We start from the raw sequence: 142,668 nt of genomic DNA, 5'->3' as shown, positions 1-142,668 counted from the left end.
CTGGTGGCCCAGTGGTTAAGACTCCTTGCTTTCACTGCTGAGGGTCTGGGTTCAATCACTGGTTGGGGAACTAAGATCCCACAAGCCATGCAGTGTGGCAAATAAATAAAGAAATAAAACAAAGCAGGTAGAAAGGACAGATTGAGACAATGTGGCTGGCTGACTGGTTCCCTGGTGACTGCCCTGGCATGTACCCCAGCCTGAGCCAACTAAACACTCCAGCATCATTTGCCTTGCATTGCAGCTCCACACTGGAATGAGGGCTTCCATAACCAAGGAAAAATCTTGGCCGTGAGATGCTGTGGTGGCTCAAACCCTAAGCAGAGTCTGAACAGGAAGGCGTCAACAATTGCTGGTGACCACAGGCAGCACATCAGAGCCAGACCACATCTCTGATGGTGGCTAGACCGCCATACCCCATGGCCCACTCTTACCAAGTACCCACACTGCCCTCTCTTGCTCTAACACTGCTCCTCCCTGAGGCTGAGGGTGCTGGTGTTGGGAGCGGGAAGAGCATACACTTAAAGAGATCAGAGCCAGCTAGGACCAGACCCTCAGGGTTTCAAATCCAGAAACTTGGGACCTGACTCCACCCCAATAGGGCAGTGACAGCCACAAAGCAGAGGGGAAGAACCACGTCACACCTGGCTCAGGCCCTAGCCCTCCCATATCCAGCCCCACCTCCTACCAAGGTGAGAGCTGCCAGCACACCCTGAGGAAAGATGTGACGTCAAATCCAGCTCTCCCACCAAAGCCACTGGGCACAAACAGACTGTATAGTGTTGCTCCTATATAAGGACCCACTTCAAGGCTAACATAGTTAACTGCTTCATCTAATTTCATAGAGTCAGAGAAAGATAAGCAAAATGAGAAGACAGGAATTTGTCTCAACCGAAAGAGCAAGAGAAAACCCCTGAAAAAAACAACTAATGAAACAAGTAAATAATTTGCTAAATAAAGAACTCAAAACATTAGTAATAAGAATGCTAACTGAATTAGGGAAAAGAATAGATAAACACAGTAAGAATTTTTTAAAATTAATTAATTTTTGCCTGTGTTGGGTCTTTGTTTCTGTGCGAGGGCTTTCTCTAGTTGTGGCAAGCGGGGGCCACTCTTCATCGCAGTGCACGGGCCTCTCACTATCGTGGCCTCTCTTGTTGTGGAGCACAGGCTCCAGACAGTTGTGGCTCACGGGCCTAGTTGCTCCGCGGCATGTGGGATCTTCCCAGACCAGGGCTCAGAACCCGTGTCCCCTGCATTGGCAGGCAGATTCTCAACCACTGCACCACCAGGGAAGCCCCCTGTCTTTCTTTTTTTTTTTTGCCTCTCCAAGAACTATATTTTGGTTTCACTGATAACTGCACTAAATTACTTGTTTTTATTTGAAGAACTTCTGTTTTAAAAGTAGAACTACACTGAAATATCATCTCTCATATATTTTATTGGTAAGAATTCAAAATTTCACAACATATTCTCTTGACCAGACTAGAGGCACTCTCATATACTGCAAGTGAGAACGCAAAATGCAACAACTATTATAGAAGTGCAGTTAGCAGTGTCTGTAAAATTATACACACCATTGACCCTTGTACTTAGCCATTTTACTTAGAAGCATAGGGGGAAAAAACACAGTTAGACATATATTGATAAGAGTTGAAGCTGGGTAGTAAATGCGTGGAGGGGAGCATGTGGACATTTTCTTATCTTTTGTACATTTCTTCAGTGTTCAATTACTAAAAAGTTCAAAAATAACTTCTGCTTTTAACTGTATGTATACCTTCTTTGTATTGTACAGCTTATTTTGTTGTCCTATTACAAGCTTCTTGAGTCGAAGTCCCAGTTGATTTGAAATCATTTCATGACAATATATTACTACATTCCTTTGTCAAATGGTCATTGAATACTAATTATTTTCCAGTTCCTGAACTAGAAGTTAGAAATACATGATACTATAGTTCCTGACTTCACAGGATATACATATGTTCTAAGGCAGAAAGCAGATACCTTAACAAAGTAACTAAAGTAAAATTGTACCTTTTACCACAGAGGAAGTAGAGAGTGGTATGAATACATTATGGAAGGTTTTAATCTTATATAAAAAATGTATGCAAGGTTTCAGCTGATACATAAAGGACGAGCCAGAGTTAGCCAGGTTAGCTGATAGATAGAGACATTTTTAATCAGAAAAAAAAAAGCGCACCAGTGTCTTAAAGAGGTAAAATTTGGTGAAGGTGTGAATTGAACTAAATGAAATGTAATATGGCTTAAACCTGGAGTATATGGGATTTATCTAGACAAGAAATATTACATAGTTTTTGAATTTCTCCTAAGAAAGGTAAAAAGCTATTGGGAAGAAAGCACTGCATCATTAAGGGAGTAGCATGATAAGACGGACATGGGACATATAGAAATCAAGTCACAAACTTGTCAAGGTACCATATCAATCGTTGCAGTAAATGCAAGTTAATTGAACCCTCCAAACAAAGTGAAGAGATGATCAGAGTAGAAAAATAGAAGATCCTATTTTATGCTGTCAGTGGTATGCCGTCAACATACTTTAGATTCCACATCTTCTCAGCCATCAGTCTTGCTGACGTGCAGCAACTTCAGATTCAGCACCAGCTTTGAAAGCAACAACCTGCCTTCCATAGTATTCTTCACTAATTCTCATTACTGTGTAAAGTCTAATCTTTATAATTAATCCCTAATTACATGTCTTAGTAGTTCTCTTAGTAGTTCAGCTACCCTTACCAAATCCAAACTGTTACATATGCTATGTTCAAGAACAAAATTGTCCAAAAACCCTCCTTCTTCTAGTATCCTCATTGGTTTTAAGCTAGATTCACAGAGGAAGCCAGGGAAAATTTCTTTAGTTTCTGCCCTTTTAATTTTTATCCTTTACTTCTTTATAATTTTTATCCTTTTATTCTTTTATTCTTCTTCAGTTGTTTTTCCCTAATTTCTTTTGTAGAACACTAAGCTTACAATTTTTTCTTTATTTTAACATGGTATTTATGACTAAAAAATGTTCTTTGGAAGTTTGGTAGGTACTTTATTTGTATTACTCAGTTCTAAATGTTTTTGTCATTGTCCTTATGTTTTTTTTAACTCATGACTTATTTAAAAAGCTCTTTTTCTTATTTCCAAAGACACAGGGTTCTTTTTTTTTTGGAAGGGGAAGAGGGTTGGGTAATGGAGGACTATTTATCATTTCATATTTTTATTGCATTGTAATTAGATAATGCATTGTATAATAATAGAGTTTCTGGTATTTATTGAGACTCTAAGGCCTGTATGTTAATCATGTTTTTGTAAATGTTACATGAATTCCCGGAAAGAGCACACACTATTTAATTTTGGTGTGTTGGTGTTCCTTAGATGAATCTTTGCAAATCTTTTTCTACAACAGTTGTTGGAGGACTGGTTGATTTGTAAGTTATTGAGAAAATGTGTTTAAACAGCAGCTTAGGCTAAGAGAATCTGCATAGTCACTGGAAATTAAGAAAAAGGTGAAAAGTAGGCATTTTTATTAATGTTTACATTGCCATTGTTGTTTTGTTGTTGTTGGCAGGTGATTTATAGAAAAGATGGAGGCATGGCTGTGTGAACTGGAAGTGCTGACTAATACATTCAAAGGAAGAAGGTAACATTTTTCCTCTTAAAGCAGGCATTTTTAGAGTGCAATCAGGTTGGAACATTAATCTGAATCAATGTTTGAAAGTTTAATTCATTGTGAAACATTTTTATTGCAGGTGAACTAGGAAATGAACTGTCAGTCCAAGTGGCAAAACCTGTGGTGTGAGCAGATTGCCTTATCTAATTAGCCAGAAATAGCTACCCCCCTAGACCACAGATAAAGGAGTGGTGATCTGGTTCAGGGAAAATCCTGAGTAAATGTTTCTGTGTAAATGTTTCTTTCCCCTTTCTTTTTGGGTACGTGTGCCTTACTAATGAGATTTAGGTAAAACAGGCACAAAGAAAGGCCAGTCTCAATCTGCCTTACTTGAGAGCTAGTTCATAATATATTCACATATTTCCTTTCTTTTCCTTTAGAGTAAGGAAAAGCCATGTAAACTCTTTGCACAATAATTATTTTAGTTGCTTCAGTGCAGACTTATTTTTCTCCATTTATGAAAGCCTATGTGAAATGAGAGATGATGAGATGCAAGGGAGAAGTAATTTTGGCAGCCTGACCCATATTCCAGTGACTATGCACTAGCTTCGCGGTTGTTGAGGGTATGAGGCAGTGGCAGTAGCATCGAGGCTTTTCCACCTTAAAATCTTGCTGCTGGGGTCTATTCTGGAACCCAGCAACTCCAGTAGTAGCCCCCAAGTCCTACTTCTCTAGCTCTTCCAATGATTTTGTAAGCATCTAATGTGCTGTGCTAAGTCTGATTAATAAACTCAGTGGTTTCTGTTTTCTTCGTTGAAGGCCAATCAATATAATTATATGCTGACAAAATGAAAAAGTTAGTAGAGATAGTTACATAATAATGTAAAAACAAATTCCTAATTTAAGTGTGCTTTCCAGCACTAGTATTTTCAGTCTAAGATACACTTTCTCCTTTCAACTTCCTTTTGGTGGTGGTAGATGAGTAAAAGGCGAAAGTTAAACTTTTATTGATGGCTTCAGAATCTTAGCAGAATTATAACGCAAAAAACAAAGTTAGGCAAATCAAGGATAGGCTAGCGATTAGTAGCCACAAAAAGGCTATGAGGGAAGGGAAAAAACCTGGAACCTCTAGACCTAAACATTTTCTTTAATAACAAAGTAACTTTTAAAGAGATAGTAAATGTAAATTTGTATACATCCTCTCCCTACATTGGCAGTGTAAATTACCAGAGTAAAATATAAAAATACAAACATGATATTTTAGTAAATGCTAGATGTTGGGATGCATGTATGTATGTATGTATATATGTATGTATTTAACAAGAAAAAAAATCAGAAAGAAAAAGATAAAATGTCAATTAAGTTATACTAGCAATCATACAGACAGAATACATCAACCCATGATCCATGTCACAGTTCCAAACTTATTCGGATGTTGGTCCTTCTAACTCCAGCATAAGTTGTGCATATTTACCTCACAGTATAACTAATAGCATTAAATATAATTCACAACAAAAAGGTACACTGATCTTTACAAAATTAATCATCATAACAAGAGCGTATAAGAAAGACTGTCAAATTGCTCCGTGGGTTTTATTGGCATCTGAGAGTACATTCAAGAAGTTCCCATGAATTAGGTTTCCACGGCTGCTTTCTCCTCCTCGTTTTCAATCTGGATACATGCAACCAAAAATCACCATGCAAAAACAGTAATAGGGAAGACACAGGGAGAGAAGAGGGTTATTTCAGCTCTCTCATCAATTTTGCTTTAACTGTTTTAAAAGCTCATTTGAAAAGCAAGCTTTCATTGGTCATTGTTTAAGTTTGGAAACATGTCTAAAAAGAGTCTGATCATGTTCAAAAGACAGCATCTACAAAGAACTTCTTCCATTTGGCAACAGAGTCCAGTGATCACATTTTCCCAGGCCCTTATCAATATACAAAAATCTTCACATAAAACAGTTCATATACAAAATCGTACTTATCTATCTAAGTTACTATTCACTAATTTATGCCTTTATCTATGTCTTCACCTTAATAATACGTAGGATCAAACATCATCATTCTTATTCTGATCAAAATTGTGGTGATAATCCTTCTAAAATCAATTATTTAATACTCATTGTAAAGAAGCAATCACATAATAATTAAACAAAATTTGGAATTTCTCTTGATTCACAAAAATTATGAGCAGTGAGGAAAACAAGTTTCTAGAGGCTTGAATTAGTATAAGAACCAATGTAGGATTGGGAGGATGGCGGAAGATTAAGAGGCAGAGATCATCTTCCTCCCACACCAGAAATACATCTACACGTGGAACAACTCCTACAGAACACCTACTGAACGCTGGCATAAGACCTCAGACCTCCCAAAAGGCAAGAAAGTCCCCACGTACTTGGGTAGGGCAAAAGAAAAAAGAATAAACAGAGACAAAAGAATAGGGACGGCACCTGCACCAGTGGGAGGGAGCTGTGAAGGAGGAAAGGTTTCCACACGCTAGGAAGCCCCTTCGCGGGCGGAGACTGCGGGTGGCGGAGGGGGAAAGCTTCGGAGCCAGGGAGGAGAGCACAGCAACAGGGGAGCGGAGGGCAAAGCGGAGAGATTCCCGTACAGAGGATCGGTGCCGACCAGCACTTACCAGCCCAAAAGGCTTGTCTGCTCACTCGCCGGGGCAGGCGGGGGCTGGGAGCTGAGGCTCGGGCTTCGGTCAAGCGCAGGGAGAGGACTGGGGTTGGCAGAGTGAACACAGCCTGCAGGGGGTTAATGCCCCACAGCTAGCCGGGAGGGAGTCCGGGAAAACTCTGCAGCTGCCGAAAAAGCAAGAGACTTTTTCTTCCCTCTTTGTTTCCTGGTGCGCGAGGAGAGGGGATAAAGAGCGCTGCTTAAAGGAGCTCCGGAGACGGGCGCGAGCCGCAGTTAACAGCGCGGACCCCAGAGACGGGCATGAGACGCTAAGGCTGCTGCTGCCGCCACCGAGAAGCCTGTGTGCGAGCACAGGTCACTATCCACACCTCCCTTCCGGGGAGCCTGTGTAGCCCGCCACTGCCAGGGTCCCGGGATCCAGGGTCAACTCCTCCGGGAGAACGCACGGCGCGGCTCAGGCTGCTGCAACGTCAGGCCAGCCTCTGCCGCCGTAGGCTTGCCCCGCGCTCCATACCCCTCCCTCCCCCTGGCCTGAGTGAGTCAGAGCCCCCGAATCAGCAGCTCCTTTAACCCCAGCCTGTTTGAGCGAAGAACAGACGCCCTCCGGTGACCTACACGCAGAGGTGGGGCTAAATCCAAAGCTGAGCCCCTGGGAGCTGTGAGAACAAAGAAGAGAAAGGGAAATCTCTCCCAGCAGCCTCAGGAGCAGCGGATTAAAGCTCCACAATCAACTTGATGTACCCTGCATCTGTGGAATACATGAATAGACAAGGAATCATCCCAAATTGAGGAGGTGGACTTTGAGAGCAAGATTTATTATTTTTTCCCCTTTTCCTCTTTTCGTGAGTGTGTATGTATATGCTTCTGTGTGAGATTTTGTCTGTATAGCTTTGCTTTCACCATTTGTCCTAGGGTTCTATCCATCCGTCTTTCTTTCTTTCTTTCTTTCTACTTTTTCTCCCTTTTATTCTGAGCCGTGTGGATGAAAGGCTCTTGGTGCTACAGCCAGGAGTCAGTGCTGTGCCTCTGAGGTGAGAGAGCCAACTTCAGGACACTGGTCCACAAGAGACCTCCCAGCTCCACATAATATCAAATGGTGAAAATCTCCCAGAGATCTCCATCTCAACACCAACACCCAGCTTCACTCAACGACCAGCAAGCTACAGTGCTGGACACCCTATGCCAAACAACTAGCAAGACAGGAACACAAACCCACCCATTAGCAGAGTGGCTGCCTAAAATCATAATAAGGCCACAGACACCCCAAAACACACCACCAGACGTGGACCTGCCCACCAGAAAGACAAGATCCAGCCTCATCCACCAGAACACAGGCACTAGTCCCCTCCACCAAGAAGCCTACACAACCCACTGAACCAACCTCAGCCACTGGGGACAGACACCAAAAACAACGGGAACTACGAACCTGCAGCCTGCAAAAAGGAGACCCCAAACACAGTAAGATAAGCAAAATGAGAAGAAAGAAAAACACACAGCAGATGAAGGAGCAAGATAAAAACCCACCACACCTAACAAATGAAGAGGAAATAGGCAGTTTACCTGAAAAAGAATTCAGAATAATGATAGTAAAGATGATACAAAATCTTGGAAATAGAATAGACAAAATGCAAGAAACATTTAACAAGGACCTAGAAGAACTAAAGATGAAACAAACAACGATGAACAACACAATAAATGAAATTAAAAATACTCTAGATGGGATCAACAGCAGAATAACTGAGGCAGAAGAACGGATAAGTAACCTGGAAGATAAAATAGTGGAAATAACTACTGCAGAGCAAAATAAAGAAAAAAGAATGAAAAGAATTGAGGACAATCTCAGAGACCTCTGGGGCAACATTAAATGCACCAACATTCGAATTATAGGGGTTCCAGAAGAAGAGAAAAAGAAAGGGACTGAGAAAATATTTGAAGAGATTATAGTTGAAAACTTCCCTAATATGGGAAAGGAAATAGTTAATCAAGTCCAGGAAGCACAGAGAGTCCCATACAGGATAAATCCAAGGAGAAACACGCCAAGACACATATTAATCAAACTGTCAAAAATTAAATACAAAGAAAACATATTAAAAGCAGCAAGGGAAAAACAACAAATAACACATAAGGGAATCCCCATAAGGTTAACAGCTGATCTTTCAGCAGAAACTCTGCAAGCCAGAAGGGACTGGCAGGACATATTTAAAGTGATGAAGGAGAAAAACCTACAACCAAGATTACTCTACCCAGCAAGGATCTCATTCAGATTTGATGGAGAAATTAAAACTTTTACAGACAAACAAAAGCTGAGGGTTCAGCATCACCAAACCAGCTTTACAACAAATGCTAAAGGATCGTCTCTAGGCAAGAAACACAAGAGAAGGAAAAGACCTACAATAACGAACCCAAAACAATTAAGAAAATGGGAATAGGAACATACATATCGATAATTACCTTAAATGTAAATGGATTAAATGCTCCCACCAAAAGACACAGACTGGCTGAATGGATACAAAAACAAGACCCATATATATGCTGTCTACAAGAGACCCACTTCAGACCTAGAGACACATACAGACTGAAAGTGACGGGATGGAAAAAGATATTCCATGCAAATGGAAACCAAAAGAAAGCTGGAGTAGCAAATCTCATATCAGACAAAATAGACTTTAAAATAAAGACTGTTAGAAGAGACAAAGAAGGAAACTACATAATGATCAAGCGATCGATCCAAGAAGAAGATATAACAATTGTAAATATTTATGCACCCAACATAGGAGCACCTCAATACATAAGGCAAATACTAACAGCCATTAAAGGGGAAATCGACAGTAACACATTCATAGTAGGGGACTTTAACACACCACTTTCACCAATGGACAGATCATCCAAAATGAAAATAAATAAGGAAACACAAGCTTTAAATGTACATTAAACAAGATGGACTTAATTGATATTTATAGGACATTCCATCCAAAAACAACAGAAAACACATTTTTCTCAAGTGCTCATGGAACATTCTCCAGGATAGATCATATCTTGGTTCACAAATCAAGCCTTGGTAAATTTAAGAAAATTGAAATTATATCAAGTATCTTTTCCAACCACAATGCTATGAGACTAGATATCAATTACAGGAAAAGATCTGTAAAAAATACAAACACATGAGGGCTAAACAATACACTACTTAATAACAAAGTGATCACTGAAGAAATCAAAGAGGAAATCAAAAAATACCTAGAAACAAATGACAATGGAGACACAACAACCCAAAACCTATGGGATGCAGCAAAAGCAGTTCTAAGAGGGAAGTTTATAGCAATACAATCCTACCTTAAGAAACAGGAAACATCTCGAATAAACAACCTAAACTTGCACCTAAAGCAATTAGAGAAAAAGAACAAAAAACCCCAAAGTTAGCAGAAGGAAAGAAGTCATAAAAATCAGATCAGAAATAAATGAAAAAGAAATGAAGGAAACGATAGCAAAGATCAATAAAACTAAAAGCTGGTTCTTTGAGAAGATAAACAAAATTGATAAACTATTAGCCAGACTCATCAAGAAAACGAGGGAGAAGACTCAAATCAATAGAATTAGAAATGAAAAAGGAGAAGTAACAACTGACACTGCAGAAATACAAAAGATCATGAGAGATTACTACAAGCAACTCTATTCCAATAAAATGGACAACCTGGAAGAAATGGACAAATTCTTAGAAATGCACAACCTGCCAAGACTGAATCAGGAAGAAATAGAACATATGAACAGACCAATCACAAGCACTGAAATTGAAACTATGATTAAAAATCTTCTAACAAACAAAAGCCCAGGACCAGATGGCTTTGCAGGCGAATTCTATCAAACATTTAGAGAAGAGCTAACACCTATCCTTCTCAAACTCTTCCAAAATATAGCAGAGGGAGGAACACTCCCAAACTCATTCTACGAGACCACCATCACCCTAATACCGAAACCAGACAAGGATGTCACAAAGAAAGAAAACTACAGGCCAATATCACTGATGAACATAGATGTAAAAATACTCAACAAAATACTAGAAAACAGAATCCAACTGCACATTAAAAGGATCATACACCATGATCAAGTGGGGTTTATTCCAGGAATGCAAGGATTCTTCAATATACGCAAATCAATCAACATGATACACCATATTAACAAATTGAAGGAGAAAACCCATATGGTCATCTCAACAGATGCAGAGAAAGCTTTTGACAAAATTCAACACCCATTTATGATAAAAAACCCTCCAGAAAGTAGGCATAGAGGGAACTTTCCTCAACATAATAAAGGCCATATATGACAAACCCACAGCCAACATCATCCTCAATGGTGAAAAACTGAAAGCATTTCCACTAAGATCAGGAACAAGACAAGGTTGCTCACTCTCACCACTCTTATTCAACATAGTTCTGGAAGTTTTAGCCACAGCAATCAGAGAAGAAAAGGAAATAAAAGGAATCCAAATCGGAAATGAAGAAGTAAAGCTGTCACTGTTTGCAAATGACATTATACTATACATAGAGAATCCTAAAGATGCTATCAGAAAACTACTAGAGCTAATCAATGAATTTGGTAAAGTAGCAGGATACAAAATTAATGCACAGAAATCTCTTGCATTTCTATATACTAATGATGAAAAAATCTGAAAGTGAAATCAAGAAAACACTCCCATTTACCACTGCAACAAAAAGAATAAAATATCTAGGAATAAACCTACCTAAGGAGACAAAAGACCTGTATGCAGAAAATTATAAGACACTGATGAAAGAAATTAAGATGATACAAATAGATGGGGAGATATACCATGTTCTTGGATTGGAAGAATCAACATTGTGAAAATGACTCTACTACCCAAAGCAATCTACAGATTCAATGCAGTCCCTATCAAATTACCAATGGCATTTTTTACAGAAGTAGAACAAAAAATCTTAAAATTTGTATGGAGATATAAAAGACCCCAAAGAGCAAAAGTAGTCTTGTGGGGAAAAAAACGGAGCTGAAGGAATCAGACTCCCTGACTTCAGATTATACTACAAAGTTACAGTAATCAAGACAATATGGTACTGGCACAAAAACAGAAATATAGATCAATGGAACAGGATAGAAAGCCCAGAGATAAACCCATGCAACTATGGTCCACTAATCTATGACACGGGAGGCAAGGATGTATAATGGAGAAAAGGCAGTCTCTTCAATAAGTGGTGCTGGGCAAACTGGATAGCTACATGTAAAAGAATGAAAGTAGAGGGGATTCCCTGGTGGCACAGTGGTTGAGGGTCCGCCTGCCGATGCAGGGGACACAGGTTCGTGACCCGGTCCGGGAAGATCCCACATGCCGTGGAGCAGCTGGGCCCGTGAGCCATGGCCACTGGGCCTGCGCGTCCGGAGCCTGTGCTCCGCGGTGGGAGAGGCCACAGCAGTGAGAGGCCCACGTACCGCAAAAAAAAAAAAAAAAAAAAAGAAAGTAGAACAGCCCCTAACACCATACACAAAAATAAACTCAAAATGGATTAGAGACCTAAATGTAAGACCGGACACTATAAAACTCTTAGAGGAAAACATAGGAAGAACACTCTTTTACATAAATCAGAGCAAGATCTTTTTTGATCCACCTCCTAGAGTAATGGAAATAAAAACAAAAATAAACAAATGGGACCTAATGAAACTTAAAAGCTTTTGCAAAGCAAAGGAACCTACAAACAAGACGAAAAGACAACCCTCAGAATGGGAGAAAATATTTGCAAAAGAATCAATGGACTAAGGATTAATCTCCAAAATATATAAACAGCTCAATATTAAAAAAAGAAACAACCCAATCAAAAAATGGGCAGAAGACCTAAATAGACATTTCTCCAAAGAGGACATACAGATGGCTGAGAAGCACATGAAAAGCTGCTCAACATCACTAATTACTAGAGAAATGCAAATCAAAACTACAATGAGGTATCACCTCACACCAGTTAGAATGGGCATCATCAGAAAATCTACAAACAACAAATACTGGAGAGGGTGTGGAGAAAAGGGAACCCTCTTGCACTGTTGGTGGGAATGTAAATTGATACAGCCACTATGGAGAACAGTATGGAGATTCCTTAAAAAACTAAACATAGAATTACCGTACGATCCAAAAATCCCACTATTGGGCCTATACCCAGAGAAAACCATAATTCAAAAAGACACATGTACCCCAATGTTCATTGCTGCACTATTTACAATAGCCAGGTCATGGAAGGAACCTAAATGCCCTTTGACAGATGAATGGCCAAAGAAGATGTGGTACATATATACAATGGAATATTACTCAGCCATAAAAAGGAATGAAATTGGGTCACTTGTTGAGAAGTGGATGGATCTAGAGACTGTCATACAGAGTGAAGTAAGTCAGAAAGAGAAAAACAAATATCGTATATTAACGCATATATGTGGAACCTAGGAAAATTGTACAGATGAACCGGTTTGCAGGGCAGAAATTGAGACACAGATGTAGAGAACAAACGTATGGACAACAAGGGGGGAAAGCCGCGGGCGGGGGGTGATGAATTGGGAGATTGGGATTGACCTGTATACACTGATGTGTATAAAATGGATGACTAATAAGAACCTGCTATATAGAAAAATAAATAAAATAAAATTCAAATAAATGTTAAAAAAGACCATACAACACTGAATACAAGTGAGAGTATATTAGTTCATTAAATGAGAAAAAATAAATATGAAATCAAATGACCTTCCCCATCTTCCTTTCAAAAAAAATAAATAAAAACTAATATTGTAAAGTTCCATATTTTAAAGTTACATACACAGAAACAAACTCAAAGTTTTCATTTAAAACTTGGAAAATATATTATTTAGAAATGTTATGGAAAGTCAATATTTGCTATATTTTAAGTTGTTATAATTTTAATCATATTACATATTTTTTCTTAGAACATAAAGAAAATAATGAATTTTTCACCATAATCTATACAGATGCCTCCAAATTCCTTCATGTTTATTCTACTGTCAGACAAACATCATTTTCTTATGTATCATTTTCTAAGCATTGCCTTAAGGGACAGCAAATCTGTTCAGCCAATAATTCTCCATAATACCTTGTGGAAATTTACTTACTCTAATTTAGTTCCTCCTCCCAGAATTGTTCAAGAAGATGAATATATTTATAGCTTTGAAATTTTATGAACTCTAGAAGGTTGGTTCTACATCAATACAACCTGTCAATATTATGCTGATTCTTTTCTCTCCTCAGCTCTTTAAACACACTGTTCCCAGGCAATCATCTCTATCCTTGATAACAGTACTTACTATAACCACTAACTCAATGTCTTCCTCGGTTTAATAATATTTTTCTCATATTTCTTATAATAACGTATGCCCTCATTTTAAGGTTTGACTTTGGCTGCTTATTTCTTCCTAGAGACTTGGAGGATAACTAATGTTAAAAAACTATCACACTGGTTATGTCCTTGTATCTGAGCAACTAGACATCTAACAGAAGTGCTTTACTTGGATTAATGGATTAACACAGTTTTATCCTCAATTATACATTTTTCTTTAAAACAGGCAAGTATAAACACTAAGTATATGAAAAACTACATTTAAAAATTAAATCTAAACACCTAAGAAGAATAGGTACTCTACACACTAACCTTAACTATTACAATTTTAGTCCTTCCTGCATTATCTCTTCCTGGGTTTAAATAAGAACACATAATTCGTTTCACTTTCTTACTTTGACAAAAGAACCCCACAAAACAGCCTGGTATAGTGTCAAAAGCAGTAAACTTAGTGTCAGTAGACCCAGATTAAGCCCAGATTTACCATTCATTAGCTGTATGACCCTATTCATCTTAAAACTCTCATATTGCTATATCCAATACTAGAGTAGGTGTTCGGTCAACATTTATGAACTTAATCAGGAACTGAGTCTAGCAGAAACCAGTGAAGAAGTAAAAGAGACCACCTCTTTGTTTGCCACATTATGAATTGGGCTACAGCAATAAGCAAGTAAATAAAAGAAAAGGTATAGCCGTCCCTCCCGACTGTTCAACCACCCGGCAGGGCAGAGGAAATGGCCTGCGCCAGGGAAGAAGCACAAAGAGAAGCAAAGCTGGACAGGGCGAAAAGACTGGTAGGCTTACACCCTGACTAAGATGCATAATCCCCTGGGATGCATAGTTTTCCCTGACCACACTGGTAAACCTCACACTCTCACATCTAGTGGGGCCACACCCTCAAGTCCCAGCATTCTGGATCTACTTCTACATTCATCTGATGGAATTCTGCTTAACATCTTCTACAGCCATCCTGCCCTGACCAAAGATAAGCAGGACTATAGTCATTTTGTTTACCTTCTCTATCCATATAAACACATAAAATACATGAACGAACATGTAAGAACCTGATCTTCTAAATATAAACAACAACAACAAAATGTGTTCAGAGAATTGTAAGCAACATCAGAATGTTTACTCATTCAATATTTATTGAGTGTGTACTATAAGTAGACACCATGGTAGAGTTAGGGACACATTCTAGAAAGACACAGAAGAGTTCACAATCTCTTGGGAGATATATATAATAATTTACAAATCACTTATATATTACATAGTGATAACAAATATATACATATGGTTGCTTTATCTAGAATGCAGTTCTCAATGAACACTGTTGAAAGTATAGACAGATTTCTGTGTCTTTCTTGGTCTTGTCTCAAGACATAGCCCTGTAATTAAGTTTATCTGTAGGATAACAGCTACCCTATCATTCAGTATAAAAGTCACAATTCAACCCTCAAACAAGTGTTTTCCAACCTGTACCATAATTGTGGCATGGTCAAAGAGTGTTGGTAATAAGGCACTCAGAGCCAAATCTACTATTGCATTGCTTCTCCAAAGGTGAGCTTGTACAAGGACAATTTCCTTTAGCATTATCCATTTGTTAAAAAAGAGGTCACACAAATGTGCTTGTGTTTGCCAGAGATATATTTATTCTCTATCATAGCTTTAAAACCATACTAAAAATAATTTTTAAATGTCATTTAAAAATATAACCCAAGAAGCCAACCTGAAAAGGCTACATACTCTTATGATTCCAAGTATATGACTTTCTGGAAAAGGCAAAACTATGGAAACAGTAAAAAGATCAGTGGTTGTCAAGGGCTAGGAGAGAAGGAAAGAATGAATAGGTGGAGCACACAGGATTTTTAGGGCAGTGAAACTACTCTGTATGATACTATAATGGTGGGTACAAGTCATCATACATTTGTCAAAACCCATAGAATGTACAACATCAAGAGTGAACCTTAATGTAATCTGTGGACTTTGGGTGATAATGATGTGTCAATGTGAGCTCATTAACTGTAACAAATGCACCCTTCTGATGCAGGATGTTGATGGTGGGGGAGCAAGTGTGTGTGTGTGTGTGTGTGTGTGTGTGTGTGTGTGTGTGTGTGAGGGCAAAAGGTATATGGGAACTCTCCGTACTTTCCACTCAGTCTTGCTGTGAACCTAAAACTGCCCTAAAAAATAAAGCCTAATTAAAAAATACTTTTAGGGTTTCCCTGGTGGCACAGTGGTTAAGAACCCACCTGCCAGTACAGAGGACACAGGTTCGAGCCCTGTTCCGGGAAGATCCCACATGCCACGGAGCAACTAAGCCCGTGCGCCACAACTACTGAGTCTGCGCTCTAGAGCCTGCAAACCACAACTACTGAGCCTGCGTGCCACAACTACTGAAGCCCACATGCCTAGAGCCCGTGCTCCACAATAAGAGAAACCACCGCAATGAGAAGCCCGCACACTACAACGAAGAGTAGCCCCCGCTTGCCACAACTCGAGAAAGCCCGCACCCAGCAACCAAGACCCAAAGCAGCCAAATAAATAAATAAATAAACAAAATTTTCCCAAATAAATAAAATAAAAATACTTAAAAAATATATAACCCAATAATGATTATTGTCAAAAACTGTACAACTAGTGTTTTTTTTCCCCTTTGGGCAGTGACAAACAGAAGCAGACACAGCAAGTTTTCCACAAGGCTTTTTGCTATAGAGGAGTCTGTGCACCAAAATGTCAAGGCTCACACTCCTCAAATGATAAGTTTTTCATTTATTCCCATCATTCACCAGGCCCATTTTGGAACCTCAGCCAGAAATCTCCCTCTCTGCTAGCAGGAACAAAAAGCTCCAGGCCACACACAATAGTTGGTAAAATCTAGAAGAAGTTGGCACTGTTCAAGCTGCCTCAGTGAAACCAATGCTCTAAGGATCCCTATACCCCCAGGCCTAATCCAAAGATAAGTTGTTTTAACAGATTAGAAAAAAAAGTTGAAGGAGAGTCATAACAGAAAAACCTAGGGTCCCCAGGCACCAGTTTAAGACTCTCTGCAGCAGCTCTGCTTTGGTTGATTAAAGCAGGAGTTGGAGGCCCCTGAGAGCCAATTAAAAAAGGAAGTTAGGATGAGGGAAGGAGAAATGATTCCAGCAACTACCAATTAAAAGTGAATGGATCCCACAGCACGAAGGGATGGTGATTCAAACTGTTGCATCAGCCAAGTTCCAGCACCGACTCCCTGAACATGAAGAGAAAGCAAAGGGGAGGGGTGAAGGAGGGGGGCAGAGGTGTCCCACACTCTGGCAAGCTTCCACTGCTTATCTCAAGTGAATACACACCTGACAATTAAAGCGCAAGTGGAATCTCTTGATTAGCCATGCACAAAACCCCAAGACCATGCCATAAGAGGGACAGGACCTGTAGGCAGGGAAACATGCCCCAAAGTTAGGCAGGATGCTGCTGACACAACAGACCTGCTGCCAACTGAGAACTGCTCTTGTCAAATCAGATCACACGTCACTCAGAACAATACTACTTCCATCCCTCCCCTCCATCCTGTACTTGTAAAATACCTGATGATTTTCAAGCATGTTCACAAATACTACTTCAGTGATTGTCACAAACAAAATCCCTGTGGGTTCTGTCGGGTATTAGTATTTTCATCTAGGAATTTTTAAAAGTTAATGCTGAAGTTCAAGAGATCTAAGAGCATAAAAGCAGTATTATTTGTATATTTTAAGTGATATGCCACTAAGCTTATATATACATAGAATATCTCTTGAACAAAATGTAAGAAAATGGAACGGTTACTACAGCAAAGGAACTAGGGGTCAGGAATGGAAATGAGGCTTTCTTTTTTGTGTTAGCTTTTCTGTAATTTTACACTATTGTATATATTGTATATATATTGTATATATAATTTCCTGAAATTAAATGAAAAAGAAAGTTACAATTAGGGAGCAGAAAACCACAATCCAATTCTCTCTCCGTATAATGCTGCCTCCCATATTGGGTAAACAGGACAGAACAGTTTTCTTTCTCCTGTATCTTGCCACTTATTCCCCATTCCATCACCACCATCCACATGTACGTATACACACACAACTTTCTGTGAGAATTTCCCCATGATTGCCTGGTCAATGCAAATCTGCCAGGAGCTGAGGGTGTGCTGAAAACCAACCAAGTGACAAGGAAATTGAAAATGTGATTTTGGCTTATAGGAAAAGTGATCCTAAATGATACATTTCACTTGGAAAAAAAATTAGCATTTTTGTTCAAATATTTTGAGAAAAATAAGCTAGCACTTCAGCATGAAGGATCAATATTAGAAAGAATGAAGCCCACAAAATCTGCCAGTATTGGGAACGTGGTTCCCTAATACTCTACAGCCTGGCAAGTCACTGACAAAAAGGGAAGAACTTCTTTTCCTGGAGACCAAGGGAGATTTCTTGGCCTGACACAGAGACAGGTTCCCACAAAAAGAAAGGTGAGAGGCTATATGACACAATGGGAAATGTGGCTATGCACATCTAAAGATAAAATATATAAATTAAGCTAATGGAGTACTGGAAGACACTGCCTCTCAGGTCACACTCAACACTGATACTCTGACTCTACAAATCACAGATGTAGGTAGGTCAGTAAGTAGAGAAGGAAAATGCTAACAGAATCCTGACACCAAGAGGCAGTCATTACCACGGACTAAAGTAGGAGACTACCATGGGAACAGAATGCATACTCTTTTAAAATGTATTCAATGGTTCCATGTGAATTATTGAGCACTTGTGTCAGGTACTGAGCTAGGATTTAACACCACTAAGATGAGTACCTTCGAAAAGTTCACAGCCTATAGGAAACTGGCAAATAATTAAAACACAGTAAGTGCTCTGAGAGTATAGAGACAGGCACATCAAAATCGAATATGCTCAGGACGGTTTTACAAAAGAGGTAATGTTTAAGCTGAATCTCAAAGGGCAATCAGGAGCTCTCCAGGAGTGAAGACAACACATTTCAAGCAGAAAGAATCACATGTGCAAAAGTGCTGAGGTATGAAAGAGCATGGAAATTTCCAGATATTAAAAATATGCCGGGGTTGCCATGCATTAGGATTATAAAAAGAGGGCAGAAATGAGGTAATATAGATAAGCAGACCAAAACGTGATGGCTGTGGCCCATGTGAAGGAGTGTCTTACTGGAATTAAAGAATTGCTGAGGGTTTTTAAACAAGGAAATTATACGATCAGATTTGTTTTGAGAAAGGTGAAACTGTTGGCAGCACTTCCCACTTCTGAAACAGCAGAAGAGCACATTAGCATAACAGGCAGAGTACAAGCTCTAGAGTCAGGAGGACTGGGTTCAAATTCCAGCTCTAATACAGCTGGAATTCCAGCATAATTGAGTCCTGCTTATCTCTACTTGTCATGTACCACCTGTAGGACATGTATGAGTTCATTTAATCCTCATAACAATCCTACAAGGTAGGTAGTAATATTACCTCCATTTTATAGATGGAGACACTGAATCTCAAAGAGGTAAGAAACTCACCCATATGGGCTTCCCTGGTGGCGCAGTGATTGAGAGTCCACCTGCTGATGCAGGGGACGTGGGTTCGTGCCCCGGTCCGGGAGGATCCCACGTGCCTCGGAGTGGCTGGGCCCGTGAGCCATGGCCGCTGGGCCTGTGCCCCGCAACGGGAGATGCTACAACAGTGAGAGGCCCGCGTACCGCAAAAAAAAAAAAAAAAAAAACTCACCCATAGCCTTTGAAGCACAATAACAGTAAAAATTTCAAATCATGGCTCTACTACTTACAAACTTATAAATTTGGACAATACTACTATTATGATCATTATTACTAAAAAAATGAAAAAAGTTAGAGAAAGTAAGATTTCAACTATAGGGAAAACAAAGACCACCATTGCCACAGTCAGGCAAGAAATACAGAACTACTGAACTAAGACAATATGAATGGACAGAAAATAAATGAAGAGATATTTAGGAGACATGATCAACATAACAGCCATGTGACAGACTGGGGGATATTAGACATGAAGAAGGAATCAGAGATGACTTCCCAAGTTTCTGGCCTAGATAACTGAATACATGGTGATGTCAGCTGCTAATACAGAGACAACAGAGGTGGCTGCTAGAGATAATGAGTTCTATTTTAGATACGTTGGATTTAAATTGTCTATGGCACATATAGCCTAGTAAGCAGGTGTACACTTATCACTAGCGCTAGGGAAAAAGATCTGGAAATATAAATTTAGGAAAATTAGTAATTTGGTAAGTGAACACATGGCTATGAATGAAATGGTTCAATGAAAATGTTTTGAGGAAGAAAAGCAGTAGGCCATGGGTAGAACTCCTAAGGCCACCACCATTAAGAGAGGATGAGGAAGAAGTGTCCATATAGGAAGTAGGATTCAATAAGATTCTGACTTCTCCACCAGGGCTACGCACATCATATCCACTGATCAAAAACAGTTTGTGCTTTGGCAATTACCTGGGTTCACTATGTTCACGGTTACCCTCTCTTACTCAACACCCTAGGTCTTTATCCCTTCAGTTCTTCCCCTAATCACTGTAATTAGGCCTCTTTTCCTCCCATGTAGAACCAAGTTATAACCTTCAACTTCTGCTCTACTCTTGGAGTATCCTCCTACCAGTTCTACATGTTGGTCTGTACTGTGCCAACCTGCTAAGCTGGAACTACACAAGGTCTTTTTTATATAATAAATATAGTATCATATAAGACTTTGCATGAAGTCTAATTTATATAATAAATCCCTTATCCCATAACTCATAAAGGTTCTGCTCCCCTGATTGAACGATGACTGATATATTCCATCCCTGTTTCCTAATTCTGACCTCCATGGCCCCCCGCCGCAAGTATTGTGATAAAGAATAGCACAATTTCCACTATCTCTCTGAAGGCTAGAGACCAATTGAACCTACAAGAGAAGCAATTACCAAAGCAGGAGCCCTGTTCTAAAGGCTCTTCAAGCCAATAGAATAAAGTTTCAAAATCATTATTATTCTGCATACAAGGTGTCAACACTCTCTATATTAATCTAATATATCTTGTTTTCCTAACCCACCATCTGTCCAGCCGGCCAGCCATTTGTTGTCAAATCAGGCAACGTCCAACACTCAGAGATGTATATAATAATGTCTAGAACTCAAAGATAAGTATGAGTTAGTGGCTGTCCTTTAAGAGTTCAAACCATAGAATCAAGTAATCATAATACAATAAAATGTGTCATATGATACAGATGGTACAAAGTGCTATATCATTTCCTAAACATAGCTCCCTAAATTTTTTTTTTAATACATTTTCCTCAGTCTTGGATGCTCTCTGTTACACATCAAATTTATAAGTAGCTAGCTAGTATTTTATTAAAAGATGTTCAACATCACAAATAAAGGAATGAAAATTTAAAACAATGAAATGTCATGTTGCCTATCAGATACAAAAATTATATCCCAGCTCATGAACAGGCACTCTTATAACAGGAGAAAAAAAGGATATTATGAAGATAAAAATAAAAACTAATGAAAAAGAAAAAAACTACAAAAGATGAGGGTAAACAAAGTCAATTTCTTTGAAGACTTGTAAGAGACAAAAGGCTGAAGGAGAAGTGATAAGGTACAAATGAATAATACCAATAATACGTTAGGGAAAAAGGGGACAAAATGACTGATACCATAGAGAATAAACAAATAAGGAACATACTACAAATATTTAGGAGAGTAAATTTGAAAACTTAAACGAAATGGATAAATTACTAAAAAATACAAAATATCAAAACTTAATCAAGAGAAACTTGAATAATTCAATCCAATAAACCTTAAAGAATTTAAACCAGAAGTTAATCTTTGGGAAGACATATGGGAACATATGTATATGTATAACTGATTCACTTTGTTATAAAGCAGAAACTAACACACCATTGTAAAACAATTATACCCCAATAAAGATGTTTAAAAAAAAAAAAGAAGTTAATCTTTCCATAACGAAAATGCCAGGTGCTGATCGATGACTTTATGGGCAAGTTCTACCAAGAAAAAGACAAACTGATTTTATATCATCTTTTCAAATAAACATACAGGAGATATGCTCTTTACTCATTGTATGAGGCTAGCATAACTTTAATACCAAAACCAGACTAGAATAGATTAACAAATAGTGTAGACTCATAAACTAATATCACTTGTGACCCACAGATATAAAATCTTAAATATTACACAAGTAAATCCAGCGATATAAAAAAAAATACATATCCTGACCAAGTAAGTTTTGTACCAAGTTTTGTACTTTTGATTTATTAATCAAAAGCTGAGTACTCGGGCTTCCCTGGTGGTGCAGTGGTTGAGAGTCCGCCTGCCGATGCAGGGGACACGAGTTCATGTCCTGGTCCGGGAAGATCCCACATGCCGTGGAGTGGCTAGGCCCGTGAGCCATGGCCGCTGAGCCTGCGCGTCCGGAGCCTGTGCTCCGCAACGGGAGAGGCCACAACAGTGAGAGGCCCGCGTACCGCAAAAAAAAAAAAAAGCTGAGTACTCTAATCCACCACACTAACAGATTAAAAGAAAAAAAAGGTCATCTGCCATCTCAATAAATGCAGAAAAAGCATTAGATAAAATGTAATACCTTTTCATCATAAAAACCCAAATAGGCTTGAAATCTAAGATCAGGCATATGTAAAAACTATATAACAAACATCTTATTTAATACTGAAAATATTTCCTTTACGTATAAGAACAAGACAAGGATGCCTGCAATCATCACTTGTATTCAGCATACTAGAGATCCTAACTACTGCAGAAAACAAAGAAAATAAAAGGTAAAAGGACTGGAAAGGAAGACACAAAAAAGTTATTTATACACAGAAAACCAAAAGGAATCAACAAATTATTAGAATGAGAGAGTTCTAAAAAGGTGACAGCTATAAAATATATAAAGTCAATTTATATCTATTCCCAAGCACAGTTAGCAAATGTAATTATAAAAATTATACTATTTACAATAGCATAGAAAACTATGAAGTATCTAGGAATAAATCTAATAAAAGATATATAGGACTTTTCCAGAAAAAGTATACAATTATATTGAAATATACTGAAGACTTAAATAAATGAAGAAAATCATGAATAAGAAGATTCAATGTTATAAACATGTCTGTTCTTCCTAAATTGATCTATAAATTCAATGCAACCCCAAGCAAAACCCAGAGTTTTTCACGAAAATTTATGGATTCTAAAATGTAAATGGGCCACTGGTTAAGAACAACATGGCCCATTGTTATTCTGATTGGATACTGACTTTTTATAAAATGAGAAGACAGTATGGTATTGGAATAGAAATAGACAAATAGATCAGAATAGATCAGAAGAGAAAGCTCAGAAACAGACCTATATACTATATATAAAAAGTTGGTTTAAGACAGATTGGGCTTTAAAGATCAGTGGGCAAAGGATGGATCTTTAATAAAAGGTGCTGGGGCAATTAATTACTCATTAAGAAAAAAAATTATATACCTACATCGTAACACAAGAAAGGTCATAATGAAAGAAAAGGACAAAATGATAAAAATTCATAAATCAACAGAGGGGATATGTCTTGATGACTTCAGGATAGGGAAGGACTTCTTAAAACACAAACATCACTAGAAGTCTTCCAAATTAATCTGTATCCATTAATACACTCTCTGGTTATAACCATTCAGTTGGTTAATAATCCTCCCTCATATTTCCCTATTTTTCCACGAGGGTATTAAAAGAAACTGTTATAAAATGTATCACTAGAACATTGGAATTGAACACTAAAGGAATTGAATATCTAGCTCTCTCTGGTCTTTCACCCTAGTAACACTATTAGAATAGTACTGCTGTCATGTTGGACTATGATAAGGGCCACTCCTAAGGATGACAGAATGGGGAAGTGGAAGGAAGCTGGTTCCCAACAACTTTGTGGAACTGCCATTCCTGCCCTGGGCTGCCTATTGCCAGACTTCTTTTAACTGAAAGAGAAGTAAACTATTTTGCTTAAAGAAAAAAGCGGGGAAGGGGGTATTACTCTAATGGATTGAAGTGATCCTAAAACCAAGAATTCAAGCCTAGAGAGAATGAAGCAGGCCAAACTACACAGTATTTTTTTTCCAAACAAATTTAATTCTGTTCCAGCCCCAAAGAAGGGGAAGCACCTAAATTTTAAAAATAAAAACTGCTCAAAAACTAAGTCATTAAAAAAATTAAACCCCCTCCCTTAGCAATAAATACTGAAATGATATATATACATGAGGCTCAGGAAGGAGGCAAGAACAGGAACCTTGGGGACTCTGTCCCATGACAAGGTCCCAACACTTCTACCAACTCCATGCTCTTTGCCTAAAACATAGAAGAGCAATGGAAGAGGCAGGAGATATACCAGGGACATGTGTGGCCCCAGAGAGAGCTGGAACATAACAGGAAAGAAAGAAGACACAAAGTGTCTTACAGGGCAGAGGAAAGGAAAGTTGTCATCTAAAACGTCCCCCCAATTCCAGTTGCGTCACTGGATCTGGCTGGTGCAGTTGCCGAGTGCCCTTGAGCTTTTCTCCTCGCCTCTACTCCCTCTTTAGCATGCCATCCAAGGAAGGTCATTCACACTGTGGCCTCGATGCCACTGTGGCAGCGGCCTGGCTGCTGGAGCCCTGAGGCTTCCCATTCACCACCAGCAGGAGGGGCGTCTCCACACGAACACTGGAAAAGGAATAGTCCTGGAAAAGACAAATATACAGAGGCTCATTACAGATCCTAAGATGGAAGAAACTCCAGCACAGGGATACACCACCTGTGGCTTTCTCACCCCCTCCTTTCCACCTCCCGCAGCAGATATACCCCTTACCTCCACCTCACATTAAACAAAGCTGAACTAACATAGGGGATGTAATTTTCCCAAAGTTTTCAATCTTCAGAAGGAAAATCTGGGACAGGTAGAGTGCCAGTAACTGTCATTACAAGAATGGGACAATTCTGATTCAAAAAGAACAGGATCCTGGCACTGCCCAACAAAAGGGTCCCACCAGCTCTACAGAATCTTCCCTTCCCACAGTGTTTATCATAAATTATAACTAAATACACACAGCAGCCAAGCCAGAGCCAATAGAAAGTCTGAGAAACTCTTAGATCAAGTGTTTGTAAAGTTATAAATTAATCTGCCTAATATAAATTAGACTTACTTCTCCTTTAATATCAGGAGGAATTAACAAAATGTAGGTTTAAACATTCTCCTAATAACGGAAAAGATCAGCTCAATTTATCAGTTCAAATGTACTTTAAGTTGCAAAATGTGTTGTTAAAAGATCTTTATCCAAAAAATACTGTTCCACTTGGAGTATAAAGGAGGTTCTTTTGAGTCAAAATAAAGAAGTGAATTAAACAGTTTTCATAAATCAATTTTTAAAACATCCTAACAGGAACATGGGCAAGTGACCAAAAAAAAGCAATTTATAAAAGAATTATAGTCAATAAACATATGATAAAATTTTCAACCTCACCAATAATCAAGAAACCAAAGCCAAACAATATTGATGCTATACTTTTCATGTAAAATCAGCAAATAATTTTTCAAAGGTTTCTACATAGAGTTGCAGAGAAAACCATAGAAAAACAATTACTGACATCCACGGTTATTAACTGGTACAACCTTCCAAAAAATAGTTTGGCAATATGTATCAAAAGTCTTAGAGGGACTTCCCTGGTGGCGCAGTGGTTAAGAATCCACCTGCCAATGCAGGGGACAAGGGTTCGATCCCTGGTCTGGGAAGATCCCACATGCCGCGGAGCAACTAAGCCCACGTGCCACAACTACTGAAGCCTGTGAGCCCTAGAGCCCACACACTGCAACTACTGAGCCCACGCACCACAACTACTACTGAAGTCTGCATGCCTAGCCCTGCGCACTGCAACTACTGAGTCCACACACCGCAGCTACTGAAGGCCGCGTGCCTAGAGCCAGTGCTCTGCAACGAGAAGCCACAGCAACGAGAAGCCCGTGCACCGCAACGAAGAGCAGCCCCCGCTTGCCACAACTAGAGAAAGCCTGAGCGCAGCAACAAAGACCCAACGCAGCCAAAAAAAAAAAAAACCAGTCTTAGAATTCTGCATACCCTTTGCAGCCAGGGTTCTACCTTAGAAATTCACTTAATTTCTTTAATGAATTAATTAAATTTATTTAATAACCATGGATATGCACAGATATTAAAATATTTACTAAAGTACTTTTATAGTAAGGAACAATTATTAATAATCTAGATCTGGGGTCAGCAAATTTTTCTGTAAAGAGTCAAATAATAAATATTTCAGGCTTTGTGGGTCATATAATCTCTGTCACAGAACTATTCATCTCTGACACTAGTAGAAAAGCAGCCACAGACAACAGTAAACAAATGGGTATACTTTGTTTCAAAAAATTTTAATTACGAACACTGAAATTTTAATTTCCTGTAATTTTCATGTATCACAAATTATTATTATTCTTTCAATTGTTTTCATTAAAAAATATAAAAACCATTCTTGGCTCACAAGCCATACAAAAACAGGCAGTGAGCCAGAATTGGTCAACCGGCCAGAGTTTGCTGACTGACCCTTGATCTAAATGGGGAAAAAGCGGTTAAATATCTGCTCTTGTAGAGTTTTGTAAGGATTAAATGATCCAATGCAGGCCATAAAACTCTTTGCACAGTGTCTAGCAGTCAGTTAAGTGTTCAGTAAATTTTAACTATCATCATCATCTTCATCACCACCTCTATGTGTTAATTCAAAGCAATGTTGCAGAATACGGAAAACCACAGAAAATGCTCACAAACATTTGCATATAATACTCCACTCATAATTAAAAATATACATACGAATGTGTACATAAATTTATGAAAAGACTGGAGGTTTACATACCAAACTGTTAACAGTAATAACATCTGGCTGACAATATTTTAGTCCATTTTTTAAAATTTATTTTTATTGAAATAATTGGCATATAACATTATGTAAGTTTAAGGTATTAATCAACATGTTAATTTGATATATTTATATATTGCAATATGATTACCACCATTACATTAGCTAACATCTCTATCACATCACATAATTATCATTTCATTTTTGTGGTGGGAACAATTAAGATCTAGTCTCTTGGCAACTTTGAAGTTTATAATACCATATTGTTGTCTATAATCACTATGCTGTGCATTAGATCTCCAGGACTTATTTATCTACTGCTTGCAAGTTTATACCTTTAAACAACATCTCCCCAATTCCACCATCCCAGGATAATCACCATTCTACTCTCTGTTTTCACAGTTCAGCTTTTAAAGATTTCACATGTAAGTGATATCATATGTATTTGTCTTTCTCTGTTCAGTCCATTTTTTAAATTCTTTTTGTTTACTAGTAGTTTTTTAGTAAAGAAAAACAAAACAAAAAACATTACTTTTGAGTAAAACTATTAGTAAAAAATAAATTACACATACATGTGTAAATATAGGATATCATACAACACACACACACATATATATGCTTTATTTTATGTATATTTTTTAAAAGAGGTAAACTTGTCCCACTTTGAGAGCCTATGAGGTGAGAAAGAATCCTAGCCATCACTCACCTTTCCCTTGTGCTGAATTCGGTGAAGCCGAAGGTTAGGCTCAGGGATGGCTACAGAGTCCCCAATGAGCACTCCCCAGCTCTGCACCATATTATATACCATCACTGCACAGCAAGGTCCATCTGAATCTACCAGGCCAAATGTACTGCCAGGTTAAGATGGGTTAAGAGAGAGAAGAAAAAAAAAAAGCTTTCTTAGTTACTTGTTTAGAACTCCTATGACAGGTACTATCATTCACTATGTACATCTGAGGGCTCATTTGTCTTAGATATGTATCTTTAGGGAACATGCACAAGACTCATCAATCTGTCACTTTTCTAAGAACTTGGGACACATTCAACAAATATTAACAAGGAACTAGTTCGAAAAGTTGCAGCGGAGCAGTATTCCTGCTCTATCAATTTAACTATCACAACCTTCATCAAACTCGCTAACCATTACTGTCAATTTAATTTAATTCCACAAACTTTCACTGAATACCTATCATGTGTCAGGCACTGTGAGCGAGCTTATTAGTCTAGTGGGTGTCAGACAATTAGACCATCACTGACAGTACAACTGCAATAGGTGCCAGAATAGCTTTTTGCTTGTGATGAATTCAGTGAAGCCAAAGGTTGGGCTGTGGGAGCCCAGAGGAGAAATGTCTAAATCAATGGAAAGCCAGGAAGGTTTCCGTGAAGAGGAGACCCTCAAACTGAATCTTAAAGAATGAAAAACTACCTGGGTTAAAACAGGAGAACTAATCCTCAGTGGAAATAAAAAATCTCTAAGGGAAGGGGATATGGCTTGACTGGGAAGAAACATAAGAGAACTTCTGAGGTGGTGGTAATGTTCTCTATAGGTGTTTAGGTTATATGGGTGTATGCATTTGTCAAAACTTAGGAATATGCACTAAGATCTGTACATTTCATTGTATGTAAATTTTACATAAAAAGAATAAAATTATGAACAAATATTGAACTCTGCTTAATGACTGCATGCTGAAGTATTTAGAGGAAAGTATACTAATGTCTGCAATTTACTTTGAAATGGACCAAGAATAAGAGAGACCAACAGATGAATAGGGGAATAAATAGATCTGTGATAAACTAAGTATAATAAAATATTAATAGTAGACTATAGGTACACAAGTGTTCACTGTAAAATTCTTTCAATTTCGCTGTATGCTTGAAAATTTTTATAATAAAATGTTGGGGGGAAAATGTAATCTATATCAAGAAGCAGCAAAAAGATTATCCAGGCATAGTAACTGTGTGTAAAAACACAGAGGCATGAAAATAGCTGTTCTGAAACCTACAAAATAATCCCAAGGTTGGGACAAAAGGTACAAGCGTTAAAGTGACGAAGATAATGGACACGGGGAGGCAGGGAGAAAATCATTAAGGGTTTTGGGTGTTAAGCTAAAGAGTTAAAACTTCATCCTAAAAGCTACACAGTACCAGTAAGAGATTTTAAATAAGAAATAGCAATGGTCAGATCTGCATCTGGGAAATATTTCTCTGTACTGTGGAACACTGGAGGAAAAACGGAACAGGGAGACTTGTCTGTTGATGTGTTAAGAGGCTTTATTAAATTAGTAAAGACAGGAAAGTAGGGACTAAAAGGCATATCTATTGGACTTGATGATTGCCTTAAAGCAAGAGAATGGAGAAGTCTAGAACAACTTCCAAAAGTCTTAATTAAGTGACTGAGTAGAGGTGGTACCATTGATTGAAAAGGAATTCAGGGAGGACAAACAGGTTGCCAGAGAAAGATGAGGTGAGTAATTCTGAACATACTGAGTTAGAGGTTTCTTATTATAGCCCAGAGGCAGCTAGATATAGGAATCCAAAAGTTGGAAATGAGCCCGAGGCTGGAGCTAGACCTGTGAGCATAGAAGAGGCAGCCAAAGACTTGGGTTTGTATGACGTCACCAAATGAGATGACCTATAAGTGAGATGGTGAAGAATCGATGCTCATGCCATCACTTGGCACACCCAAATTCACAGCAAACACTGCAAATCAAGCACAGCATTCTCCCGGTGAAACCAGTCAAAGCCTCAGAATCCTTCTTTACAGTAAATCATGCAGCCACTGCCAAGTGATCAAAGTTGGCATCTATTTGCCATCCTGATATAGAGAGAAAACAGGAAAGGAACAAAAACGGAGTCCTCCTAGACCTTAACATTTAGAAATTGCACATAAAAAGAGGAGTAGCAAAATATTTGTTCTCAAGGGCCCCTAAAACCCTACCTTTGTCTATATTTCTTTCTCATTCCTCTTAACTCTAGGGTCTGCTCTAGTAACTAAACTTTTCTCAACTATCTTCTTGCTCTTCAATTGTTCAAATTCGTATACCATGAAAATGCCATGGAGGAATATCAGGCATACAATGGGAGTTATATTTTAGTTTGAATGGAGCAGAAGGGATATGAAAGGGAACAGTGACAGAGAAATCAGAATGCTTCCAATAGAAGCTACTGGATCAAACGCTGGTGATCCCAGAAACAAAAAAAATTCAGTAGAAAACAGGAAAAGGAAACTAGTCAACCAGGGATTGGGAAGTAAGTGAAGGACCAAGGAATGATGATACTGATCAAACCCTCATTTTTCAAGAGTTAAAAATTTTCTAAATGAATATTTTTAAGTCATTTCCTCTGCTAGACTATAAGCACCCTTCATTTGGGTGTGTTACATTTTTTTTTAACTCCCTACAACACATATAGCAGATGCTCAATGAATATTTGTTGAATAACATCTGAGAGAATCTCTCCATCAGGCCATAAATTCAAACTCAAAGCTCACCTTCCAGAACTGCTTAGGCATACCTAAGTCCAAAGAGGACTTAGAATTCTTCCTCTTTGTGCCTCTATGATCATGAAAACACAAAGAGGTAGGAGAATTTTAAGGTTTCCATCTGTCTCATAAAAAAAAAGTAGCTGTCAAATTTCAGCTTCGAATATAGGAGTCCACAGAACACCAAGCTCAAGGAAAAAATGGACGGTGACAGAATCTATAGAGATTGTTAGATATCACCTAAACAATACTTGCTCACAGAAGGGAAGACAGTCACAGAAGGGAAGCAGAACTCACTAATCTCTGACCACTAACAATGTCCTCAACTTTTAGAGAAAGGCCAGGAAATAAGAGCAACTAGTTTAAAATGATGAAAAAGAGAAAAGGCAACAGAAACTCACAAGGGGACTTTCTCCTCCGTAGTAAGGCTGAACACCACCTTTCCCAGGACCACAGCTCCACTATTTACACCAGGCTGCAGAGCACTCAGGGGCTTGCGCTCCAGGGTCACCTTCTGCCCAGAGGCTGACTGATAGCGCCCATCTCCACAAGGGCCGAGATGGGCTGGGCGCAAGCTTCCCAGCATGCTCTGTAACTTTCTGGTCTTCACCTTTCCCTGCAAAGGAAAAGGAAATAGGTAAGAAGCTGGGAACTGATGGGGAGGGTGGGAGGGAGGGAGACGCAAGAGGGAAGAGATATGGGGATATATGTATATGTATAGCTGATTCACTTTGTTATAAAGCAGAAACTAACACACTATTGTAAAAACAATTGTACTCCAATAAGGACGTTAAAAAAAGAAGCTGGGAACTAGTCACTCTCCTTGAGAGTCTAGTCCTCCCCTCCCACCTACCCACTTCTATAGGGTCACTACTACCGAGGCCTACTTTATTCTTATTTTATTGGCCTACAGCAGAATAAAAAAGCAGAATTCAGCATTTAGACATCTCTACCTTGCTCTCAAGGAGGCTGGTTAATCTATTCAGGAAATCCAGGAGTTGCTGCTCTCGCTGCTGGGGCTCTGGCCAGGCAGGGTCCAGTGCTGCAGCCCGAGAAAAGCCTTCCAGGGCCTCCCCATAATTCTCTTCATATTTATGTAACTGCACGAGAAGTAACCAAAAAACCTCCCAATTATAAGTGTGTTCAACACAAACTATCCGTGGGGTGGGGGGAGGGGCCAGGGAGAGATTAGTAATAGCACAGTGGGCTAGGAATCTAGAGAAATAAACTGTTTTCCTTCCCAGCTGTCTTCCTCTTCTACAGATGAACAGCCTGAAGAGCCAGTAAACACCTTACATCCTGGCCAAGGTGATCACAGCCCCAAAGATGGAATCATTTCAAAGAAGCTAACTTCCAAACTCTACAACAGTTAAGTTGTATATATTGGGTGATTCTATTTTTATGTTTACAATGAACACTTCAGGAAAGTCTTCTGAACTGTGTCCCCCATCCTCTATTTACCCTCCCACCAACTCAGCCCCTTTTCCTTTCCCTCCAGATACTTTAGTCAAACTAAGCTAGCTTTTCCCAGAAATAATTTGGCTTTCCTCTCACAGTTTGTACCCAACCTTGTCCCTGTGAATACTCAGTCATCCTCACAGGCTAAGACCTAGATATCTTATGTATTTTACCTTCAGATGACCACTCCCCCACACAAATGATTTTTTTTTTTTTACCGTTGCCCTGTTCAAATGAAGATCAGGATTGCTGGAAGCTGTCCTGTCAACCTTCTCCTATAGTGGGATAAAAAGATCATCAGTGGCTCTTGTCGCAGTCTTAAGGATGGCCATGCACAGCATGTCTTAAACCTCCTTACCCTGGAAAAATTTAAGTTTCTTGCTTGTCAAAATGTTTCCCAGGGCTTCCCTGGCGGCGCAGTGGTTAAGAATCCGCCTGCCAATGCAGGGAACATGCGTTCGATCCCTGGTCCGGGAAGATCCCGCATGCCACGGAGCAACTAAACCCATGCACCACAACTACTGAGCCTGCACTCTAGAGCCCGCGAGCCACAACTATTGAGCCCACGTGCCACAACTACTGGAGCCCGTGCACCGAGAGCCCGTGCTCCGCAACAAGAGAAGGCACCGCAATGAGAAGCCTGCGCACCACAATGAAGAGTAGCCCTCGCTTGCAGTAACTAGAGAAAAAACCCACACATGGCAACAAAGACCCAATGCAGCCAAAAATAAAATAAATTAAAAAAAAAAGTTTCCTATACCCACACTGTTATACAGTAACTGCTTGTGTGGCACATATTACTCAATCCCTGAAACCTCAAGGATGAAAGGGTTTCGTATTTGCATGAAACTTTAAAATATGATTATAATTTATCCATGCAATAGTATAAAAATAGAATATGTGATTAACATCTGATAAAGGGACTTCTCCGGTGGCTCAGTGGTTAAGACTCCGTGCTCCCAATGCAGGGGGCCCAGGTTCAATCCCTGGTCAGGGAACTAAATCCACATGCATGCTGCAACTAAGTGTTCACATGCTGCAACTAAGGAGCCCACGAGCTGCAGCTAAGACCTGGCACAACCAAATAAATAAATAAATAAGTCTGTCATACGGAGTGAAGTAAGTCAGAAAGAGAAAAACAAATACCCTACGCAAATGCATATATGTGGAATCTAAAAAAACGGTATGGATAAACCTAGTGGCAGGGCAGGAATAAAGATGGAGACGTAGAGAATGGACTTGAGGACACGGGGTGGGGAAGGGAAGCTGGGATGAAGCGAGAGAGTAGCATTGACATATATACACTACCAAACGTAAAATGGATGGCTAGTGGGAAGCTGCTGCATAGCACAGGGAGATCAGCTCAGTGCTTTGTGACCACCTAGAGGGGTGGGATAGGGAGGGTGGGAGGGAGGCTCAAGAGGGAGGGGACATGGGGACATATGTATACATATAGCTGATTCATTCTGTTGTATAGCAGAAACTAATACAACATTGTAAAGCAGATATATTCCAATAAAGATGAAAGAAAAAAAACCCTTGAACAACACAGGTTTGAACTGCATAGATCCACTTACATGTGAATTTTTTCCAGTAAAAACTACAATACTAAAAAAAAAAAAAAAAAACTGATAAAAATTTATTTTAGTCAATAAGATGCTGGTATAAATGAGGAAAGCCTAGGAAAGAAATGATGTCAATTTAATGCATTTCCTCTGCCCATGAGCCTGGCTCCAGATACAAACATCTACATCCAAGCTCCCTTAAAACACATAGTGAAAGCCAAATTCTGATTCTCCAATTTAAACACATGGCCAGAAACCACACGACAGTGCAGACAAATATGTTATGAAGAAACTGCTGGTGATGTTCATGGCTATGATCACTTCATTTTTTAATTCCATTCATTGCCTGGCACACTGCAAAAGCACAAACAACATGAATTAAATTGTTTAAATGGTTGGTTCAACTATGTTTAAAAATGCAGGACTGATGAAGAAATTAAGAGTTAAAAGCAACTGTTTAGCAGAAGACAAACATAAAATTTTAAGGTAGTACATCATGCTTTAAAATGTAAACGTTTACCAGATTAAGAAATTAGAGTAAAATATAATTCCTCAGCCTGAAAATTTCCCTGATTGAAAAAAAGAACAACCCCACTGGCTATACAGGTTGGGCTGAGTTAAATGCCACCATTAAGACTACAGTGAGAAGCACAGTGTGTGAGGAAGCCCTATCTGTCATTTCTTAAAATGCCATTTCATTCCTGCACACTCCTGTCATGAGTGTGAGTCCCACCAGTTGAACTGCACTCATCGGCACAGCAGTGAGGGCAAGAGCACGGTTCACACACGTGTGCCCACAGCTCCTGATTATGGCTGCATCAGAGTTCAACCAGGGTAATGCCAAAAACACAGTATGAGAAGTGTACTTTTTAAGAAATTAATCTGAGTTGAGCTATTTTTGAAATATAAAAATTGGTTGTATTTTTTAAAGTTATAATTCTTGTAGACGTCTTGTGGTTAAAAGTTTGACTGTGCTTATTAAAAATGGTTATCTATGTTTTGCACTTCAGCTTTGCGAAAAATAAAGTTCCTGCGGGATGGTGAAAAAAGAACAGTTCCTAAACTGCAAACATGAATATAAGGTAGCTATATTCCTTATTCTGCCAGTCAGAGCAAAATAAATAATGGTAAGTTAAAAAGCAAGTCTCCATGTCAAGAGAAAACAAAAGAAAGTGAATATGAAGCCTATATAAAAAGTGCTCTAAAGGTCAATGTAAACCTTGTAACAGTGAGCAGTCAGGCACTCAAGGCCTGAAGGAAATTCCCCTGCAAGTGGCTATCGATATAAACATAGTCTGAAAGCCTAAGGCAAAGCATGAGCTCCAGTGAATTAATCCCTAGGCTACAACGTAGAATGGGCTACATGCTGTTTTCCATTTTAGTCTGTGGGAAGTCCAGAGCCATACTATCTAATGGTGAACCTGGGGATACTGCTTAATTTATACTTAAGTATCAGAGTTTTTATTTTTCTTTAAAAATGTACACGAATATTAACAAGCATTATTTTCACACAGAACATATTAAAGAGATGAACATGTTGGCATGGGCTCTGTGGTTTGGTTATGCACACCTGTATGAAATCCAAACAGCTCAAGGAGCTACCTAGCACTGAGGCACACACTGCAAGTGGTTGCTAATACTCAAGTTATAGGAGGAGATACATCACCTTTGCACAACCAGCTTTGCGAAACTACGCACACTGGACGCCAGCGAACACTGCCCGTGCGTCTTGCTAAAAAGCCACGAGGAAGACTGAACAACACTCTTGTTTCTGCTGCTGCCTCTGTATATCTTGTCTGGGTGACCATAAATACTTACTGCTTGGGCATAGGCACTGAGGGCTTGCTGGGAGATCTTAGGGTTCTGGCCAGTATTAAAGTAAAGAGAAAGGTACGCATTCCCCAGAATATCTGAAAGAGAAACACAGGGTTCCGCATGTAAGGAGCTTGAAGTCGCCACTCAGTCCTAACAAGGAAAAGGCCGAACAGACTAAAAAATCCACAACTCTTCTTGGATGCGTAAGAAAGGGGATAACACAGGGCAAACTGCTGCCCCCAAAATTGGAGAGACAGGTGAATACAGGGAGTTACGGCTTAGCAGAGCAGAAACTTATGAGCTACCACAGGAACACTGCTGGGGTAGGAAAACCTGAACTGAAATTGACGAATTCTGGAGGCTCAGTGTGGACAAGCCCAGGGGTCCCAGTCACAAGGGAGTCCCCACAATATTGTGAGATTTACCTCTAGGAACTCAACCAGATTCCCACAGCAAACATCGGAGAAGAACACCCTCATACTTCCAGCAGAGGGAGGGGGCAAAGGAACTTTTTTGAAATATGCCAGAACACTCTCTTCTTCTTCTTCTTGTTTTTGTGGGTTTTTTTGGCCACATCACATGGCTTATGGGATCTCAGTTCCCCGACCAGGGATTGAACCCAGGCCATGGCAATGAAAGCCTGTGATCTTAACCACTAGCCTACCAGGGAACTCCCGAGCACTCCATTCTTAACAAGGCCTGCCCTCGGGAGAAACTAATTAACCAGAGTCTAACCTGCTATCAGTTATCAGAGGGTAACTGACCTAAGGAAGAGAAATACCCAACTCCAGCCCACTCTAGCCATCCTGTCCCACCTAAGGGGGTTGCGGGGGAAGAGAAAAAAACTAAGCAACTCAGTGATGGATCATCTCAGAGCTCAAGTTCAAAGTAAAAATATTTTGGTTACCCTCAAAAGTCTATATGAAAGGCCCCACGTCTGAAACAAACCACTGATGACACTAAACTTACAAGTATACCCAAAATTCCACTGGGATAAAGAGGCAAACATGGACACAAAGGAGAAACTACAACAGAATGCACAAAAGCTCTGCCTTGCTTATATGGAAATATAAGCCTCCTCTCTTGGATGAAAAGGTCCATAGTTCCTAGAATAGTGGTTCATCAAAATATCTTTTGGGTTTCTTCAAAGCAAAGATGCTGTGGCTTCACACGTATTGGAGTCGGACTCAATAGATGGGCTCCAGGTGATTCTGGTGTGCAGCCACGGTTGAGAACCACTGCTCTAGAAGCTTGCCGGAGATCTTTTGAGAGCACTCACACCAAGAGCGGCCATCAAGGATGTCCATCTGCACAGCCAACTTAGCCTGTCGGACACTGTCCATGACATGGCGAGAATGTTCATCTCCAGAGTCAGTCCGCAGTTGGCGAAGCACCATTGACAGGTTTTGAAGGGAGACTTTGTTCTTGCACTGCAAATGCAGAAGGCGTATATTCAACCTTTGTGATTCTAGTTCCCCTTTCCAGATCTACTCTATCTCAATCTTATTTTAATTTTTCATTTTAATTCTTACTGCCGTCTGTGTCTTAGACCCCCATTTACAGGATCAACTTGGTTGCTAACTTTTCTTCACTTCTCATCTACCCCTGAACCTGATCCCATCATCTTCTTCCTTTCCCAGTCCCCTGTCCCTGTTTCCCCCACTTCTGATTCTGTTCTCCTAGTTCCAGTACAATTCTACTCTGGTATTCATGATCTAGGGAAACTCACAGAACCAAAGAAATCCCGTCCTTCCCATCTGTGTTTTCCAAGGGCATAGTGGGTGGCTCACATGGGTGAGAGCTCCTGAGAAGCAGGTGTGGGCAGCTGCAACATCCCCTTTTTTCCAGTACACCTCACCCAGCTGGTTCCAGGCTTCCACCAGCTTGGGCTCCAGCTTCACAGCCTTTGACAGAAGCTCCTCAGCCTTAGGGCTATAGTTAGGAGTCACATTCAGTGCCTTCCCAGTTAGCATCAGAACCTGTGCCTTGCCCTGGACAGAACCTAGGAGGAAGGGAAAAGAAAAGTGGAAAGGAAAGTGGAAACCCAGGCAGTCTTACAGGTAAGACTAGAGTACTCGCTCAAGGAATAACCCCATGCCAGTTCTAGGAATGAAATAATTGAGAAAATCTTCATGAACAAATCATTTATTGAAAATCTACCACATGCAGTGTACTGTTAGAAAACAGAGTACCAAAGAAAGCATTATCCCTACCTTTGAGGGGCTTACAATCTAGTGGAGAGGACAAAGCATATCCATGGAAAATCAAAAAAACAATGACAAGGAGCATATGGCATACACCCAATGAATGGACTTTACAAAGTGAAAAGGAGAAAAGACAAGACACTCCAGGGAGAAAAATGATGTAAACAAAGAGGCAGAAATACATGTGGCATGTTAGTGGGAGAATGGATGGTTCAACCTGAATGAAACAAAAAGTTCCTTTGTAAGTAGGTAGTCAGAGATAAGGGTAGGAAAAAAAAAGTCAGACAATGGAGACTTGAATACCAAGTGAAGAGGTCTGGACTTCAATCCGTCAAAAGTAGGAATCTTTGAAGATACTTGAGCAGAGAGGCAGACAAGGAATGAGAGTAAATGCATGAAGTAAGGATTTAGAAACATAATGGCCATGGTCATTATTTAAGTTGATTTGGAAGTAAAAGAAATTAGAGGCAGAAAGGTCAGTTAAGAAGATTACTGCAATAGTAATCAAGCAACAAGCATGCTCTTTTTTATTTCATGGCACTGGGAAATGGAGTTTAGAGAGCTGAAAGGCTGCCATCCTTGCACAGGCACCCTTAGAAGAAATATTCTGTTGCACCATCTTGTGGCAGCCACAAACAGGATACCAAAGAATCCACAGAGAGAGCAAAACTCCATCACATTTCAGTGAGGGACCAGGGGTTGGTGTGTTCTTTTGGGACTCATACCCACTACTTCCTCCATCTGCTGCAGGGTCTTCTCCATCTCCTCCCGCACATCCTGTTGCTTCCTCCCAGCATCCTCAACACTGTGCGTCTCGAAATAGCACTCTCGAAATGAATAGAGCCGATCCACCAGTTCCTAGGAAGTATAAGAATGGTACCATTAAGTGCAGAGAAGACCAGACAAGTAAACTTGAGATTGGCAAGCCATACCAGCTTTTGGCCTGGAAATGCTGATTCTCTACCTTACCTAGGAATGACACAAGAGGCAGGTGGACAGGTCTATCAAAATACCACAGATCGTGAAGGAAAGTAGCCCAGCCCACTCTCACACTGTCCCAAGCCAGTCTGCACCGTCATGATACTTCTCTCCTCCCAGATCCAGCAGAGCTTCCAAAATGACTAAGCACTTCACATACCATAGTCAGGAGGGAGGAAACGCTTTGCAACTTGAGATAAAACAAAGTTAATAAGATCATCCTATCTGGTACTGGTCCCCAAAGTGTAAAACTTCGAAATTTACCTTTTTAAAACTGGACTTCCTAACAAAAACAATACCTTACCCCTGATTATTCCTATGTCGGTGTCTGAAAATACATGACCACTGTGAACATGACAAACAAGTAAGAGTCGTTTTCCACAACAAACAGACCAATTTAAGCTTGATAACCTTGGTATTTTTTTTACAGTTTTGATTCTTTAAACACTTGTGCTTTTGTTTGTTTTATTTTTGTCAAGTCACATTCTTTCCAAGTAAATGTTCTCTTTTAAATATCTCTATCTCTGAGTCTTTCTGGGACACCAGTCAAAGCTTTTCCATTATCTAGTCTTTTCCTAAAACAAAACAGCAGCAGAAAGGTATAATCTAATCCTACCAAGTCTTATCAACCACCTCCACATCACATCCCAAATCCATCCACCTGTCTCCATCTCTCTATGACTATCCTCATTACTTGCCTGGAACATTTCAATAGCTTCTTAACTGGTCATCCTGCTTCTACTCTTTCCCATTCTCCTCACTATAGCTGGAGTGGCCTTACAGAAATGTACCTCATGTCACAACACTCAGATAGTTTCCCACTGCAGACAGAATAAAATCCAACTCCTTATTACGGCCTAGAAGACTGTAAGATCTGACCTCCCACCATTCATCCTGACACAGACTTCTTATCACTCTCCTACAATTCTCAAGCCATACTGGCTTTCATCTAGTTCCTCAAATCCACTAAGCCTATTCCTTAGCTATTCCCTCTGCCTGGACATTCTTTCTCCTGACCTTTGCATGGCTCATTTCTCATCATTAGTTAGATCTCAGTTCAAATATCAATTTTTCAGAGAGGCTCTCCCTGACTACCCAAACTAAAGTAACCCTTTCCTCCTCCGCCCCACTGTTAAATCACACTCTTACCTTCCTTCATGGTACTTATTTGAAATTATGTGGCCTATTCATTAATCATCCACTGTCTATCTCCACCACTGGAATGTAAGCTCCACGATGGGAGTATCTTAATCGGTTTTGTTTAGAGCTATGCCTGAGCACTACCAGAGGGTGTGGGACATGATAGGCTCTCATTAAATAAATCAATGAATCTCCCTTTCTCTAACAAATACTTATGTACTATACTTAATTTAAAATCCTACCCAGAGTGAAGAAGTTAAGACTACTGCTTTCTGCAGCAGTGCTTTTCAAGTTGTGCTGCGTGTATTATTTCCAGGACCCAGGCTACAGACATTCTGATGTTAGTGGTTTTAGCAGAACCCAAAATTCTGCATTTTAACAAGCACCCTGCATGACTTTAATAAAAATGATCTGTAAAACACACTTTGAGAAAAATCGTTTTATATATTCCTTCTAACTTAAAATGTCTGTAACAATGAAATAAAGTTTACCACCATTCCTATGAATAGCAACATCACCATCCCTTTCCTCTCTCTACTGCATTCTCCTATTCCATCCCTGCACCTTCCCCACTCACCCCCAAGATACCCCAGGTATCCTCTACCTAGCTGCTTAGGGCATCTACCACAAATCAAAGCAGGAAAAGACAGCTCTCAGCAAATACTACAACCCATTTCCTTTTGTCCTGCAATCAGCACAGCTACATATTAAGAATTATAGAAAAGGTCTTATTGTTTGTTTTTAGTTGTTATAGCAAACATGCAAGAAATTGTTTGATTTTGTTGTTGGTTTGTTTTCCTAGAGTGAACGTTTTTAATAACTTTTTTCTCATGGCAAAAATCAATATATATTAGTTGTTAAAATTCAAATAGGTACATGTAAAATAGAAAAGGTTAAAAATTCCTCATAATTATCCCAATAACCTCAGAGATAACCACTGCTTAGTTAACCTTTTCAGGTTTTTCTCTACATATATACAAACATACATACACAAACAATGTTTGTAATATGGAGCCAGATTGAGAATCTCTGATTTTAGTCAGTCACACTAGTGAATAAAATTAAATTAATTAGGGCTTCTCTGGTGGCGCAGTGGTTGAGAGTCTGCCTTCCGATGCCGGTGACACGGGTTCGTGCCCCGGTGCGGGAAGATCCCACGTGTCGTGGAGCGGCTGGGCCCGTGAGCCATGGCCGCTGAGCCTGCGCGTCCGGAGCCTGTGCTCCGCAACGGGAGAGGCCACAGCAGTGAGAGGCCCGCGTACCGCAAAAAAAAAAAAAAATTAAATTAATCAAAGTGTGAAACAAAGCTCACACTCTAAAAAGCGTTATTATTTTAATCTGTTCAGGAAACAAAGAAATCTCACCAATGTTTAAACTTTTGCAGTAGAAGCCTTTAAGAAAGTTACAAGCCTGTCATAAGCCTAATGTTTAAATTTCAGGCTGTCTTAGAACACAAAAAACTCATTTTCTGAGGTTTAAGAAAAATCTTCGGTCATCAAAAGAAAGGTAAAGAACCAAGCAATTAGTTAGCTCCTACCTACCAAGTACAAAAGACTGTCCCACTCACCACAGTCAACTGTGGACTGGGTGAAGTCTGGAGACTTCTGCCCCAGGCCCCAAACTGGAATTGCACAGTGTGCAAAAAATCAAAACTGTGAAGTTCTAAGGGAAGTAACCAGAATACACGCGGTGCAAGCCACTACTGTGATCGCTGCCGATTTGAAAGCAGAAAAGTACTGGTCTTCGTGGGGATCAAAACAACATGCGATAGGTAACAGCTCCTGCAGATCTGCCAAACACAAGTGTATGCTATTTGTTGTGAGTGAATTGAGGGGAAAAAATTCCCAAGAATGTACAGGAATAAAGTTAGCAATAAATCCTCTTCCCAACAGGTCTGAAATTGAGCGCAGTCAGGTCAGCAGCAGGCGGTCCCAACAAACTGGCTGCGTCCGTCCCCTGCCCGGGACCTCCCCTAGCCAGCTGCGGCTGCACCTTCGGGAGTTGTTATAGTAACCACACAGACACCAGCGGCGGGTATATGTCAAGAAATTCGAAGTCACTGCATAAACTGGGCTCTCTACTTCCTCCCGAGTAAGACAGAGTTTAATCTATGGCTTCACCTGCAATTTCGGCAAAATCTCCTTGACTGCTTCCTCTTCCTCAGCCATCATTTCCCAGACACCCTTAGCTTCTCCGCCCCCAACTTTATAACCACAGAGACGCATACCCGTCCCCACCATGGAGCCACAGCGACATCTAGAGCTCTGGAGGCTTACCGCGCCTGAGTTTTCAATGAAGCTGGTTTTGAGCTGGTTTTCAAAGAAGGGCGTCGCTCCAAACCTAATTAACCCAATGCCTATAGCTCAAAGGAAATGGTCTGCAATCACTTTCGAATTCATAAACTTTCTTTTCCAAATCCTGTAAACAAAATGTTCTCAGATTGAGTGTATACATATTATTGTTTCGTATCTTCCTATTTATTTATACCAAGATTATAATACCCCAAAAAAGAAAACAAGCTAAGACAGTGGATGCCTGTGTTGTTAAGTTTAAAATTTTGCAGGAAATGTAGTACAATGGTAAGGTAACTTGTCTGAATGTTTTCTAGGCCTTACAGTGATTTTCTATACATGAGGAATTTTATGATTTTGAACACACTATCCTAATAAATCTACTGCACTTGGATTGGTATTAAGAAAGCCATCACGGGCTTCCCTGGTGGCGCAGTGGTTGAGAGTCCGCCTGACGATGCAGGGGACACGGGCTCGTGCCCCGGTCCACGGAGTGGCTGGGCCCGTGAGCCATGGCCGCTGAGCCTGCATGTCCGGAGCCTGTGCTCCGCAGCGGGAGAGGCCACAACAGTGATACCGCAAAAAAAAAAAGAAAGCCATCACGAATACACTAATAGTATATGTATTAGTACACTAATAATGCTTATATATTGATAGGCTTTATCCCCAAGGGTATTTAAAAAAACAATGCCTCTGGAGAGGGAAATAGGGGGACTGAGGGTTGTCTAGGCAAAGAACATTCTTTTCACTGGGTACACTTTTGAATGTTTTATCATGTACATGTATTACCTATTCGAAAACAAACATAATTTTTATTAAACATTTTTTAAAAATATATTTATTTATTTTTGGCTGCGTTGGGTCTTCAATGCTGCACGTGGGTTTCTCTAGCTGCAGTGAGTGGGGGCTGCTCTTCGTTGCGGTGTGCGGGCTTCTCATTGCGGTGGCTTCGCTTGTTGTGGAGCATGGGCTCTAGACACATGGGCTCAGTAGTTGTGGCTCACGGGCTCTAGAGCGCAGGCTCGGTAGCTGTGGCACAGGGGCTTAGTTGCTACGCAGCACGTGGGATCTTCTCGGACCAGGGCTGGAACCTGTGTCCCCAGGTGGACACAGGTGGATTCTTAACCTCTGTGCTACCAGGGAAGTTCCCAAACATAATTTTTACATAAAAAAGTATTTGCTTCCACATAGACTATCTCTGAAAGAGACACAAGACACTGGGAACAGGAATTACTTCCAGAAAGGGGAAGTGAGTGGTTGGGGAATAGGGGTGAAAGGTAGAATTTTCACTCTGTGAATTTTTTTTGTACCTTTTGAATTCGTACCATATGAATGTATTAAACACTTAAATAACTTTTTTTTTAAGTACCATGTAATAGTCCACGAGAGTTTTTCTTTACCCTTTAGTTTTAATTATAGCTTACTTACACTTCAAACTGATTCTGTGAACCTAACAAAGGAAGAAGCAAAGATTCAGGGCAGAACTCATGAATGTACAAAAATTATTTCTTCAAATCATTTTTTAACAAAATTTAAAACTTCATAGGGCAGAAAAAACTTTGCAATCTATAAAATCTGTGTAATTAGCAATGAAATAGGGAAAAATGTTTTTAAGCTTTTAAGTCAAGATTTTTTTCATCCTCTTTCTCAGACACCATTTTAACTTTGGGGTTCAGTAAAAAATAGTTTTGAAGAGATTTTATATTCTATACTCCTAAAGAAGAAAACATTACTTGCTTGCTATTAAATTATGTAAAGCAAGGGCATTCACTTGCCTTTCTGCAATAACTAAATATAAAATATCCTCAAATGATTTCAGTATGACTTTTATTACCTAAAAAACAATGGAATTTGGAATTTAGGGTAATTCCATTGTAGTTCCTCCCAAACCAGTAACAATAAATCATAAAATCTAAGAGGTAGAAAAGGCTGTAAGGATAATTTAATTCAATCCCTCACTTTACAGATGTAGAAACAAAGGCCCAGAAAATTTAAACTCAAACTTGCACAACTAACAGATGGAAAAAAAAAAAACTGGAACCTTGATCTTCTTCCTCCCAACCAGTATACTTTCAAGTCTTGCCTCTAATAGGATGTAAAGTTACTGAAAGTGTCCTTCAAATTTCTTTCTTGGCTCTACATTTTAAATAAGTTTCCTGTGACAGTAATCAGAAATGATCACTATTTAATAAAGAAAAACAAGGAATAAATCGTTAAAAGTATTTTAATTAGTATAATCTCTTGAGATCAACAACACATTGGTAAGTTTTCTGCAGTAGAAGTGCATTTCTAAATAAGTAGACTATTTGCTAGTAACAGCTAGCAAAAGGGTAAAGAAAGTAATTTTATTCTAAAATAAATGCCTAAAAGTCAACTTTACAAAATAACTTTATCAATGTGAATTATTTTTAAATAGAAATAGGAACTAAACATACATGCATCAAATTGTACCTTCATTCACTGACATGAGCACACCTCCAAACAAGTTAATACAAGGGCAAATACATGAAATATATACAAATAAATGTACACACCCAAGTAACAAGCTACAGGCTCACTCACTATTTCCTGAAACCAAAATCTTCACATAAACATACTGCCAAATGCAGCAAAAAAACAATGTAAAGGAACATACATATACATGTATGTATAAATACCAGAACCCAAAGTGACATGTAGCCATATAACATAGGTGCTTACATAGTATGTTTAAAAACATGGCCTATTCAGAAATACCCCAGACAGAAACAAATGGTGATCTACAAAACACCCAATAATATTGTAAGCTTTTCACTACCAGTGAAAACTCAACAGTTCACCCTAAAATTGAGTTTAATAAAATGCTTACACCTTAAAGAATAGAAACAGAAAAGGAAACCTGATTCTAAAGCCACCCACCACTGCCACTGAATCTCTTATAAGTTGAAAATGTGAAGACAACTTCGAAGACTCAATACAAACACAGAGAGGGTGGTGACTCCTATCTAAAACAAAGATTATTTACTAAATGAAATCACTGAAAGTAAACAGAGAAACATTCTGTAAGGTGAACTAAATTCTTTTTACTTTAAAGGCCCTGCTAGAGACTTGCTGCTGCTCTAATTCATTACTTGGGGAGGCAAAACTAAAAAAGCTGTTGGTGGGTTCAGGTGCTGTGGGAGAACCCACAAAAAATGGTCTGAACTGAAAATCTCCATCTCCACCACCCCGATTTCGAACTGGTGTACTGTCCAAAGGAAACTTGGAGTTGTTCCCTAGGAGAAAAATAAGGGAAGAACTTAAGCATCTATTTCCTTACAGATCTTTTGGAACAAAAAGACAAAGTCATTCAATAAATATTGTAACAGAACTCAACTCCTATGAGATGGATAAAACATAAAGCTTGGATAAAGAAAAGGACTATGACGGTCCCCTCCCCTGACCACAGTATATATACCATACCTTCTTCTGTGTGCAGTTTCCAATGATAGCCATTATCTCATCACCAAAAGTAATTTAACGCAATGAAATACTTTAGTAGAGCTAGAATTTATAGTACCACAATTTCATTCATTATCTATTAATCTATACCAAAGGAATAACATATGTATTCGTGTGTGTGTGTAAACTTTTGTTTAAGAACAAATCTTTTTTTAGGATTTCCATAAACACTCTGGAAAACATATGACAACCATGAAAACCTGGCACATATTTATGACCCGAGATCAATTAGAATAGCCTTAAGAAAAATTGTACAATAGATCTAATAAAATAAGCATTTAACAACTTCCACTGAACGCATCCTTGGCTTTAGTTACATAACTAAAGGAGAATGCTGACTATATCTGCTTCAAGCCAACGATGGTAGCAAGAGGTAAAAGTATTAAAAAGGTAAGTGTGCACAAAAACAGGAACCGGTAAGAACTGGTGAAAATGAAAGAAATTGAAATAAATGTGGACCGTGACAAGGAAAAACTAAGAACACCTATAATGCCCACAAACAATAATACTTTGATTGACTAAATTATATGATTAACTGGAAATTAAGAAGAAACTTATTTTTGTTTCGATTCCCATAGCTGATATTTTTCATCTCATTACTTCATGCCTTTTCTAGGACATCGTCTCCTCCCCCACAATAAAATTCAAAAAATGAGGTTTTATAAAAATCCAGCTCAAGAATTTTTACTTTTTTGTGTGCCAAAATTTATTAATAGCATAGTAAAATCTATTGGATTCTGTTATATCAAGAGTAGTATAAAGGGGAGAACTCAGGAAGAGATACGAGATTCATTGCATCTGACAAGGCATCTAATAAGCAGAAAAGCTAGACTGTACATTTCCATGGGGCAGTAATCCTATCTGGATAATCTTTATATCCTCATTGCCTAAGATTATGCCTAGTAGCCTGGCACATGAATCATGTTTGGTAAATATTTGATGAATGTATGAATGAATAAACAGAAGAACAAACAAACCAAACAACCGACAATAACTTAAGTACTGTACAATCAGTATTGTCACGTGAAAGAAACTAAAACTTGGCCTTCTCAGAGGATAGCAAATACTTAAGAGTGTGGGCTCTGAAGATAGCTCTGTGACCTTGACCAATTTATTTAAACTTTATGTTCCTCAGTTTTCTCATCTGTAAAATAGGGATGATGATAATAACACCTACCTCATAAAGTTTTGAAAATAACACAAATACATGTAAAGTTATAATAGTCTCTAGCACTTAGTAAGGAATCATTAAATGTCAGCTAATATTATTATTATTACTGCAACTAAATAGCTTTTCATTTGAAGTGGCAATTTGCAACTTTAATTTTGGAATTATTTACTCTGTTCAAATAAATTGAAGATGTAACTTAAATGTAAGCAAATAAAATAGATAAAAGTAATGATGGGCAGGTTGACATGCGGATGAAGAACTTAGAGCCTACTACTCCTCTAGGTCTCTGGAGTCTCCACTAACTGCTTGGAATTATGCAAGGCACAGTGTGAAAAATCACTGATTTAAAGAACAGATATTGGATATTACATGTCATTTCTTACCTAATGGGAAGCCAAAAACACCAGACTGTGCAATCATAGATGGTTCAAGGGTACCATCTTGGTTAGCAATAGTGATATTTCGTAGCCTAAGGCTATCATAGAGGCCTTGGAGCTTTTGATACTGGCGATTTCTCTCCATAAGTTTCTCAGAGATGTCACTGAACTTTTTCTTGTATTCTTCTAGCACTTTCTTCATGGAGGTGACCTCCCCTTTCATAGAGGTCAATTCTAAATCCTTGCTCTGTATTTGCTGAGTATATATCTTCTCCAACTGTTTCAGATGGCCCTCAGCCTTGCTGAAATTGTATTCTTGATAGAGACGCTCCTGGTGTACCTGTCCCAAGACAGAAAGGAAAGATTTAAGGTAATAAATGCAAAGTTGTATATTTTAACTTTATATTGATACAAACACAGAAAGAAAAGAAAGACACACATACTGAGATGTTATTACTTTAAAGTTTAGAACCAGGTTAAGAAGCAATTAGGATGTACAATAGGATGGTTATTATAGAAAATAATACGCCATGTCACTAAATGCATAGAAAAAAAAATGTGGAGGAATATTCTCAAATCACTACAGACTACCAAAAGGTATTTGTTTAACCTTAACAAGTGACATGTAGCCCAAAGGTTTCTAATATATAATACTATATTTCAAGTAATCCATAGTGTGGATAACAGATTATATAAGATAGCCCGCCCCCAATTATCCCTGCCTCCTAGTACTTATATCCTCCCCTTGAGTGTGGACAGGACCTGTGATTAGAATACAGGAAAAATGACAGGATATGGCTTCATCAGTACATTACATGAGAATATAAGGTTTGTCTTACTAGCACACTCTCTCTCTTGCTGGATTTGTGGAAGCAAGAGGCCAAATTGGAAAGGCCAACAGGCAAGTAACTAAGAGCAGCCTCTGGGCAATAGCCAGCAAAATACTGAGGTCACAGTGACTTTAAGTATAGACTTTACAACCTTCACAAAAATTAACTCGAAACTGATTACATATCTAAATGTAAAACACCAAAACTATAAAATTCCTATAAGTTAACATAGGAGAAAATCTAAATGACCTCGGGTTTGGTGGTGACTTTTTAGATAAAATACCAAAGGCACAATCTATAAAAGAAATAACTGACAAGCTAGACTTCATTAAAATTAAAAATTTCTGTTCTGCAAAAGACAATGTCAAGAGAATAAGAAGACAAGCCACAGACTAAGAGAAAATATTTACAAAAGACACATCTGGTAAGATATGTCCAAAACATTTTCAAAAGGCACATCTGATTAAGAACTCTTAAAACTCAACAATAAGAAAACAACCCAATTTTAAAAAATGGGCCAAAGACCTTAATAGACACTTCACCGAAGAATATATACCGATGACAAAAAAGTGTATGAAAAGATGCTCCACATCATATGTAATCAGGGAAATGTAAATTAAAACAATGAGATACGACTACATACCTATTAGAATGACACAAATTCAGAACACTAACAACCCCAAATACTGTCAAGATGTAGAGCAAAAGGAACTCTTTCATTGCTGGTAGGAATGCAAAATGTTATCACCACTTAGGAAGATAGTCCGGCAGTTTCTTACAAAAGTAAACATACTCTTGCCATACAATCCAGCAATTGTGCTCTTTAGTATTTACCCAAAGGAGCTGAAAATATATGTTCTGCATACAGATATGTGTAGCAGTTTTATTCATAATTACCAAAAGATGGAAGCAATCAAGATGTCCTTTAGCAGGTGAATAGATAAATCTAACAATGGAATACAATTCAACACTAAAAAGAAGTGAACACTATCAAGCCATGAAAAAACATGGAGGAAACAAATTCATATTAGTAAGTGAAAGAAGTCAATATGAAAAGGCTACAAACTGTATTATTCCAATTATATGACAGTCTGGAAAAGGCAAAACTGTGGAGACAGTAAAACTATCAGTGGTTGCCAGGAGTTGGTGGTAAGGAGAGATGAATAGGTGGTGCACAGAGGAATTTTAGGGCAGTGAAACTACTCTATATGACACTGTCATAGTGCATACACATCATTATATATTTGTCCAAACTCATGGAATGTACAACCCAAAGAGAGAATCCTAATATAAACAATGGACTTTGGTGGGTGATAGTGATGCGTCAATGTAAGTTCATCATTTGTAACAAATGTACCACTCTGGTGGGGGATGTTGATAATGGGGAGGCTGTGCATGTGTGGGGACAGGGCATATAGGAAAACTCTGCACCCTCCTCTCAAATTTGCTGTGAACCTAAAACTGCTTTAAAAATAAAGTCCATTAAAGAGAATAAGAACAGGCCCTCAGTCTGATAGTTCATTAGAAAGTGAATGCTGCCAACAACCACATGAGCTTCGAAGCAGATCCTTCTCCATTCAAGATTCAGATGAAACTGCAGCCCTTGTCAACACGTTGACTGCAGCCTTGTGAGACCCTGAGCAGAATCCATGCGTAGACTCTTGATCCACAGAAACTGAGATAATAAACATGTGTCGTTTTTAGGCCACTAAATTTGCTGTTTAAGCCACTAAACTTGTTATACATCAATAGACAACTACTACACACAGAAACCAATTTTGGCTTATCTTTGGATTCACTGTCCTTTAAATATTGACAGAAAGTGAAATATGACCACTCTTTTTTTTAACCATTTTTTAATTTGCCCATCCTATATAGTTTGATGTAACTCTACCAAGTCTGGGTTACCTGTCCCTATAATGTGGTCCCATAGCACTTTCTACTTCCCTATCATTATCGGCATGAAAAACGTATTGTAAATGTTTGGGTTTTTTCTTTATCACCACTAAACTGTAGCCTCCTTGAAGCTCCTTATATATTCTTCATTACTGTATACCCAGCACCTAAGATGGTGCATGAGATATAAGTGTTTCCTGGCATTCCTGGCATTCAAAAAACTATATGTTGAATATATATATATATATATATATATATATATATATATATAGAGAGAGAGAGAGAGAGAGAGAGAGAGAGAGCGAGAGAGAGAGAAAGAGAGGGAGAGAATGACTAATAGGAAAAAAAGTGAATAAATGAAGTAGAGAAAAATCATTTCTGGCTACTAGTTCATTCACTGGTTTCCACCACATCTGAAAAGATGAGAACAATACCACATGTTCATGTTCAATCAATACTACCCCCCCAAATTGGAATCTACTTTAAGACAGAATGTCTATTCATTCAGTCAATAAGTATTTACTGAGACTTAAGACCAGTAATGATGGTCACTGAGGACCCAGAGAAATACAGGAATCAAAACTTGACCTAAAGAGCTCTCCTAACTAGAGAAGATGAACAAATATATAAATAATTACAATACAGGATAAATAATACAACAAAGGTAAGCATAAGAAGATACAGGATCATGTAAGAGGAACACCTTACCTAGAAAAATATAATGATAATAGTTACTTGACAGATGACAAATAGAACCTTTAAGAAGCATTATTATAAATGCATATACAAGATATAACAATATACTCAAGGACATGATAAAAGTTCTCCACAGGAAGGCCTTTCTAAGAAGGAGCCAAAGGCAGAAATCAAAAAGGGAAAGAAATAAGTATGTGAATTTGAAGATAAAAATGCTCATCACAGCATTTTTAAAAATAACTTACAAATTATGATACAATCCAATCATTAAAATTATAACTACATAAAATACACAAAAATTTTAAACTTCTGTATGTCAAAAAAATCAATGAAGAGTAATAAAAGATAAGTGGAAAAAAATTTTCTAGCAACATCTGAGTTAAGTATATGTATAGAAAGAATTCTTTCAAATCAGTAGGGAAAAAACTACAGCAACTAAAAAAACAAACTGAAACAGGCAATTAATAAAAGAAAAATACATTAAAAATACAAGAAAATGTGTTCATCTAAAAGTCATCCAAGAAATGAATATTCAGAGAGCAATAAGATTCTATTTTACCCATATCTAATTGGTGAGTAGAAAGTATGGAGAACAAGCACCCTCCTACACTTCTTAAGGGAACACAAATTGACATGATCTAACTGGAGGGCAACTTAAAAATACTACAATTTTTAAAACTTTGACATGTTTAAATCCACTTTCAGGAACTTAAACTTAGCAAAATATTAAGGATATGAATTTAATGATAACTGCCCATCACAGCATTTTTAAATAATGGAAATAAATTATGATATATTATGACCATTAAAATTATGATTATAGAATGGCTAATTTTTAAATATTTAATAAAATACTCATAACAGGCATAATATATTATCAATTTACCTGGCCACTGAAACAGTGTCTGTGGTATTACCCTATTTTTGTACAGACAAAATATATTATTTTGCCTATATACAAAATATATAGACTATATATATACATATATATATATATTTATACGCAGAAAAAGTCTAGTAGGGACTTCTCTGGTGGTCCAGCGGTTAAGACTCCACACTCCCAATGCAGGGGGCCTAGGCCCAGGGAATTAGATCCCACATGCCACAACTTAAAGAGCCCGCATGCCACAACTAAAGATCCCGCATGCTGCAATGAAGATCCTGAATGCGGGAATGAAGATCCCGAGTGCCGCAACTAAGACCCAGAGTAGCCAAATAAGTAAATAAATAAATATTTTAAAAAGAGAGAGAGAGAGAGAGAACACACATAAAAAGAAAAAGTCTAGCAATACACAAACAAAAATATATCAACACTGGTTATCTCTGAGTGATGGAATTATGGATGATTTTTTATTTTCTTCCTTTTGGATTTTCAACAATAAACATATTACTTTAGAAAAAAAGAAAATTTATTAAAAATAAAGTTTTCCATACATTCATTAAAAAATAAATACAAACACAGTGAAGGAAAAACATTAGAAGCTTTCACATGTGCCTCAAATCATACCCTCCAGAGAATCTAGCCTAAGCACTAACCTGATACGTCCAGAAGGCCAGCGCTCGGGAGCTAATGTCCAACACAATCTCTGGTCGAAGTCCCGCCAATACCATGGCTTTATATTCCTCTGATGGACTGAGTTCTGTGCGGACAATATCTAGCTTTCCAGAAAGAGTACTGTTGCAGGCAGGGCAGATAGCTGGTGAACGACTAAACTCACCACTGCCATGCTGATCACAGAATATATGAGAGCAGGCAGTGACCCATGCATAACCAGAGAGTTTGATGCGACACTTGCGATAGTTACAAAGCAGCATGTCTTCACACAAAGACATAATAGATAATAAGGTTTCCAGATGCTGAAAAGAATCCAAAAAAGGGGTAAATGAAAAAGTCAAATTGCAGTAAAATTAAATAAATAGATAAGTAAAACGTTTTTATTCTATTAAGACAAAATAATGTACCTTTTATTAGGCTTTTGTATTTATTATAATAAATATATAATATTGATTTCAGTCACCCAAAAATACTGGGTTCCTTCTTTGTGCAAACCACTACCAAGGCCATGAAAAAACTTTTTAAGGAAAAAGTTAAAGACATAGGTGGTTCCACATCTTACTTACAAGTCAAAAATATATGTTCATGGAAAAAAATGGTTTAGGAACATTTACAAAGTACAAACAAATAAAAATTAAATTAGTGCTTTTTGCCATTCCTCAATACCTAAACAAAAATCCAAATTTATTACCCATTCATAGTTCGCTAGAATATTTTAGTATCCCTTCTCACACTTGGAAGATATAAAAGTCCAGGCACTGATTTCAGGCATTCTTTATTTTAAGTTACGTTTTTAGGTTTTCATATATGCTGATTCCTCAGATTCTTTACCTGTGCTGCCTTGACTAAAAAAGAGTAGTAATCTGATAGTATTAAATGGAAACTAACCTAATTCATCCAAGTAGTTGACATTATGAAGCCTGAAAATCTATATAAAAGCAGATTTTATCACCAATTAAACAACTCACCTATTAATATAAATACTATTCAATGCTGCGCTTCTATTTCAAACATTTGTAAAAACATATAAATACACAAGTTATTTTTCAATATAGTGTTCACTGTTACTGGAGTTTTACTAATCCAAACTAGGCAGCAGTATTCTGAATATACCAAAATTAGTCATATATTGTATTAAAATAATAGTAACACACCAATTATACACCAAGGGAAAATGGTCACATTTATGAACTGATAAATTCCGTCAAGAATGTTGCCTTGGTCATAGTGGTGGACAAGAATGCTCTGACATCTTTACCCCAAATGCCCCAGCTGAGAGTGTCTCCACAGGCATAGGCACCAGGCGGCCGGAGTTATGAGGCCTATTTTCCCTCCGGCAGGGCAATATGCCGAGGGGTAGCAGAAGAGATGGAAACAGTTTGGAACCTGAGCCCCTTCTCAGGCAGAGCGAGAAGCGCAGCTAATTCCAAATTTCCCACAAGGTGGGAGAAAGAGCCAATTTAGTGAGCTGTCCAAGTCAGCGAGGACAAAGTTTTGAGGGTTAGCTTAGACTCACGGAAACTTCAAATTCGCAGCCCGCTTTCCACGCTCGAAAGAGAAAATACTAACAACACTAATACCAATAAAATTTCTAACCGGAGGCGCCCAGGAAAAGCGCGGGAAAACGCCGTTGCCTCCTCAACTCCACGACGAGCGACGATTCGCCACGGACGTCGCCACTACGTCTGAGGGCGCATGCGCGGAGTCGCCCAGGAGCCTGCAGGGGACTGAGCGCCCGGGTTCCCGCCGCTCAGGATCCTGGGACCCGCCGGGCTGTGGCACCCGCGCTGTGGGCGGTTCCCGGTGGTTCCCCCGCCCCCCCCGCCCGCCCCGGGTACGTGCCCCTCAGAGAGCGAATCTGACTGGGCCTGGCCTAGGTTTCCCACTTGGGAGCCCCGCAGATACTGTCATCGTGTGCTCTTTTTCAGCCCTCGACTGGCACAAGAGTGACATAGCTGTCATGGGCCTAACATTTGAGGTCAGAGCAGAGTGCGTACAGTTGAGAAGCTAACAGCTTCTGAGTACCCGCAGGTGTTTGTCCTGGGAAAATCTGGGGAGTACCGACTGGGCAACAAAGGCTTTCTAAGTATTTAAGGGAAAAGTCCCCAAAATTGTGCGATACCTATAATTTGACACCTAACACCTCTGTGTTGAGGTAGACTCTGCCATTTTTTTTTATCCATCTTGAAATAGACATCTTTCCAGCTTTTCCACATCCTCTGTATAATATTAAAGAACTTTTCTTGATTCAGAGTTTGCATTATGAACATTCATTGCAGCTCTAGGAACGAAGTGATAGGATCGGGTATCACAGCTGTTTTGAGGTTATCTGCCCGTGTGCTTTCCTGGACCTGCTTGTAATTGTTTAAATATCTGTACTGGCTTTATCCTAATGCTGTTACCTGTCACATTTTCTGTTCTGTACATACTGTATGACTTTCTGCTCAATCTGTGAGTCTATTAGAACTCATATTAGAAATTAAGCCAAGCTTGAGGGGTTCTCAGGATACATGCCTTAATGCTGTCTTTTGTCGCCACCTTTCCAGATTATGTGAAAATAGTATGAATTAGTAACAGAAACAACCCAATAAATCAGTAACACAATGGACACTAAGCCCTGCAAACCCCTTTATGGGTTGTGAATCTGTATATTAAACCTTTCTCCTTCAAACAGAAACCTATCCTGATTAAACAACTTTCTGCTCGTTTTTTGTCTATTTGCAACTAGTTCATAGTAATCAGGGTCATCTTGGCCTTTGTATACTTTTCCTAAAGCATCTTCTGACAGTTTAGAATAGAAGCTCAATTCTAGTGGTACAAAATAGGTTTGAAGAAAATTAGGGGTTCATGTGTAAACCATGTAATCCTTAACATGTTCTGGTTATCTGAGCCTTTTGTGCATTTTCTGGTTTTTTTTTTTTTTTTTTTTGCAGTACGCGGGCCTCTCACTGTTGTGGCCTCTCCCATTGCGGAGCAGAGGCTCCGGACGCGCAGGCTCAGCGGCCGTGGCTCACGGGCCTAGCCACTCCACGGCATGTGGGATCTTCCCGAACCGGGGCACGAACCTCTGTCCCCTGCATCGACAGGCAGACTCTCAACCACTGCGCCACCCGGGAAGCCCCATTTTCTGGTTTTAACTATGCCAAATGTAGAAATATTACTTAAAGTACAATAAAAGGGTATAATCTCATTTCAAGTTATAAACACAAAGCATTCAAATTCTACCAGTACCTAACTTTATGATTCTAGCCAAGTTACCTTTGTGCTGCAGTATGATCCCTTCCTGCTTCTTCATCAATATCGATTCCCCAGTGATACTGATTCCCCAAACCTTAGTGTTACCCACACCATTTTCTCTCTAACTCAGTTTCCAATTTCCAACCCATTTAGCTAAAAGCCTGTATGAATTAAAACACACACACACACACACACACACACACACACACCCCACACACATTTTGGGATGGGGGGAGAGAACCTGTTTTGCCAGATAGGAGAAAAGGGGGGTGGCTACAAAGTCTTAATATCCCAGTAGACTGGAACACCAGGAATTGACCTGTTTCTTGGTGGCATGTTGTTGGCAAAACTAGTAAAGTAGTCTTGTTCAGGCTTGAGGCAGATGCAGGCCTCTGCTCGACCTGTGACCCTGCCTGGACTGCGCGCCTGCTTGCACACCTAACAACTGCTGCTAGCAAGTCAAGCGGTGCTTACAATAACAAAGGGAGTGGGTCTTGGAATTTCTGGAGTCCTGGGGACCTGGCCAGTCCTCCACGGTCTGGAACATCTTGTGACTCACATGGTGAAACCAACAGCATTGTTGAATCCAGAACTGCATTTTTGCACACAAACTGATGATACCAGTTTGAGGCCAGGAATTATAAACGGAAGCCCCCAGAACTCCAATCTGAAGTCTCACCTGTGGGGTGGATGCACCATCCGGGACCCTTCCTAATTGGGGCTCCAGATTGCTGTCACTTGGGACTTTCCAGTTGCTGTTTGGATCTGGAAGTAGGTGTCGGCACAATTCGGTGATGTCTATCCTGTTATGTTTCTCTAATATTCTTATTCCTTTCCTTCTAATGACTGTATATTAAAATTAAGTTTAATCACCTTCCATTAAAGAATTGATTAAAGCTGTTTATTTATGTGAAACAAGTGGTTATTTTGCCAGCGAATCCAACAAACCTTAAAACTGAAAGCAGGCTTTCAGCAAAACACATGTCCTGTTCTCTCATGACAGACAAAACCTTCAATGGCTCATTTCTAAGGTGCTCCTGGGGATGAGACCACTGAAATCAATCAAGGCTGGGATACAGAGACCCATCGACCAAAAAGAGCTCTTTAAAATATTGGTTTTTATTATTAAATATCAAGCTTATCAAAAATGTATGTTAATATGGTGTATCACATTGATTGATTTGCATATATTGAAGAATCCTTGCATCCCTGGGATAAATCCCACTTGATCATGGTGTATGATCCTTTTAATGTGTTGTTGGATTCTATTTACTAATATTTTGTTGAGAATTTTTGCATCTATATTCATCAGTGATATTGGTCTGTAATTTTCTTTTTTGGAGTATCATTGTCTGGTTTTGGTATCAGGGTGATGGTGGTCTCATAGAATGAGTTTGGGAGTGTTCCTTCCTCTGCAGTTTTTTGGAAGAGTTTGAGAAGGATGGGTGTTAGCTCTTCTCTAAGTGTTTGACAGAATTCACCTGTGAAGCCATCTCGTCCTGGACTTCTGTTTGTTGAGAGATTTTAAATCACAGTTTCAATTTCATTACTTGTGATTGGTCTTTTCATATTTTCTGTTTCTTCCTGGTTCAGTCTTGGAAGGTTATACCTTTCTAAGAATTTGTCCATTTCTTCCAAGTTGTCCATTTTATTGGCATAGAGTTGCTTGTAGTTGTCTCTTAGGATACTTTGTATTTCTGCAGTGTCCATTGTAACTTCACCTTTTTCATTTCTAATTTTATTGATTTGAGTCCTCTCCCTCTTTCTCTTGATGAATCTAGCTAATGGTTTATCAATTTTGTTTACCTTCTCAAAGAACAAGCTTTTAGTTTTATTGATCCTTGCTATTGTTTTCTTTGTTTCTATTTCATTTATTTCTGCTCTGATCTTTATGATTTCTTTCCTTCTGCTAACTTTGGGTTTTGTTTGTTCTTCTTTCTCTAGTTCCTTTAGGTGTAAGGTTAGATTGTTTGTTTGAGATTTTTCTTGTTCCTTGAGGTAGGCTTGTATAGCTATAAACTTCCCTCTTAGAACTGCTTTTGCCGCATCCCATAGGTTTTGGATTGTCATGTTTTTGTTGTCATTTGTCTCTAGGTATATTTTGATTTCCTCTTTGATTTCTTCAGTGATCTCTTGGTTATTTAGTAACGTATTGCTTAGTCTCCATGTGTTCGTGTTTTTTTACGTTTTTTTCTTTGTAATTGATTTCTAATCTCACAGCATTGTGGCCAGAAATGATGCGTGATATGCTTTCAATTTTCTTAAATTCACTAAGGCTTGATTTGTGACCCAAGATGTGATCTATCATGGAGAATGTTCCATGCGCACTTGAGAAGAAAGTGTAATCTGCTGTTTTTGGATGGAATGTCCTATAAATTTCTATTAAATCTATCTTGTCTATTGTGTCATTTAAAGTTTGTGTTTCCTTATTAATTTTGTCTGGATGATCTGTCCATTGGTGTAAGTGAGGTGTTAAAGTCCCCCACTATTATTGTGTTACTGTCAATTTCCTCTTTTATAGCTGTTAGCAGTTGCCTTATGTATCGAGGTGCTCCTATGTTGGGTGCATATATATTTATAATTGTTATATCTTCTTCTTGGATTGATCCCTTGATCATTATGTAGTGTCCTTCCTTGTCTCTTGTAACATTCTTTATTTTAAAGTTTATTTTATCTGATATAAGTATTGCTACTCCAGCTTTCTTTTGATTTCACATGACATTTGCATGGAATATCTTTTTCCATCCCCGTACTTTCAGTCTGTATGTGTCCCTAGGTCTGAAGTGGGTCTCTTGTAGACAGCATATATATGGGTCTTGTTTTTGTATCCATTCAGCAAGCCTGTGTCTTTTGGTTGGAGCATTTAATCCATTCCTTTTTAAGGTAATTATTGATATGTGTGTTCCTATGACCATTTTCTTAATTGTTTTGGGTTTGTTTTTGTAGGTCCTTTTCTTCTCTTGTGTTTCCCACTTAGAGAAATTCCTTTAGCATTTGTTGAAGAGCTGGTTTGGTGGTGCTGAATTCTCTTAGCTTTTGCTTGTCTGTAAAGCTTTTGATTTCTCCATCAAATCTGAATGAGATCCCTGCTGGGTAGAGTAAGCTTGGTTGTAGGTTCTTCCCTTTCATCACTTTAAGTATATCATGCCACTCCCTTCTGGCTTGTAGAGTTTCTGCTGAGAAATCAGCTGTTAACTTTATGGGAGTTCTCTTGTATGTTACTTGTCATTTTTCCCTTGCTGCTTTCAATAATTTTTCTTTGTCTTTAATTTTTGCCAATTTGATTACTATGTGTCTCGGTGTGTGTCTCCTTGGGTTTATCCTGTATGGGACTCTCTGTGCTTCCTGGACTTGGGTGGCTATTTCCTTTCCCATGTTAGGGAAATTTTTGACTATAATCTCTTCAAATATTTTCTCGGGTCTTTTCTCTCTCTCTTCTCCTTCTGGGACCCCTATAATGCAAATGTTTTTGCATTTAATGTTGTCCCAGAGGTCTCTTAGGCTGTCTTCATTTCTTTTCATGCTTTTTTCTTTATTCTGTTCTGCAGCAGTGAATTCCACCATTCTGTCTTCCAAGTCACTTATCTGTTCTTCTGCCTCAGTTATTCTGCTATTGATTCCTTCTAGTGTATTTTTCATTTCAGTCATTGTGTTGTTCATCTCTGTTTGTTTGTTCTTTAATTCTTCTAGATCTTTGTTACACATTTCTTGCATCTTCTCGATCTTTGCCTCCATTCTGTTTCCGAGGTCCTGGATCATCTTCACTATCATTATTCTGAATTCTTTTTCTGGAAGGTTGCCTATCTCCACTTCATTTAGTTGTTTTCCTGGGGTTTTATCTTGTTCCTTCATCTGGTACATAGCTCTGTGCCTTTTCATCCTGTCTATCTTTCTGTGAATGTCTTGCATGTTCTAAAACTACTAAATCTTCTCACACAACAAATATCAGTTGGCCATAATTTTAATTCATTGTTTTTGAGATGTAAAGGTAATACACATACCTTGTATTAATTCATTTTAACAGCCAAATGCTACAAACCACAATTTATTCATTCATTCTTCTAATGGATATTAGTTCCAGGCTTTTACAATTAAAAATACGACTGCAATGAACTTTCTGTACATGCCTCCTTGAATACACATGTCAAGAATTCTTATAGAATATAATACTCAAAGAGCAGGTATAAGCATCTTCCAATAAACTAGATGTTGCCAAACCATTCTCTAAAGTAATAACATAAATTTCACTGCCACCAGCAAAGATGAGAGCCCACTACTCCAGCCTCGGCAACATTTTAAGTGTCAAGGTTGTTTTGTTTTCATTTTTGCCCATCTGATGGCAGTGAAATGGTATCTCAGTGTTGTTTTAATGTGGAAATCTTTTATTACTAGTTAGGTAAAGCATCTTTTCATGTGCATTACTACTCAGCATCCTCATCTATGAATTGTCCATTCATATCCTTTGATCATTTTCTTGATTTAAATGGAGACTTCGTCAGTTACATGATGTGCAAATATAAGTTTGAATTTTAGTGTATACAAATTTATCAATCTTTCCTTTTTGTGCTTTGTGTGTACTCTAGTGTCATAGTCTTTGCTTTTCTACAGGTTTAAAGTTTTGCTTTCCATTTATAGATCTTTAATCCATTCTTCCTAAGAAGCCTGGATAAACTCTGAAAGTACAATTTGTGCTTACATATCACTTATACCATTTAACTGCAGGTTACTTTACCTTTCAAAATGGTATTTTTACCATGAAGTTTGATTTTGATCTAATTCAAATATTTTAAGTACATATTGGCTATATTATTTATGCACCATGTTTCTCTAAGAGCTTCAGAGATAATATTCTTCCCCCCTTATTATCTTTGAATCTGTCAGCATCATCTACTCTAAAACTAATTTGATACTTATATTTGTTTTAATAGAAGAATCTAAAGAATAGGTTTCATATTCTAACGGAAGTTATTATAGTTGCATACCATTTGTGTGATTCTGGCATAAGCACAAGTATTAAATTTCATTCCAAAACACAGTGAAGTATACCAAACTTCCAATATTTGGATGTATATTTTGTATCCCTTGCATGTTAAATATACCCTCATGGATGTAAATAAGGAATATAGAGCAAAAAAATCTGTAAAGTATAATTTAGCCAAAACAATTGAGAATATTTCAACATTAAATATAAAGCAAAAAAAAACCAAACAGGGCTTCCCTGGTGGCACAGTGGTTGGGAGTCCGCCTGCCGATGCGGGGGACACGGGCTCGTGCCCTGGTCCAGGAGGATCCCACATGCCGCAGAGCGGCTGGGCCCGTGGGCCATGGCTGCTGAGCCGGTGCGTCCGGTGCCTGTGCTCCACAACGGGAGAGGCCACAACAGTGAGAGGCCTGGTACTGCCAAAAACAAACAAACAAACAAACAAAGACTTTTTAATCATACTTGAGTGGTATATGCAATTTAAATCAATGAAAATTTCCAATGAAATGTACATAATAAAAGATTTCCTGCTAAATATTAGTAAGCTTTTATATATCTATTCCTCACATACACAGTTTGTTTTGGCAGCCATTCTTCATTGCCTCTTAAAGGATCAAGCATCATAATCAGATATTAAGTAGACTCATTGGTATCCAGATAGTTTATACAGCAGAGTCAAAATTTAAGTCCCAGTTATTCCATGTAAATGTCTTGCTGAAATGCCATTAAAATGGTTGTTATTCTCCAGGGATTAAAAAAACCAAAATTCTATGGAGATTTTAATTAACTTCAAATATTTTTTGAGTATCTATTCTGGGCCAGGCATTACAGATAAGCAAGTTATCCTACTTTCATGGAGTTTACAATCTAGCAAACAATCAAAGAGTAATAGAAGAAAATATTTTACTCTGTTTTTTTGCTGCCTCTTACATTTTTGAAAGTTGATTCTATAAACCATTTCTGGTGAGAAAAGTCAGTGTCCGTCTTTAATTTGAAGAATCATCTACCTTCATGCTGCAAAGAAGAAGATATTTTTAATACTTCCCTGAAATGTGTGAATAACTACTCAATAGAAAACTGAGTAAACCATTTAAAATTTATACATGAATGACTTCAGAGTATAATGTTACAATAAGTCCCAGAATCAACTGACTAGACCTCTTTCTTTCATAGCCCTAGATCAGTGCTATTCAAAAGCAATTGCAATCAAAACGTTCTCTATACATTAGATCCTCATGTTTTAAAATTAGTGGGGTTTTTTTAATCACAGGTATATTTTCTTAACCTAGAATCACCACCTGCTTTGCAATTGTTTGACTCCGCAAAAATCAGATGGCACTAACGGACAGCCAACCCATCCTCATGGTGCCCTGAGTGAAGACAAGTCAGCTTAGATATATGACAGACTAAAATCCCACTACTTAAGGCTCCAAGCAGTGAGAGGAACAGCCGTCAAATATTATCTCTAATCATTTTAATAAACATTTTAATAAATGTTTTAAGAAACATCACTATAATCACTACATCTAACTTTTTAAAAAGTCAGTCAAGAACTAGAACCATTAAGTAACAACTGGACCAGCTAGATAGACAAAAAGAGGAATTAGATGATAAATAAATTAGTGCCAAAAACAAGATTAATTAAGAAAATGTTATTGGAACAGTTATATAGGGATATACACTATAGACCTTATTACCATAGTTTGCCTAATTCTGGAACTAAATTAGGCTTTGTGTGCTAGGGGTAAAGATGATGAGGGATAGAGCAACTGGCAGAAAGATGCCATAAGCAATAAAAACAAAGATTTCTGATAACCTCTTAGGCAGATGTCAGAAATTGCCAGGTAGTCTAAGATAAATATAAACGTGGACTCTGATGATAAAATAGCTAACATCTATTGAGCATTTACCACATGTTAACAATGTTCTAAGCCCCACACATTTATTATCTAATTTAATCTTCCAAGTTAAGTATTATTCCTTTGAGTCAGGTACTATAATTATCACCTTCTAAGATATAAAGACCCTAAGACTCTGAGATGTTAAGAAACTTGCCAAGGTTACATAGCTGCTTAAGTGATACAGAATGGGTTTGAACACAGTCTGACTCCAGAAGCCATGTATAACTACTATGCTAAGCTACCTCTCAACATCTTTAGTTGACTTTTTAAAAAATGAAATTTGTAGCATCTTAGCAGCTAGCCATGAAGTCACTAAGCTGAGTTCTCACAGATTCATATGTATGTCAAATTTCTCAATTTCAACATAAGCCTTACCATAAAACAAAAATGCTATTATTATCTATTGTATATGCAGGACTTACAGCTCCCAAGAGTTCCAGGCTGGGAAAGAAGTGATACTCCAACCTAGTCTCCTGAAGTTTCATTTCTGCAAAAGACACAGCCAAAAGCTAAAAAATTATTTCAAGTGATGTTACTTTGAATTATTCATATTTCCTATATTTCACCCTCATATGTAACCCCATTCTGTGCTGAAACTTGCAGGTACAAGAATATGAGCCTGTCCCATCTGGGTTGCTTTAAATAACTTTAAATTACACATGAATATCATAAAGTCAGAAAATACTGGTTAACAAGGTCACCCATACAACCCAATTCTAAAGACAATAATCCCTAGTATTTGAGTATATCCTTTCAAATGACTTCTCAAGTAAACATAAGCATATAAAAATGTTTAAGCAGGAAAAGGGTTATACATATTGCTCTGTAACTTGTTTTTAAATTAATGTATCATGAATACTCTTCCATTTCAAGAAAGACAAAACCAGTATCACAACTTTTAGTGATTATATAGTATTGCATTTTATTACCTTGATTTTAAAATTGACTTAACCAACTCTGGGGTTCTCTTAATCTTATATATAGACCAACAAAATAGTGATTAGTTTAATACTGTCAAGTTAAGTAGTTAATAGAATTATACCAGTTATCAGTGTTTTTTCTGTACTGTTTGAATTATTAGATTAAGGATTCTAGACCCAAGTTCTGTCTATCTCAAAGAGATATCACAAAAGATCAAAGCACAACAAAATGTTGTAGTAGCAAATTCATAATTCAAAGATTTAAGAATTACCTAACATCACAGGCTAGATTTCAGTAAAAATTTCAAGACACAGAATTCAATTCCAGGTGCTTACCCTAGCTTTAGTCTGCTCAGAGCATGTGTTTAATCAGGGCGATCAGCTGAAACATGAACTTAACATGCGTTTCATCATGGCAAACTGCAAATGACTGACTGGTAAAGGACAAACCACCACCAGCTCCTCATCCCTAAACCAGGGAAACTCTGTTAAGGTTAGAACTAAGGCCCCTTCGACTACCACTAAGTTTCAGCCACTAAGAAAACTGAGCCCCTGGGGACTTCCCTGGTGGTCCAGTGGTTAAGAATCTGCCTTCCAATGCAGGGGATGCAGGTTCAATCCCGGGTGGGGGAACTAAGATCCCACATGCCGCGGGGCAACTAAGCCCGTGTGCAGCAACTACAGAACCCACGTACTCTGGAACCCGTGCACCACAACTAGAGATAAGTCACGCACCACAGTGAAAGATCCTACGTGCCACAATTAAGACCCAATGCAGCCCAAAAAATAAATAAATATTAAAAAAAAAAAAGAAAGAAAATTGAGCCCCCAAAATTGCTAGGTGATTAGAAATTCAAATGAAGTAAAAATGAAGGTTTTCTTTTATACTTACCTGTGGTATCAAATGAATCCAGCTTGTATCTAGGAATCAAGTTGAGCTATAGGATTTATCAACTATCTGGCATCATCTCTGGAAAATAAAAAATTAATAAATTTAAAAATATGCAGGGGCTTCCCTGGTTAAGAAAGTGGCACAGTGGTTAAGAATCTGCCTGCCAATGCAGGGGACACAGGTTTGAGCCCTGGTCCAGGAAGATCCCACATGCCACGGAGCAGCTAAGCCTGTGCGCCACAACTACTCAGCCTGCCCTCTAGAGCCGGCGAGCCACAACTACTGAGCCCACGTGCCACAACTACTGAAGCCTGCGTGCCTAGAGCCCGTGCTCCGCAACAAGAGAAGCCACTGCAATGAGAAGCCTGTGCACCTCAACGAAGAGTAGCCCCCACTCGCCGCAACTAGAGAAAGCCCGTGCACAGCAACAAAGACCCAACGCAGCCAAAAATAAATAAATTAAATAAATAAATCTTTTTAAAAAATATGCAAATGCTCTGACTATAAAACTTGAATGCACATCAGCCTACTCCACACCAAGTCACACCCATATAGCCTCAAGGAAAATTAACCTCAAAGAAAACTGTTCATTCTTTACTTGAATCTCCATTCAGCAGTATAAATTGACCCATCTACTTGGAGGATGTCATCAAATGCCCAAACTCAGTATCAGACTAGGGCAGGACTTCTGTACAAGCTCCGCTATTTGTATAAATTTAAAAGTTTGGGTAAAACTGTGCGATAAATCTAACCAACCTCTGAAAGGTTATAAAAGTCAACAGTCTAACAAAAGAATAGGTATGCAAAAAAGAAGGAGCCGTGTGCTGGCTGCAAACAGCTTGGCAGCCATGGGATAAATGGCATGGGTTACTGCCAATCTCTCCAAGTTCACAGGGTATGTGATTGCAGCAAACACTTGTAACCACCACAGGATAACCACAGTCACTAAATTCACAAAATCCTTTCAAAAAAAAAGGAAGGAGCTAAGAACTCCTAAGAGTCAAATAAATGAGAAGTCAACCTAAAATAGTCAGCTTTTTTTTCAAAGCATGTTTCAATTTCATTTGAGCCAGTGTCAATTATACTTAACCTCTACTTCTGTTAAAGTTTTATCAGAATAAACTAAAGAAAACCTTCCCTTGACATAGCAAATTTGAATTAGCATTCTTTGGAGCACAAATCGGCCACAAGATGGCACTGTAAGAAAGAGGCTTTAATTTGTTCTCCCAGAGCTTGAGTGTAACCTGAACTTTTAGGTGAAACAGACTGGACACAAAGCTCATCACCTAAAATGATGAGTGAAACAGACTAGACACAAAGCTCATCACCGTAAGCAACCTTCATACTATTCCCTACTCTTCACCTAATTACTAACTAGAAAATTTTATTACATTTAATGATCATTTAAAATTATTAACTACAAGTTACACAGTTATATTTTTATCATGTTCCTTTTCATGCAGTAATGGGGAAATTTAAAACTCCACAATCTCAAATACAATCTAGCTAGAAAGACAACACTCATGAAAATTAATGTGTATGGTAAGTACAAAATAAGTGGGAGAGAGAACCAAGTAATGTTAAGAAGAATCATTGGTCAAGGAAGCCTTCATGAAAAAAAAAGGTAGGTCTTGAATGAGCCTCAAAATTGCACTTAGAATAATATTTATTATATATATATGAGAGTTGCTAAGAGAGCAATCTCAAAAGTTCTCAACACAAGAAGAAAAAATTTGTAACTAGGTGTGGTGATGGATCTTAACTAGAATTACTGTGGTAATCATTTTATAGTATATACACATACTGAATTATTATGTTGAACACCTGAAACTAATATAATGTAATACATCAATTATATCTCAATAAAAGAAAAATTGCACTGTCCAATAGGTTAACACCACGTACAGCCTAAATTTAAATTAAACTAAAAATTAAATTCTTCAGTCCCATTTTGATTGCTCAATAGCCTCACGTGGCTGATCGCTACCAAACTGGATAGTACACATATAGAATATTTCCATCATCACAGAAAGTTGTGTTGGACAGCAGTGCCTTAAAGGGTGGGTAAGACTAAAATAAGCTGACAGAAAGGAAGTAGTAGCTATCGTTCTTAAATATTCCTACAATCTGTCAAGAACTACTGAAACCATTTCAAACTTTACAACAAAAGTTTTTCTCATATTTACAAGGAAATTTGAGGCTCAGAGAAGTTAAATAAATTTCAAAAGTCCGTCTAGCTATTAAAAGCTAGGATTTAAACCCAGTTCTGTCACAACTCCATATTTTCACTTCACAATGCCACTTCCTACATGAAATAAGAAGCAGAGCTACAAAAGATGGTTTGCTTTAGAACGTATTAAGAATGGCATACTGGCTCAATAGGTCAGAAAGAAAATGAGGTGTTTTAAGTAACTCAGAGATATAATCAAAGTGTTATTTTACTCCTTCTTGTCCTATACTTGAATGGTGCTTTAATTATTCAAAATGTATTGGAGATCAGCAGCATGAGAAATTAACTAAGGGAACATAGGAAGCAAGACTTATTGCGAGATTTCACCATTTCTTATTGTGGGAGTTTCAACATTGTCTAACCTCAAAAGTCCGTGTCCAAGTACTTCTTACACAAAGATAATTATAGATTTAAAAGTGTAACTTCTCTATTTGTCTCATCTCACAAACAAAACCCAGATTGCAAAGGGCCTGGTCTTTGTGTCCTTGGCATGTAGCACAAAGCCTAGCACATAAATCCTGATGATATATGATGCCTTTCCCAATGTGTGATGCTCCCTGCAGGATTCTAGTCACGCTTCAGCAAGTGTTATTCTACCACCTGAAGGCCACTGTATATTTACTGAGTTGTTTAGGGAGCTAAAGTAAACATTCTGTAAATACCCCATTAACAATCAATGACCTGCTCATTTTGTTTCCTGTGGTAATAAGTTCTTCAAAGGACTGGTGCTCAGAGGCAAAAGGTACATTTTACATGTGAACAGATGCTTCATGAGGCCTGATAACAAACCACAAATTGCTAATACTGAATCAGCTGATGCTTCTATTTTAAGCTTATGTTATCACTCAATTTTACTCAGTTCCATTCCAACTTACTCAGTGCCTACTGTGTATCTCACACTATGGGATACAATTGTAACTCGACGAACCTATCTTTTTTAGATAGAAAAGGCACATATACATGTGAAACAGAGAACACTTTAAGGCATCTTATCTTGGTCAAAGTTCAAGTACTTACATTTATGATCCCATCAGCGTTCAACCATTCCTACTGAGGATGTCCAGATCCAATCCCCCTTGATTTTTAGGGGTCTGCAGCAGATGTTACAGAGGCTTTCACACTGCTGCTTCTGGGCTGGCACACACGGTGCTGAAGACCTCGGCCTTCCTTCCTCAGTGGATTCCATCTTCAACCTGAAGCAGAAGGAAAACAACACAAAACTTTGTATAGGAAGTAAAAGCTAAATTGGTTGTTTGGCACCGTCCTCTTCTAGAGACAGCTCTGTAAGGCTGTACTATCAGAACAGACACCCACATTTTATTTCCAATTCGCTGTCGGTTATTTTAGCCAAGAATACCGATTGTTTTAACCTCTTAGTGCAGGAGGAATCCACTCAGAGCACATATGAAATGAAAGTGGTGAGATCAGAAACACTGACTGATCATACAGCTCATCCCAAGAGACCACCATTTCACCCAATCCCAGTCCCACTGCTGGTGGAGCAAAATAAGAATGAAATAAAAATATAGTACCTGAGGGCTTTGGGTCAAAACAGCAATAAGGAATGATTTAAAATCAATATGAAAAGGCAACAAAACCTACTCTGTTAACTTCATATTTTATCTGTTTCATAATACTTTGCCTATCTTGGAATTTATAAAGCACTGTCCATATATGTCCACATAGTACCTCATTTTGCAAGTACTACGTCATCTCCATTTTATAGGTATACAAGCAAGGTTTAAATAAATGGCAGGCAACTTAGCTTAGTGGTTAAGATAATGGATTTTGAAGTTGGACAGAAGTGGATTTGAATCCTAGCTCCCCCATATATTTTCTGTGACCTGGGGCAAGTTATGCAACTTCTCTAAGTCTCAGATTTCCTTTCCATAAAATAAGGACAAATACCACCTACCTCTTAGAACTGTTGTGAAGATTAAATGACATAAAATAAATATAAAATACTTTGCACAGTAGCTGGCATGTAGTTAAATGTTTAGTATGTTGTTTCTATTAAGTGTCCAAGATCAACCAGCTAATAAGAATGCAAATATTCTGCCTAAAATTCACACTTTCACAATAATCTTGAAGCCAGGAAAGTCACTCATATACTCATAAATGCCCTTCCAAATCCAAGATTTGTGTCTTTTAAGAAAAAAAAAAAAGTTTGCTTTCCCCTTCCTTTCATTCTTTACTTAGCAATGAAGATTCCAATGTATTTTAAATAAAATTACTCCATAACAACAAAAGCATACTTCCATTGAAAACTGATTTTTCTCCCAATCAGCAAAACCTCCTAACTGGAAAACTAGATGTTTCACAAGACATGACCTGGGCCTTTTAAGACTTTTAAAATAGCCTTGGAGGAATTCACAAAGGCTTCCTCTTTTATTTTGCATGTTTACAGCCCCCAAAACATTTCCATTTTTCCTAACTTAATGCTAAAATATGAGTTTACTCACTCAACACCATAATTTCAGAAAGATATCCAGCCCGTACTTTGCCAAGTAAATATGGCAAGCATGCTCCTTCTGCACTTGTGAATACGAAGACCATGTGGCTTCTCTGATTCACACTGTCATTCCTTCTCAACATTAAATATGTGTTCACAACAAAATAAACCATCCCTTACTTAAACTGAAGTGGGCAAGGATATATTCACATAAAGGCCATCAGCATGGTTTTGGTTTTGATAGAAAATCCTTTATTGTTCAATCAAGATATTTAGGGTGCTGGTTTCTAGTCATCACTATGTGCACAAAATAACAGGAAGTACTGCATATTTAGAGTCCTTATAAACAAGAATATATCAAAACCCAACTGAAATGTCACATGTTGACAAATGACTTATGTACAAGGTTTTTCATTTTGAAAGGAATAACAAGATTGTAAACCACCTAAATGTACACCAACAAACGTTAAGTAAACTATGGTATGTACATACATAGATTTCTATGTAACCATGTTAAAGAATGTGGACCTTCTATATTTTCTCACTTGGAAACACTAAGTAGGAAAAGTAAGATACACGGTAGAGTATGTATAGAAGAGGGGTAACTACATATATTTGCTTATATACGCATAAAATATCTCAGGAAAGATACACAAGAACTTATTAACACTTACTGAGGAGGGGAATCAGGCTTAGGAGACTTCATTATGTACACCATGATCCCTTTTGAATTTTGAGCAATGTGAATGTATTACCTATTCAAATAACATGAATTTAACAGTAAAGCTTGAGAATTATAAGGATTACGGGGGATCTACACCTGGCTATTACCATATTCCATGCACTAGTTTATGTCTCTCTCATACCTTCTACCTGTAAGGATAACACATACATTATATTCAGACTAATGTATGTCACTCAAAGTCACTAGGCAAACTTTTTATGAGAAAAATAATATCCACAATAAATTTATTGCCTAATTCTAGAAGGTATGTCACATGGACTAGTGTTTGGACTTTGTACACTTTGATCTTCAAAAGCTAAACCTGGGACTTCCCTGGTGGCGCAGTGGTTAAGAACCCGCCTGCTAATGCAAGTTATATGGGTTCGAGCTCTGGTGGAGGAAGATCCCACATGCTGCAGAGCAACTAAGCCGGCATGCCACAACTACTGAGCCTGTGCTCTAGAGCCTGTAAGCCACAACTACTGAGCCTGAGTGCTACAACTACTGAAGCCCACACGACTAGAGCCCGTGCTCTGCAACAAGAGAAGCCACTGCAATGAAAAGCCTGTGCACCGCATCGAAGAGTAGTCCCCGCTTGCCACAACTAGAGAAAGACCGTGCGCAGCAATGAAGACCCAACGCAGTCATTAATTAATTAATTAATTAATTTTTAAAAAGCTAAGCCTAAGAATAGTTCAGTGACTCACCCAAGATCACTGGAGGAGTAAATTGTGGTGCTGGAATTTGATTTAGGCTTGCACTACACTAAGGCCCCTCATCTTTTTCAGTATATCCTAAGCTTTTTAGGGCACAGTGCTGACATTAAAATTGGGAGCCCCTTTTAGAGCTCATTAAAATCATCTGACTTCAGAGTTTGCAGCCTAGTCCCACTAAGAAAGCCGAACTGCTCTGAACAAAGACCAGGGCAAAGACAACATCCACTGCAGCTCCCACAAACCTAGTAAGAACCTGGGCCCCGAAGATACAGGAGAATTAAAACTGACTAGTCTGAACTCCTCCTCCCAAGATCTACCCTCTCACTAAGGGAGACAGAAGTCAAAATGGCACTGAGATAATAACAGTACATTTTCCTCCAAGCAAAATGAATCCAGGCATTTTGCAGAAACACTATGTACATGAAGCAGAGTCTACTGTTGCTAGGTCACCCTGTTTCGGAGAAGGAAGGCAGACCCAGTCCAGCAGAGGCACACATGGAAACAAGCCAGGCAGATCATTTCACTTCCTTCCTCCAATCTCCACACAGCCAAAATTAATCGCCTGTAGCTCACCCACACTCCAAGGCTGGCTTGAAATAAAGGCCTGCCACTAGGATACAATGGCTCAAATTGAAGAGAAATTCAAAACAATTAGGAAGCAAAATTAAGTGCACACTCACCAGCCCACCACTAAAAGGAAAGAGAGAAGGTGGAGAGACAGGAAGTAGCTTTGAGAAGTGGCCTCAGAGCCTGATTGGCTAATGATGATTCCCTCCTCCTTTACCTTAAAAGGTGCTGAAATGATGCAAACCTCCCCCCCCCCCACTTCACCTACTTGTCTGTTTAAGGACCAATGATGCTACTTGCACTGTTTTTAGATTAAACTTTTTAAACCAAGTTTTCTTTCAATATACTTAGCACAAGCAAACATGGGCTAATTCGAGCTATTTACACACGTTCTTGTTCAGTTGGACCTACTGCAAACAATTTTCATTCCTTTGGGATAATTTCTTATCCTTTGTGACCTCAACATGGTTAATTTATGCAAGGTGACAGGTTTCATTATAAACAGTCTAGATCTACTCAAGTTAGAACTTACCATCAGCGTAATATTCAAGTTAACAGGCTTAGCAGGAAAGATACTGGAAGAAGACATCCACCTGCAATCCAAGGAGAAAGGATTTATAAGAAAGCCACACTGGGTCTTCCCTGCTGTCGCAGTGGTTGAGAATCCGCCTGCCAATGCAGAGGACACAGGTGAAGATCCTAAATGCCGTGGAGCAACAAAGCCGGTGCACCACTACTGAGCTCTGCACTCTAGAGCCCGCGAGCCACTACTGAAGCCCACGCACCTAGAGCCCCTGCTCTGCAACAAGAGAAAGCACCGCCCGCGCACCGCAACGGAAAGTACCCCCCGACCCCGCTCACCACAACTAGAGAAAAGCCCGTGCGCAGCAACGAAGACCCAACGCAGCCAATAATTAATTAATTAATTAATTAAAGAAAAGAAAGAAACCCACACTGCCAACACCTTTATCTTGGACTTACAGCCTTCAGAATTTTGAGAAAATAAATTTTTGCTGCTTGAGCAACCCAATCTGTACTTCTTAGTTATGGCAGCCCTAGCAAACCAATACACTGTGTGACCTTGAATAAATTACTTACATTTTTCTAAAGTTCAATTTCCTCAACTGTAAAATGGAGATAGTAATAATACCTGCCCTGTAGGGTTGTTGTGAGAATTAAATAATATATGTAAAGCTCATAGCATAGTAAGCACTAAATAAATTCTAGCTATTATCATTATAAAGATTAAATGAGGTTATGTATGTAGAGAGCACTTAGCTCAATGTCTAGTCCACAAAGAAAGTTCTACTCAGCATTAACTATTTTTAATAAACTGATTTTTATTGTCTTCCTATTTCCAAATTAATGCCTTTTACACCAGTCTAGCTTGTTTGTGCCATAATTAAGTCAGATGCAACAGGCTTTGACATATCTCAGAAACAGATTAACCAATCCCATCCAATCCAACAAATATTTGTTGAACACTTATATTTTGTTAGATTTATTCCTAAGTACTTGATATGCTTTTATGTTATTATAAGTGGTATCTTTCCTAAAAATTCTGTTTCTCCTTGTTTGAAGCTCTTTTATAAAGATAAAATTTACTCTTACATGTTACTTTCTAGCAGCCTTGCTAAGCTTCCTTATTGAGTTAAAAAATTTATCCCCCAGTTTCTTCTGGATTTTTTATCCATAATCAAACCACATGCAAATAATGAGAAAAATTTATTTTCTTCTTTCTAAACTTTACATGTTTTGGTGAACAAAATTTCTCAATTTTAATATAATTAAATTTATCAATATTTTCTCTCATACTCAATGATGTTTGTGTCTTTAGAAACCCGTCCCTTCTCTCAAGGTCTAAAAGATATTTATGTGTATTTTCTTTAAATTTTACTGAAGTATAGTTGATTTACAACGTTGTGTTAATTTCTGCTGTACAGCAAAGTGACTCAGTTATAGATACATATTTTTTCATGTTCTTTACCATTATGGTTTATCACAGGATATTGAATATAATGTTCCCATTGGACCTTGTTGTTTATCCATCCTATATATATATTAGTTTGCATCTGTTAATGGCAAACTCCCAATCCTTCCCTCCCCCACCTCTCTTCCCCTTGGCAACCACAAGTCTGTCCTCTATGTCTTTTACGTGTATTTTCTACCTAAGAGTTTTCAAGTTTATTTTTGAATGTCAGTCCTTAATCCATCTGTAGTTCACACACACACACACACACACACACCCGTATTAGAACAAATCACAATTTTAGGCTTGACCTGGAAGGCTTGCTGTGGGCCCTGGCTGCCTCTCCAGCTCGTCTCACACCACACTTCCCGCTTTCATTGCTCCAGCCACTCCGTGTCTCTCCTCTTTACTGACTGATTCTTCTGATACAGCTCAACTCCTGTCATTTACTTAGTGATGAGTCCCCCAGTTTGTTCTCCCATTAGAACTTCCCTTAGTACTGTGTATTTCTTATAGCGCTTGTTGCTGCTGTACTTTTGCTTGTGTAATTACTTGATTAATGTCTGTCCCCAACTAGACTCTAAGGTCCATGAAGACATGAACCATGTCTATATTGGCTAAACTGCCATATCCCCAGAACCCACCGAAATGTCCAATAAATATGCTGAAGTAATGAATAAATATCTATAATCTACATGAAAATCACCAATACACTGGTTGTTCTTGTTAAAAATGCAGACACTCAGTTTTTAATTCAGAGGGTCTGAGACAGAGCTTCAGGTATACATTCCCAGCGGGGTGGTGGTACCCACCTTTTCCAATATTCACTTGACCAGGTCTTCCGAGTTCATTAGCATTTTCTGTAGCTTCCACAGCCTAAAAGAGGACGGAGGGGAGAGTAGTCTGAATTGGGTTATGAGGCCCCCACACAGGGTACCTCACCTCAGCCATTGAACTCACTTCGCTGGCCGTGAGTCTGTTCCAAGCTCCGGCTAAGGAGGCATCCGCCAAGCCCCTCCGCAAGGGCGGGGTCGATGGCATCTCCTGCCCAGTCTGCCCTCGCGCGGAGCCCCGTTCTCTGGGAACTCACCTCCCCGAAACTCAGGGAGAGCCCTGTTAGGGCCGCTTTTGGCCCTAGTCTCAGACCTTCCCAAGGGACATGGGACGGAGTGACTTAACGCACTCAGCTCGTGGCCCCATCGATGAGCTTCCCGCCGCCCTACGCCGAAAACTACGCTCAAGCCACATTTATAAGGCTCCCAAAGCGAAATACATTTGTCGGTTATGGTGACTTCCCGCAACACATTGCGACATGCAAATACTGCGGAGCGTTCCTCCCCTGGCAACTCCTCGCTGGGACGCACGCGCACTACGTGCTCCCGCCTTTTGACTGCGCCGGCGATACTTGGGAGAGAGTTGATGACGTCAGCGTTCTGGCTCCATGGCAGCTCGGCGGCGGCGGGGGACAGGCGGCAGCTGGGCGCGAGGTTTGGAGTGCATTGTGGGGGGCAGAAGGCTGGGGGGCGGGAAGTCGGAAAAGGAACGGTGCCCTCTGCTATAGCCCTTCCTACTTCCATCACCGCCTGAACCAGCGCTTGTCTTGGTACCGAACTTTGAAATTTTCTGTTCTCAAGAGCTTTTGGGATTACAGAACTGTGTATAACGGCTTGTTGACCTGTAACAACTAACTTAGTGCCAGCACTATCTTAAATACCTAATGTCATCCAGTTAAAAAAAATTAATTGTAAGGTGCATCATTGTTTTATGTACCACTAAGCAAGGAGAAACGCTTCCAATTAAAACATGATTCACTACTAATAAGTCATCCGCGGTAAAATGCATCCCAGTTTCAGAGATAATAAAATGCAACGCTTAGAACTGACTTACGATGAGATATCATACTCTGTGTATTGTGTTCTTACGTGCATAGGTCCACCCCACAAATTCGGTACTGTGTTGTCTTCCTCTGGATTTATCAGTTGGGGCAACTGAGGTACTAAGAGATGAAATAACTTCTACGCGATTAAACAGCTGAAAGAGGGCTGGGCTCTAAGTTAGGCACAGACTCCAGAGCACTCTAGTAACCATTATCTCATACCACCTTAGGTAGTTTGAGGATAGATATTTGGGTGGTATTGGGGCACAAGTAAACGGAAGAGATAAGCAGGCTATGAGACTCATGCCTCAGGCCATGAGCTCACAAGGACCTCAAGGCTCCATTTTGCTTTGTTTAGTTTTATGTGGCTAGAATAGCAATTCAGGAACTCACACTGTTTTCAAGAACAGTGGTGTGGCAGTTATTATTTCTTTGTAAATTTACAAAACCACCTAAATCTATTTCTTTAAAAAGATGTTTTTTCAAAGGAGCATCATATTCAGTGTGTACTCTTTCTTTCTTTTGCTTCTTTGCCCATGCTTTTGCCCATTCTGTATCACTGAATGAAGCTGAAAGAGTTAATAATGGCAAAACAGCTACAGAAGACCCTCCACCTGCAAAGAAAATTCGAAAATGCCAGAAGATGAAAAAGGAGCCTGTGGCTGGAGGAAAGGCTGATAATGACAGGATGGAAAACAAGCAAGGTCAGCTTTCAGACATACATAGGCCAGGGAGCACCTGGGCCAGCAAGGGGTCGCTGGGAGGGGTGAGGGTCGGGGGGTGGTATCTTGTTTTTTCAACTCTTATTTCTTCCTTTCTTGAAGATATAATTAACTTTCTATCTTTTGGGCATACCACAGGACTAAACTACTTTCTCAAAATCTTCAGTTTCCTGTATCTGAGATGAACTGAGACCTGGGCAGATCAGGAGTGCTTGGGAAGGGCAAAGTTAATTATGACAGGTTTCTGTCTAACCATGACAGATAATTTTGATTCCCATACAAGTAGATGTGGTACATATCTGTCTTTCCTCAGAGTCTGTAAAGACCTTGCTGTTAAAGGGCAAAGCTCCAGTGGACCCAGAGTGCACAGCCAAGGTGGGGAAGGTGAGAGACTCCCATTGATTTCTCAGGGAGCAGTTGTTCGTTTGTTATTGGGATTCCTGTCTGGAACATTGCTAGTATCCATTTTAGGAATGCTCTGCAAAATATTACTAGTGATTAACTCTCTCCAAGGCTGAGTGACGGCAGGGGTGGGGTTTGGGGGTAATCATCAGGGTGATTTTTGGCATGGTTAACTTCCGGAGTCGTCATCAGCTTTCCACACCTCATTCTCTTTCTCAGTTAGAAAATTGTATCATTATCAATGTTCTAATGAGAAACTGCCCTGGTATGTATGGCATGAGTTACTGATGAATGGGAAAAGGATTTGAAGAATACAGAAGAAAGGCTTCCTCTGGAACAGGTTTCCTTTAACTGAGTTAGACTGATCTGTATTTCTGTAATTACAAAAAGGCAACATGTTTTCATCATAGGAATGACAGTTTATGTGTATAAGAACGTATTTTTGCATTTCTTTCCCTGGAAGATGCATGTTGGTAGAGTGGGAGAATACTACCTTGAGGCATAAGAAAATTTAGAGCCTCGCTTAGGATCTCATCAGGGCTGTGACTGTACAAATGTCACTTTTTTCCTTTTCTCTCTAGGCCCATGTATACTGTGAAGGAAATGATGTCTATGATGTCATGCTAAATCAGGTAAGGGAAGAAACTATTTTATTTATGGGAATTTCTTCTTGATAATTATTGTTGACAGTGTCCCAGTGCCCAAATCTTTAATTCTGAAGTCCCTTATATTAGCCCCTAGGAGTTCATACTCCCAAGTACTCAGCCCTAGTGCACTCTACCTGACTGATAGTGGAGTCCTCTATGAAAAGCAGATCTTTTAGCAGATTTTATGTCTTTTATTGAACCTATGAGCCCTCTGTTCATATCATTTTGCACATTTTCTGATAGGTTGTTGGTCTTTTTTCTTATGGGCTTTGAGGAACTTTACATAATGTGGAGGATAGTCCTTTGTCTATAATATAAATTGCTTATATATTTTCCAAATTTGTCATTTGCCTTTTGATTTTCCTTATGGTATACTTTTTGCCCTTACTGAAGTTTTACATTTTTATGTAGTTAAATTTATTTATTTTTTTAAATTTACTTTTTATTGAGGTAACATTGGTTTATAACATTATATAAATTTCACATGTACAACATTAGATTTCTACTTCTATAAGCACTACAGGGTGCTCACCACCGAAAATTTAGTTCCCATTTGTCACCATACAGTTCTCTATGCTCATCAGAGATATGGGCCTCTAATTTTCTTTTTTGTGTTGTCCTTGTCTGGTTTTGGTATCAGGGTAATGTTTTGTTTTGGGGGAGGTTTTTTAATTACTATTTCAGCCTCTTTACTAGGGTTTGGTCTATTCACATTTTCTATTTCTTTATGATTTAGTCTTGGAAGGTTGTATGATTCTAAGATTTGTCCATTTCTTCTAGGTTGTCCAGTTGTTGGCATATAGCTAGTCATAATATTCTTTTATAATCCTTTGTATTTCTGTGGTACTCATTGTTATTTCCCCTCTTTCGTTTCTGATTTTATCAGAGCCTTATCTCTTTTTCTTTCTGAGTCTAGCTAAAAGTTTGTCAATTTTGTTTATCTTTTCAAAGAACCAGCTGTTAGTTTCATTGATCTTTACTATTGTCTTTTTAGTCTCTATTTCATTTATTCCTACTCTGATCTTTATTATTTCCTTCCTTCTGCTGACTTTGGGGCTTCATTTGCTCTCTTTCTGGTTCCCTTAGGTGTGAGGTTAGATTGTTTATTCAGGATTTTTCTTGTTTCTTGAGGTAGGCCTGTATTGCTTTCAATTTCCCTTTTAATACCACTTTTGCTGCATCCCATAGATTTTGGTATGTCTTATTTTCATTTCATCTTTAGTATTTTTAATTTCTCCTTCGATTTCTTTGTTGACCCAATAGTTGTTCAGTAGCATGTTGTTCAGTCTCCACATATTGGTGATTTTTCCAGCTTTCTTCTTGTAGTTGATTTCTACATTGTTGTAGTAGTTTCACGTGATCAGAAAAGATTTTTGATACGATTTCAGTCTTCTTATATTTATTGAGACCTGTTTTGTACCTCAACATATCAATATGATCTATTTTTGAGAAAGTTCCTTGTGCACTTGAGAAGAATGTGTATTCTGCCACACTTAGATACAGTGTTCTGTACAAATCGATCAGATCTAATGTTTCATTTAAGGCTGCTGTTCCCTTATTAACTTTCTATCTGGATGATCTATCCATTGATGTAATTTGGGTGTTAAAAGTCCCCAACTATTATTATGTTGCTGTCAGTTTCTTCCTTTAGGTCTGTTAATAATTGCTTTATATATTTTGGTGCTCCTGAATTAGGTGTACATATATTGAAAAACTTGTCTTCTTAATGAATTGTCCCCTTTGTCATTATGTAATGTCCATCTTTGTCTCTTGTTAACTTTTTTTCTTGATGTGTATTTTGCCTGATGTGAGTATTAATTATACCCGCTTTCTTTTGGCTGCCATTTGCTTGGAGTATCATCTTCCATCCCTTCACTTTGAGCCTGTTTGTCTTTAGAGCTGAGCTGAGTCTCCTGGAGGCAGCATATAGGTGGATCTTATTTTTTAATCCATCCAGCCACTCTGTGTCTTTTGTGGGGTTTTTTTGTTTGTTTGTTTTTTAATGAATTAATTTATTTTATTTTTTGGCCGCATTGGGTCTTTGTTGCTGCGCGCGGGCTTTCTCTAGTTGCAGCGAGTGGGGGCTACTCTTTGTTGCGGTGTGCAGGCTTCTCATTGTGGTGGCTTCTCTTGTGGAGCATGGGCTCTAGGCATGTGGGCTTCAGTAGTTGTGGCATGCGGGCTCAGTAGTTGTGGCTCATGGGCTCTAGAGCGCAGGCTCAGTAGTTGTGGTGCACGGGCTTAGTTGCTCTGCAGCATGTGGGATCTTCCCGGACCAGGGCTCGAACCCGTGTCCCCTGCAGGCAGATTCTTAACCACTGCGCCACCAGGGAAGCCCCACTCTGTGTCTTCTGATTGGAAGTCAATACATTTACATTTAGGATGATTATTGATAGATGAAGACTTAGTATTGCCATTTCATCTTTTGTTTTCTGGTTTTTCTATATCTCCATTGTTTCTTTTTCCTTGTGTTTCTGTTTGCCAGTTTGGTTTGGTGGTGTTCTATGATGTCTTTCTCAGTTTCCTTGTTTTTAATGTCTAGTGCCTCTGCTGTAGATTTATGCTCTGTGGTTATCATGAGGTTTGTATAAACGTCTCTTAGATAAAATAGTCCTTTTTCCGCTGATAGCATCTTCATTTGACTATATGGCTTTCATCCTCTTCCTCTTCCCCTTTTATGTATTTGTTGTCTCAAATTATCCCTTTTTATGTTGTAAATTTGTTACCAAATTGAAGTAGCTATAGTTGTTTTTTCTGCTTTTTTTCCCTTTAACCTTTATGCTATTTAAACCTATTCTGATAGAGTTGCAATTTTCTGATTCTGTTTATCACCTTACTCAAAGTTTTGTGTACCTTTGTCTTTTTCTTTCAAGTAGAAGAGCTCCTTTCAACATTTCTTGTGAAGTAGGTGTAGCGGTGATGAACTCTCAACTTTTGTTTGTTTGGGAAAGCCTTTTTTCTTCTTCATATCTGAATGATAACTTTGCTAGGTAGAGTATTCTTGGCTAACAGTTTTTATCTTTCAGTATTTTGAGAAAGTCATTCTACTCCTCTAGAGTTTCTTCTGAAAAATCTTCTGCTAGCCTAATGGGGATTCCTTTATAGGTAATCATACATTTTTCTCTGGCTGCCTTTAAAACTCTTCTTTTATCATCGACTTTTGACAGTCTTAATATAATGTGTCGTGGAGAAAACCTTTTTGTGTTAAGGGAATTAGATGCTCTCTTAGCTTCATGGAGTGGTCTATCAATTTTCTTGCCCAGGTTTGGGAAGTTCTCAGCTATTATTTCTTTCTGCTTGGTTCTTTTATAGTTTTAATCTCGTCAGAAAAGTATTCCTTCTGTTCATTAATTTTATTCCTGAGCTCATTGAACTGCCTTTCTGAGTTTTCTTTTAGCTCATTGAGCTTCTTCATGACAGTTATTTTGTATTCTCTATCAGTTAGATCACAATATTATATTCTGTGACTTTAAGTTTGGTTTCTGGAAAATTGTCATTTTCTTTTCATGATACACTGTAATTGTGGTTCTTCGTGGTGTTTGATGAGTTGTTCCTCTGCTAGTACGTCTGAAGTAGCAAACACCGCGCTCTTCTTTAGGTAAAGCTTTTTTTAAAATCTTGATTCTGAGGATTCAACAGGTTAGAAATTACAGGCCTTTCTTTTGTTTTCCAGTAGGTGGCGCTGTAACACAAGTTTTTGGTTTCTCATCGGACCTGCCTCTAGTTACATTTGATAGCACTTTCCACCCTCCACCACCTCTGTCAGGGGTCACCCGGTGCCCTCCTTATCACTGTTGTGCCTCCAAGGTCATTGGTGCTTTGCTGCTGCTGCTGTCACTGGCGTCACTACCTGGGGCACCAGGATGGCAGGAGCCTCCGTTCGTCTGGGATCTCCTAAGTCACAGGAAAAGGCGTGGGGAGCTGGGTCGCCAGTGCCTCTGAGTTGTCTGGTATTGTTGTGTTCAGCCGGGAGCTGCCACTGAGGGTGAAGGTGCAGGGGCCAGAGTCACGGGCCCTCCATGGCTCCCCTGTCACTGCTGCCCAGTTACCTGTGGCTGCCAGCACCACTGCAGCCAGGATGCCAGAGTCCTGTGCACCGCCTCACCTGCTGCTGCCAGGTTCTCTGGGGGCATGGAATCGCAGGCACCGCCTCCACTGTTGCCCTGGTTCCACCTCCTCTATGTGTCCCAGTCCACCCACCTTTAGATGTACAGATGTGTGGAATTCTCTGGCACCCTGGAGTGTAAGACAGAGGCACCTTTGTTGAGTTGTGGATTTTTTTACTGGTTGTAGATTGAAGGGGAGAGATGAAGGGAGCATCTTTTCTCCACCATGATGCTGATATCCAGTTTTTTTCTTTTTAATCTTTTTTCTCTTTGTTTATTTTTGTTGTTTTGTATAGGTACTACACATGCCTGGTTAATGTATTTCCTGAATATGTCTTCATATTTGAATTGATTGATCTATCATATGTACTTTTAACAGCTACCTAGTATTCTTTTATTACCACTTTTTTCAGTTAAAATATCATGAGCAGATAGAAAAGATCCTAAGGCCCCTTTTTGTTCTACCGTCTGCGACTTTATAATGTGAGCAGACAGGAGGTAGGGACAGGAAACACACTTAACAAAGAAGACTGCCTTGATGACCAGGGCTTGGCCTTACAGCACAAGCTGCTGTTCCTTATCATGGACTGCTCAGTCTCTTCACTCAGAGTAAGTTACTCACAGGATACCGCTTTTTAGATACTAGTCACATTTTCTCTGAATGTCTCCAGCTCAGGTCACGTTAGGTACGGGGCAGATGTGGCAGTGGTTTCTGCCTGTCCTCCCTCCCCTCCTAACATCCTGCTCTCAGCTCATTGTCAGATTGCTGCAGCTGACAAACCAGAGCTGTAAGTGGAACTATTGAAGAATAAGTTGTCTAAACAAACAAGCATAATAGTTACAGATCTTTGGGGCATCAAAATTGTTTTCACTTGGAAAATAATTATTGGGAATGGATTGGGAACTGGAAAATACATATGGCCTCGGAAACATCTGTGGAGGGAAGTGATGATATTTGAGGTTGGGTAGAGGTTTTAGGAAGCATCCAGCCTTTAATTCCTAGGAACTCAAAAAGTTTAATATAGAAACCCTTTTCCTCCTTACTTATATCCTTACTCTTACATGAACCTGATTTTCTTGTCCCTTGCTGTCCTTTCCTCATGGCAATTACTGGTACCTCTGACCAAGGAAGAATCATTAGTTTATGTAGCTTCCATTTGCAAACTTCTGTCCTTTTATGTTCATATTTCTATCATCGTAGACCAATCTCCAGTTCAACAACAACAAGTATTATCTGATCCAGCTGTTAGAAGATGATGCACAGAGGAACTTCAGTGTTTGGATGAGATGGGGCCGAGGTAATGACTTTTATTGTGGATTTTATGAATTCAGAAAGCCAAAAGCAACTGAGTAGCCAAAGGATCCTCTGGGTTTAAATTGGTGAAGTAGAGTTTCTGTAACCTGTCAGAGGCTTAGGAATCAAACTGTGCTGCTTGAAATTGGGGAGTGGCCAGCATCCCCATTTGCAAGTTCTCATCGGAAAGACTACTAGCAGCCTGTTGAGGCCGAGAACTCTCCTGCAGCTGGGCTGCTCGTGCTCTTCAGAGGCAACAGGATCAGTTCCCTAAGCCCTTCCACCTTTTCCTTCTTCCCTTCCTGCCCATTTGTCAGATGCTAAGTGGAGAAACCTTAGAGAGCTGGCTTGTTGCTATCAGAGAACTGTTCTTGGGTTGGGGGGCAGAGAACCATCTTACATGTGGCATTTACTTTGCAGTTGGAAAAATGGGGCAGCACAGCTTGGCGGCTTGTTCTGGGGACCTCAACAAGGCCAAGGAAATCTTTCAAAAGAAGTGAGTGCTAAGAAATGAGTCCAAAAAAATATCCTTCTTCTTGGATATCTCTTAAGAATTTTATAGTAAGTGTGATTTGGCCTAAATGATAATGTCTTTCCACTGTGACACTGTATGATCAGAACACCAGATTGCATCCTTAGTTAAGTGATTAAATCACCTGGAACCGTGAAATTGACTAAAAAGAGAAGAAGCTAATATATTCAGCACATGACCAACAATTTAGGAAATTTGGGGAAAATGAGATGAGACTATTCAGCTACAGTTTGAAAAATTATTTTACTATGATATGAAAAACTTTCTGGAGTCTCTGGGAATGTTTCTTTCAGAGAAAAGGATTGGATAGGGATCTTTTGTCTTAAATCTCAATGACTTTTGTGATGTTTGGGGCCTTTGGGAAGCTCAAGTGTCCTCTTTTCCCATTTTTTTGGTTCCCTTTGTCTCTAGAGCTTTTCTGTCCATTCAGGGTCCTAATTCAGAATCCAGATTTATGGAAAATTGATGTCGCAGGAAATAAAAAGTTTGAAGATGTTCTTAGGAAATAATTGTAAGCCCATCCCTAGTAGTAGACCCTTGTTTGTAAGATTTTCTCACCACCTTGAACTTTACAGATTCCTTGACAAAACAAAAAATAATTGGGAGGATCGTGAGAAGTTTGAGAAGGTGCCTGGAAAATATGATATGCTACAAATGGACTATACCACCAATACTCAGGTAAACTCTGACTATATGTTTAGGGAAGAACTGTTTCCTCTTAACCAGGGTGAAGTCTAGCAGAGTGACTTAGATGAGGTCCTAGTCTCTGTTATGTACTAAGGTTCTTATAAAATCTTAGGTCCTGTTTCCAGAAGTTTAATATTATGAATCAAGAGAGGAGTAATAAATAGTCAAATGGATAAAACTACATTTAAAGTTGCCTTCACTTCTAGTTATATACCACAGTTTAAAAAAAAATTTAATTTTGAATGCTGAGTTATAACCAGGATGCTAAAAGGATCTGTCCTGAAAACTGTCACATATCTGAAAAATGGAAAACCAGTCTTTTTAAGGTGAGAAGATTTGAGATACAATAGCTTCTTTACATACTTAATGACATCATATCTGGAGGGCCTTTTAGACTTACTCTGAGTGTTTAACTATGGGAAGCAGAGGTAGGACTAGAAGGTGGAAGTCACACTGAGTACAACTAGGTTAATAATGGAATGGGCCTGTGTTCAAGCAGAGGCCGATGTTGACCTGGCAGGAATATTGTAGAGCCAGTCCTTGCAGGGAGCATAAAATAGATCCTTTCAGATTTTATGACTTTTTTTTTTTTTTGCTGTAGAGTGAAGAGGAAACAAATAAAGGTGAATCTCTCAAATCCCGCTTGAAACCAGAGTCACAGCTAGATCTTCGTGTACAGGAGCTGATGAAGTTGATCTGTAATGTCCAGGCCATGGAAGAGATGATGGTAGAAATGAAATATGATACCAAGAAAGCCCCACTTGGTAGGACTTCAGATTCAATCCTACATTCTCACTTCATATTCTAGTTCCTTTACCAGGATATTTTATCACCATCATGATTTAAAGCTTGCTGATATTACTGAACAAAGAAAGACAGATTTGGGGTGAGAGGTTGCGTGGGGGGAGGAAGAACAAAGTTGAAAGGTGAGAGTCTTTTTTGGGCAGGGACACAAATACAGTTTACAGGCTTGGGACCCTAGTTGTGGAGTCTGATCTCTGGCTGGGTCTGCAGGGAAGCTGACAGTGGCACAAATCAAGGCAGGTTACCAGTCTCTTAAGAAGATTGAGGATTGTATTCGGGCTGGCCAGCATGGACGAGCTCTCGTGGAAGCATGCAATGAATTCTACACCAGAATACCACATGACTTTGGGTAAGGCCTGTGCTGTTACTTCATTTTGGTCTTCTGCCCAGCCATATCCCCTACATCACTCAGCAGCAACTATAATCTTTTAATTTTTCATTTCTAAGGAAATGATCATCTTGAATAACTGTAGAGCGAAAATGATTTATAGATAGCCTATTTAATCAGCTTATGAGTATGGGATGTGATCTCCTGGCCTGATTGATTACAACCATATTCTCTGACAAAGTGGAAGTTACTAACTCAAGAGAGAGTGGGGTCTAGCTATCCAACCAACATGTGAAACACCTTCAGGCATATCACCCTGTTTCCTATTCTTTAAGGTGACAGTAACACACTAACACCATTTCTGTGAACTCAAAGGATATTAAGTATATAAAATATATTTTATCTTTGTTGATTCTGCATTCTGGTGCTTCCTTTATTTTTATTCCTCTATTGCTTTATAGAAGCCTGTGACCTAGAAATAACCCCAAGTGGTCAATAGGTATATTTCTGCCTCTAGATAGGACCTCATCCAAACTATTCCTTATTGATGTCAATACATCTTATTTTTATTTTATTTTTTTAATTTTTATTTATTTATTTTTTTCGGTACGCGGGCCTCTCACTGTTGTGGCCTCTCCCGTTGCGGAGCACAGGCTCCGGATGCGCAGGCTCAGCGGCCATGGCTCACGGGCCCAGCCACTCCGCGGCATGTGGGATCTTCCCAGACAGGAGCACGAACCCGCGTCCCCTGCATTGGCAGGCGGACTCTCAACCATTTCGCCACCAGGGAAGCCCCATCTTATTTTTAAAAAGTTCCCATAAAAAGGAATTTTAACTCTAGTCCCAAATGTCAAAATCTATATAGTTCGTTCATTTTCTCCTACTCAGAGTATATGCATAATATCTCTTTATATATTTGGAAGTTAAAATCTCTTACAGATCTCTATCAAATGGAAAACCCCAGTTTCTTATACCTGTTTTCTAAAGGACCTATCTTTAGTCTGTTATTTTTAGTCATGTGTCTTTTGGCCACACATCAGAGAACTAATTATTGGTTATATCTCTGTCCTAGACTCCGTACCCCTCCATTAATCCGGACAGAGAAAGAGCTGTCAGACAAAGTACAGCTACTAGAGGTGAGATATGTGTGCATTGGGAAGTATTACATCTCTTGCCCCAGGTTCCTCCCACACTGATTTTCTGTCTCATCTTGTCAGGCTTTGGGAGACATTGAAATTGCCATTAAACTGGTGAGGACAGAACTGCAAAGCCCAGAACACCCACTGGACCAACACTATAGAAAACTACATTGTGCTTTGCACCCTTTAGACCATGAGAGTTATGAGTTCAAAGTAAGAAAAATGATCATTTTCATAACAAAATAAATGATCCACGCTTCCCCATCCCCCTGTTCTCTGACTACTTCTGGTTAAGAGAAAACTTCAGGGCAGAACTTCTATTTACTAGGAATTGGGAAGGTAGGGCTCTTTCTAGCTGCCCTTGTGAGACCATTTGGGCCAATTTACACCAGAAGCCCTGAGGTTCTTCAGCTCACCATGGTCTCTTATAGAGTCCGCATCAGCCATTTCTTTCATTCTTCTTCACAGGTGATTTCCCAGTACCTACAGTCTACGCATGCTCCCACACACAGTGACTATACCATGACCTTGCTGGATGTTTTTGAAGTAGAGAAGGAGGGTGAGAAAGAAGCCTTCAGAGAGGACCTTCATAACAGGTCTCCATTTAGCTTTGGGTTTGGGAAGACATTCCCTTGCCTGAAGCGCAGTTACGGAACTTATAGAGAAGGATAGCAGAGACAGCTGTTGGTGTTTTTTACGCTTATGGCCTATGTTTGCAGGAGAGCAAGAGAGAGTACAATATTGGCTTTTCCGTAGGATGCTGCTGTGGCATGGTTCCAGGCTGAGTAACTGGGTGGGAATCCTGAGCCACGGGCTTCGAATCGCCCCACCTGAGGCTCCCATCACAGGTTACATGGTGAGTAGAAACTGAACCCTGGAGGTAGGTACAAGGGAGAAGAATACAATTTTCTCAGTCCTTTCCCCTCTCCTTTCTTTTTTTTCCTAGATTAGGTGGTGGCCTGGCATTGACTGACCTTCCTTTCTTAAATTCCTAAGGATATCCCTCCTTTCTCCCCAGAAAGCAGAGATTCATTGATGCTTCTGCCTTCTCTTGGAACAGAATTGTGAGGGGAAATGGAGAAGGGTCTATATTGTATTTAAGATAATAGAACACAGGGTCAGTGGTATGAGCCTCCCTTCTAACACAATGGGTTAGGCAGTTGACCTTGTTTTTTTTTTTATTTATATGTTTCAGTTTGGAAAAGGAATCTACTTTGCTGACATGTCTTCCAAGAGTGCCAATTACTGCTTTGCCACTCGCCTAAAGGATACTGGACTGCTGCTCCTGTCAGAGGTAAGGCAGGAACACATCCGTGATTTCTAGTTTATTATTAGTTCCTATTTTTCCAAAGAGAAAAGTTCAGCCACAGAACCAAGAGGTTCACCTGGGAGAACCTGAGAGGGAAGCCAAGTGCAATTTCCACTGGATTCGATTCTGCTGGAGTAGGAGAAGAAAGTACTGATGGAGTTTTCTGTTTGGCTTTAGAGCCATTCATTTCAGTAGGATGTGGTCATTTAAAGATCCTTTTCTTTGCAGGTAGCTCTAGGTCAGTGTAATGAGCTACTAGGAGCCAATCCCGAGGCAGAAGGATTACTTCAGGGCAAACACAGCACCAAGGGGCTAGGCAAGATGGCTCCCAGTCCTACGTGCGCCATCACCTTGTGAGTACTCAGAACCTGGAGGGTCAGAAAACTCCTTTTGGCCAGATAAGCCTCTCTACTTTCTCTGTTCAGACTTCTGAACCAGAGGCAGATGTTGACACACATTCTTCCATTTGGCAGGAATGGGAGTACAGTGCCCTTAGGACCAGCAAGTGACACAGGAGTTCTGAATCCAGAGGGTTATACCCTCAACTACAACGAATTTATTGTCTATAACCCCAACCAGGTCCATATGCGATACCTTCTAAAGGTTCGGTTTAATTTCCTGCAGCTGTGGTGAATGTTGATATTAAACAAACCAGAGAAAATATGATCTTCAAGCAAGAAAACAGGCAACGTTGTACTTTTCGATTTTCTCATATTTTCTGTAATAAAGACAGTACAAATCTTCCACTGGCTTCTTTGGGCTTTACTTCTGCAAGCACATATTTTTTCTGATGTTAGTGTATCTTTATTTCCAGGACAGAAAATACAGCTTCTCTGCATATGCCACAGCTAGCTGAAGGTTACTCAGGATCCTGTTCTGTTCTTTCACAGCAGAATAGCCTCTGGGCATTGAGGGAGACTAATGGAGGTTAATGTTTTTCTCCATTTAATATAGTTTTTCTGCAAACTGGAGTTTGTTGGGTAGTATTATAGGAAGGGTAGAGGCAGCAAAGACTGAATTGTTTCCCATACAAATCTTCTCACTTGCCTTTTTCCCCTGTTTACCACCTGCAGACCAGGTCTCCCACCACTTAGCATCCTAGGTCTCAGATGTCCAAAATTTTGGGTAGCACTTGGAGGACTGTCACTAAGCCTAAATATATCTCAGGGAGGAAGGGAGAGAAGGAGAATGATTTAATGTACCCCACTCCATCTAAGAAGTACTAAAGTCTAAAACAGATCCAGAGACTTCTTGACTATTTGTAAACACATGCAACACAGATAAACACACACATACAACATACTTCCTTAGTAACAATGAAGGTTATTTAAATGAAAACAATAGTTTGTAACTTTTTAGAGACCAGATTACCAATATCTATCAAAAATTTTAAATGTACACACCCTTTGACCTAAAAATTACAGATGTACATGTTTACATAGATGATGTCACTGCAGAATTGTTATATGCAAAAAAACCCATAAATAAGGAACTAGTTAAATATATTCTCTCATTGAAATAGTATGCTGCTGTTAAAACTAGACTATACACTTCAAAAAAATGTAAGAGAAGGGAATACTTCCCAACTCATTTATAAGGCAGTATAAAACGAAACCCAGACTAAGATATCACAAGAAAATTATAGACCAGTATCCTGTAAGAATGTAGATACAGGTGCAGTGGTTAATAATCCACCTGCCAATGCAGGAGTCACAGGTTCAAGCCCTGATCCAGGAAGATCCCATATGCTGCAGGGCAACTAAGCCCGTGAGCCACAACTGCTGAGCCCGTGTGCCGCAACTACTGAAGCCCACGCGCCTAGAGCCCATGCTTCGCAACAAGAAGCCACTGCCATGAGAAGCCTGCGCACTACAACGAAGAGCAGCCCCTGCTCGCCACAACTAGAGAAAGCCCGCGTGCAGCAATGAAGGCCCAACACAGCCAAAAACAAATACATTTATTAAAAAAAAAAAAAGAATGTAGATACAGGGACTTCCCTGGTGATCAAGTAGTCAAGAATCCACCTTCCAATGCAGGGGACATGGGTTCGATCCCTGGGTGAGGAACTAAGATCCCGCATGCTGCGGGGCAACTAAACCTGCGTGCCGCAACTAGAGAGCCTGAACGCTGCAACTACTGAGACCGTGCACTCTGGAGCTCGTGCGCCACAACTAGAGAAGCCTGCATGCTGCAACTAGAGAGAGAAGCCCACAATGAAGAGCCCACATGCTGCAATGAAGACCCAGCTCAGCAAAAAAAAAGAATGTAGATACAAAAATAAAATACTATCAAGCCTAAACCAGCAAACCATAAAAAAGGATTATACAGCATGACCAAATGAGATTTACTGCAGAAATGCAAGGTTGGTTCAACATACGAAAATCAACCAAAATTGATGGTTGTGACTTTTGCCAAATGTAGGGCAAAAGTCACATGACCATCTCATTAGATGCAGAAAAAGCAATTGGCAAAATTCAACACCCTTTCACGATAAACATTCAACAAACTAAGAATGGAAAGGACCTTCTTCAACCTAATAAAGGATGTCTATGAAAAACCGCAAGAAGAGTGAAAGTTTTTCCCCAAAGATCAGGAACAAGACCAGGATATCTGCTCTCACCACTTCCATTCAGCATTGTACTGGATTCTGGGCACAGTAATTAGATAAGGAATAGAGGGGAAAAGGCATCCATATTGAAAAGGAAGAGGAAAAACTATATTGGCAGATTACGTGATCTAATATATATATAGATTAGATTACATGATGTAATATATATATATAGATTAGATTACATGATGTAATATATATATATAGATTAGATTACATGATCTAATATATATATTAGATTACATGATCTAATACATACATATTAGATTACATGATCTAATATGTATATAAAGCCCTAAACAATACATACAAAAGGAAATTAGAGATAATAAGTTCAACAAGGTTGTGGGCTACAAGATCAATATACAAAAATCAGTTGTATTTCTATACACTAGCAATGAATAGTCTGAAAAGGAAATTAAAATCCCTTTATAATAGCATCAAAAAAATTAGGAGTAGATTTAAATCACAAAACTTGTACACTGAAAATGACAATACATTATTGAAAGAAATTTAAGAAGACCCAAATAGGTGGAAGTACACTGTGTTCATGGATTGGAAAATTTAATATATCTAAGATGGCAATACTCCCCAAAGTGATCTACAGATTCAGCGCAATTCTGGTCAAAATTCCAATAGCTTTTTTGCACAAGTGAACAGGACAAACCTAAAATTCATATGAGATTGCAAAGTGATCTTGAATAGCCAAAACAATCTTGAAAAAGTTGGAGGACTCACACTTTCTGATTTCAAAACTTACTACAAAGCTGTAGTAATCAAGAAAGTGTGGTACTGGCATAAAGATGATATATAGATCAATAAAATTGGAGAGTTGTGAAATAAATACATGTATCTATGGTCAACTGATTTTCAACGAGGATGCCAGGACTACTAAAAGGGGGAAAGAATAGTTTTTTCAATAAATGGTATCAAGACAACTTGGATAGCCACATGCAAAGTAATCAATTTGGAATACTACCTCACACTATATGCAAAAATTAACTCAAAGTGTGTCAAAGACTTAAATGTAAGAGCTAAAACTATAAAACTTTTAGAAAACACATGGAAATCTTGTGACCTTGGATTAGGCAATAGTTTCTGAGCTATGACACTGACAGCACAATCAACCAAAGAAAATAATAGTGTTCATCAAAATTTGAAACTTTTGTTAATCAAAGGACACTATCAGGACTTCCCTGGTGGTCCAGTGGTAAAGAATCCACCTTCCAATGCAGGGGACACGGGTTCGAACCTTGGTCGGGGAACTAAGATCCTACAGGCTGCAGGGCAACTAAGCCCACGTGCCACAACTACTGAGCCCATGCTCCTCAACTGGAGAGCCCACGTGCTGCAAACTACAGAGCCCACGCACTCTGGAACCAGTGTGCCACAACTAGAGAGAGAAAACCTGCACACCACAACTAGAAGCCCATGCGCTGAAACAAAGAGGCCATGTGATGCAACAAAATACTCCACGTGCCACAACGAAGACCCAATGCAGCCAAAAAAATAATTAATTAATTATAAATAAACAGATATACTAGGGGAAGAAAAAAAAAAGGACACTATCAAGAAAGTGAAAAGACAACCTATAGAATGGGAGAAAATATTTGCAAATCATAACATGATGAGGATCCAGTATCCAGAATATATAAAGAACTCTTACAATTCAACAATAAAAAGATAAATAGGGGCTTCCCTGATGGCGCAGTGGTTAAGAATCCACCTGCCAATGCACAGGACATGGGTTTGAGCCCCGGTCCAGGAAGATCCCACATGCTGCGGAGCAACTAAGCCTGTGCGCCACAAGTACTGAGCCTGCACTCTAGAGCCCACGAGCCACAACTACTGAGCCAATGTACCACAACTACTGAAGCCCGTGTGCCTAGAGCCTGTGCTCCGCAACGAGAAGCCACCAAAATGAGAAGCCCGTGTACTGCAACGAAGAGTAGCCCCCGCTCGCCACAACTAGAGAAAGCCCACGCGCAGCAACAAAGACCCAACGCAGCCAAAAAAATAAATAATAAATTTATTTACAAAAAGATAAATAACCCAGTTAAAAACCAACCAAAGAATCTGAATAGAAATTTCTCCAAAGAAATACAAATGTCCAATAATAAGCACATGAAAAGATGTTCAACATCATTAAATATTAAAGAAACAAATCAAAATCACAAGATACCACTTGACAAACACTAGCAGGGCTGCCATTAAAAAGACCAAAAATAACAAGTAGTGGTGAAAATGTGGACGAATTAGAAACCTCTCATGTTACTGGTGAGAATGTAAAATGGCTCAGCTTCTTTGGAGAATAGTTTGGCAGTTCCTCAAATAGTTAAAACATATAGTTACCATGTGACCTACTAATCCTGATCTTAGGTATGTAAAGAGAATTGAAAAGAAATGTTTACACAAATACTTGTACGTTGACTGTTGATAGCAACATAATAATAGCCAAAAAGTGGAAACAACCAGAATTTCTATCAATTGATGAATGGATGAACACAATATGGTGTATCTATACAATGGAATATTATTGTATTATTTATTGTTATATTGTATTATTATTATAAAATGGAATAAAGTATTGATACATGCTACAAAATGGATAAACCTTGAAAACATGCTAAGTGAAAGCCACACAAAAGGCCACATATTGTATGATTCCATTTATATAAAATGTCTTGAATAGGCAAATCCATAGAGATGAAAAGTAGATTAGCAATTGCCAGTGGCTGGAGGAAGGGGTGAGAGGGGGGTGATTCGGTACAATGTTTCTTTGGAGGTAATAAAAATGTTCTGGAATTAATGGTGATAGTTGCAGTGTTGGAATATACTAAAAACCACTGAATTATAGGGTGAAAAACAGGACTCCCCTAACACCACTAGTCCAGTGCTTAAGGCTCCGGGGAAGGGGGAACGGGTTTGATCCCTGGTCAGGGAACTAAGATCCCGCATGCTGTGCAGTGTAGCCAGAAAAAAAAAAAAAAAAGGTGAAAATGAATTATATCTCAATTAAAAATACTATACTGAATTTTTGTGATATATATTTTTCCTTTATAAATAGTGGCCAAAAAAGTTGCATTGAAATATACATACTATGAAGTTTAAGTAATAAAATGCAACAGGCTCCCAAACAGTAAAATAGATATTCATGAGTCCATACTGATATGTGAATGACTCAATATATAAATAAGTGGGGAAGAGGGGATAAACATTCCCTTTAGAATTTCAATTAATATAGAAGGGCTGAGGGAAATAGAAAATCATCATTAGAAAATCACAGTCATAATTGCTCAGGCAAGATTGATGCATGAATATTAAAAAGTCAGTGAAAATAGAATATTTGCACAGTCTAAAAAAACTTACCTCAAAATTTATTGATTTTGTGGTGATTACCACAAATTCTTTGATATATCTCCCTCTTAGAGGCTTAATCCCCTTCCCCTTGAGTGTGAGCTAGACTTAATGACTTGCTTCTAACAAACAATATGGAGAAGGTACAGTAAGAAAAACCTAGCAAACATCGCGTCAACCTTACAAGTGATCAAGGTTAACACCACTAGTAGTAAGTCATGTTGATATCATTGCTTTTGATATGATGTAACAAGAAGGGCACATCATCTCTTGTATTCTTCCTTTAAATTCATAATTTCAGTCTGTTCATGAGAAGACAGCAGACAAAGCCAAACTGAGGGATATTCTACAAAACACCTGACCAGAAATCTCCAAGAATGTCAAGACTATGGAAAGTCTGAGACAGGGTCACAGTTGAAGGATTAGACTAAGGTGCCATAATGACTAAATGCAATGTGGTATTCTGGATTGAACCTGGAACAAAATGAAGATATTAGTGGAAAAACTGAGGAAATCGAATCACATATGTAGTTAATAATGTTGTATCAATGTTAATTTTTTGGTTATGTAAGATGTTAACACTAGAGGAAGCTGGGTGAAGAAGGGTATGTGGGAATATTCTGTGTAAATCTTAACTGATCTTTTTAAAAAAAGGACTAAGAGCCATTCTACTGGAAAAGCATCAACACAGGTTCTTTGAGGGTATAACTGTGTATCTGGTTCCTAGTTCTTCCAGATACATGGTAGGATGACACTTCCCTCCCCTTTGACAATAGGCAGAGCCGTGTGACTTGCTTTGCTCACATATATAAAATATGAGTGGAAGTGATGTGTTTTATTTCCAGGTAGATTTAGAGCCAACAAGTGGGGTTTTTTTCTTTTTTAAAAATTCTATCAGTTCCCCATATATATATTTTTTAAATGAAAAATTGAGTCCATATTTCATCTGACTGATTAAATATATACCAATAACCAAGATATTTTTGAGAAAGAATAACAAGGTGATACTTGCACTAGTGGATAAGGAAAAGAACAGTCAAGCACTTCCTGAACATTTACCATGTAAGTGTCAACTACTGTTCTAAGTGTTTCTCATGTTATAACTCATTTAATCCTCACAACATCCCTAAAAAATAGGCAATATTATTATGCCTATTTTACAGATGGGGAAAGGGAAGCAGTCTTGTTAAAACAAATTTCTGACCTGTCATGGAACAACACTTTCATAAAATATAATAAAAATGAAGTACCAGGAAAATGAACCATCAAGAATTTGTGGAACAGCACTGGTCCACAAACCAAACTTTGTTTTTGTGTCGTGGCCTCTCCCATTGCAGAGCACAGGCTCTGGACGCGCAGGCTCAGCGGCCATGGCTCACGGGCCCAGCCGCTCCGCGGCATGTGGGATCTTCCCAGACCGGGGCACGAACCCGTGTCCCCTGCATCGGCAGGCGGACTCTCAACCACTGCGCCACCAGGGAAGCCCACAAACCAAGCTTTGAATAGATATGTTCTAGATTTCAAAAACAAATTGTGGTGAGAGTTCCCCAATGGCCGAGTGGTTAGGATTCTGGGCTCTCACTGCTGTGGCCCAGGTTCATTCCCTGGTCAGGGAACTGAGATCCTGCAAGCCACACGGCATGGCCAAAACAAACAAAGAAAAAAACCCAAACTGCACAGATGTGTAAAAACAGATGTTAAAAACTGACACATGAGAAAGGTGCTTCTGTGGGTTGAAGAAGACTGTTCCAATGTCCTATGATCCTATAATCCAGTGACTATAATTGAACTCATCCAGGCACTGGGAGACACTGAAATTGCTTAATGATAAGAACTCAGAAAATATTTAACGTAAAACCTAAACTGATTTTCCCTTCAACTCCCTTGGGGACATATTTACTGTTACCTAGAACCTGTTCTTCACTCATAGCAATTATATCTCCAAGATAAGAAAGATCACACCCTTCAGGTGGACCTGGTAAACAGAGCTGAGTCTACTGAGCAAGGTATGCTTTACTTTCTCCAGCCCTACTCCTCCATCCTCAGCTGGGGTGCCTTTGTAGAATTTTTAGAGCATGGAAGACAGACATCTAGGGCTTCCCCCTTCCTTGGCCCATGCTTTCAGGGGAACAAAAGGCAAAAGATTGAAACCAGTGACTTCCAGGATGATGCTGTGCCATGGTTCTCTGTAGCATTTCTGGGTAGTAGTATGAATCATAAATTTCAAATTACCTTAACTTAGACTTCTAGTCACAAGGTTCATGTAGAGCAGGTAGTCTAGAAGGTATATTTAGAGCCCTGCATGAGGCATGGGAGAAAAGATAGAAGCATGACCTATGATTAAAACTTATCAGCTGATGGCATTCCTTATGTCTTTACCCTCAGGCTAAGAGAGAATATGAGGCATTGGTAGAAATAAGATAAAGTCCTTCAGGTGATTTCTGGAATCAGGGCAAAGTAAGAATGAAACTGAGTACCCCTCAACTCCCTAAATCCAGAAAACTCTAGACCAGAGTACAGTGATATGTCTCTAAGAGAACCCTACCAACCCAGGATAAAATCCTGTAATAGCTCTGGCTTATCATACACAAGTCCTTGACTTCTTGGACACCAAAGACCCTTAACCCTTCCTTAACCCTTAGAAAGAAAGGGCCTCAGGGAACTTCCTCTCCCATAAAACAGACTTATAGGAAAATAAGAGGGTCACAGTTTACTTAAGAGGGTCACAGTCCACAGCAAGTCCATGTGTAGGCATTGTTCCACCTTTCAACTCATTTTATCTTTATGAACTTCAATTTGAGAGAGATACCCTTTTGTGATCTCCTTCAAGAATGCAAATTACTATACTGACTAATGCTTCCAAGTCAAGTGGCTGCCGCTTGCCCTGTCAGAGGCTGTGAAAGCCAGAAGACACGTTCTGCTCTCAGAGCCCTGGCTTCTCACCTCTCACCTGGGCAGTTGGCTCTGAGTAGATGGGGCTGCTTCTGTGACAGGAACCTAGCGTTGTCGTGGTTCTATCCCAGTTCTTTCCAAATACCCTGAACCAGGGCCCAAGTGACTCATTCTTCCTTCTCTTCCTCTTCCTTGAACAAGTGAGAGGTCTTCAGATTTCTGTTCAAACTAAGTGCTGGTCAACATCACTTTCATTCCTCCTCCTGGTAGGAGTTATACCTTACGGTCCTGGGGCCAGAAAATGACACAAGAATTCTAAAGCATAATTTCAAAGAATACTAAAGATCTGGTTCACTTTCTTGCAGTTCTGGTAAGGATTAATGTTAAATCAGAAAAGAGACATAAGAACATTCATATTCTTCCCTCTTGGTCCAAATCCACATTAAGAACACAGGCAGCACTGCATGTGAGATTTTCCCACCTTTTATTTATATAATTGTATCAAGAACGTAGCCACTGGTGTCTTCAGGCTTTGCATCTCTAGCTCAAGCGGTCTCTTTGCCCTGAGCAGTGATCTTCATTCCCAGGACAGAAAGTATACATTGCCCTGTGTGTCTCCCACTGCGAGCTGCAGGGCAGAGTTAGGACCCAGCCAAGGTTCCAGGCAGCTCACTGCCCCTTCACATCGGAACAGGCCCAGCTACAATGGGAACAAAAACGGGAGATGTGGGCTACAAGCCTAGGGCCTCCTTACTTATTTGTCTCACACCAATGACTTTTGTTTAGAAACAGGTTAGTTGCACATTACTGCAAGAAGGACAGAAGAACACAGTCTTGATCTTTTGCCCTTTCTTACCCCAAGTTTGCTCTATGACATCCCTTTAGCCCTCCTTACACACACACACACACACACACACTTACGAGCTGCATACTGGGTCTCTCCCACAGTTTAACATCTCTGTCCTTTGAAGCTGTCACCAGCAACTCAGGCAGCACGTGGAGGGCTGTGACAGAGCCTGTGTGAATCTTAGGGAGGGAGGGGAAGAGGTGTGGTGAGTTCTCAGTGGACCCGCCTCAGACAAGGAAGCAGAGAAGTCTGCTGGGTCAGACCTAGAGCCTCCTCCCCAATGTCTGTGACCTTTCCCTCAAACTCACCTTTCTACGCTGCCGTGTCTTTAGCTGTGGGACTGCTGGACAGGTATACGTGTCAGCACATACACACGCATCTGTCTCTGGAGTTCGGGTTTCAGGCATTTCTACTTTTTCCTGCCAGATATTATCTGTGGTCCATTCTCCTTCAACATTGCATCTAGCTAGGTTCCACAGCGTCCCATCAGAGCTGGCACACAAAAATGAGGACTCTGCCATTTCAAGGGCAGAGTTTGAGCCAGGTCTTAGACTTTGAAGGATCCACCATCCTCCCCTAGGCCACCTCTGGATTCCTTGGGCCCTCCCATCACCACTCACCAGATTCAGGTTTGGCCTGAGTTACCGATATGAGGGTCTTATTAGGATTCTCTAAGCTCAGATCAAATTCTGGGCACTCTGAAAACTCTCCTAATTCCTTTTGGCTCTGTGAAAGGATAGATCATTTTGATTAGCCTACTTGTATCACTTACTGCTGCCCAGACAAAGCAACTCTTTTCTGCTCTGGGCTGGTCAAGATTTTTCAAAATCGTATCCTAGGTACAGGAAAGTACTGATACACAAATCTTAAATGGACATCTTGATAAAATTTACACGTGTATACATCCATGTAATCCTTGCCCAGATCAAGATGTAGAACATTTCCATCACCCTGGAAAGTCGCCTTCATGCCCCTTCCCAGTCAATACCAGAGTATCACCACCCCCAGAGCTAACAATATTCTGACTTCTGTCACTATACATTACTTTTGCTTGTTCTTGAACTTCATTTAGGTGAAATCATGTAATATGTAGTTTTTTGTGTCTGGCTTCTTTCGCCCAACATAATGTCTATGATATATATCTGTACTGTTCAAGACACTGCTAATACTCACAGTGGCAAGACAAGACAGATATGAAGAAAATGCAATGAAAACAACTAGGTTTATCGTTTCCCATGATTCTTTTAAACACTAGAATCCTTTTTAGTATCAATGAAATCTTATAGGGAAACCCGATATAAAATGCTCTTAAGTAGAGCTATAGTTAAAGGAAGAGAAGGGGATTTGGAACCAACTGCTTTGCCCTTCCTTCCTCTTATCCTCCATCATGGCCCCAAGGCTTTAAAACATTGGTCCTGGACAAATGTTTGTTTTAACACACACCCAGACAGAACTTACTGAGAAAGAAAGCACTCTGAGGTTCATTGACTGCAGGACAAACACACCATAGTCCTGGTGGGTGGACAACATTATAGGATCTTCTGAATAGCTTCTCCTGGTTGATAAGAAAGAAAGAGGCTAAGCCCAGGAACACCTCTCTGTAAGACCCCAATGTTTGTTCTAGTTAGACCCAAACTCAGGGTAGCCACTAACCCACTTTTCCTCTTTTCTCCAGCCCAAGAGAAAACATTTTGGATCTTACCAGATTACAGAGGGCTCATCACCTGGCTTCATGTGCAGTAATTGCAAATCTGCTTTGGCCAAGATGAGGGAGTGACCGTCAGGGACCAGACTTACACCTGTCAGGAACCCTAAGTCCTCCTGCAGAACTCGGTTCAGGTGAAGACTATAGCGCAAAAAGGGATACATGGACAGAGAAAGATTCTACCTTAGTCCGTCTCTCTCAGTTCCCCATGAATTCCTCAGGAGTAAAGTATAAAACAAAATATATCACCATCCCTACAAATTGTGTTCCTCTTTCTGTTTTTGTTATATTAGTATTCATCATACCATCATCAGCTTATCTGCTCAAACCAGGAATCTCTAACATTCCTGTCCTTTCCTTCCCTCCTGACCTCCAATTGATTGATAACCACTGTGGACTCTACTGGCAACACATGCCTAAATCTTTATCTTTCCTTTTCATCCCCACTGCCCAGGTCAGGGCTCACGTTCTGTCTTCCCTGGACTAGAGCATCAGCTGTAAATGTGGTCGCCCTACGTTTAGTATCTCTCTACTACTAACCATCCTCCGTGTGGCCACTAGAGTTCTCTTTCTAAAATTCAGATAATTATTCTGCTCAAAATTCTTAGCACTGTGCCCTCTACAGCCTGGCCCCAGTTTATTTTTTCAACCCAATTCCCCACCACCACTCGCACCAAGAACCCAAAGACTGAGCTATACTCAGAACACACCACACACTCTCATGCCTCCATGCCTTTTGTTAATGCTACCTCCTCTTCCTAAAACACCATTCCCTTCCCTTACTGATTCAGAAAACTCCTACTCATCCTCTAAGCCCAATCTCAAATAGCAACTCTTGTAAACAGTAAATGTCTTAAATTCTGCAGCCCCAGGAATTTTACATATATGTATATAAAATATATATATATATAAAATATATATATATATCTTTATTATAGCAGTAATCACTCTGCATATTGTTGGCAGTTTACTTATGTGCACATTCCTGTACTGTAAGCTCCCTTAGTTAAAAATTAATTTCAATCTGGTTCACACTGCCTGGCCCAGAGCTTAGCATAAAGTAGGTACTTGATAATTATTACTTAAATTGACATGATGAGCAGAAAACAATTTCCCAGTGACTTTTTCCTGCTTACTAACATCCTATTGACCTAGTTCTGAAGTAGAAGGGAGTGATTTGAGCAAAATCCCAGATGTAACTGTATTCATTAACCCAGCCGCCTCATTTCACCTGAAATTTCTGGGTGCTGAACCCTTCTGCAGTTCCACTTGCCACTCACTGACTTTTTCATCAGCACTGACAACAATCAAGGTGTGTGCTGAGTACCAGATCAGAGCACTGATGCGGCCTGGAGCCTAGTGAATACAAGTTTATTTCAGTATTTCTGAGGAACCAGGATTAACCTTCTTCCCCATCCCAGGCATCTACGCAACCTCTAACCCCGGCACATACCATCAGATACATAGCCAGGGCAGAATTCACATAAACAAAGAACTGAAGTTGACCCAACTCACCTGTGCTGTGGCCACAGCCTTAGCTTCCTGCCACAAGGTGAGTTCCCCAGCTTGATTCCCAGACACTGCTATAGAACCGTCTGGGGCCCAGGCCACAGCAGTGATGGCTGCATGACTCCTGGGTATATATGTGTCATCTGGAGAAGAAAGGAAGTGATTCATTAGGAGCTGGACCACTGTTGGGATACAAGAGGAGATAGCAGGCTACCCTTGACCTTCTTGGTCCGACAAACACACCCCCCTTTCACACCTTGAGTCTCTCCACACCTCACCTGCTTCTTCAGGTACCTGCCAGAGCTGTATGGAACCATCCTCTGAGGCAGTCAGCAGGAGGCCTGAGGTTTCTGAAACAGCAGCTGCACTGACTGGGCCACTGTGTCCCAGGAGGGTGTGTGTTTGAAACACCTAGGAGGAAAGGATGGAGATGGCACAGTGGGGAGGTGACACAACAGGACGCTGTACCATCATACCCTCTCCACTGCCCCCACCCAAGGCCTTTCAGGGAACTCACCAAGAGTGGATTCCACAACCGTGTGGCCCCATCCAATCCCACAGTTACCACCAGAAGCTCTGACCCCAGCTGGCCAGCTGATAAGATACAGAAACTGAGTCAGGAGAAGGGGAGAAGGGAACAGGCAGCGGGGACGGGAAGGTGGCTGACATTTCATTACCTGCACTGGGCTCCAGGACAGCTGCACAGTGGCTGATGGGTCCTGAGTGAGCAGGGATGCTGGTCATCTCCACACCCTGATGGTCCCACACTTTCAAGGTCCCATCTCGGCCCACAGATACCACGTGCCCCTCCTGCCCCAGAGCACAGGATAAGAGAAGAGTCACACTGAGTGGGACATGGGAATTACGACTCCCGCCACAGAGGTGTGGGTTCAGTATTAAGGGCCTAGAAGATGTCAAAGAATGAGGACACCCCGGATAGTGGGGCTGGGAGGCGCAGGACTTTCATCATGCCACGAGGTCATGATACTGAGATACTGTGTTTTCATCCTCTCCCTCCCCTCACACCAACCCTCAGCCTCAATACCCTAATCCTGCTCTAATTCAGGCCCAAGCACCTCACTTTTTTTTTTTTTTTTTTTTTTTGTGGTACGCGGGCCTCTCACTGCTGTGGCCTCTCCCGTTGCGGAGCACAGGCTCTGGACGCGCAGGCTCAGCGGCCATGGCTCATGGGCCCAGCCGCTCCGCGGCATGTGAGATCTTCCCGGACCGGGTCACGAACCCGCATCCCCTGCATCGGCAGGCGGACTTTCAACCACTGCGCCACCAGGGAAGCCCAAGCATCTCACTCTTTATACTCCTTTTGCCTTTGGGATTAGATACGCAATGCATCCAGTCTCCCAAAGCCCCCTTAACCTTCCCAGGGACCCCCAGTGAGCTCTCCACTGCCTTCTCACCACAGCCAGCACGGCGCTCACGGCACTCTGGTGACCCAGGAACTGACCAAGCTGCTGTCTCGACTCTGGGTCCCACAGCCTTACAGAGCCATCACTGGAGCAGGAGACCTGCAGAGTCAGAGGGCAGAGGAGTGGAATAATCAGCATCCCTCCAGCATTTCTCTATACTTATAACATAGGGTGGAGGGCGGTAAGCCTTGTGATTAACAGCAAGGGCTGTCCTGGGTTCAAATCCTAGTTCCACCATTCATTCCTTGGTGACCTGGGACAAGTTCATCTCTCTGGGCCTCAGGCTTCTCATCTGCTCAACTAGGATAATGGCAGTGTACCTACTGATATGGGGCTGAAGCATCTACGTAAAGGACTTAGCAGGATGCCTGGTACATAGTGAGCATTGAATAAATAGTAGCTATTGTCCTTGTTATTAACATAATGTCAGTCAACAACAACTTTCTCTCATCCCTGACAAAGGTGAGAAGTCTGCAACGCCCAGGAGAGATCTGGCTGCCTAGAAGTCAGGGGTAGGACAGACAATGACAAGTCTATTCAATTGCTACTCGTTTCTTTTTGAGAACAACAGGGACTCTGAGTTGGAAAACTAGGCTTTACCAACGCTGAATGCATAATTTGAGACCCATTTTTCACTTAGGACCAAAGAAATCATAGCACTACCTTTACCTGCAGACACAGGGCATCCTAAGCCCTTGGGGAGACAGTTCTGTGTTCTTGTTAAGAGCATGGGCTTTCTTATCATAAAGTTTACTGGCTCAGCTTCTTCACTTACATGACCCTGGAAATGGTCTTTAATCTAGCTGAGCTCGATATCCTTGTCTATGAAATAGAGAGAATAGTACTATCTTCTTTACAGGATGTTGTAAAGACTAAATGAGGCCATATATGCCAAGGGCTTAGTCCAATGTCTGGCACATACTAAGTGCTCAATAAATGTGAGCTATTATATTAGGTGTTAGAAAATCATATACTATATTATACATGGGTATTAGGAACAGGATGAGGTGGAATGTGTTGTCCTCCCCCAGGAACCCTGCTGAGCTTTGTGCCACCCCCACCCCCACCCCTTCACTCACCAGGAGGTTGTCTTTGGTCCAGGCACAACCAGTGACCCAGTCTCGGTGACAGGCAGAGAAGGAGCAAATCAGAACAGGGGCTTTGGGTGTCCTCACATCCCAGCAGAGCAGACTCTGGACAGGCCCCAAGAGAGGAAGCCATCAGGACCATAGGACACCAGGGCCATCTCAGGCAAAAGGTCTCAAGGAAAGAGGGAATATCAAAGGAGGACGGGTGGGCAGATCCCATGCAGGCCACTGAGCAAAGCAAAAAGCTGGAGGAAGCAGTGGGAAGCGAGCTGCTCAAGAATCCAGGACCAGAGGGGCTGGAGGCCCACGGGGAGGAGGGCCCTGCAGCTCACCCGATCCCTGCCCCCGGTGGCCAGGCTGCATCCATCGGTGCTGAAGCTACAGCAGCTTACGGGGCCCTCGTGTCCCCGGAGCTCAGTGCCACAGGGAAAGTCTTCTGTCTTTTGTGGCAGTGCCAGCAACTGCCTTGGCCACAGACGCACTGTGAAGTCCTCTGTATTAGAAATGGAGAGAGAGGAAGATTTTCTGAAAGAGGAAGTGACACAGGCCTGGGAGGCCAAAGACAAAGGGAATCATGGGGGCTGAAGGTGATGTCTGAGGGCACAGCTCCAAGGGAGGGATGCCGTGAGTCCCACCCAGGTCCTGGACAAGGATCATTCACCATGTGAGGCACAGGGCAGGAATGCCAGGCACTCCCGGCTCTGGCTCTGCAGCCGTCTCCTTCTAACTCCCGACTGCACCTCCACACCCTCCTCTCCTAAGGTGCACAGTGTCACTCTGAACAAGCCTCTTACCTAGACAGGACTAAAGCCATTTTCACCTTAACGTCTCTCTCTTCTCCTAAGGGAGACCCATCCCTTTTACACAGCACTAGGCAGAAACTCAAAGGGTGACAGGAATTAAAAAGAGGTCCCAGAATCAGGGTTAGGGAACAAGAAGAAACAGCCTAGACTGACTATGCAAGATAAACGCATTTAAAAGCACTTTGCAAGTTGTAAAAAAAAAAGTTATATAGGCGTGTGTATTTTCATGCACACATATACATACAAATCGAAGAAAGGTGTTAGCACATTTGAAAGGAACAGTGATTCACGACCCTGCCCATGCCCACTGCCCAGCCGTACCTGAGGCAGCAGCCAAGAGTTCCTGGGACGTGGCCAGTGCCAGCACAGGCTTCCGGTGTCTGGACAAGAGCCAGAGGGACTGAAGGGAGCCTCCCTGGAGCAGCCAGCCCTGCAGGGCCCCATCTTCTGCACCACTCGCCAACACCTTAGGGCTGAGCCAGGCCAGTGCAGACACTGCCACATCTAGCGCTTGACACTGAGCCCCCTGGGAACCTAGAGAATGAGGGACAACAACAGAGTAAGACGCTCAGAAAGAGGGCCAGAGTTGGGGGAGAGGGGCCCTTTCCAGGCTCAGACACTCCAACCCTTCTCCCTCCGGTACCTGAAGAGATTGTGTAGATCCGAATGCCATCTGCTCGGTAGCCAACAGCCACCTGATCGCCATCTGGGCTGAGGGCCACGGAGAGGGCAGAAGAGAGAGAGGGGCAACCTAGGCACCCACGGGGACGACCCAGAGACCCGGACCACACCTGAACCTGAGGGCCAAGAAAGGGGCTTAAAGATAACCCACCCCCCATTAAAGTCCTCCTTCCAGAGACTCGTCCCCGAGAGCTACTGTGCACACACCGCACCCCCTCCCCGTAGCACAAGCTCCTCCAGACTCCTCGGCAAAGGCGCCACCCTCCCCCAAATAGTCCCACACCTTTGCAACCCCTCCTCATAGCCCACCGCCAGCCCTCTGTAACCTGACCTTGCCATCCTCTCCAGCCGTCAGTAACTGGCACCCAGCACGCAGGAAAAGGGCGGCAGTAACAAAGCCGTGGTGCGCAGGGAAGGCAGCCAGCCGTGTCCCCTCCTGCCAGACCCAGAGCTCCACCATCCCGTCCAGCCGGCCCACAGCTACAGCCCGCCCAGACGCACTGAAGGCCAAGGCACGGACAGAGGCTCCTGGGGCCCCCAGCTCCTGCACGGAGAGGTAGAAACTGGAACGTCAGGGCCCTGCTCTCAACCCAAACTGAGAGTGACCCAGGATGCAGGTGTCCGCCATTTCCCGCCCTCCACTCCCACCCTCCCGTGCTTCCTTCCCCAGGGCCACCCGGCTCCTCTCACCTTGGTGACTTGGAGCCCATCCACCTGGAAGAAGCTGGAACTGCCAGCCCAGCTGCCAATGGCTATCACCTGCCCCTCTGGGTGGAAAGCGACGCAGTTGAGGGGCTTGGGACAGGCGTGCTGGGAGGCCAGCTGCCCGCGGACCGTGTCCCACAGCTGGACGAGAGAGAAGGGGAGGAGGACTCAGGGTGCTGGACACAGATGCCTGAGCCGCTCAGTCCCAGAGCTCCAGGGGCCACCTTGTCCAGTCCCTTGCCCTCAGCAGGCCAAGCAGCCGGAGCCTCTGCCGCACTGAGGAGAACGATCTCACAGGGCTGACCCCGGGTTCAGGGCCGCTTGCACCACCACAGCCCCCTGGTCCTTACCTTCAAGCCTCCCCCCAGGCACACGGTGGCCAGAAGCCGGCCGTCTGGGCTCAGGCAGCAGCCGGTGATCCGGTACTGGTGAGCCTTGATCTGGAGCACCCTACCCCAGGGAGACAAGGTCAGGGGGCCCCCTGGCCACAGACTCCCTCCTCGTCCCCCTCCCCCTGGGCTTCCAACAAACAGGGACGGCCCTCACGCTGAGACGTGAGGGGCCCCTTACCGACAGCCATGCTGCAGGTCCCAGAGCTCCAGGAGCCCGTCAAAGCCAGTAAGAAAGAGGGCGTTGTCGGAGAGGAACGAACAAGAGGAGACCCCATCACAGCCACTCACCACAGACCTCTCCTCCTGTGACAGTGAGCGGGGAAGCGCACTCAGGACACGCCCCTGACCAGTCCACGTCCAGCCACTCCAAGCCCCAACCAGGAAGGAGGCAATGGCTAGAAGGGCTGGAGCCCTTAGCTCTCTACACTCCCTGCTACGTCTCAAACTCTGGCCCTCTGGTCCCACAGCAGGAGCCCCTGTGAAAAGTGCAAAGCTTTGGGCCCTACTCCAGACCTAGGCCAAGCTCGAACAGCTTCAAGTGGGACCTCCTGATCCAAGTGAGGTCACATCGTCCCCCTCACTTCGAACCCCATACATAATCCCCGAGTCACAGAAGGTTTGGTGCTCCTGAGGCGGGAATGATGCCACACACACGCCTATGGGGGGTGGGGGGCACTGACATGGGTGGAAGAGGAGACGGCAGCTGTGGCTGCAGAGCCCACCTCTCCCGCCTACTGTCCTACTGCTGCCATTATTTTCAGCAACGTACAGGGAACATGCCCCCAGCGTCTTCGCCCGGGTTCCTCACTCAACCCGGAACGCCTCCCCGTCTCCATCCTGCGTCCTCCAGTAACTGCACAACTCACTTACCTCTTACCTATGCCACATGGCTATGTTTTGGTTCCTTTTTTACCTTGTATGCCTTGTTTTTCAACAAAACTGACCACCTGGTGGGCAAAGACAATGTCCTAAGCCCTGTGTTCCTTGCAGTGTTTAGTATAGTGCCGAATCAAACAGGGTGATAACTGGTGGGTTTGGCTTGCCTTGGGCTTCGGGGCAGGACGTGAGGCTCTTCTGAAGGTAAATCCCACCCCGCCTTGTGTGCCGTACCTGCCAGGTTCTCAGGTCCAACAGGTAAACCGTCCCACTGGCAGTGCCCACAGCTGCTCTTTGCCCATTGGGGGAGAAGGCCGCAGCTGTGGGGGGTGAGAAAACTGCCAGGGACAGGCTGGAGCTAGAGGAAGAACAGCAAGAAAGGGAGGAGATGAGGAATGAGGGGAAGGAAGAGGATGGGAATTCGTTTCTGCATTTCTGGGCCTGAACCCCCCTCTCCATGGTGACTGCGGTCTGTTCTTTACTCTCCAGTTTCAGAGAGGGCTGCAGCTTGCTCTCTGGCAGGTTAGCCAGCATCTGGGGTCAAGGGTTTTACCTTTGCTGGCCCCTCAGGGTCTGGGGTTTATTAAGCCAACGTAGCATGCGCTGGAGGTGCCATCGCTGGGAGAGCTGGGGGGCCTGGCGGCAAAGGGGCGAGTACAGAGGCTGGTTGGCTGCCTGCTGGTGCAGGAGCAGTGGGTACTGGCTGAGGACTGAAGCCTGCTGCCTCAGGAAGGTGTGAAATACAGCAACATCAGCCTCAGGAAGCTTCTGTTCCTTGTCAGGGACTGAGGAAGCTATAGAAGAGATGTGGGGTGTCACTGGGGAGCCAGCCTGGACCCCCATTAACCCCAGCACCAAGTCAATCATATGATATGTCTAAAATGCTAAGTCTCAAAGTGTGGCCCTCTGGTCCCACATCAGGAACATCTGTTAAAAGTACGAAGCTTTGGGTCCCACTCCAGACCTAGGAAACCAGAATCTGGGGACGCAGGGATCAGCAGTTTCAACAAGTTTCCCAAGTAATTGTATGCCCACTAAATAAAGTGTGAGAGCCTCTGGTTTAAGAGACCTAAGCAAAAGGTCTCCCAAGAATCACACGCTTACCCTCTTGCCTTTTCACCTTGGAACAGAAATTCAACTGTTCTTTCCATTACACCTCCCTCCGAGCAGGCCGACCCCCATGAACACACCCCGGAGCCACTGCTTGGAGAAGACTCCACCCAGTAACTCATCTCACCATAGAGGGCATGGGCCTCCAGGAGCTGAGACATCAGACCCAGTTCCAGGTGTGCAGCCACCACGTGGAGACTGGTAAGGAACTTTGCAAGAAAGCCACGGTTCCCGCTCTGGAGCTGGGAAAGTCAGACTGGATTCATTAGGGATGTGATGAGCCTGGTGAGGAGGGACCGTCTAGTCTTGGACCCTGCCTGTGCAGCTAAGACCTAGACTGAGGAGCTGGGACAAAGGACCTGAGGACGAGGGCAGGAAAACTGAAAGGAGAAAGGTACACGGAGTTTGGGAAGGGGGTGGGGGTGATAACGGCAGTGGAGATGATGGTGGTGGTCATGGGGGAGAGGGGTCTCAGAAGAGCCAAAGAAGTTCCTTGGGAGAGGGTGCCTATAGGATCTGGGGACTAACCAGGTGATAAGGCAGGTCTCCCAGAGCTTCAGGAGGGCAACTTCGGAAGGTACCGGAGGCATCAGGGTCACACGTCTTCCAGAGCTGAGCTGCAGGTGTGGGTCACAGGAACAGACACTGAGACGGGCTCGGCCCTGAAGCATCTCCAAAGATCACATACCTCAGGCTACTGCAAGAGCCATCCACCCCCCTGGGGTAGCAGGTGAGGGGGCCAGCCGATGTGGAGTACCAGGTCCCACACAGTCAGTGTCCCGGGGGTTCACTGGGCTGCAGTCACCTGCGATGAGGATGTGTGCCGTCTTCTCCAGCTCTGGCCTCTTCCCATAGCGACATTTAGCGGCTGTTCTCAGGGGCCCATCACGGAGGCAAAGCCGGGCACCAGGGCGCTCCAGGGGTCCCTCCCCTAGCAAACTGATCCCGTGTGAGGGAGAGAAGGCAGGACAAGAGGGAGGAGGCCTGTAAGTGAGCATCCGGCACAGCTGTGGGTTCCCATTCCCACCTCAAACAGTGGTAACTTGAGTGACAGCCATTCAGGGTCTGGGAGACAAGTGTCAGGGGCTATACGGAGGGAAGGGTAGAATGAAGGGAGGATCACATGGGGCCCTCGCTCAAAGACAGGGAGGTACAGAAGTCAGTGGGAACTCAGCTGGGGGCACCTATACCTGCGCAGACTCTGGACGAGGTAGGCAAACGAACCCATGGGGTAGGGGTCCCCGCTGTTACCAGCAGCCACTGCTTCTTCCCAGGTCTTGGTCCCCCTGGGAAGTATCCGCCAGGCACTCAACACTCCATGCAACTGGTCCACGGTCAGACCTAAAAACCCAAGCTCTCTGAGGCCCTAAACCACGCAACGTACCCACCCCCATGACACCTAGTCCCTCCTTGTACCGCTTGCTGAGGCCCCAACTGAACTGAAGGTCATGCAACCCCTGAGCCCACTCCAAGTACTGACCGCTGCGGGTGACCTCAAGAGTGGCCAAGGCTTGGGGAAGGACATCAGGGCCGTGCTCTTGTTCCAAGGTGCCCAGGATGTGCTGCAGCAGCAGAGGGACGGTAGCGGGCAGGGTCCGGAGTCTCTCAGACACCTGGGAGGGGACAGGGAGGCGCCTCAGTCAGTGAGGGGAGGGGGAGAAGCAGCTTTGGTTGTGGGTAGGGGAGGGGACATCAGAAAACAAAATGCGAAGGGATGACAAGGAAAGAGCAACGCTGGTGGGAGAGAAGCAGGGCTTGGGGGTGTGGATGAGGAATGGGTGATCACAAGATGGCAAAGGATGAGGGTGGGAGAAAGAGGCTGAATGGAGACTGGGGAGTGGGATTAGGACTTCGAAGATGAAGAGTGAACGTTCACGTCCTCCACTGACCTGCTCAAAGAGCGTGAAGAGCCTCAGGTGGTCAGTGACCAAGCGCAGGTAGAACGGCAGGGCTGAGCCCCGCTTCACCAGCAGCAGCTGCATCTGAAGACTCAGAGGACTCAACACAGGACCAGCGAGCCTGGCCACAGCCAGCCCTCCACCGCCTGCCCTCCGTCCTGGCACCAAGCCCAGGGCGGGGCAGCTTCTCCTCTCAGAGGCTCCACCGGGGAAGAGACCCATGGCATCACCTCAGGACACAGCCATCCCTGCCCCCGCACTGCTCTAGCCAGCCAGCCGCGCTTTCAGAAAACCCCGCCTACCCCATTCGACAGCCACAGCTTTCTCCTCCCCTCGCCCGGACAGGCCCTGGAGAGGCCATTCACCACGAGAAAAGGAATGGGTGACATTATAAGGAATCGCAGTTATCTTATTGACAACTTCCCTCGGCTGAGAAAATGAAGGAGCTGGTCTGTGTGGGGCAGCTGCTAGCTTCAGCACCCAGGGTTCTCCCAGCTCCCAGATTCACCCCACACACCCACCCGCCCTGGCCTACACCCAACCTGGTTGTTGAAAGGTGACTCTTCCAGCCGCTTCCCGTACAGAGCCAGCTCCTCTCGCACCAGCCGGGCCCGGGCAGATGGCTCCAGAGGCCCCAGGGCCACCACATGGGCACCTTGGCTCTGCTCGAGTGTCTCCCCCAGGCCGGAATCACTGGACACACTCAGCACCAGGTGCACCCACTGTGGGATTTGGGCAACAGGGTAATAAACGTTGAAGGAAAAGGAGGAGAACGCTCCCTACTGCATCCCACCCCACCTCCTTCTCACACTTACCCGGGGAAGGGTCTTAGGGATCCAGTTCGAGATCAGCCGTCCACGCTTGTCCACCAACCTGTCAGCCCCATCAATGATCAGCACCAGAGGCTGGCCAGTTTTCAGGGACTGAGCAGACTTGGGGAGCAGCCTCTGCTGCAGCTCCCACACCAGGCCCCTGTGTGTGCAGGAGGAAGACCAAGGTCGGCAGGGGTGGTGTCACGCGCTATCAACAAGGCTGGGCTGAGTGGGGGAGAAACACACCGGTATGTGCTGGGGAGGGCACTTGGCTCTGGCAGTTGGCCATGCAGATAGGCACAGAGGCGTCTGAGCAAGGTGAGGACAAGACCCTGGTCAGGGCGGGCCCCTGAAAAGTGGAAGAAGACTAAGGGGGCCACCGTGGCCCCATCAGGAGCTTGCAGGGCTGACACAAGAGATGCCTGCATGGGAAGAAACCAGAAAACATGGTCACATTTCACATGCACAAGCTTCCTGTTTCCCACCTCCTTAGCCCTCCTGAGCTCACGCAGCCCTCCCTTCCTGTCCAGGCCTCTGAGACTCTGTACCAGGAAGGTGGTCTTGCCCTGTCCCGACTGCCCGGTCACCAGGCTCAGCCTCCCCCGGTGGCGCCTCAGCTTCTGCACTGTGTCCTGAAGAAGGCGCGGTCGGGCAGGGCTCGGTGGGTTCTTCAGCTGCTGAAAGGCGGCCTGGACCAAGTCATCATCTTGGATGGGCACTGGCTGCTCCAGCTGGACCGCAGGCTGAGAACACATGGGGCAGTGACTACCTATGTTTCCATGTTCCTCAGGACCCCAGGCCTAAAACTCACTGTGCCCCCCACCAAGTTACCTCCCACCCAGGACTACCCGGCCCAGCCTACCCCCTCTCCACTCCCCTGGCCACCAGAGCTCCTGCTGACCTGTAGGTAAAGCTTCTGGATCATATTCCACACGTCCTGCAGAACCAGCTGCCCAAACGTCTCCAGCTCCCCAACATAGGGCCGGCCAGCTGCTACATCACCCCACTTACAGTGGTATCTGCAGGAAAAGCGAGCACAAGCAGGGTCACAGCGGGCCGGGGCCCCCTCACCACCTCGCTCCGTGCAGGTGTTCCTTACCTCTCCCAGCTCACCTGCGACAGGTGATCCCTTCCTGTCTGCTCAGGTAGCTCTTCAGTTCTGAGAGCCGATGGGCAGCCTCTTCAGACTCAGAAATAAAGTCAGACTTCCAGGCATCTGGCACAGAGCTGACCACCAAAGATACCCCAAGAGCGGGGCTGGATTCAGACCCCAGCCTCTCTCTGTCCCCAACCAGACCTGGCTGTGGTTCCCTGAAACCCCTCAAGTGGAGATCTCCTGCAAGGCTGCTTTGGTGCTGCAAGGCAAGCCCTCTGGTCCCTGTTTCTCCATTCCAGGTCCCCCTCTTGTACTCTGAATGTTACAGACAGAAGACACGTCCACTGAGCCTGTCTGGCCTTCTTTGGAGACTGAGGCCTGGAGGCAACAGAAGGTACCTGAGGAAGCTAGAATCCCGGAAGTAGATGAGAGGCTGGGCAGAGGGCTGCAGGCGGAGGCCCCGATTCAGGAACTGCATCACCTCCATCTCCGTCACAGAGCGACCTGAAGGGTACTGCTGGGCCTGCAGGGAGAGGCCAGAGAGCAGGCAGGTTCAGTCCTGGTCACACGAACCCCTCCTCTGAGACCTGCCAAGACCCCAGGGCCCCTTCATCTCAGTAATGTTCCTCTCTCCCTCCAGATACAAGCCAGTAAAATATAGCTAATAGCTAACGTTGATGGAATGCCTTTCACATGTGGAGCATTTTTAAAGTAGATTTCTAATTGTTATAATAACCCTGCACTGTAGACATCACTGTTTCTCTTTAATATATGAAGAAGTTGGGGCTAGATTAAGATAAACCGTTTTCCATAACACTGCACAATGACAGAAGGGAGATCAGAACCCAGCTCTGTCTGACGGCAAAGCCTGATCAGCCCTACCACTTACCTCTCGCACCCCATGGCCAACCCAGAGGTATTTCCCAAAGGAATTCCCTCATCTAGGACTTGATCACTCACAGAACTTTCTACCTGTGTTGCACTTCAGGTCTCAAGGATCTGCCTGTGCAGAGTCCCAGGGTTCTAGACGTACCGAGGCTTCTCGCATCCCTGCCCCAACCTTGTCTGTCTTACCCAGAGGAAGTGAGGATGGTCAGGGAGGCTGTAGTTGGGGGGAACATAGCCATAGCGGGAGCCCAGGATGCCCACAAACAGCTGCGAGTTCTCCACCTCCCCTAGGCACACTTCCAGCTGCCTGAAGGATGGTTATAGGGGCGTCATGTCAGGGAGATGGGGCTCTGGCTCACAACCGATAGCATCCAAAGAGCATCCCGTACCCTTGGCATTTGCCCAGGTCAGCTCCCCAACTCAAGCCCCTCATCGCCGACCCAGCCCCTCTTCTCTGTGGCCCCCATACCTGTTCTGACGGGTCTCCTCCTCGGTGACGCCCCAGCGCAGGTCGATGGCATGAAGGCTGATGCAGTGGGGGGCCGCTCGGGCCTGCAGTGCTGGCAGCAGGGACCTCAGCAGCAGGTCCCGTTCCCCATGCATGTCCCGGAAAGTGGAGGAAATGAAAAGCCGGACACTGCGCCATCTGCAGGAAAGCCGGGGATCAGCCCACAGCCCAGCTTCACACACAGGGCTGTGACCTCCCCTCAGCACTGAGAAGTCAGATACAGCAGACTGCAGGGTGGGAGTCCAGCAGGCCTCCAGAGAATAACCTGCTTGTAACCTCAACTGCAGAGCCTAGAAATTAAACCCCACCTGGGGACTGCCAGTGCAAGGGGCACAGGTTCAGAGAGCTAAGATCCCACGTGGCACGCGGCGCGGCCAAAAATAAATAAATAAACCCACTTGCCATTTCTCGGGCACCCCTCCTGTGTCAGCAATAATTATTACACACCTACACTCTGCCCGTGAAATGCTCATGACCGCGCTGTGAGGTAAGCACAAGCATTACCTCCATTGTACTGATCAAGGAACTACAGCTTAAGACATCAAGCAACTAGCCCAAGTTTCAAGCTACTATGTGGCAAAGCCAGGATGGAAAAGCCAGAGCCTGCACCCCTAAGCCCTCTGCCTGAGCCCTGGTGCCTGCCATGCGCCTCGCATCCTAACCCCTTTCCCTAGCAGAGAAACAGGCATGTTCACCATCTGTGTTAGAGACACCCCTACCTGGGAAAGAGGAAGCATTCCTCAGCGAACAGAACAAGCAGCATCTCTACAGTCAGAATTTCAGTCTCCTGAGTTTCTCTAGGTTTCAACTGAAGCCCCTCCCAATTCACAGAGGCATAAAACACAGACTGACCCACGGTGGAAAACAGGAGCCAAGGGGCTTGGAGTATTCTCTTCCAGTGGCCGGAGAGACTGGACCTCTGTCTTCCCTGGGGGCGGTGGAATCTTGAATATTTTGTCCATTTGGCCTACATGTTCTAGAAGGCGGGAGGCCCCACGCTCTGCAATGAACCTGTCATAAAGAGTGACAAAATAAATGAGAGCGAAATAGCAGAGTGAGAATCAGGAAGATCTTCCAAGGGGGCAGGGGACAAAGATATGGCAAGATTAGGTTCACCCAGTTAACTGGAGCTCCTTAAGAAGACCATAAACAGTAAATGTAGACTTGAAATAAGCGAGGCAGCAGAACCACAGGAATGAAAGAACAAAGATGAAACCCAGTTAGAGCCTCTTCTGCTGTGTGCGTGGTTATCATAGGCTTTCTGTTGGGCCAGAGGCAACTGGGCTGAATGAAGGTGTAAAGATTCAGGTTATTCCAGTCTGGGCTTGATCAGCTCAGTACCAGCCATGAAAGCTCCCTGGAGAGGGAGGGAAGTGTATGAGGCTTCCTAACAGGAGTAGGGGGCAATGGGTAGCATCCAAAGGAAAAGGCAGGGGAAAAAAACAAATAAATGGGAATCCTAGTAGTGGAGAGAAAAACAAAGTTAAAAGATTTCTGGATCTGGCATAAATAAATAAAGTTAACATGGAATTTCCTCTGAAACGGAATGGAGCAGAGGCCACAGAGAATGAATAGAAGTGATGTGACCAACTCTTGAGTTGTTCCCTTAAAAGCAAACAGCACAATCTCCCATGTCCCCTTTTCTACTTTCCTACTAGATGTAATACAAAACTAATGGCTGGAACTGGAGCAGCCATCATGAACTATGAGGTGGAAGCAGAGTATTTGAGGATGGTAGAGCAACAGATAGAAGATGCCCAGGTCCCTGTAATACTGTGTTGTTGCCATGCTTAGACATCTGTAAAAGAGGAATAAACTTTTATCTTGCTTTTAAAAAGGAAGTGAGGACTTCCCTGGTGGTGCAGTGGTTAAGAATCTGCCTGCCAATGCAGGGGACATGGGTTCGATCCCTGGTCCAGGAATTCCTGATCCCATATGCTGCGGAGCAACTAAGCCCCTGTGCCACAACTACTGAAGCCCGTGCGCCTAGAGCCCATGCTCCACAACAAGAGAAGCCACCGCAATGAGAAGCCCGCGCACTGCAATGAAGAGTAGCCCCCGCTCGATGCAACTAAAGAAAGCCCACACGCAGCAATGAAGACCCAATGCAGCCAAAAATAAAATAAATAAATTTATTTTTAAAAAAGAAAGTGAACAGAGCAGAGGCCACAGATAATCTCTAAAAGATGTTCTAACAAAGCCCCCAACCTCTCCAGTGTCCATCCTGTACTCACTTCAGTATCCCGTCAGTGCAGCCTGAGAGTGTCACGTCATTGGGATTCAAATCTGTGTATCTGGTAAAGGAAGAGTAGTCACTACCAGTCAGAAACAGTGCCAAGAACACAGAGTCACTGCCCCTAACATCCTAGGATGGACACCCTACCTGTGCACTTTTAATAGGGTTCTGTGCTAGGCTGGGACTGGGGTGGACCATCACAAAGGGGTATGGAGCCGGCCTGAAGACTTCAGAGAAGGTTCTAGCACTTGAAGTGCAATAGAGGTAAGAGACAGAAATGGGGAGGGGTCTGGTGAGTGCGAGTGTCCCACGCTTTAGTAGAGGCAGACAGGAAATATGGATCTCTATCTGCTGGCACTGGGCAAGGAATGTGAGCGCCCTTACAGGTAACCTGTCCTTCTTAGGAGAACACCAACAAAGAGGCACTTGGGATTCACGTGTTGCCAGAAAAGCTGTTTGGCTGCATTTATCAGTTTCTCATTTGTAGTCTGGCCAAAGACGATGACCCTGTCCACCTGTAAGATGAAAAGGGAGGGGCTAAGATGAGGAACAGAGGGATAGTAGAGGTACCAAAGAGCTCAGGACATCAAGAGGTCTCTGAGGACTGGGGAATTAGGAAAACTCTGAGGTGGGGTGAAAACGGCCTTTTCTGAGAGCACCCAGGGTGGGAAAGCCCACTCCACCCTGACTTGAGGGGCATCAAAGTAGAGTTTGGGGCTGGCAAGACATGGAAGCAACCTAAGTGTCCATCAACAGATAAATGGATAAGGAAAATGTGGTATATGGGATTCCCTGGCGGTCCAGTGGTTAGAATACTGTGCTCTCACTGCTGAAGGCCCGGGTTCAATCCCTGGTTGGGAAACTAAGATCCCACAAGCCACATGGTACAGCCAAAAAAAAGAGGAAATATGGTGTATGTGTGTATATATATATATACACACACATATATATAAATGTGGTGTATGTATATATATTTAGTGTGTATACACACACACACACACACACACACACACACACACAATGGAATACTACTCAGCCATAAAAAAGAACAAAATTTTTCCATTTGCAGCAACATGGGTGGACTTGGAGGGCATTATGCTAAGTGAAATAAGTCAGACAGAGAAAGACAAATACTGTGTGATATCAGTTATATGTGAAATCTGAAAAATACAACAAACTAGTGAATAAAACAAAACAGAAGCAGAGTCACAGATACAGAGAACAAACTAGAGGTTACCAGTGGCAGGGGGATAATATGGGGTGGGGGGGTGGAAGGTACAAAGTACTGGGTATAAGATAGCTCAAGGATGTACTGTACAACAGGTGGAATATAATCAATATTTTGTAATAACTGTACATGGAAAGTAGCCTTTAAAAGTTATATTAAAAATTTTTTAATTTTAATAAAAATAATAAAATTTTAACATAAAGTGGAGTTTGGGGTGGGGCAGTGTGTAGCTGGTCATTCAGGCTGACAAGAGCTGACTGTCAAACTTTTAGGAATTCTGTGAGCCAGATGTTAAACATGGACCATCATTAAATATTAAATTGTATAAGCTTATAATTGAATAAATTATATTAAAAACAAAGGTAACAAATACTAAAAAATCATTACTTCCTAGTTATTTTACTACATTTCACTATTATCTACTCTTGACCTTATTTACATTTACTTTATCTCTATTGTGGAAATACTATACAAACTGTGCTGAGCACCTCTGAGTACCTCTTCCCCACTCTGTGTTCACTGACAGCACGTTGGTAGCTTGAAATCAGCCGTGGAAGGAGTAATTACATCATGGAAATTAGAAAATGCTATTAACCAAGACTTATTTTTCCAGATTGCTGGTTGCTAAATATTTACCAGCATGTCACTGACTAGGGGGTTGCAGCCAGCAGGGTATTGTGCATAGCGTGCAAGGAGGCTTTGAGAAATGAGATACATCAGTGTGGAGGAAAATGTTGGGGAGGGGAGGGTTTCTCAGGGACTGGGCAGTACTCACAGGGACCCTTTGGGTAGCCAGGGACAGCAAGTGCTTCCCAAAAGTAGGCAGGGACCATTCACACTTTTCATCCGACTCCTGAAGGAAAGAGACTTGTGTCATGTGGTTGCATGGGAGATGATCATTAAACAACAAATACTATAGTCTGCTCAAGAAATCTTCAGAACTGAGGGACTTCCCTGGTGGCGCAGTGGATTAAGATTCTATGCTCCCCATGCAGGGGGCCTGGGTTCCATCCCTGGTCAGGGAACTAGATCCCATGTGCATGTCGCAACTAAGAGTTCACATGCCACAACTAAGGAGCCTGCATGCCGCAACTAAGGAGCTGGTGAGCTGCAACTAAGGAGCCTGGGAGCCACAACTAAGGAGCCTGCCTGCCGCAACTGAGACCTGGTGCAACCAAATAAATAAATAAATATTTTTTTAAAAAAAGAAAGAAAGAAATCTTCTAAACTGAGTATAACCGAGCCTTTCCTAGTCAGGCTGTTCCCAGGCCTCTGTCTATTCACATATATTTGCATGGTGGGTGTCTGACCTGGACTTGAGCTTGGAGTTTGGTGGCAGTCTTCAGGATACCTTCCTCTGCCTTAATCACAGCAGTCTTCACAGTGCCACTTCCACACAGCAAGAGATCCACCTGCTCTGTCCGTGTCATCATCATTGCAATCAACAGCAGCACATAGTTCAGAGGGGGCTGATTGGACAAGCATCAGGGTAAAATAAGACTCCCCTATTTTAGAATCCACCTTTGCCCACCCAGCTCTAGAGGCCAAACGTCTCCACTGGTTGGGGAAAAGTGGACAAAATCCCCAATTAAGATGGGGCAGCTTCAGCAGTCCCCAGGAAGAGATGACCAGGTAGGAGGTGGAGAAGGGCCAGGATCCCTGCCCAAATTCAACACTGGGATGTAAGGAGGTGAAAGTGACACATATTTTGGTGACAGAAATTTAGAGAGTATTAAGGACCAGCCAAATGTGAAAGGTTAGTGCTACGATCCACGAACATGCTTGAGACCACATTCTAGGAATTATCCCTAGGAACCAAGGTCTGATACTGGGAAGCAAATGCATGTCACTTATTTTAGTTCTGAGTGTTTGCCTGGGAGAACCAGGTCTGGGAACAGGATGCCTCTCAGGATCTCCAGCATCCTACCAATATCACCCCATCTTTTCATTCTTTTACCCCTTGTGGGTTGCTCTTGGGAAGGATCCTGTTTGCATTAGCATCTGTCAGATAGACCAAGAGGGTGCGGCCTGGCAGTGGGGGCAGGCTGTGTTTGACGGAGAGGTTCATAGCTGTCTCCAGGGCCTGTCGATACTGAGCCAGCATTGCACGGTCATATTTCCACTGTCTGCAGGCAGGAAAGAAACAGACAGGGGCTTCACTGTTTGCCACTTTGAGGTGGATGGGAAGATGAGAACTTGCCACTCAAGTATAAAGTCTTCACCCCCTCCACAGCCCATCTCCAATGTCAGTAGAGAAAACAGGGACAGAACTTCCCTTGGCCCCCATTCTACAAGACTATCCTAATCCATTCTCATGGCAGGAGAGAAGCCATCTGTAGACCCATTCTCTGAAATCGCTTGCCATGCTGACCACATCAATCCATACTTACTTCATGAGGCAAGATTTAACTGCTACATATTTTTACATTGTAATTTAAAGAACACATGCTAACTTCTTATTCTAAAAAATGGCAATTAAAGGAGAAAGAATCGAACATTCATCCCACCTTCCCAAGACAATCTCTATTTCAAAGTAACTAAATAGCTTTAGTTCACGAGGGAAGTTCTTTTTAGAGTTCTAGCTAATAAATATGGGAATGATAGAAAACCCCCATTCTGCAACTGCTAATGAAACAATTGATTTGGGCATAGACTATCAAATGGATAAACCATTAACTTTACAGTGGAGAAATCAGGCTACCATAACCTAAAAGCACTGATCAATCATCAACACTATGAGTGGGACAGGTAGGCTTCTGGTGCCTCCTGATCCTGTGTCCTACCAGGAGACAAAAATTCTGGTGGTCTTACTCATTGTGTACAAAGGATCACCTACGAAATATTCACGTAAGAAAAAAAGTTAAATATGTATCTATTCAAGCTTTTAGAGTTAATGCCCAGGGTACACGAAATAGAGAAACAAGTGAGATGACACTGGAGAAGTAGACAAATCTAGAATATGGGACCTTCTGTGGGGCCCCCTGAACCTGATTTCCACAGCAAGTCAATGGCATGAAAACAATTAAAAGATTTTAAGAGATTTAAGTAAATCTGGGACTTCCCTGGTGGCACAGTAGTTAAGAATCCGTCTGCCAATGCAGGGGACACAGGTTCGAGCCCTGGTCCGGGAAGATCCCACATGCCATGGAGCAACTAAACCCGTAAGCCACAACTACTGAGCCTGCGCTCTGGAGCCCACGAGCCACAACTACTGAGCCCACGAGCCACAACTACTGAAGCCCGTGTGCCTAGAGCCCATGCTCCGCAACAAGAGAAGCCACCGCATGAGAAGCCCGCACACTGCAACGAAGAGTAGCCCCCGCTCGCCGCAACTAGAGAAAGCCTGTGCGTGGCAACAAAGACCCAATGCAGCCAAAAATAAAATTAATTAATTAATTAATTAAAAAGAGATTTAAGTAAATCTTAATAACTACATGTAATGTGTGTATGCGTTGTTTGGATCCTGATTTGAATAAACCTGTGAAATGATACCTTTGAGACAACTGGGAAATTTGAATATAGACTAGGTAATAAATGATAATACCAAGGAATTATTTTCAGTTCTGTTAGCTATATTAATGACATTCTGATTACATAAGAAAACGTCTGTTTTAAGAGACACGTGAAATATGGAGGGGTGAAGTAAGATGTATCATATTATTTGGCTTTTTTTTTTTAAAACATCTTCAAAGGGGCACTTCCCTGGTGGCGCAGTGGTTGGGAGTTTGCCTGCCAGTGCAGGGGACATGGGTTCGAGCCCTGGTCTGGGAAGATCCCACATGCCGCGGAGCAATTAAGCCCATGTGCCACAGTGTGCCACAACTACTGAGCGTATGCTCTACAGCCCGCGTGCCACAGCTGCTGAAGCCCGTGTGCCTAGGGCCCGTGCTCTGCAGCAGGAGAGGTCACCGCAATGAGAAGCCCGCACACCACAACAGAGTAGCCCCTGCTCGCTGCAACTACAGAAAGCCCGTGCGCAGCAACAAAGACACAAAGCAGCCAAAAATAAATAAATTAATTAATTTTAAAAAATCTTCAAAAAAAAAAAGAAAAGAAAAGAAGAGAAGAGAGAGGGATCAGGAAAGGAAGGCTGACAAAATCTAGATTTTCACTGAAAGTGGCTAACAGTTTCATGGGAGTCCATTATATTATTCTCATTACTTTTGTACACGTTTAAATTTTTTCAGTTTTTTTTAATCTAGAGAATCCAGCAGTCTCTACCAGTGCTATCCAGTAGAAATAAATTACAATTAATGAAATGAAATGAAATTGAAATTACACATGTAATGTAAGGTTTTCTAGCAGCCACATTTAAAAAAGTAAAAAGAAACAGGACACATTAATATTACATTTAATTTAGCCTTATATATGTATATTTTTTCACCTCAACACGTAATTAAACAAAAATTACAAATGAGATATTTTACATCCTTTTTCACACTGCCCCGAAATCTAGCACATCTCAGTTCCCATTAGCCGCATTTCAAGAGCTCAACAGCCACCTGTGGCTAGTGGCTACCAAACTGGCCAGCAAAGACATCCTGTTTGGACTACCTCCTCAGCTTAATTCTTTAATGGCCCCATGTTCTGCCACTGATTCACTGATTCAGGTGAGTCCTGGCCACTGAGTCCTACTAGAAGGTTAGATGAGCCCTGCATTTGTCTTGAATGAAAATAAATAAAGATACTGTGGATGCATCTAAAAGGACAGAGTGCTGGGACTTCACCAAGCTTATAGAACAGGTTTTATGCCTGACTTTGAGTCTGCTTGATGATAACTATCTTTACATGTGTCAAAAGGAAAAGGAAAGTGAATGGGTCAGAAAATACACAGAGGAGAGAAACAAAAAGAAAAACAGATATCACAGAGAAGAAAAAGAAAGAAAATGTGAACCAGAGCATAAGTAGAGAGGCACTATCATGTACTAATAGGAAGGGAAATGCTACACAGGCTGAAGGAGTCCACAGAAACCAATAAGGCAGTCACAGATAATAGAGTGGAGGCCCAAACACAGATTTTGTTTCATGATCTCTCTACAGGACAATGTTAAAGACAAGGCTTGCTGTGTGAGAGAAGATTGGAAACAGGTAAGTCTCAGCCATTGGAATGACTGACAAGCACGTCATTGCAGAATAAAAGCTGGGGTTTCCAGATGACTCCCAAGCCCTTTCAGGGTGCCTCTTGTTGCCCACCCTTTGCTCCCAGATAGCACACACTCACACACACACCTGGCCTTGTGTATTTTCAGCTTCTTCCGCTTGAGCTGCTCATATATCACGGGGATCATCATTGCTGCCCGAAGTTCCCGACGACTTGGTTTGTAAAACTGCCAGGAATAGGCACACCTCTTGCCATATCTTGTGTTTTTAATTATTATCCGCTTTATCAGTTTTGTGTTGGAAGGAACTGGCAACTCTGGGTGGCGACAGGTAAGCATCTGAGTCAGGCAGCTTCTATTCCCTCCTCTTGTCTTCCCATCATTGCCTGTCCTGAGTCCTGATCCTTTGGGCTGGCCAGTGTCTGACCTCTGCCCACCCCATACCCTGAGACTGGAAGGCAAGAGGCTGAAAATACCAGTGCTGCTGTCTCATCTGTTCTCAGGCATGAGAGACAAACAGGAGTTGGAAGAAGAGAGATAATACCTTTCTTTTCGAGTTGAGCCTCAAAGTCATTGATGGAATCATGAGCATTAAGGAATCTGAATGGAAACTGCCGACTGTTGATCACTGACTTCTGCAAAGCAAGAGAGGGGTCATGAGCAGAGGACCAGGAAGCATGGGGAGCATCAGAGGCTCCAGGGACCCGGAAGATGAGATAACCACTCTATTAGATCTGTGGGAAGGTGAGGAAGACCCAAATGGATATTAGATAAAGGTGGAGAAGAATAAAGAAAGATGTCCCGTGAGAATACGAGGAAAGGAGAGGAAGTAACAGAAGGTTCCCTGTTTCTTTTATATCAGACTCCCTCTGAAGTTACTTAAATCACAGAAATGATCTCAGAAAATACAAAGGTAAGTTATTATACTCTATACTCTAAGGGATGATGAACCCCCAAACCTGTCTCCCTCAACCTATCTGAAGCTCCATATCTGTTTACAGCCCATATGGAAATAGCTTGGTGGCTATGACCTTCCCCAGCCACTTAGGAGAAGGCTGGCTCCCTGCCCTTCACACGTACAGCATGCTGGAGTCTCTGGAGCACAAGGTTGTGGTGGCGGGTGCTGATTCCAACCCGCAGCAGGTTGCGCAGATTCCGAAGCATGGCCATGAAGGGAAGCTTCCCACTGTCTACGGAAGGTAGGACATAGGGTGAGAAAAGCAAACAAAGGATGAGTGAGAGAGGTCGGAGACCAGAGCCATGCAGAATGTTCAGGTTGGAGCAAATGAGGTACAAACATATGATCTATCCTACCCAAAATGTTTTAAAGGTCTGGAAAGATAACAACTGGGTTGCCTGAGCTTGGAGCAAAACCTAATCAACACTGTTTATGGGATTAGCTATTTCAATAAACAACTGAGGGTATCACTTTGTCTGCTGGCTCCAGCCCTGAGATTGGGCTCAACAGGCAAAATACATTCTCTAATCCACAGTAATGATTTCCAAAGTTTTTAGATGGCTAAAGAGAAATTTCCTAGTGTAATCTTATAAATTATATACATGTAGTACAATCATTAGTTAATATTTCAAGGCAGGATATACATTTAAAGTAAAGGTTCACCATTTACTGTGAGTGTAAATTGATATTTCAAATAGTCTTCTTGATAATTCTTAAGTTTTTTGGTCAATGTCTTGTATGAGCTGATTAAATAGTCATCATTTTTTACTTAAAGATACGTGAGGGCTTCCCTGGTGAAGCAGTGGTTAAGAATCCACCTGCCAACGCAGGGGACACGGGTTTGAGCCCTGGTCTGGGAAGATCCCACATGCCGCAGAGCAACTAAGCCCGTGCGCCACAACTACTGAGCCTGTGATCTAGAGTCCACGAGCCACAACTATCGAGCCTGCGGGCCCCAACTACTGAAGCCTGCACATCCCAGAGCCCGTGCACTGCAACTACTGAGCCCACACGCCGCAACTGCTGAAGCCCGTGCACCTGGAGTCCATACTCTGCAACAAGAGAAGCCACCGCAGTGAGAAGCCCGCGTGCCGCAACAAAGAGTAGCCCCTGCTCGACACAACTAGAGAAAGCCTGCATGCAGCAACGAAGACCCAATGCAGCCATAAATAAATAAATAAAAGAAAAATGGATCTCACAATCAAATTATTTGGTATATACTACATATTCTCCCTCTTAAGAGATTCAAGATGCATACTGGTGTGTTAAAGGCTCTGAGAAATCTTGTAAAAAAAAAATACAAACTGTTGAATGCATTTAACCCTGATTGTCAAACTCACTGGACCCTGGAAACCTCATTTTAAAATTAGAAACTGTTGAATGCATTTAACCCTGATTGTCAAACTCACTGGACCCTGGAACCCTCATTTTAAAATTTTCTAATTTAATGAATTTTATTCCCGCAGAAGCAGTGTCCCACTTATAGGGAAAGCTCTGTCAAGTGATCAGGGGTGGTCCTGGCCTAGAAGCTGGCAGATGGATGAGCTGGCCCCAGGCATCACATTCCATAAACAAAGCGCAGCACCCAAGCTCTCACCTTCCAAATGTAATACAACGAGGTACCAAACCACCTTGTGGCAGAGAAACTAAATCACTCTTAGAATCACAGACCTGTATTTTCAGAGCTGGAAAGACACCTTAGCAACCATTAAGCCTAATCCCTTAATTTTAGAGTAAAAGGAACTGAGACTCAGAGAGGTGAAGTGATTTGTCCAAGGTCACAAAGCCAATAAACAGTAGCGTTGATGTTAGGACGGAGATTTCTTGACCTTTAGCCTAGCTCTGTTCCTCTATTTTCTATTGTTAAAACTTCAGGACACGGATTTCCCTGGTGGCGCAGGTTAGGAATCTGCCTGCCAATGCAGGGGACATGGGTTCAATCCCTGGGCCGGGAAGATCCCAAATGCCACGGAGCAACTAAGCCCGCGAGCCACAACTACTGAGCCTGCGCTCTAGAGCCCGGCAGCCACAACTACTAAAGCCCACGCGCCTAGAGCCCATGCTCCACGACAAGAGAAGCCACTGCAATGAGAAGCTGCGCATCGCAACGAAGGGTAGCCCCCATTCACTGCAACTAGAGAAAGCCCACATGCAGCAACGAAGACCCAATGCAGCCAAAAATAAATATAAGTAAAATAAATAAATAAAATAAATTAAAAAATTTTTTAAATAAATAAAAAAAATAAAGATAGGTGAAAAAGGGACTTCCCTGGCGGTTCAGTGGTTAAGATTCTGCACTCCCACTGCTGGGGGCACGGGTTCAATCCCTGGTCAGGGAACTAACATCCCACATGCCACACGGTATGGCCAAAAAAGTTTTTTTAATTAAAAAAAAAAATTAAAAGAAAAATAAAATAAAGATAGGTGAGAAAGATTTGCCCTGAAGCAGAATTTCACTTCTGTCACTTTCTTATTGTTCACTTGTCCCTGTGATATTAGTATTACCTTCAAGTCATAGTTTTGTTTTTTTTTTAATTATTTATTTATTTCTGGCTGCCTCGGGTCTTCATTGCTGCATGCAGGCTTTCTCTAGTTGCAGCGAGCAGGCGGGGGCTGCTCTTCGTTGCGGTGCACGGGCTTCTCATTGCAGTGGCTTCTCTTGTTGCAGAGCAGGGGTTCTAGGCATGCGGACTTCTGTAGTTGTGGCACGCAGGCTCAGTAGTTGTGGCTCACGGGCTCTAGAGTGCAGGCTCAGTAGTTGTGGCGCACAGGCTTAGCTACTCTGCGGCATGTGGGATCTTCCCAGACTAGGGACCATACCTGTGTCCCCTGCATTGGCAGGTAGATTCTTATCCACTGCGCACCAGGGAAGTCCCAAGTCATAGCTTCTTAATAATCTTTTTAAGGCTTATGTCAATTTTAGAGGGTTAGTTTGGTTAATACTGAATAATAACTCTAAATCCATTTACAATTCAGAGATAAGCTGCAACAAGTCTCATTATGCAGAAACCAAAAAAGAGTGAGGGGGCCCCATCAATGCCCTTGTACTGAGGAACGCCTCCTCTTCCTCAAGAAGCCTCAACTATCATACATGACACACAAACATGTAACATGAACTAAGTGACTACAGGGGTTCAATCTGTACAGTAAACATTGGAAACATTCTTTCTTTTAGATAAAGGTCAACATAAATAGGAGGTGTGATATTTTTCCTGGCTACCACCCAGAGATGCGTTCAGACTACATTACAGACCAGGCCTGTTAGTCCCCACCCACATCCCAGGCACTAGCCCTACCATCAGCAGCTTTCATTGGGAAAGTGGTGGTACCTTTTTTAAGGTGATGTAAGTCTCGTTTGAATTATAGCTAGAAAGCTTTAAGCCTGCTGGAAGTCCTGGGGTTCTCCAATCATAATACTTCTGATTTATAGACTGTGTAGAACAATTATGTTGTATACACAACGTAAATGATGTGTGACAACCCATGAACTATTGCGTCCTCTGTCAACTCATTAGTTTTGCTCAAATGTTGCTACGTATGAAAGATTTTCTAGATCACTTTGATAAGAAATTAAGTTCAATATCATATTTATTGATATGATACTAGATGAATAAATGAATATTCATCCTACAGATTGAGAAATTCACTGATTTCATTCCAAATAATTCATTAATGAGTTGTTAATGAGCCTCTGGTTTCCAAAGAGGGATCTGTATATCTAATTATATTTTATCTTATATTTTATAGTTATATTTATTTTATTAATTTTCATATCTATATTTATATAATTATATGTTATATAGTTCCTAAAGCACATAATTGATTAGTGCATGTATAAACATTTTTAAAATATATATATATATACATATATTCTGGTATATCCCAAAAATTGTTTCTGCAATAAGTGATCCAGTGGTCTGGAGACCACTGGTTTAGATTATGGGCATTAGTCTCAACCAAGATAAATAGCAGATTTTCAGAGGCAGAGGGAGGAAAGGGGAGATGATGCATACTAGAATCACCAACACATGTTGACTGCCATCCAGGCTCCTTTATCCTACTCTACCCAAAGTTGTATCAACATTGCAGAATAAGTTGTCAAGCATGTGTGTGTGTGTGTGTGTGTGTGTGTGCGCACGTGTGTGTGTTTTAATTCCCATGTGATTCTGATACATACAGCACTAGTGACAACCCCAAAGTGGGAGGAACGATAAGCAGTTAAGCTTTTTGGGCTGCCCTGAGTAACACCTATAAATGGCAGCTTACAGAGCAATAAAAGCCAACTTGGGCTTCTGAAGCTCCAAAATATGAAGTCCAGAAAACTCAAGCAGTCAAATGGGCTACAATCAGGTATTTTTCAACAGAAAGAAGTTGACTTCAAAGATGAAAGAGGACATAAAAGAAAAAATGGAACAGGAAGATCCTTCTATAGTTAAAAATAAACTAGCAAAAGAAACAGACAGAAAGAGAAGACTGAAACGAACTTGGTCTTCCCCATTTGAATTCTTTTTATCAGTGTGGGCAAATTACCTAAAACATCCATGTCCTAAAAAATGGGTTTTGGGGGCTTCCCTGGTGGCGCAGTGGTTGAGAGTCCGCCTGCCGATGCAGGGGACACGGGTTCGTGCCCCGGTCTGGGAAGATCCCACATGCCGTGGAGCGGCTGGGCCTGTGAGCCATGGCTGTTGAGCCTGCGTGTCCGGAGCCTGTGCTCCGCAACGGGAGAGGCCACAACAGTGAGAGGCCCGCATACCGAAAAAAAAAAAAAAAAGGCTTTTGGTGGAGATTCCAGTATGCCACGTACTAGTCCTACCTTGTTTGGATGAGTTACACAGATATTGACACAAGTGAAATCAGATAGAAGGTACTGCTTTTGTCATGTGTTGATAAAGGCTTGTGTATCACCTAACCACGTCTGGAATTATGACCTACCTATGATGCCAGTGCTATTCAAAGCAGGTGCCACTGTTCACTTTGGTGTGGTCAACGGCAGACCTGATAAATGCAATCACTTTCAGTGATGGAACTGCCAAGTAAGAGAATAACTGCACCATGCCATGGAAAGCTTCTAGTCAGGGTCCAAAACATAGAGGCATGAATGAGGAAGAGAGGAAAGAAGTGTGACGGTCAAGTTTACTCTACCGATGAGTTCCTCCCAGACGGAAGCTTTGTTCCCCCACAAGCTCAGCTCTCGCTCCCAGGTCTCTGGCTTAGCAAGCTTCATCCGCTTCCCGGCTCTGCTAGAATCCCAGGGCCCCGGGAGGCGACTTCGAGAAAAGGCCTGTAAGTTGGAGGGGTATCTGGAACAGAGGAGGAAAAACTTAGGATTTCAAAGCCAGCTGAAAATAACTGAGAAAAGCAATGGTGAGTCAGTCAAAGCTAGTGAGTCACATTTAAGGCCAGGTCTGCCCAAACTAATGTTGCTGGGGTCCAACTACAGGGATTGGGGCCATGGGTGTTGAAGAATCAGGCCATTACACGGATGGAGCGTGTGCTCAGGGTACATCTTCTCACCTGCAGCCCAGGAGGGCCTGGACAAGCTGTGCGGGCTCATGGATGTGCAGTCTCTGTACCAACTTCTTCAGGGTGAAACTTGGCTCATTCTTTTTCTCTGACACTGCACTGCAGGTTGCCTCAAACTGTGGAAATATCCACAAGTCCCACAGGGGTCATTCAATCTATGACCATGGTCACTTTCTTCAGAAAACAAAAACCAAGACTATCCTATAACTATGGTAATTTCTTTCCCCAAAGTAGATTTGGGCAAAGAATAGGAATAGAGGGTAAAACTCTCCAACAGCAAGAGCTTCTGTGATGAACATAACAGAGTAGGTCTATAGGGTCACCGTGTTTCATTTACACAAGGTTGAACTATCAATGGTTAACATGGGATGACTGGGTGGTGACAAGCAAGATGGGGCTTGAATAAACAGAAAACACCTTGTTCTTAGAGGGAGGAAGAGGGAAAAGCAGCTCTTATTTAAATCACTGAGATCTGGGGGCTTCCCTGGTGACACAGTGGTTAAGAATCTGCCTGCCAATGCAGGGTACATGGGTTCGAGCCCTGGTCCGGGAAGATCCCACATGCCGCAGAGCAACTAAGCCCATGCGCCACAACTACTGAGCCTGTGCTCTAGAGCCCATGAGCCACAACTACTGAGCCCGCGCATTGCAACTACTGAAGCCCACATGCCTAGAACCCGTGCTCTGCAACAAGAGAAGCCACTGCAATGAGAAGCCCGCGTACCGCAACAAAGAGTAGCCCCCGCTCTCCGTAACTAGAGAAAGGCCGCACGCAGCACCGAAGACCCAACGCAGACAAAAATAAATAAATAAATTTTAAAATAAATAAATAAATAAATCGCTGAGACCTGCAGCGTGTAAATGGAGGCATCAGCACAATGCAGGCTGTGAGGAGTTAAAAAATGAAAGAAGCTGGCTTTCAGAATCTTCTGTTAGAAGAGCTAAGTTTGGGTTGTATTAATAGGATGAAGAGAAAAGACCAATGGACCAACTGAGGATGTATTTTCTTGTAATACTAATATATTTTCCTAAAAATTGATTTTAATGACGATGATGATGAAATCATCACTTACTCAGTGCCAGGTATTGTTAGAAATACTTTAAATACAGTAACTGATTTAATCTTCACAAAAACCCAATGAAGAAGGTACTGCTATTATCCCCATTTTATATGTGAGTAAAATGAGGCAAGAGGGAGTAAGCCATTCAGCCAAGGTTCACAGAGCCAGCAACTGGTGTGGGGGCAGGTGGGGAGATTCAAACCCAGATGGTCTGAATCCAGCTTCTACGCTCTTAACAGCGAAGACCAGTGTCTTGTTATTAAAGTAAAAGAAAAAAACTTTTTTTGTTTGGTTTGTTTTTAAAACTTCCTATGGGAGGTGGATATTTCATAATGTTTTTAACTCACTTATCCAGCTGGATGTGCCATCTGTCAGTAAAGAATGACACCAAGGAGAGCAAAATGGAAATAAAAGGAGCCTTTCCCGGGGCTCTCAAAACCCCATAATCGCAGCTGAGAATTATCCAGGACATTGGCATGTGCCTACCATACCCACTAGTAGTATTTCTGGACCAAATGGAATTCCATTTCTAAACATTAGCTGAGGAAAGACCGTACGTGTATGTTTAGAACCCCAGAACGAGGCACTCACCATCCTCTGTTCATCCTGAAGAGGCCGAATGAACTTTGGCAAGTATTTCTGTGTCTCAGAAAATGTATGCTCCTTCTGTAGGGACAGGACAAGCCATTTTAAAAGTGGAGGCTGTCCCTAGAGAGGCCCATTCCAATAGCCCTTAAGGCCCATCTCTACCACAAAGGAAACTGGCTGGGAAAAAGGCAGGCCCTGCCCTCTCTGCCCTCTGAGCTCTACCCAGCTCCTCTGCATTTCTCTGACTCCTTCTGTCCTGGTGGTAGAAACATGTCAGCTGTTTAAGGAGGTCAGCGTGTTCCCTCATCCCTCTCACTTTCCGGGGGAAAAGGGCCTAGGCTGTGAATGCCCAGGGTAGAGGCAGGGACTCACTGGAGGGCGGGGTGGCCGGCGGGGGCGCCTCTTGGCCCGGTGCTTCCGAGGGTTATACTTAGCCAGCTGGTACTCATCAAACTGGGCAAATTTGTCCGTCATCGCAGCACGCAGGCAGGCAGGCAGGGGCACCAGCCTGTCCTCCTCTTCTCCAGTCAGGAGCTGTCAGAGAGATGAGAAACCCTCAGGAGCGAGACCCTCCAAAACAAAATGAGAGCACTTCATGGGGTTAAGTGACAGCACAGGAGAGGAAGTCCCCAGCCCCAGCTCTACAACGACAATTTCTGTGGTCCTGGACTTGAGGGCAGACTTCTCAGATTCTTATTCTCTTCACTGGAAACACGAGGTCCGGAATAACACTAAGTTTTCTCAAACTCAGTCCAGCCCTTCTCAATCATATTCTCCCTGTTGGGCAACCCAGCCTGGTACCAGGAGAAGCTGTCCTGTCTGGGCACCGGGATTAAGGACAGCTGAGGGCAGGCCAAAGTGTCTGAGAATTTTCTCCACAGATGCAGTGAGCAAAGGAGAGGAAACCAAGTGAGGGTCAAAAGTCAGGGAACTGAATGCCATACCTGGTAGAACCTGGCTACCTGGATCCAATCAGAAGGCAGCTGGACAATGGCACAGAAATATCGTCGCAGGTAGGGGCGGCAGACTGGCAAGAAGGCAGCAATGGCCAAGACTTTGTTGGCCACATCCCGGACATTCAGCTGCCGCCTGGCGTACAGAGATGCCTAGGGCACAGGGTAGGGAGCGCTGGCCTCTCAGCCACTTCTGCACAGCACCATGCCCTAATTTGCTTATCTAATCTGCCTGCATAAAACCTTTCCTGAGCCCTCCATATTGTCTGTAAATATAAAATCCAAGCCTCTTGGCTTGGCATTCTATATCTTCCATGATCTAGCCCTTATTCACCAGTCTTCTCCTAAGTCTACTTATCCCAATTTAAGGGCCTTTAACCTCGTCCTTTTCCCGCTTTGGAAGACCTCCCACCATCAATGTCTATCAAAAACTTACCCAGGGTTCAAATTGCTGATTTATCCTGCCATCTTCCCAAGCTTCACAGGAAACATTTTCCCTCTCTTTTCTGCTTCTGAAACATTCACTATCTGCTACTCCATTTGCATTTATATATTTGGGATCGTTTTTGCTTCGCTAATAATACCATTCCCTAAGAGCCGGGTCCAAGTTTCGTTTTATCTGTTGGTATAACCCTCAAGGCCTAGCATTGTGTACTTAGCCTGTGTACCTACTAAATAAACAAACCCTAGGATACTTTCTCAATCCTATCTTGCCCCACTCCTCAGAGAACCCTAGGGACTGGGCCTCAGGCTCACCCAGAGATCCTACTACCTTCCTAAGTAAAGTTCCTTCAGCCCCTAGTATAAAGCCTCTCACCATCCCCCTCACACACCATAACCAAATTCCCTTCCTCCTAACTTCCCACTCCCATCTCCTCTTTCATGTCACAATACCTTGAGTATAAATTCAGGCTCCAAGGGGGCAAGTTCACTACAGACTTGGAGGAGGAAAGCCTGGGTAGAGTAAGCTGCATCATTTGTGTTTACGTCTGACACCAGAGTAGAACACAGAAAGCTCATAAGAACCATCTGGGAATTGGGAAAGAGAGGGAAGAAAGGAGAAAAGACATAATAAGGACCAACTTAAGCATCCACTCAGGCCAACTTCCAAAGACAGAGAGAATGAACCCAGATTCAGGAGGATGTCTGTCCGGCTGAGAGGTCAGAAAAGGGGATTAGGAAGTAAGAAACCAGAGTTCCTTCCCCTTCCCTCTGAGGAGGGGATCAGCCTTTGGTGCCCACTCTACCCAACTTCCCTAGGCACCCCCACTCCACCATCAACCTCTCCCCAGCTCTGGAACTTTTACCTTCTTTTCCTGAAGGGCCTGGTCAGCAGGCTCAGGATGGGATTCAGAGTCCCCAGGGGTGAGCTTCAGGGTCAGCTCCTCCACTTTCTCCGCCTCTCCCAAGCTTAGACTATAAAAAGGCATTTGAGCCTCTGCCCATTCCTTGTCTTCTGGCTTTTTCTCTCCAGAAGAAGACCATCGACCCTGGGGATAGTGACAGCTATGAATCCCAGCGCTCACCCACAGCCCCTCATACAAGACAGAGATCTGAAAGCAGCATCCAGGGCTAGGAAGAGTCCACATCTACCTTCTAGCACCTAAACTCTTCTCCCCTCACCCCCCAGCATGGATCTGTCCAGTCTGACAAGAGTGATCTCTCAGTATCACACACACGCCCTTTCCCAGATCAACATTCTGAGCTTTGGCTCAGATGCTTCATGATCTTCCGGCTTCTTTCATCTCCTTATGGATGTCACAGCCTAGGAGCCTGGGGCCCTTCACAACACACCTCCCAAGAGGCTATTAAGGTAGTTTTAGAGTCAGAAGAAGGACCAAGTCCCAGATCAATCGCCCAGCAATCGTGAGCTTACCCTCTGAGCCTCAGCTTCCTCATCCCCTGATGGGAATGAGGCCTCAGGCTCAGGGGGATCTCTGGGTGAGCCTGAGCCTCATTCCTTCATACCTGATGGGGCTGTTACAGGATTAAGTGGGGTCATGTATGTATGACTCTTTGCCAATTGCAAAGCCCTAAATAAATGTAAGATGGCAGTAGCTGTAATCCTGACAATGACCCTATGATGTGGATTTTCATTGATCTCATCTTAAAGGTGAGGAAACTAAAGCTTCAAAAGGTTAAGTGTTTTTGAGTAGTATAGTCATTTTCACAGTATTGATTCTTCCAATCCAAGAACATGGCATGTCTCTCCATCTGTTGGTGCTGTCTTTCTTTCATCAGTATCCTATACTTTTCTGAGTACAGGTCTTTTGTCTCCTTAGGTAGGTTTATTCCTAGGTATTTTATTCTTTTTGTTGCAATGGTAAATGAGACTGTTTCCCTAATTTCTCCTTCTGATCTTTCGTTGTTAGTGTATAGGAATGCAAGAGATTTCTGTGTATTAATTTTGTATCCTGTGACATTACCAAATTCACTGATAAGCTCTAGTAGTTTTCTGGTGGCCTCTTTAGGATTTTCTATGTATATATAGTATCATGTCATCTGCCAACAGTGACAGTTTTACTTCTTTTCCAATCTGGATTCCTTTTATTTGTTTTTCTTCCCTGACTGCCATGGCTAGGACTTCCAAAACTACGTTGAATAATAGTGGCGAGAGTGGACCACTCCGGAGAAGATGTGGAGAAAAGGGAACCCTCCTACACTGTTGGTGGGAATGTAAATTGATACAGCCACTATGGAAAACAGGAAACTAAAAAATATTAATAGAACTATCATATGATCCAGCAATCCCACTCCTGGGCATACACCCAGAGAAAACCATAATTCAAAAAGATACATGCACCCTAATGTTCATTGCAGCACTATTTACAATAGCCAGGACATGGAAGCAACCAAAATGTCCATCAACAGAGGAATGGATAAAGAAGATGTAAATACACACAATAGAATATTACTCAGGCACAAAAAGGAACAAAAGAGTGCCATCTGCAGAGACATGGATAGACCCAGAGACTGTCATACAGAGGGAAGTAAGTCAGAAAGAGAAAACCAAATATCGTGTGGTGTCGTTAATGTGCGCAGTCTAGAAGGATGATACAGATGAACTTATTTGCAAGCCAGAGGTAGAGACGCAGATGTGGAGAACAAACTTGTGGATGCCAGAGAGGGGTAAGGGGAGGTGGGATGAACTGGGAGATCGGGATTGACATATATACACTACGATGTATAAAACAGATGACTAATGAGAACCTACTGTACAGCACAGGGAACTCTACTCAATATTCTGTGGTGACCTAAATGGGAAGGAAATCTGAAAAAGAGGGGATGTGTATATACTGTAACTGGTTCACTCTGTTGTACAGCAGAGGCGAACACAACATCGTGGAGCAACTATACTCCAATAAAAATTAATTTAGAAAAAAAAAAAAAGGTAAAGAGTCTTGCCCAAGGTCGAGTGGCTTATAATTGGCAAAAATGGTAGAGGGCTCAGATTTGCCTTTCCCTCAGTCCAAATCTCACGTCTACATAGAAGGAATGTGTGTTTGTCTACCGATCCTGACCTGTATACTAAACGTGCTTATATAGATGTGTACAAGTGGACGTGTGTCTGTACATGCACACACAGGGAAGTGGTACTGTAGTTGTTTCTCATGCCTTGTAAGATCTCAAAAGCACCTGATTGACTCTGCTACTGCAATAGTATATCGGCTCTCCTCCCAAGCAGAGGCTTTCCAAGGACAAAACCTACTTATGCTCTATTGTCCAGAATCTCTGCACTAGATAAGCAGTAAGAGTGATGACGCTCATGAAGACAGCCCTCGGGTAAAAGATGCCTCTGGAAGAGGCTCTGAGGAAAGAAGTTACACAGACACAGAGCAGCACACAGGGACACTGTGGCACTGAAAGCTGGTGACCAGACATTCTAACAGACATGGCTGCAGTGAAGACAACTGTTTGGAGCTATTACCAAAGCTGCTTCCTGAGCTCTCTCTGTGGCAGAGATGGTTTTCAAGACCCTGGGGCAGGTCAGAAGGCCTAGACCCTCAGAGAAGCACTGAGCCCTTGAGGCTGGAGGCTCAGAGAGCAGGTGGTTGCTGGTACTCAGGCTGCACAGGCCAGACTGCACCGTGTGAGGTATCTGGAGACTCTGGGTTAAGGGGCTGGTAGACACAGCGCTCTTCAGAGTGGGGAGTGTGGCCAGGCACCGGTTCTCCAAGGAGAGGATGTCTGAGTGGGTAGACACACGCCCATGTGGTTTCTCCAATGTCTTCAGGTCAGGAAGTGTGGCCAGGCACCGGTTCTCCAAGGAGAGGACGTCTGGGTGGGTAGACACATGCCCATGTGGTTTCTCCAAGGTCTTCAGGTCAGGAAGTGTGGCCAGGCACCGGTTCTCCAAGGAGAGGATGTCTGGGTGGGTAGACACACGCCCATGTGGTTTCTCCAAGGTCTTCAGGTCAGGAAGTGTGGCCAGGCACCGGTTCTCCAAGGAGAGGATGTCCAGGTGAGTAGACACATGCCCATGGAGTTTCTCCATGGCTGGAGCCCAACCAGTATATGCCTACAAGGAGAGAAAGACAGGTAATGAGCAGCTGGCTGTATTGGGAGTGCATGCGTACTGGGACTAAATCTTTCCCATAGTCCTCCTGGTAATGCCAGTGACCTGAAGGCAGAAAACAACCAATATTTGTTTTTCCAGGACTGGGTTCATTCCAAGGATGTATACAGGGAGTATTCTAAGGGAAAGGAGTAGGGAAAAGGTGAGGTAGAAGCTTAAGAGTAAGGAAGTTTAAAAAACAAAAAAAGGGACTTCGTTGGTGGTCCAGTGGGTAAGACTCCGCGCTCCCAATGCAGAGGGCCTGGGTTCCATCCCTGGTTGGGGAACTAGATCCCGCATTCATGCCGCAATTAAGAGTTCGCATGCCGCAACTAAGAGTCCGCATGCTGCAACTAAAATATCCTGCGTGGGGCTTCCCCGGCGGCACAGTGGTTGAGAGTCCGCCTGCCGATGCAGGGGACACGGGTTCGTGCCCCGGTCCGGGAAGATCCCACATGCCCGTGAGCCATGGGCCGCTGAGCCTGCGCGTCTGGAGCCTGCACTCCGCAACGGGAGAGGCCACAACAGTGAGAGGCCCGCGTACCGCAAAAAAAAAAAAGATCCTGCATGCTGCAACGAAGACCCGGCCCAGACATAAATAAATAAATAAATAAAAAGTAAGAGCTGGAGAGGAAAGGAACATGTCTCCACGTGAAGGGGTAAAGGAGACCCCCTAGGGCTATCAGTATGATCCCAACTTAGCACAGGAGCCATACTCGTAATCTGGACTCTGGATTCTTAGCTCCAGAGAAACAAACATTTTGATCAAGTTGTCTATACTCACCAACCTCAACTTCCTTGCCTCCTACTCACTCTTAACCAACTAAATGGGATTCTTTTTCCACTATCCCTCCAAGGCTGTCCTCTCAGGTAACTAATGGCATTCTTCTTACTATAAGAATAGACATATCTTGGAGCTTATCTTACTTCATCTCTCAAGTGGAATATGACCCTGTGATCACTGTCTCACTGAAACTCTCTCCCTTTGACTTGCACGGTGCTGTCCCGGTTTTCCTCTTACAACTCTGATCACACCTTCTTGGGGGGGTTCTTCCTCTGCTCTTCCTTGAATGTTGATGCTGCTTAGAGTTCTTTTGTAACCCTTCTATATACTTTCCCAGGGTGGTCTCACCTACTCTGTTGCTCCACATAACACTGCTATGCTGGCAACTCACATATTTATTCCTTGACCTGGATCTCATCTGAGCTTCATACTCATTTACCATTCCCCTGTTGGACATCTCCACTTGGATGACTCAAAGGTACCCAAAACTCCATAGATCCCAAATGTATCATCTTTCTACCTCTCCTCCAAATCCATTCCTCCTCATTGCCCCCTATGCTTACAAGGGTTTGGTATAAAATAGGTTTGAGTTTGAATCCTGATGGGACCTTGGGCTAGTTCCTTAAACTCTCTGTGCCACAGTTTCATCACAAAACTGAACTAAATGCCTACCTCATAGAGTCGTATAGGAATAAATAAATCAAGCACTTAGAGTTAGTAAGTGTGCAATAAGTGGAAGCTATTATTATTTATTATTGTTATCATCCAATAAATTACCAAATCCTATTGATTCTACTCCCTCAATGTCTCCCAGATCTATCCAATTCTCTGTTCTGCCTGCCACCGTCATCGCTGAAACCCTCCAATCCACGTGGCACACAGTATGTAGATCTGCCTAAAGGAGCTCCCAATACATACCAGCCACCATTTACAACACCTTGTTTATTTCATCATAATAAAAATTTATCTTCTTAGCCCATTTGCCTACTTGTTCCTGGTTTCTCCTTAATAAAATAAAACTCCCTGAGGGTCAGGGCTCCTGTGTCTTATTCACCTCTGCATGCCCAGCATCACACACATACCTGGCTTCTGATCTCCCAGCCTCACCTCTTACTGCTACTCCCATCTAATGTTAAGCTTGAACCATACAAACTGTTTTCAGCTTATGAATTGCCATGGTATCTCTTGACTCTGGACTTTGCATAGGCAGAGGCCTAGAACATTCTTCCTTCTACCAAGACCACCCCCCTTCCCCAGCCCCTCCTTTACTAGGCCAAATTCTACTTCCCTCTCACTCTGAAGGCCTCAGTTTAATAGTCAGTTCCTCCAAGGAGCCTCAGGTGACACCCAGCCCCCAGTCTGGTACAGGTGGTCCTTCTATGTTCCCACACTGTACTTCCTCTAGCATAGAACACATCCTCTGTATTGTAATTGCCTGGTCATTTGTCTTTCATCCCCCCAGACTATAAATTCCTGAGCACAGAGACTCTTTAGCCTTGCTCACCATTGTTGCAACAATGTCTAGTCAGTGGGATTCATAAGCTTCTGAGAATCTGGTGAAAGCCATGGAGGTTTTTCACAGAAAAAGCATGAGTATATACTACTTTGCATTCAATTTTCAGGGAGTCCACCCACGGATCTCCTAGAATCTCCATTAACTACAAATTAAGAACCTCTGCCTGAGAGGATGCTTGAATTTATATCATTATGAATGTGCATACTCTCTTATTTGGACAAATGCTTATCTCCTATTTACATTTATGTATTTTAGGAATAAGTATGTTGTTAAGTCAATTGCTTAATCCTTAATATGCAAGAGCTTATGGACAGGAATGTAGAATACTTCCAAGAAGACTTGAATGGACTGACAATCCAGAACCAGAAAGAACAATGGATATCTCACTGGACATAAGTGCAGGCAAATTGCATCAAGAATGATGGCCTATATAGGCTTGTACATTTCCCTCATGTCTTTGCACTATATAAGCCCCCAGCGAAAGGACTGGGGAATCTCAGAATCGACTCAAGATTTTCAAAAGAAGTCATCTCATAACAAAAATTAAGTTAACAGGGCTTCCCTGTTGGTGGAGAGGTTAAGGATCCGCCTTCCAATGCAGGGGACACGGGGCTCGAGCCCTGGTCTGGGAAGATCCCACGTGCCACGGGGCAACTAAGCCCGTGTGCCACAACTACTGAGCCTGAGCTCTAGAGCCCACGAGCCACAACCTCTGAAGCCCGTGTGCCTAGAGCCCGTGCTCCACAACAAGAGAAGCCAATGCAAGGAGAAGCCCGTGCACCGCAACGAAGAGTAGCCCCCGCTCGCCGCAACTAGAGAAAGCCCGCACACAGCAATGAAGACCCAACGCATCCAAAAATAAATAAATTTTTAAAAAAATTAAGTTAACAGAAAAATAGTTACATGCTTTTCACACCCTGGTGTTTGTGAAGGGAGATTCAGCTAACCTACAAATGAAAAGTCTCTACAAATTAAAAGTAAAAATATCCATCTCTAATTCCATTCTCCAGGGATAACCACTGCTAAGTTTTATATGAAGAGTTTCAGACACTTTCTATGCATATACAAATATATGTATAGGTCTGTACCTTCCCTTCCCCCATATCCACCACCACCCCCCTTTTTGTTTTGTTTTGTTTTACACAAAGAGGATCATACTTTAGAGACTATTCTGCACTTAGTATGCCTTGGAAACCTTGCCGTGTTAACACATTAATAGCCACGACACTTTTAAGTTGGCTGTGTGACAGCCTATCCTGCTTAAGCACAGCCCGGGTTTCCGTTCGAAGGAGAACACAGAGCAAGGAAGAGCGACCCATTCTCACTTGGTCTCTTCTGCCTTCTTCCTGTGGCCTTCTATCCCCGGGCCCTCCCTTTCCCTCATCCTTCCCACTCCCCCTTTCACACACCACACCCGCTCCCGGAGCTGCCGGAGGAACAGGGCCGAGGCACCCCTCCCGGCGCCCGCCCAGAGGAGTCTCGGGAGGTCACTACCTGGCCGCGCTAGGCCCTTCCCACCGGCCCCGGCGGCCGAACCCACGCCTAGACCCGGGGCCAGGGCCAGCTGCTGCCGGCGCTCGACCGTCCCCGGAGCCGCCCGGGCCTGGAGCAGCTGGCTGTCACGCGGGGCCGCTCAGTCCTCGGCAGCAGGAAAAGGACCGGGCTCTCGGTTCCGCGGGTGGGTTGAGTGGAAGCCTGAGGTGGGGCCGGGCGGGGAGCGGGGAGGAGACGGCGCGCCGCCGCAGACGCGGGGCGGGGCGGTCGCGGCCCGCGGGGAGGAGAGATGCGCGGCTGGCGATGCAACTGCAGTGAGGGTGTTGCAGCCTTTTCTGGGGCCAGAGGTTAGTCCCACTCCCTCTCGCTGCCTTTCCCCCCTCACCCCCCTTTCTCGTCCTCTTTTCTCCTGTCCCTCAGGTTTCCTCTTCTACCAAATTCCGCTCTTTTGCTAAATTTCCTCTCTTTTGTAATATCTTCCAACACCATTTCTTGAAAAAGATTTTGTCATGTTCGCTGCCGATCTGGACACCTTTTGTCCTGGTATCAAATAGTATAGTGGGACTCTTAATTCATGCGAAAGTTACTTGGTGAAAATAGAAATAAAAAGAGACGGAAAGTCTAAAGCAATGGCCTGTAACCGGGTGTAGATATCAAATAATTAAGGCAGAGTGAACTAAGCAGCTTATGTCCATCTGGAATAGGTCCCTGGACAAAGAATTTTTTGGAGCCATTCAGAAAGTGGGACCAGGCTCAGGAAAGGGACAAGTGACCTTTAGGATGGTAATGCTGGTGCTGTTTCATAAAGAGCAGGGCCAAACAGATATTAGCAGGAGAAACATGCTTACCTCATGTAAGATAGATTATCTGTCTTCTGGAAAATATCCCTTTTCTAAGGGTAGCGGGTACCCTTGCATTCTCAGGTAACAACTGAAGCTTCAGCTCAGAATCAGGGGCATCCTTTATTCTCAATTTGTTGAGCCAGATCCCACCTAACTTCCTTAGATGCCTCTCTTACCACCTACCCCATTAGTCCCTACACTCTTTTTAAAAGAAATATTTTTCTGTCACCTTTATGATCCTGAACTACAACTTATACATAATGTATTTTAGCATCACACTGGTGGTACAGGAAGAGTAGCAACTGGTGACCATTGCTTCCTGGTTGACTAGGAGAATCTAGAGTTTCCTTTCTGGTTAGCTGCCAGAGCAAAGAAATTCAAAGCCAGCACATTGGAACCATTGGAAATCTTTTTTAAAAACCCCCAAACCCAGGCCACACCCTAGACTGATTAAATCACAATCTTCAGAGGAGGACCCGGGCATTAGAAGTTTTTGAAACTCCCCAGATAATACTAATGTGCAGACAAGTTTGGGAATCTCTGCCCTAGGGTCTTGCTAATCAAGGTATGGGCTGTGGACCAGCAACATCAGCATCACCTTGTTAGAAATGCAGACTCTCAGGCCCCACCTCAGACCTACTGAATCAGAATCTGTAATTTTACAAGATTCCCAGATTATTCCCACTTACATTAAACTTTGAGAAGCACTGATCTAGACAGGTGGAGTGGGGTCTGGAATCTACATTTTTAAGCCCTAGGGTCCAGGCCCGGCAATTTGTATTTTACAAGCTCTCCAGGCAATTTTGATACATGCTAAAGGTTAAGAACCCCTGATTAAAACTAGGGTTGTTGCTCACCCCCCTTGAAAATTTCTGATTTGGTAGGTTTAGGATAGGACCTGAGAATCTGCATTTCTAGGAAACTCTTGGGTATTGGGGATTCTGACCTCTGATCCAGGAACCACATTTTGAAAATCACCAGTCTAGAATGATTCTCTAGGCAGAGAGACAGTAACTGACTGATCTCTAAAGGATATTTCAGTTGGATTTTGAGACAACCAGACGAACTGTCTCTGCCTTGCAACAGAGGAACTCTCTCAATTCACAAGATGTTTACAAAGTCCAAACTCAGCTTTTCTTTTCAGTGGACAGTGCTAAATGCACCCTGTATTATGTGTTCCTTTGAGTCCTGCTTTTCTAAACTAGCCACTCCCTTGAATTGAAGCAATCTTTCTTCAGATTACTGTCATTCTGCCAACTGAACAACTACCAGAGCTGAGGAGGCGCCCCATTCCCCACTGGGTTAACTCTCATAGAGCTTATTTGCAAGTTCTTAGAGGATGACTCACTTTCTCCTCCATAGGTAACCTACACCCATAATTGTTGATCAGTGGTATTAAGCTACAATATCCAACTGATGGGTGCAGTGTCCAGACTTACTACTTTCTGGGGTGAAGTTGTGCCATCTCCTCAGCCCTTAGAAGCCCCTTTATTAAGGGCCCTACCACCTATTAAAATTGCTCACCTTTAGACATACAGATGGCCAACAAGCACATGAAAGGATGCTCAACATCGCTAGTTATTAGAGAAACGCAAGTCAAAACTACAGTAAGGTACCACCTCACACGATGGTCAGAATGGCCATCGTCAAAAAGTCTACAAATAATAAATGCTGGAGAGGGTGTGGAGAAAAGGGAACCCTCCTACACTGTTGGTGAGAGTGTAAGTTGGTGCAGCCACTATGGAGAACAGCATGGAGGTTCCTTAAAAAACTAAAAATAGAGCTACCATATGATCCAGCAATCTCACTCCTGGACATACATCCAGAAAAGATGAAAACTCTAATTCGACAAGATACATGCACACCTATATTCATAACAGCACTGTTCACAATAGCCAAGACGTGGAAACAACCTAAATGTCCACCCACAGATGAGTGAATAAAGAAGATGTGATATATATATATATAATGGAATACTACTCAGCCATTAAAAAAGAATGAAATATTGCCATTTGCAGCAATATTCGTGGACCTAGAGATGATTATACTAAGTGAAGTAAGTCAGAGACAAGTAATATCTGATATTGCTTATATGTGGAATCTAAAAAAAAATACAAATCAACTTATTTACGAAACAGACTCACAGACTTCGAAAACAAACTTATGCTTACTAAAGGGGAAAGGGGTGGGGGGATAAATTAAGAGTATGAGATTAACAGGTCCACACCACTATATAGAAAATAGATAAACAACAAGGATTTACTGTATAGCACAGGGAAATATATTCAGTATCTTGTAACAGTCCATAATAGAAAAGAATCTGAAGTTGTACACCTGAAATTGTACATCAATTGTAGTTAAATTTTTAAAAATTGCTCACCTCTTCTAGTCAGTTTTATTGCATACTTCTTATCCTCCCCCATTTTGAGTCAATAAATACCTGTTAAGCACCTGTGAAGTGCAAGACAGTATGTAAAGTGTATAAAACATGGCCTCTTCTCAAGGCTTCATGGTCTCGTAAAGGAGACAGACACATGCAGGAGACACAAGAATACAAGGCAAATTATGGGAAATGCTATATTCTACTAAGGAACAAACTCAGGATTCTGTGAAGGGGGGACTGGGAGAAACTTCCTGGAGGGAGTAGACTTTGAACTGGGAAGGGTAGATCTCTGATAAGAAGCTAAGAGGGCAGTGAGTGCCTGGGGATTATAAAGACCCTTGGTTTCACCCGATTTTTCTTTTCCCTTTTGTGAATATTTACCTTTAGATTCACAGCTTGTGCTTCTATTCAGTCTATCCACTGCCAGCTTCAAAGAATCACCCAAGCAGTGATTTATGGACAAGCACCTATTCGGTTGCACTTGGTACCCCAGAGGAGCTTCAGATTCTTTTCCATTATAGATTGTTAAAAGATATTAATACCCTTTAACTGCTCCCACTTGTAGAGTCTAAGTATGAGTTTTGTGAATAAAGCCTACCACTCCATGGAGGTGAATCTACATTGGAGGTGTGGCATAATAAAGACAGCAGGCTTGGAAGTCCTTCTACCTGTGTTTAAATACATGCTCAACATTTTAAACTGTGTGACCTTTGGTGAGTAAATTCACTCCTCTAAGCTTCAGTTTTCCTATCTGTAAAATGGGGATAATAATAGCATCCACTTTTTATGGGTTGTTTGGCATTTAAATGAGACAATGCATGTAAAGCAGTTAACACACTGCCTGGCACATAGCAGGCACTTAAACAATGTTAGCTATATTCTAAAACAAGCAGTTCTTACTCCGTTGTGAGAGAGTTGGCTTTAATCATTGACAGTTTGCTTGAAAAGTGTGCAGTGCATTGAGGCTCAGATTACCTGTCTGGTAATGAGTCAAGCTGGTATACAACTAGAAGACCTCTAGCTCCCTAAATGCCTTAGCCTCAGCTGGAGTCCAGATGAATCCATATCCCTATCTCAGGAGCAGTGTTAGTCTGGAGTAGCTGGGGATAAACCTGTAACCCTCTGTATGGCACTCATGGTCTCAGGGGTGCTACAGCACACTGGCCACCCTGTTTGGTGTCACCTAGCTTGCTAATCTAAAAGGGTATAGCCTGGAAACTTAATTTCAGAGTACCAGGGTACACTTTTTGAAATGTGTGTAGAGATCCTTAGGACTATCCCAAGCTCTGGAGCTCATGACTATAATAACACTATGATGTTGATAGCACAGGTATTATCTCTATTTTATGGATTAAGATACTGGTATTCAGACGTTGAGAATGGACTTGAGGACACAGAGGGGGAAGGGGAGCCTGGGACATAGTGAGAGAGTAGCATGGACATATACACACTACCAAATGTAAAATAGATAGCTAGTGGGAAGCTGCTGCATAGCACAGGGAGATCAGCTCGGTGCTTTGTGACCACCTAGAGGGGTGGGATAGGGAGGGTGGGAGGGAGACACAAGAGGGAGGGGATATGGTGATATACATATGCATATAGCTGATTCACTTTGTTGTACAGCAGAAACTAACACAACATTGTAAAGCAATTATACTCCAATAAAGATGTATATATATAAAAATAAAAGACACTGGTATTCAAAGTGATTAAAGGACTTACCCATGATTACCAAAACAGCAATTGATTTGGGGCTTGAATCCAAGATACTGATTCTAATTCACTCTAATTCACACTCTCAAGCTATACTTTTTTCACAATTCTAAATCAGAAATACAGGTTATTGTATCTTGAATCGTCAGCCATAATAATACTACCGTAAGCCTCTACCTCTCAGAGAAAAAAAGACTATAATCTCACCACTAATGACATATACATGTATTCATGCATGTATTTATGCATAGGCATGTATATATATGTAATGTATGTATATTTTTGTAGTTGTATTAGCAAAAGTTGTGATAAATTCACACTTTTCCACCTATGATCCCTTGATCCCAAGAGTTAGCTAGGATTTGAAATGTAGTCTGTGGCCCTGACAGAGTAATTATGTCATAATTACTGTCCTGCCTGTAGACCTAACCTGTGATGCTTGTCTCAGCGAGTCTCTTGGTCCTGATGTTATAAGGATGTCACCTGGAGACTGCTCTCATTGAAAAGCCTTCCTGTTCATTATCCAGACTATGCCACCTGCCTTGGCTTCCTACACTGTGTAGAGAAGGGTTTGAATTGCACTATCCAAAATCTCTTCATTCCGTGGTTCTATTAAAGAAT

The 142,668-nt window shown here is 41.9% G+C and overlaps 4 protein-coding genes and 2 non-coding genes across 8 annotated transcripts; 1 reads left to right on the top strand and 5 right to left on the bottom strand.

The window, feature by feature from the left end:
- Positions 1–23,756: 23,756 nt before the first annotated feature.
- Positions 23,757–41,356, bottom strand: TTC5 (tetratricopeptide repeat domain 5). Its single transcript, XM_065872111.1, has 10 exons — positions 41,305–41,356; positions 37,792–37,924; positions 36,653–36,864; positions 36,142–36,292; positions 34,866–34,957; positions 31,701–31,757; positions 30,978–31,124; positions 30,426–30,640; positions 27,250–27,394; positions 23,757–24,364 (listed from the first exon to the last, which is right to left on the bottom strand). The coding sequence occupies exons 1-10, from the start codon at positions 41,353–41,355 to the stop codon at positions 24,245–24,247; spliced, it is 1,323 nt and encodes a 440-aa protein (XP_065728183.1). The 5' UTR covers position 41,356; the 3' UTR covers positions 23,757–24,244.
- A 3,170-nt stretch (positions 41,357–44,526) lies between these two features.
- Positions 44,527–51,758, bottom strand: CCNB1IP1 (cyclin B1 interacting protein 1). Its single transcript, XM_065872827.1, has 3 exons — positions 51,462–51,758; positions 46,510–46,843; positions 44,527–44,729 (listed from the first exon to the last, which is right to left on the bottom strand). The coding sequence occupies exons 1-3, from the start codon at positions 51,756–51,758 to the stop codon at positions 44,527–44,529; spliced, it is 834 nt and encodes a 277-aa protein (XP_065728899.1).
- Positions 51,759–61,005: 9,247 nt separating this feature from the next.
- Positions 61,006–61,153, bottom strand: LOC136119726 (small nucleolar RNA SNORA79). Its single transcript, XR_010655687.1, has one exon. It is a non-coding gene; the product is annotated as a small nucleolar RNA SNORA79 (small nucleolar RNA).
- A 1,711-nt stretch (positions 61,154–62,864) lies between these two features.
- On the bottom strand, positions 62,865–62,941 carry LOC136119739 (small nucleolar RNA SNORD126). The gene has a single exon (XR_010655698.1). It is a non-coding gene; the product is annotated as a small nucleolar RNA SNORD126 (small nucleolar RNA).
- A 10,569-nt stretch (positions 62,942–73,510) lies between these two features.
- PARP2 (poly(ADP-ribose) polymerase 2) lies at positions 73,511–86,548 on the top strand. Of its 2 annotated transcripts, none has more exons than XM_065872054.1 (16): positions 73,511–73,556; positions 74,503–74,649; positions 74,981–75,051; positions 75,651–75,701; positions 81,024–81,120; positions 81,537–81,612; positions 82,224–82,326; positions 82,937–83,099; positions 83,350–83,488; positions 84,540–84,603; positions 84,685–84,819; positions 85,075–85,202; positions 85,363–85,462; positions 85,802–85,900; positions 86,144–86,268; positions 86,389–86,548. In XM_065872054.1, the coding sequence occupies exons 1-16, from the start codon at positions 73,511–73,513 to the stop codon at positions 86,546–86,548; spliced, it is 1,704 nt and encodes a 567-aa protein (XP_065728126.1). The 2 variants fall into 2 exon arrangements, with proteins under 2 accessions (XP_065728126.1, XP_065728125.1); XM_065872053.1 differs by having other exon boundaries at positions 74,503–74,711; positions 74,983–75,051.
- An 8,801-nt stretch (positions 86,549–95,349) lies between these two features.
- Positions 95,350–133,255, bottom strand: TEP1 (telomerase associated protein 1). Of its 2 annotated transcripts, XM_065871531.1 has the most exons (54): positions 132,689–133,255; positions 130,068–130,250; positions 129,655–129,789; positions 128,752–128,913; positions 128,180–128,341; positions 127,811–127,882; positions 126,150–126,274; positions 125,778–125,935; positions 120,758–120,867; positions 120,222–120,312; positions 119,808–119,994; positions 116,536–116,704; positions 115,889–116,047; positions 115,354–115,431; positions 113,735–113,865; positions 113,349–113,408; positions 111,967–112,125; positions 111,076–111,252; positions 110,793–110,913; positions 110,117–110,241; positions 109,736–109,849; positions 109,524–109,641; positions 109,171–109,365; positions 108,869–109,044; positions 108,626–108,782; positions 108,353–108,532; positions 107,802–107,894; positions 107,393–107,525; positions 107,103–107,253; positions 106,718–106,851; positions 106,441–106,529; positions 106,040–106,154; positions 105,356–105,596; positions 105,037–105,160; positions 104,105–104,229; positions 103,885–103,984; positions 103,520–103,675; positions 103,161–103,373; positions 102,792–102,945; positions 102,470–102,682; positions 101,678–101,838; positions 101,337–101,450; positions 100,249–100,356; positions 99,511–99,643; positions 99,351–99,427; positions 99,112–99,244; positions 98,840–98,976; positions 98,556–98,680; positions 97,322–97,465; positions 97,078–97,174; positions 96,240–96,345; positions 95,928–96,133; positions 95,694–95,798; positions 95,350–95,472 (listed from the first exon to the last, which is right to left on the bottom strand). In XM_065871531.1, exons 1-54 carry the CDS (start codon positions 133,253–133,255, stop codon positions 95,350–95,352), a joined length of 7,881 nt encoding a protein of 2,626 aa, XP_065727603.1. The 2 variants fall into 2 exon arrangements, with proteins under 2 accessions (XP_065727603.1, XP_065727604.1); XM_065871532.1 differs by lacking the exons at positions 128,180–128,341; positions 128,752–128,913 and adding an exon at positions 129,345–129,350.
- Between the last annotated feature and the right edge of the window lie 9,413 nt (positions 133,256–142,668).

Source organism: Phocoena phocoena, chromosome 2 (genome assembly GCF_963924675.1).
Source record: "Phocoena phocoena chromosome 2, mPhoPho1.1, whole genome shotgun sequence".
NCBI classification, from domain to species: domain Eukaryota; kingdom Metazoa; phylum Chordata; class Mammalia; order Artiodactyla; family Phocoenidae; genus Phocoena; species Phocoena phocoena.
The sequence above is the reverse complement of the archived record's forward strand: the minus strand, read 5'-3'. Positions and strand labels throughout refer to the sequence as shown.

Bases quoted from the DNA above. Each gene is read 5' to 3' on its own strand.
- TTC5 (XM_065872111.1), bottom strand. From the start codon at position 41,355: ATGATGGCTGAGGAAGAGGAAGCAGTCAAGGAGATTTTGCCGAAATTG. The intron at 36,865-37,791 runs GTATGAGTCCCA...CCTTCCTCCTAG, and splicing joins GCAGATGGAGGAAGTAGTGG to GTTCTGTCCAGGGCAAGGCA. The intron at 30,641-30,977 runs GTAGAGATGTCT...TTTCCTTTGCAG, and splicing joins CCAGCCTCCTTGAGAGCAAG to GGAAAGGTGAAGACCAGAAA.
- CCNB1IP1 (XM_065872827.1), bottom strand. From the start codon at position 51,758: ATGTCTTTGTGTGAAGACATGCTGCTTTGTAACTATCGCAAGTGTCGC. The intron at 46,844-51,461 runs GTTAGTGCTTAG...GTCTTGGGACAG, and splicing joins TGGCCTTCTGGACGTATCAG to GTACACCAGGAGCGTCTCTA. The intron at 44,730-46,509 runs GTAAGAAATGAC...TTTTTCTCCTAG, and splicing joins TGTTTTTGGCTTCCCATTAG to GGAACAACTCCAAGTTTCCT.
- PARP2 (XM_065872053.1), top strand. From the start codon at position 73,511: ATGGCAGCTCGGCGGCGGCGGGGGACAGGCGGCAGCTGGGCGCGAG. The intron at 82,327-82,936 runs GTAAACTCTGAC...TTTTTGCTGTAG, and splicing joins ACTATACCACCAATACTCAG to AGTGAAGAGGAAACAAATAA. The intron at 84,604-84,684 runs GTGAGATATGTG...TCATCTTGTCAG, and splicing joins ACAAAGTACAGCTACTAGAG to GCTTTGGGAGACATTGAAAT.
- TEP1 (XM_065871531.1), bottom strand. From the start codon at position 133,255: ATGGAGAAACTCCATGGGCATGTGTCTACTCACCTGGACATCCTCTCC. The intron at 128,914-129,654 runs GTATTGTGACAT...CCTGTGCCCTAG, and splicing joins AGCCTGAATTTATACTCAAG to GCATCTCTGTACGCCAGGCG. The intron at 113,409-113,734 runs GTAAGGGCGCTC...TTCCTTTACCAG, and splicing joins CTAAGAAGGACAGGTTACCT to ATACACAGATTTGAATCCCA.